Genomic DNA, 120,000 nt, shown 5'->3' on the forward strand with positions numbered 1-120,000 from the left:
GTAAAGTCTTACTATTCTAACTGTCAAAGAGCACCTGTGTTATATATCATAAATGCTCCTTGTCTTTAGATCATCAAAAAAAAAAAAAAAAATTTGTATACTAGCAGCATTGTACCCGTGGTGCCACCGTACAACAGCATGATAAAAATCACCCAGCATACCTCACAGCATTTGAATACGGACATAAAATTGTGCCTAGTAGATAGTCAGGTAATGTTTCTATTCATTTGGCAAGTTTGGCGGCGATCAGGTCTGTGAAGGCTGAGGAAAACCTGTACAAACGCCCTCCTGTGCTGCAACACCGATCGGACGGACGGACACAGAACATGCATTATATAGTAGGACATGTTTCAAATTGATGGTGTATTTGCTGTCTTTTCCCAGTTTATGTCACAGGACAATGTGATGAATTTTATCGTGAGTATGCATCTTCATGGTGATTTCTGATCCTGATGAAGACTCTTCAGTCCAAACACATGGATCACCAAAGGCCTGGTGAACTCAGACTGCCGTATGTGGACTTTCACCCACTCTGCTTTTCTGTGCTTATATTGTAGATTTGTTTGATGGGTACATTTGATTTTGCAAAACAAATAAAGCATCAGCTCGTTAAATCCCTTTTTGTATTTGCAAACGATACTGTGTGTTTGCTTGTTTTGGCAGCAAACGAGCTGTGCTCATGTTCCAAGTAGACGTACCAAGAGGAAAACCCACGCAGGTACGAGCATGATGACGGCTGCAGCGCTGGTGTAGAACTGCAGCTCAGGTGGGCTGAAACAAACACACTCAATCAGACATTTATGAACCAGAACCAAAACAAGCACAAACAAGGCCTTGTGAGCTTTACCTGAACTTGTACGTGTCGCCGCTTAGCAGTTTTTTGGAGAACACATTCTGTAAACTGACAGCAGACAAAAGGGTTAAATGGAAGCGTTAACAGGGCGCTGCTCAGAGCTGTGTGCGGTGTGGCGCTGCAGTACCAGTCCATGATGTTAGTGGACAGAGCGGCGGAGAAGCCCAGCATGTTAAAGCTGATCTCTGTGGCCGTGCAGAGCGCCAGGCCGGCCATGACGGGGAACAGCGACAAGTTCACCCACAGTCCTGCAAAGCAAACAAACGGGCCACATCCTGTTTAGAACCACACTGACAACAACAGCGTTTCCACAAGTCGTCTCACCAGAACGGACACATTTGTATAAACTAACCCAACAATGAAAGAAACGGTGAAACTCTGCCTGGATCTAGAAACTCTAAACACATTAGCATGTTTTACCACAGTTCATCCATCCCATAATGCCAGTGAATGTGATGCCTGCCATACTGTACAGATGTACAGAGGAGACGGACTCTCACTGGTGTTAAAGTTCTGTTACAGTTACTGAGAAAATGTACTATATGTATGTAGTTTCATTATCAAAGCTGCGGGAGACTTTCGTGACCAATTTTTCATCAAATCTGTCAGGTGGCTCCGTGAACCTCCCTTTCCCACAATGTACGTCGCGACAAAATTCCGAAGATGCACAAGTTCCCTCCCAGCTCTGTTTGTAAACACATGGTTTGTTTCTGGTGGATGGAACTAAGAAACTGTTCACTGTGACGGAAGAGATTCAGGTGAGTAACGACAGACAGACTTACAGATTCATGATACTGAGGATATGACTGAGGTTTGACAGATTTGATGAAAAACTGGTCATGAAAGTCTCCTACACCTTTAACTCTTTCGGTGCCAGACAGTTAAGGGGCTAATAAGCCTTAAAAGTGCCACAGAATTTGGCCGTTTTTCAGTATTTCGCGTCGTTTTTATAATCGAAGTCTGAATCGTCATCAGAACTCATTTTCTAGCAGATGGGACTGTTTTGACAGATCGCTGTTTACGATATTACTACAAAATGGCCATCTAATTTGCAAATGATTTCATTCATAAATTCATTCATAAAATTTCCCAAGCAGAAAACGAAACGCGAGCTCTTCTTTGGTCAAAAACCGCTCAGTAACATCCGACCGATTGCTACTTAGATTCAAAACGCACCGGACGCAGCCGATTCATTATTGATCGTAATTTGCAAGAAGATTTGAAAGAACGTCATCGAAATGTGAGAAAGAAATGGGGGTGGATGGTTTGTTTGTACACAAATATGGCGTGTTCTCCAAAGCCGATCTGATCGGCCCGTGGCACTTTAAAGGTTGAATTCGTAAAGCCGATTTAATCGGCCCATGGCACTGAAAGAGTTAAATGAGGCTTACGGCTATATCCCCGAAATCCCCCCAATCCTCTGCTCCCCCAACCATGTGGGAAAAACACAACCCCTGGTGTCCAGATATGACATCATGTAAACTCAAGGTAATGACATGAAGAAAGAGAACTGTTAGATAATGATATGAACCGAATTTGAGCTCCATGGACCTGATAGTGTCAGAATAACAGTCAGAGAACCCATTTAACCCTAAAACTCCACCCAGTGAATGAAAATGAGCCCATATGAACTCTGGATGGTGGACAGAACATGGACATTTGGAAGAACATCAATATGAACCAAATTTGATCTCAATCAGCCTATTATTAATATTAATATTGATTTATGTTCAAAAAAACTGATGTTCAACTACAGCGCCCCCATGTGAATGACTCATAATACTGAAAGAAGCTGGAATCCATAGGGTTCTTCCACTATGTTGGTTATGAAGGGAGAAGAAATCCAACCAAATCTGTCCTAGTTATCGTTTTCTCACCAAGGATAAGAAATCCGCGACAGCGTTCAGGGTAAAACCCTTATATCCACGAAATGGAGTTTCGGGGATATAATTACAGTCACTGTTGAATCTGTCCAAATCAAAGTAAAATGCTTACATGTTGAATATAACATTCCTTCAGCTGCTGATGCCGTCTAGATTTCTACAGATTTCCACAGAATGCAGGTCAGCTATGCTTTACTTCTCAGTTTAAAACACTTACTGGATAAAATCAATCAAATGTAATATGACTTTGTGTTTTAATTATCATTACTGTTACATCATATGCCACAGTATGTCATACTACATCAATAACAGGCAATTTATAGTGTTACTGTACCTGTATTTATTCCTATATTTTTTTCCTTTCTTTTTGTATGTATTGCTCACTTAGTCTGTCTATTCATCACTAGATGTTACTATTATTACTCCCTTTCTTATTCTAATATCACAGTTGTGTAATTGTCTGTTTAAGTAACATGTAGCATGACTTTTCCATCCACTTTCTTGACCACACATTAACTGAATGTCCACGAAAACATGAAGTCCAAGTCAAAATGTATCACAGCAGATATTAAATCAAATAAAGCCACATCTGATACAAATAAATGTCATATGCCAGTCCACTACATCAGTATTTTCTTGATTCTGTGTGAATGTCCATCTCATCCACCCACTACAGCTTCAGTTCAGACCAGAGTACAACAGTCAACAAGGTTCGTACACATTTTTCAAGGTCAAATTCAAGCATTTTTAAAGGTCATTCTAAAATTTTTCCAGCACAGCACTTTATCGCTGGGGTAAAATCCATATCTACAGGAATACATACACTTATGATCATTTTTTTCACTTTTTATCACAATGATGAACATTGTATTCTGCAATAAACATTTAAAATTATATTTGATAAGAGCAAAGAGTTTAGAAATTAAAGGAGAACACAAGGTTTTATCCAAAAAAGGGAAGCCATTTGGTGTTCTTCAGACACACTCACACCGACACAATGAAAATAATAATAATAAAAATGTACCTGAGAACACCTGGGAATGCACTTTTTTGACAAAGTTTTATTTTTCTAAATGTTTCACCTCTTTGTAAGTAGCTTTGGCTGGACATCTAACCTGACAGTTAATATTAAGAATAAATACATAAATCACATCACAGTTAAAATTATAAGCACTTTCAAGCACTTAAACGGAAATTCAAGCACTTTTCAGACCTTGAAAACACAACATTTAAATTCAAGCATTTTCAAGGATTTCAAGCACCTGTATAAGCCCTGAGTGAAGACAGATCTGCCCAAACATGAAGGAAGGTTCAGCCAACACAGACTTTTCACCATCAAACGGAATCACATTCACTCTGTTACAAACGTATTCATGACACTAATTACCTCCACCAAGGAGGTTCTGTTTTTGCCGGCGTTGGTTTGTCTGTCTGTGTGTGTGTGTGCAAGATAACTCAAAAAGTTATGGACGGATTTAGATGAAAATTTCAGGAAATGTTGATACTGGCACAAGGAACAAATGATTAAATTTTGGTGGTGATCGGGGGGGGGGCACTGATCTGCCTTGGCAGAGGTCTGCGCTCTATGAGTGCTTTTCTAGTTTCTTTAAGTTTTCAAAAAAAATGTCTGCTTATTCAACTACTCTTTTCAAATTCCAGATTTTTTCCTTTTTTTGGGACTGTATAAACCTTAACCAAAAAACTTCCACTAGTATATAGCCATGTTTCCACTGCAGGAACTTTGGGGTCCAAGTGGGGAGGGGCTACCGTGTGTCCGCTGTGGAGGCGGACCCACCACCGACTTCATCGGTGTGCCCGTTCCGTGACCAGTTTGGCCGTAGAATGTAAACAGTGCCTGCACATCTGCATCAGTCCAATCACACATTATTATTTCCACAATAAAATCTATGAATTTCCTGATTCCTTCTGTTTCCTCCTCATCCTGTGCTGGGCTTTAAAAACGCTGTTGTTTCTTCACCTGCTCTGGGTCTACCCAATCAGCATCGTGTAAACCCTTAAGCTCCGCCCAAGAGTTTTCGGGGCTGTTTGGAGTACCTACCCCAAAGCAGGGCCTCAGTTAGACCCCATAAAGGTTCCTGTCATTTGATCCGTGGGGGCGGTTCCTGCAGTGGAGACACACACCGATGGCCCCGCCCTCGTAAAACTACCCTGAAGTTCCTGAGGTGGAAACGCGCCTTATGTTGACCATATGCTAACCTGACACCCTGAGGCCCCACCCCCAAACAGCCAGATGCATCATGGGTGTAATCTACCTACCTGTGTACTCCCCGAGGATGAGCCGGGACATGATAACAGTGAAGATGGGCGCTGAGCTCTTCACCGTCTCTGCGAACGACACCGCCACATTCTTCAGGCTCACGAGGCCCAGAACCACCGTGATGAACCTCAACAAAACAAAAGAGAAAATGGGTTTATTCCTTTTTTGTTGTCGTTTTTAAATTATATGGCTTTTTATGTTTTTTTTTTTTATCTATTCTTGTATTTTACTCTTTTATTTTGGTTTTAATTATTCTTCTGTACAGCACTTTGGTCCACCGTGGTTGTTTTTAAGTGCTTTACAAATAAAGTTGGATTGGCTCTGGACCTGTCCATGAAACTGGGTTTATTTTAGTATCTGTCACTTTTCCAGCTTTTTAGACCCAATAATAAAAGGTAAATGTAGACATATTTCCCCCCAGGATGGACCTAATGATGACCTCAGAGAAATGCAAAAAAAAAATTATACTCTTTAGCCTGTGCCATCCCATAATTAATGAATTTATAATCAAATATTGGATCTAAAAATAGAACTCAAATATAGACATTAAATCTCCCTAGGTGTCAGTGCATTAGATGTGTAAATGTGTGTAAATGCTCTTCTATAGACTCTAAATAAAGACACTGTGTTCATTGTGTGGATCCTAGTGGTTTTTCTAATCCACACACGTGGGTTTGTCATCAATCTCAGTCTCATTCCAGGTTTGGTGTGGAACCCATCGTGTCCACTGGTGTTACATGTGGAACCTGAACATTTAAACACTAATAAATTGCCAGTCACTTTGCAACAGCAGTCACTGTTGTGAAAGACTCTGCCTTGAATATTGACTTCGATTCCCAAAATGCACCTGTGAGAGAATAAAAAGATATTCAATAAAATAGTAGCGTGTTATTTTCATGTCCTTTTTTCTTTAGTTCTGTCAGAGTAATCATTGCTGTAGAATCATCAGTGCGCTGCTGGAATACTGACTAGTCCTATTTCAGGGAATTTCAGGGAAAATGCTGATATCACTGAGTTGTCTGTGGGTTTGTCTTGTGTAATAGTGTGAGTATTGGAAAAAAAGAACCTGAAAGAAAAAGACAGAGGAGTTCATTATAAAAACCTGGTGTCTGTGTTACATGTGGATTTATGCATGAGCGCCAAATAAAAATGTGTTTGATCTGAAAAATAGTTTCTCTTTTACCTCAGTAAATATTAGGGCTGTTAGAAAATATTGGTTCTGCAATATATTGCGATATTTCATTTCACCATACTGTATCGATATTAAAAAGTACTGTACCCATATTTTTACGTATTTATTCAAATGCAGATATGACGGAGGTTCATTTTTGTTTTTCTTTTTTGTTTATATTTTATTTATTATTATTTAACACTGTTTTATTAAATAATGGTTATTTGAAGCATCCTAAAAGCACTTTTTACTGTCTGAGAAGCAGATGTTAGTTCCTTTGTTGGGTTTGCACAAAAATACTGTTCTGATGTTAGTTCTGAACTAATAGAATATGAACATTTGAACAGGATCTGAAACTGTAATGTCTGTAAAACAGAATTTCAGTTTGAACACAGGAACATTTTGTGATATAACATTAGACCCTGTTCTGATCAAATAAAAATGTGTTCAGTATTTGGACATAGTTTGGGTGTAATTCAATTCTTCAAGGAAATAATCATTTAAAAAAAAGAAAAAAAAAAAACAAAAAATTGCCTTTTTAACAGTATCATGATATATCGTGATATATCGTAACATGATCCTAGTATTGTGATTTGTATCGTATCGCCAGATTCTTGCAAATACACAGCCCTAGTAAATATTTATTTTTCAAACAAACCCAAAGTGTTTCCAAACCTGCTTCATAACATTAGTCTACATCTGGTTTGAATGTTTAGCCCCTCCATCCTGTTTTAGGACCAGATTCAGAGAAAAACCCATATTCCAACTGTTATGTCATGTATATTTCTCTGCAGATTAAATCATTATATTTTCTACTGGTTCTAAATGTGGCCGTTGTAAATGTAGTCTGCTTTTGAGTTCTGTTGATGAGAATCATGAGTTGTTTTGAAGGTTCAGTGTGTGATACGTAATCATATCTGGTGGTGAAGTTACAAATGGAAACCTGCTGAATTCCACCTGCCTCACCCTCTTGTAATGCTTCTAAGACAGTGTTTTGTTCACTGTAAGCTCTTTAGGTGAGGTTCTATTGACTCTGATCCTCACTCAGACGTAGCTGACAGAACTGCCCTTTAACACTACTAGAACTGGAGGATGCCACCTGCTACGAACAACAAAAAAGTTCTAAGCTACAAACATGGTCGATTCTGTGGAGGAAACCCACCATATGTGTTCATACAAGAGCTGACAATTATTGTGGCAAGTATTCTTTCTCTGACTATTTTTAAGTCATTTCCACATATATTACAAGACAGTGACATCACCAGTTCCAGTGAGGACAGTGAGTCCCCTATCTGAGGTCCAATGTGGTCTCCAGGGTCTGTCAGGTCCAATGTGGTCTCCAGGGTCTGTCAGGTCCACCTGAGGTCCAATGTGGTCTCCAGGGTCTGTCAGGTCCAATGTGGTCTCCAGGGTCTGTCAGGTCCACCTCTGAGGTCCAATGTGGTCTCCAGGGTCTGTCAGGTCCAATGTGGTCTCCAGGGTCTGTCAGGTCCACCTCTGAGGTCCAATGTGGTCTCCAGGGTCTGTCTGGTCCAATGTGGTCTCCAGGGTCTGTCAGGTCCACCTCTGAGGTCCAATGTGGTCTCCAGGGTCTGCCAGGTCCACCTGTGCTTTGTTTGGTTCCATGCAGTAATGGAACTAATGTAAGGAATGATGTTCAAAGGGATCATGTGGACATGGACAGGGGTCTGGACCAGCATGCATGGGGGTCTAATGGGACCAAAGGAAGGTTTGAAAGTTCTAAGGCTACATCCAGACCACAACGCTTGTGGTACTTTTTTTTTGTGGATTCTAATAGTTTGGCGTCCATTAGGGCTGCACAATATTGGTAAAAAACTGACATTGCAGTTTTTTTTAACCCTTCGATGTATATTGCGATATGAAAAAATACTCAGGAGGACATAATAGCTGTGATGCCAACGTAAATGGTCAATTAAATTAGTTGTGTTTCCTCTTATTGTGTCGACACAGAACATGTGTTTCAGTTTCATCCTTCTGTAGCTGAAATAATTCCAAATAACTGAAGTTGCTTTTCTTTTTGGCACCAAGTCTTCGTTTTCATTGATTTTCTCTTGTTTGTTGCTCATTTTTCAATGTTGTTACCAACAACTCACTCCATGTGCAGGGGGCGTGGTCTGCTTCAGCAAACTGATTAAGAAGGATTGTGATTGGTGGATGGCTGAGTGTAGTGTGTGTCAGGTACCCACGTTGAACTTAGATGAGAAGATGTTGAGTTCATTTGCCTCCTACATTGCAGGACTTGCGATGTGAGTATTGCGGACACAAACATTGCAATGACAATGCTCAAACGATATATTGTGCAGCTCTAGCATCCCTACACATATTGTTTCAAGAAATATCTGCGTCCAGGTGGAAACGGTCAAACTGGGTTAAACGGTGTCATACGTAGTCCACACCTACAGGGTGGGGAAGCAAAATTTACAATGAACATTTAGTTGTTTTTTCTCAGCAGGCACTACGTCAGTTGTTTTGAACCCAAACATATACTGATGTCATAATCATACCTAACACTATTATCCATACCTTTTCAGAAACTTTTGCCCATATGAGTAATCAGGAAAGCAAACGTCAAAGAGTGTGTGATTTGCTGAATGCACTCGTCACACCAAAGGAGATTTCAAAAATAGTTGGAGTGTCCATAAAGACTGTTTATAATGGAAAGAAGAGAATGACTATGAGCAAAACTATTACCAGAAAGTCTGGAAGATACTATTAAAGAAGAATGGGAGAAGTTGTCACCCCAATATTTGAGGAACACTTGCGCAAGTTTCAGGAAGCATGTGAAGGCAGTTATTGAGAAAGAAGGAGGACACATAGAATAAAAACATTTTCTATTATGGACATTTTCTTGTGGCAAATAAATTCTCATGACTTTCAATAAACTAATTGGTCATACACTGTCTTTCAATCCCTGCCTCAAAATATTGTAAACTTTGCTTCCCCACCCTGTATATGTGGCGCTGTACACAAACACAGACAGAGCCTATGGTAACATACACTCAAACCACAGAAGAATGCACTGAGCATGTGCAGGAGGTTACGTCCAGGGTTTTCTTCTTCTGGTCACATGGTACTATGGTCGTCATGGTTTCCATACGCTTCCATGGTGTTGGTCCTATCCATACGCCAACACCAGGGCAGAGCTGGGACATGTTTACGCTCTGGGACCCGTTCTACAAAAATACTGTTTCAGGCACCGACAACGCCGGTGTCATGTGACCGAAGGCCGAAATGACAATAAACTTTAGTGGATTGACACAATGTGGTTGTCGTGTGTACGTGTTCCTTTCACCTTACATGTGTTTTTCTTGTATTTTTTATACTTACTTCAAAAATGGTAACTTCATTGACCTTGAATTTTTACAAAATACAATTCTTTTGGAAAAAATTCACAGAAGTTATAAAGTCTTGTTCTGTCCTCCAATAACACACTAAGGTTAAAATGTTGAATGTTGTATTTCTATGAGTGAACTCTAAAGGGTTAAAGTGTGAGGGCATGTATAGTTGCCCTCAGTCCAGTGAAAATGACTCACCTCATGAGTCCAACAAACAGCATGATCATGATGAAGTTGGCAGGGTACTCGGTCCTGGACTTGTGCTGGTACAGACAACAGGGGACAAACATCTTCACACAGCCAATGACAGTGGTGGACAGCATCTGGACCGCACCTGAGGACGGGGGGGGGGGCACACTGGACGTTTAGCTCAGCTTTACTTTTCCTGTCTTTAAGGCCCAAACCCAATTCACCCCTTGGCCCCGCCCCCTTACCCCTCCCCCTCCATTTTGCATGTACATGTGAAGGGGTGGTGATGTTCCAATTCTCGATGAGTCAGAGGGGAAGAGCGGAAAGAAACGGAGATTTTTCAGGACCACACTACAAACGGAGGGGTAGGAGAAATTTCCCATAATTCTGTTCGAATCATTGGCAAGATGGAGGTAAACGCAGCAAAAAAGAGCAGCAGTGACTAAAGAAACACACAAATGTACAGATTTTCTTCGTAAACAACTTAATCGTTTGATCGACCGTTTAATGCTGTTTTAATGTGTTATAGATCGCATTTCTGTGGTTTATAGTTGATAGTAGGGATGGGAATCTTTTACTATCTCACTATTCGATTTGATTCTGATTTTTGGGGCTGTGATTCGATTCAAAATCAATTTTTGATTCAAAATGATTTTCGATTCAAAACGACTTAATTCCTAATGATTTCTGCTTCAGTCTATAGGTGTGCAAAGGATCCTCATGATCTACTCCAGTCTGCTTTAAAGACAGAATGACAAATGCAGACATTCAAATGTCTTTTTCACATTTATTCAGTTTTAAACATTTATCCATGCTTGGCAGGAGTGTGGTGAGGCACAGCAGTGTGTGTTGGTTTGCTGCTGGTGGCTGACTCGGCACTGTGTCCTTAAGCTCTTGGTAATGCAGCTGACAGACTGAGCTCAGGAAATCACGTTGTATGTGACGCCAGTTTATTGCATTTTGGCGTGATATACGTACGCATTTTCCTCCTTTCGCATGTTTTATTTATTTTTTTCCTGAAGTGTTTTTATTACATATCAAGTCACAGAAAAGCATTATACAGTCATTGGTTTTTGTTTTTTAACCCAAACCCATGAACATTCCCACCCTGTTGCACCAAAAAAAAAAAAAAAAAAAAAAAGATAATTGACAATAATAATAAATAAATAAGGAACACAGATATTAGTCATATACTCGTATTAATAAGACTCCTCTGGAATAAGTGAGGGATCTACCTCTGTTATGTGATTCAGAACAGGTTGCCAGGTACTGAAAAACTTATTGGTACATCCTCTTATAGAGTATCTGATTTTTTCCAATGTTAAATGATGTAAAAGATCCAAAAAACCAAGATTTAAATGTTGGAGGTTGTTTATCTTTCCATTTTAGTAGTATTAGTCTACAAGCTAGAAGAGTGGTGAAGGCAATTAGATTTTTGGTTAAAAGAATGTAATGTTATGCTTTCGTGTGTTATTTAACACCATTTGATAGCGTGTCAATGTGCTAGCTGCTAATCGCTAACCCTAACCACTAATCGCGCTAGCTGCTAATTGAGTTAATGGCGTGCAGACTGCCGGTGGATTTGTGTTATTTTTTTAAAATAAATTTTGGGACATTTTAGTAAATGAGAATTGCAATTTTTATATGAATCAATTTTTTGGCACACCCCTAGTTGATAGACGCAAAAAGATGATCAAAGCCCATGGAGCAGAGATGGTTACGGCTGCTGACAACATGGGGAATTCTGTCGTAAACAAAGTTGTCGCATCTGTTTATAGCGGCATCGTTGAGTGATGATGACGTAACAGATCTGGAAGGGTTGGACCATTTCAGAGGGGAATGTTTACGCCACTACCCCTTGCAGCTCTGTTTCAAGGGATAGTGCCAAGTGTAAGGGCCAAGGGGGAGGAGTAAGGGGGGAATTGGGATTGGGCCTTACACCAGAAAATGACAAGCACCAGTACGTGTCTTAATTACCCAGCATGCTCGGCTCCCCCTCCAGCAGCGACAGGATGTACTTGTTGAGGAAAAGAGTGCAAAAGCTGAAGAAGTACCAGAGGCCCATGTAGGTCAAGGAGCGCCAGTTCCACACCCCCGACTCCGCTTCGATCACTGTGGTCTCGGTGACCGTTATCTTCAGAACCTGCTCCCCCGGCAGGCTCTCGCTTCGGGCCAGAACCACTCGCTCCTGCCGGCTGCGGAAGGGCGACAGGAGGCGCCACAGCGGGTGTCTGCCCATGTGCCTGCCGCCTGTCATTACGCCTGCTGCTTAAGGGAAGGACAGGACGGAAGTATGAGCAGCTGAGGGGTCGACACGACGCTCAGTCCATCTTCTCATCGACTGGGTCTTTGTATCGCAGCGGAAGTCCTGGAGTCACCTACGATCCGCTGCAGCACCTGGAAACACATCCAATCACATGCCACATTATTAACAGTGCACTTCATTTGCTTCTTACTTAATATAACCTCAGTCTGCACTACAGCTGTACCTCTAGATCAGGGGTCTCAAACATGCGGCCCGGGGACCAAATGTGGCCCGCCAAAGGTTCCAATCTGGCCCGTTCGATGAATTTACAAAGTCAAAAATTCCACAGTCTTGAATTGAATTACGCAAAAAAAGACCTTGAATTAAGGAATGTTGAATTAAGCAAAAAATAATAATCTTCAATTAAGTAAAAAAAATCTTCAATTAAGAAAAAAAAAAAACCTTAAATAAATTAAGCAAAAAATCTTGAATTAACAACTTCAAATGTTTGTCTTTGTTTCAGTGCAAAAAATAACATTAAATTATGAAAATATTTACATTTACAAACTATCCTGTAACAATAAAATGTGAATAACCTGAACAAATATGAACAACCTGAAATGTATAAAGAAAATTCAGCCCAACTTGAACTCTTTTCTTCCTGTTCCTCAGTGTTTAGTGCCTTTGTAGATCTGATCCAAAATGCACATGGACAAATGAGAAGTTGAGGCAGAATATTGTTAAAATTGCACTTATTTTTCTTAAGAAATTTCAGTTTTTTTGGGTTATTCACATCTTTTTTGTTTGGATAGTTTATAAAATTAAGTATTTTCATAATTTAATAGGAGATTTTTGCACTAAAACAAAGACAAAAATTTGCAGTTGTCATTATTTATAGGTTATTCTGTTATTATTTGACTGGTCCGACCCACTGGAGATCAAATCGGGCTGAATGTGGAACCTGAAAGAAAATGAGTTTGAGAGCCCTGATGTAGATTATTTTTGTAATAAATTAATCTTTCAGTTATATTCTTTGATTCATTTAAATGATTATTTGAATAGGTAAAAAAACAAAAAAAACAAAAAAAAAAAAAGTGAAAAAGGGTCCGGTCCAGCGGTGACACAGTTCCATGTTTAATGTTCAATGGGCTCTACCTTTGTGCATATATAAAATATATCGATGTGTGTTCCATATTTCAGTAGGTATTTGTAAGGACTTAAACATAGTAAGAATGATGATTGTATTAAATAAAACTGACCATAAATATTTTGCAATGTGCTCGGTGACATGGTTTCATCAAAATGTCACTGATTTTGACAAGGTTTATACCAAAGTGCTTAACGTGGATCCCACCAGAAATTCACTTAAATTTGTCTCTGATGTGTTAAATAACATATGAAGCTACACTGATAACAAAATTTAGGAAAATATATTGGAAACTTTTGGACTTATTGACACAGATTTAAAGTGACACAGTTTCAATTCTTGATCCTATTATGACATAAGGACCAATATGTCTGAAAAACAAGTAATAGTTTTAATCCAAGCATTTCTTCTACATCACAGTAATAAGTGAACAAATGAGTACATACAGAATGGGATCAGAGAAACTTTGATTTTTCTCATAGATGTGTGTGTTCCCTCAGCCCAACGCTAATATGAAAAACACATTTGAAAATGACAAACAACTTCTCCTTAATTCCAGAGGGAGCTGAAACAACAACCACATATGTATACATAGAAAAAGGAGTAAGTGATGGATCCAATGGAGAAAAATCAACATGTAGACATTTTCCGCCTTTTTGTCCTCGTCTCTTCTGTGGTTTATGTTAAGCTCGGCGTCATGTGCATCACAATAAGCGTCCGTGTGAAACACAACAGTGGAACCAATGTTTAACAGCAGAGAAATGAAGGAAATGAAGCTTTCATTCAGGGAAACTATAATCAAACAATTTTTTTTTAACTGATTCGAGTCAATTAATTAATCATTTCTGCTCCAGACTGCACTGCTCTGGCTTCACCTTACTTTCCCGACAGAGTCCATTACAAACACAGAACACCCTCATTAGATCCAGTGCCTATTTTTTGGCAGTTGATCGCTCTGTGTTTAAGAAGATATTCACTGTGCACATGGACCCATGTCCTGTTCAATAGTGTCTGTGTTTAAACTCAATAACTGATCTCCATGTTTAATACATGTATGAATAGGTCTGAGTAAGTACTGTCACATGACACATGGTACAATGTATACAAATAAAATTTTAGGGTAAAAATACTTAAATTCCTGCTGTGTGACAAAGGGACTCAAAATTAACATAATTTTATTCAAATGTCCAAAACATGCTGTTTTCATCATAAATTGATCCTAAATGAAACACAGGGCTTTAGCTCTGATGTTAAACTACAACTGGGATCAATAAAATAGTTTTTATGAACACAAATCTGTTGTGACATGGGGACAGCAGTTTGGACCTTTGTTCAGTATCATAATAAAAGACTGACTGGAACTAAAACACTACAGATATGATCATATACTTTTATTGAACAGACATATTACAACTGAAGTGATATTTACAGATAATAGCAGAGTATATTTGACTAATAATTGGATTGGACAGAACCTTTATCTATACATGTACTGTTGAAGAATTAATTCAACAGATTCACAGACTGAAAATATCACTGATACAAGAACAAATATTATTATTATAATTAATAGTGCATTTACATATATGAGTCTGAACAAATATTATTATTAAAGTTAATAGTGCATTTACATATATGTGTCTAGAACAAATATTAGTAAAGTTAGTAGTGGATTTACATATCTGAGTCTAGAACAAATATTATTATTAAAGTTAATAGTGGATTTACATATATGTCAGATGTTTAACTTTACATAATCATACCTTTTTATTCTACAAGTGATACTGAAATTTTGTAAACAGTTCTGTAAAAAATAGAGTTCTCAAGTTAAAAATTGAGCCTATTTGAGGAATGATAGATGAAACTTTAATTTTCAACACTGATGTTCCCTTTGGCTGGATCTGACCCTACATCGTCTTAAAAACACCCACTCTTGTCGACACAAAGGGCTCATTTAAAAGTAACAACACAATGACCCTTATTTACAGGTGATAGTTTGGAAATGAAACCATAAACCATTTCCGTATTAGATCCCCTAAATCTTATCTCACTGTTTCCAAGTATCAGTGTATTTCAGGACAGCACGTGCAGTGTGTTATGTGGTTTTTACAAATTCCCAACATCAAGAGCAATTTAAACCCCATGGAACGATGATACAAGACAATCTCCTGATATGTTCACCAGTGCATTTCACACACAACAAGCACAGATGTAACAACAGATACAAAACAGAAAAGATTTAACGATCAAACATAGTTCCAATGTCTCTGTACGTCAGCGTCTATCTGAATCAGTCCCAGTTCAATGTGTGAGGTTGTCAGGTTCTGTTCTATGTTCCAGTCCTGTGGTCTGTTCTATGTTCCAGTCCTGTGGTCTGTTCTATGTTCCAGTCCTGGTTCTGTTCTATGTTCCAGTCCTGGTTTTGTTCTATGTTCCAGTCCTGTGGTCTGTTCTATATTCCAGTCCTGGTTCTGTTCTATGTTCCAGTCCTGGTTCTGTTCTATGTTCCAGGCCTGTGGTCTGTTCTATGTTCCAGTCCTGGTTCTGTTCTATGTTCCAGTCCTGGTTCTGTTCTATATTCCAGTCCTGGTTCTGTTCTATGTTCCAGTCCTGGTTCTGTTCTATGTTCCAGTCCTGGTTCTGTTCTATGTTCCAGTCCTGTGGTCTGTTCTATGTTCCAGTCCTGTGGTCTGTTCTATGTCCCAGTCCTGTGGTCTGTTCTATGTTCCAGTCCTGGTTCTGTTCTATGTTCCAGTCCTGTGGTCTGTTCTATGTTCCAGTCCTGGTTCTGTTCTATGTTCCAGTCCTGGTTCTGTTCTATGTTCCAGTCCTGTGGTCTGTTCTATATTCCAGTCCTGGTTCTGTTCTATGTTCCAGTCCTGGTTCTGTTCTATGTTCCAGTCCTGGTTCTGTTCTATGTTCCAGTCCTGTGGTCTGTTCTATGTTCCAGTCCTGGTTCTGTTCTATGTTCCAGTCCTGTGGTCTGGATGCACATCAGTCTAACACTAGAAGTGGGCGGGACTTCCACTGGAGGAGAACTGAACTAATTCAGTCAAAGTCCATATATGACTTCTATCAGTGATCATTAGAAACTAGACTGATATCTGGAACCATTTACATGTTATAAACCAGGGGTGTCAAACTCATTTTAGTTCAGGGGCCACATTAAGCCAAATCTGATCTGCAGCGGGCCGGACCAGTGAAATAATAACATATTAATATAGAAAAAATGTCAACTCCAAACTTTCCTCTATGTTTTAGAGTAATAAAAGGAAAATTAGGTGATGAAAAGGTTTACATTTACCAACCAACGATCCATTAAAACAATGTGAATAACATGAGCAAACTGAAATTTCTTAAGAAAACTAAGTGCAATTTTAACAATATTCTGTCTCAGTTTATCATTTACACACGTACATTACAACGTGCAGATCACAGTGGATCTACAAATACACAAAACATTTAATAACAGGCAGAAATTTGTTAAAATTACACTTCAGACATTTGAAAATGTTCATATTTGTTGAGGTTATTCATGTTTTTGTGAAATGTTAGTTTGTTTTAGTGTAAATACAGTAAAATGACATGAAAATGTTTACATTTACAAAGGGAAAAATTTGGAGTTGTGAGTATTTATAGGTCATTATGATAGTATTTTACTGATCCGACCCACTGGAGATTAAATTGGTCTGTATGTGGAACCTGAACTAAAATGATTAATATCTTCAGGGTAATTTTTGCATTTCACAAATTCATACCAGGGGCCAGACTGGACCCTTTGGCGGGCTGGATTTGGCCCCCGGGCCACATGTTTGACACCTGTGTTATAAACCATCAACATATGGACCATTAGAAGGAAAGGAACATGTTTGATTTTAAAGAATTCATCAAAAATTCAAAAATCTAAATTACTCAAAACTGTGAACAAACTTTGTAGACACTGTCTCATGGAAGATTGAAGAGACATAAAAAAATCAGAAATGAACCTGACCATTAGATCAGTCAGAGAAGATATTTGAAGAAACTGCAGAAAATGAAGACAAAGACGACGCTGGGTACGGCGCCTTCAGAGCAGCTCATAGCCAATTGGCCGCTGAGATAAAGTGAGATAGAGTTATATTTAAATATATTTGAACTGTTTTTGGATTACTAGCCTCACACATATGCTTTAAAAAGTTATGTAAAGTGGAGTTTCACAGCTTTCCAACCACATTTATAATGTATAGAAAACCTGATCATCTGTGGAATGTGTTTAAGCCCTAATGTGCTGCAGCACTGATCATCATCAGAGTTTCTTAATTCAAGTCAATACATGGCTGTACTTTGCTTAGAAAAGGTTAGATCCGTGGTTCCCAACCCTTTTTGGCTTGTAACCCCATTTTAACATCACAAATTTCTGGTGACCCCAAACATTCAAAACTGAGACTTTTTCTTTGCAAAAATTAATTTGTTTTTGATCATGTAATAGTTTCCTATATATGTTGCAAATAAACATTAATTTTAGAGGACATTTAGTCTATATAATGTATATTATTATGAATGGAGGCAGTAAATCCAGGTGTAGATTACTGCACAAAGTGAAAATTTGATTTTCCTTGGTCAGGATATGTACAGTCAGTCCAGCTTGGATTTACAAGGCTGACAATTAACACTGAACAAACAATAATTCAAACTATAAATTACGAAAGACCTGCAGCATCTGAAACCGACCACAATGAACATTTGAAAGATAAACAGAACCACAGTGCTGCAGTTTCACAACCACAGTTTGTCATGTCTTTTATGTATGTGATTGTCTCTCTCAACTCACCATATATTTTTTATTAGTAAGTTTATTTTATTGTATTTTTTAATCAATTACTAGAAATTTCAGGTGACCTCATTTGAATTCCAGGTTACCCCACATGGGGTCCCAACCCCAAGGTTGAAAAACACTGGGTTAGATGTAGACTGAAACTCTTCTGGAAGTCAAACAACATCCACATTCAACTTCATAAATAAATCCAAACCTCCTAAAGCTTCAGTCTGGGCTACACAATAAAAAAACACTTTACAGCAGGTTTTTTTTCTGATGAATTCACCTGTTCTGACATGAAGTGAAACTAAATGGCTGACTTTAAATGAACCAGATGAAATTTGAGGCCGTCTTGAATAAAATTACATGTGACACCTGAAGCTGACCGATACTAAAGGTTACAAAACTGAACGAATTACAAAAAGTCACGTTTCCCAAAACCTGTTCCAAGTCTCTGAGGGAAAAACAAGATGAAGACACACCTGTAGTTTCTGATTTCATGATTTAGTCGCATTATTATTCATTTCATCGTCATTCCCTCAGTGACAGTTTGTTGTCACCTTTCTTTCCAGACTTTACCTATAACAGCTGTGTTACTTTAAACCTGGATAATGTGTCATTTCATCCAATTATTTGGTTCTCCTTGTCACAAATATGCAGCTACCCAGCAACCAATCTAGTTTGTAGTCACACAGTGCCACCTTTACCCCCATGGGAACCTAAGGCTGACAGAGCTGGTAAGTCCCTTTGTGATCTGAATGGGATCATGGGTCTGTTGACCTAAGTAATGGAGAAGAAAAATGTTTTATTGATGTGAAATATTTGTTTTGGACTGACTCCAACACACACTTTATTTAAGGACACAGCCATGTGTGAATAGTACATAATACAATGGACCTTGAAGTCAGTTATATGATTCTTTAGTCCAGGGCTGTCAAACTCATTTTAGTTCAGGGACCACACTCAGCTAAATTCGATCTGCAGTGGGCCGAACCAGTAAAATAATAAATAGAAATAATGTCAACTCCAAACTTTTCTCTGTTTTAGAGCAAAAAAAGTAAAATCACATTATGAAAAGGTTTACATCTACAAACTATCCTTTCAAAAGATGTGAATAATATGAACAAACTGAAAAAATAAGTGTAATTTTAACAATGTTGTGCCTCAGTTTATCATTTACACATGTATACTATAACTTACAGATCACAGTGGATCTACAAACACACAAAACATTTAATAACAGACATAATATTGTTAAAATTGTACTTATTTCTCTTAAGAAATTTAAGGTTGTTCATATTTGTTCAGCTTATTCACTTTTTTTTTTTTTCAAAATTATACTTTGTTTTAGTGTAAATACATGAAAATATTTACATTTACAAAGAGAAAAATCTGGAGTTGTCATTCTTTCTATGTCATTATGATAGTATTTTACTGGTCCTGCCCACTTGAGATTGAACTGGTCTGAATGTGGAACCTGAACTAAATCAATTGTTAATATCTTAGCGTAATTTTTGCATTTCATAAATTCACCCAAGGGCCAGACTGGACCCTTTGGCGGGCTGGATTTGGTCCCCGGGGCTGCATGTTTGACACCTGTGCTTTTGTCTGTCAGTGTTAATCTGTTTTACAGGAGTTTCTGTATCATCTTTTACCCACAGTGTACAGATTACAGAATTACATCTCTAAAGATAGATAAATGTTTTTTTTGTTTGTTTGTTGGTTGGCTTACATCGCCCAACCACAGCCCAGTGTGATTCATCTGCATACTTTCCTAGATCTTATCAGGAGTAGGGCTGTGTATCGGCAAGAATCTGGCGATACGATACAAATCACAATACTCGAATCATGATACGATATATCAAGATATATCATGATACTGTTAAAAAGGCAATTTTGTGTTTATTTATTTTTTTTAATGATTATTTCCTTGAAGAATTGAATTACACCCAAAATATGCTCAAATATTAAACACATTTTTATTTGATCAGAACAGGATCTAATGTTATATCACAAAATGTTCCTGTGTTAAAACTTAAATTATGTTTTACAGACATTACAGTTTCAGATCCTGTTCAAATGTTCATATTCTATTAGTTCAGAACTAACATCAGAACAGTATTTTTGTGTAAACCCAACAAAGGACCAAACATCTGCCTCTCAGACAGCAAAAAGTGTTTTTAGGAGGATTCAAACAACCATTATTTAATAAAACAGTGTTAAATAATAATAAATAAAATATAAACAAAAAAGAAAAACAAAAAACCAAAAATAAACCTCCGCCATATCTGCATTTGAATAAATACCTAAAAATATCGATATAATACTTTTTAGTATCGATACAGTATTGTGAAATGAAATATTGCGATATATTGTAGAACCGATATTTTCTTACATCCCTAACTGTGTACAGATTACAGAAATAGATAGATAGATAGATAGATAGATAGATAGATAGATAGATAGATAGATAGATAGATAGATAGATAGATAGATACTTTATTGATTCTTTGCAGGAAATTGTTCAGTTACAACAGCAGCAGTACAAACAGTACAAAAAACACACTGACCCATCACAACAGACATCCCACATACAACCAACAATGAACAAAGAAGTGTTTAAAAACAGAATAAAATTTATTTATTTATTTATCTACTTACTTATTAATTATATCCCTAAAGGCAGATAAATGGGTTTTTGGTTTGTTTGTTTGTTTGTTTGTTTGTTTACATTGCCCAACCACAGCACAGTGTGATTTATCTGCATACTTTCCTAAATCTTCTCAGGAGTTACGAACTTGACTTTCAACTTTTCTACAGATCATAAACCTGAAAGAGCGCAAGATTTTGGACAAAACAGGCGCTTTACCGTCAGCATCACAGCCTGTCACGACCGAGTGTCCAATGACTGCAGCCTCTGGTGTGGGTGGGAATAGCACGGGAAGAAGCCAAATGAAATGTGACAGTGAAATTTCACACAACTCTGCGCTCAGGAGGATTTTATGCTGCAAAGGTTAGCTTTGTTTGAACAACTACCAGAGGACAAATGTGTCCTTAAACAGAGCCAGTGTCCTCAGGTGGGTGGACTGTTAGCTTCAGAAAGAGCTGAAGCCGTCAGCGTCAAACACAAAGTCAACACTGAAACTTACCACAAAAGAAACGGCTCACAGACCTGCACCCCTCCACGAATCCGGACGTTGTGGTTAGGACCGCTATGTGGTAAAAATCTGGGACCCGACACTGGAACCTTATAAAAGGAGGAAGTTGCACGGTGATGTTTGCTAGCCGCTGTTTGTTTGCGGCACCGTTGTAAACACAGAGGCTGAAGAGGCGGCTTTACCGAAGCCAGCCATAGTCCACACACGGAGACACACTCCCAAAAGACTACACCCACTGTGGACAGCCGTGTACCTGTCCGGACGGGTTAGCCCATGTCTGCTGCTGGCGCCCTGCTCTGAGACGTGGCTGCTAACAATCACCGCGTAGCGTCAAGTCAGACCAATGCTAACATAGACTGAGGCTAGCGGCAAACCTTCAAAATAAAACTGCAAAGCAATACCCCATTCAACAGCATCATTTTTGTTAAAGTTATCTTTTATTCCTTCTATTTAACACATATACTGGTGATAAATGTTTACATGAACTTGTATTATTTATAAATCTAAACAGGATGCGAAGCACTACCGAATAAATATTTTCATATTATAACCAACTTCCGGTATGATCTTATTTTGACAGGTTGGCTTCCGGTACGGTGTCCTCGAATACTTCACTGAGTTGGAAAAGAGATTTACTTATAGTAAATAATACTTAGTAATAAATAATACTCATAATACTGGTGTAGTTAGTGTTGTAAACTTTATGTGTGTGTTTTTATGTTTTAATTACGTTATAAAATGTGCATGTAAATAGACAGTATGTTTCACTCAGGTCTCTCGTACAAAGGAGATGTGGACTTAAAGAAGAAGGAAAGGAAAGAAACCTGCAGCAGCTTCAGTCAAACAGTCTGTAGTGCCTGGTCCTATTTATTTGGCCATCTGGGCTTTCCAGTTGGACTGGAAATGCAACACAATAGGATGGAATGCTTATCTACTCTTTGTTCCAGACTTAACTTTTCAGGTTCTTCTCGGGTTTTTTTTTTTCATTTTTTTTTATTTCTTTTTTTCTTTTAATGAATGTATTGAAAATGTGCATTAAAGAATTTTTTCAACTGAAATGATTACAGCCACGAAGCGTTTCTTTCTTTCTGGGCTTGTGTTAAGGTTTTAACTTGGTCTTGTAGTTTGTAATTGTGGCCACTAGAGGGCAGTTTAACCGCGGTTCTTCGTCTATATAGAGTCATATACAGTCTGCTTGTACTGTCGACTGTACAGGTGCATCTCAAACTGAATACTGTGAAAAAGTTTTATTTATTTATTCTTTTTTTAATGAGTAAATTTAAACAGTGTAACTCTAATATACACTACTGGTCAAAAGTTTTAGAACACCATAATTTTTCATTTTTTATGGCACATCAAGCAGTCCAGTAGCCTATCATATAAAAAGGCTTTTTTCTGAGAACAGGAATTGGGTTAAAAGCTTAAAGCTGTTCTGCAGTAAAGGAAGTTGAACAAGCCTTTGAAGTTGTTTCTACCACTTCATACAGATCATCCTACATTTTCTTGATTATTTACAACCCCCTCTGTATAAAAATAGTAGTAGTAGTAGTTGCAGTAGTAGTGCAGCAGTAGTAGTAGTAATATATATATATCTATATATATATATATATATATCTATATATATATATATATATATATATATATATATATATATATATATACATATATATATATATATATATATATATTCACACACATAGTGTTTTAGCTCAGTCACATCCCACACCACCAGACTTCTGAACATCTTCTTTCCCTGGGCCGTGCAGACTCACTGTGATGTGAAAAAAACATTCATGCATGTGCCTCATGTCAGACACATGTATTGTTTACACTGTTACATGTATGTTTACATTGTTACACTTTTACATGTGTTTATATTGTTTACACTGTTACACCTATGTTTATATTGTTACACTTTTACATGTATGTTTACATTGTTTACACTGTTACATGTATGTTTAGTGTTTACACCGTTACATGTATGTTTATATTGTTACACTTTTACATGTGTTTATATTGTTTACACTGTTAAATGCATGTTTATATTGTTTACACTATTACATGTATGTTTATACTGTTTACACTGTTACATGTATGTTTACATTGTTTACACTGTTACATTTGCACATGTTTATACTACTTTTATATTTTTTAGATTTTGCTCTTTCATACAGTATATCTCTAATTTGCACATATTTTGATTGCTATTTTGTCCATCCATCCATTTTCTTCTGCTTATCCGGGGCCGGGTCGTGGGGGTAACAGTCTAAGCAGGGATGCCCAGACTTCCCTCTCCTCAGACTCCTCCTCCAGCTCTTCCGGGGGGACCCCGAGGCGTTCCCAGGCCAGCTGAGAGACATAGTCTCTCCAACATGTCCTGGGTCTTCCCCGAGGTCTCCTCCCGGCAGGACATGCCCGGAACACCTCCCCAAGGAGGCATCCAGGAGGATCTGAAACAGATGCCCGAGCCACCTCAGCTGGCCCCTCTCGACGCGGAGGAGCAGTGGCTCTACTCTGAGCTCCTCCCTGGTGACTGAGCTCCTCACCCTGTCCCTAAGGGTGCGCCCAGGGTGTTCCAGGTGCACGTTGGACTCCGGCAGGGCTGCCCTTTGTCACCGGTTCGGTTCATTGCTATTTTATATTATTTATTTTTAAAATATATGTATTATCTGTATCTTGTTGTGTTGTTATTTAGATGTAAGTAAGTGCACTGTCGCTGGTACAGACCACCTGTAATTTCATTGTACAACTGGTGTAATGACAATTAACCCTATTCTATTCTATTCTATTCTATTCTATTCTATTCTATTCTATTCTATTCTATGCAAACACACACACACTCACACTCTTTTATACTGTTGTTGTTATTTCTGTATATTTTCATATATCCTTGTACTTGTTCCTATTTTTTGTGGTTATTGTTTCAGTTGCTTCTGGAATAAAGGACTCCTTGTTTGTCATTTTCAGACATGTGATTTTCGCAAATTTACAATTTTTTTCACCTATTCAAGTAGTCATTTTAACTGAATCGAACTGAAGAGAATAGTCGATAGATTAATCGAATCCAAAAACACTGGACATCTGCTGCTGTAACATCAGTGCGGTCCTCCAAAGGGGAGGGGGGCACCTGTGAGCAAGCAGCAGAAATAATCAGTCGAAGAAGAAGAGAAACCCACAACAAACGCAGCCGCTGCTGACTGTGGACTGTGGTTAAATGTGAAACTGAAGTAGTGTGATCAGTGTCGGGAGGCAGACATGGAAGGGACCACCCTGTAGTCTGGACCACAGGGACATGGAGGAGATAAGGTGGGTCACAAAACCATGAACAGTCCGTCTGATGGTGTTAGGTTGATTTTATATACAAGTTATTAGAAAAAACAAAAAAAAAAAAACAGTAAAAACCAGGGGAATGTCACTGTATTTAGTGAACAGGTGACACATGTTGACTGAACTGTAAACTAACCATAAACTGACAAAGACACCAAGAAAAGATGAAAGTTAAACAGATCAAACAACAGGACCAAAACAGTTCAGTCTGCAAACACATGGGAACAGTTTATTATATCTGTGAATATCAATAATTATCATGATACAGGTCAAATCATTATGTTTGTAAAGTTAAAGGCTGGTTGAACATGTGTAAGTTATTTACAGGATTCTTTGTGGTCACAACAATGACAAACACTTTACAAACAGTGACAGGATTTTAAATTATTATTTATTTTTCGTATCTGTTTTATCTCTTGTGATGTATATTCACTTATTCTGTCTCTATGAATTAATATTGGATTACTGAAGCATCTATCTCAAATAGGCTCATTTTTTAGCTTAAGAACTCTATTTTATGGAACTGTTGACAAAATTTCAGTATCACTTGTAGAAAAAAGATATAACTGATTATGTAAAGTTATACTTCTGACGAATATGTAAATGCACTATTAACTTTAATAATAATATTTGTTCAGACTCATGTAAATGCACTATTAACTATAATAATAATATTTGTTCAGACTCATATATGTAAATGTACTATTAACTATAATAATAATATTTGTTCAGACTCATATATGTAAATGTACTATTAACTATAATAATAATATTTGTTCAGACTCACATATGTAAATGTACTATTAACTATAATAATAATATTTGTTCAGACTCACATATGTAAATGTACTATTAACTATAATAATAATATTTGTTCTTGTATCAGTGATATTTTCAGTCTGTGAATCTGTTGAACTAATCCTTCAACAGTACATGTATGTATAAAGGTTCTGTCCAATCCAATTATGAGTCAAATATGCTCTGCTATTATCTGTATATATCACTTCAGTTGTAATATGTGTGTTCAATAAAAGTTTCTGATCATATTTGTAGTGTTTTAGTTCCAGTCAGTCTTTTATTGTGATACTGAACAAAGGTCCAAACTGCTGTCCCCATGTCACAACAGATTTGTGTTCATAAAAACTGATTATTCAAACATTGGAGTTTGTAAATGTTTTAATGGACAGTGAAAAAAATATTGAAACCTAAGCTTAAATGTCAAGAAGAATGTTCAACATAAAAAATTGTTGTACAGAAATAAGTCAAACAAAACAGTATTGGAGCATTTTGTGTTTGTGTGACTTTGTAAAATCAATCTAATACCTGAATCTGAAGGAAGGCGTTGGTCATCACTATGTTTTTGTGGCTCAGTCCTACATGGAATGAATTCAATGGACAGAAAAGCTGGAAACACATTTCCTGTGCACTACTATTATTATTATCCACCAGTGTGGATTTTCTTGCATTCATTTTTACATACTGTACATGTTTTTTGCAAACATTGACAAATAAATGTAAGACTTACAGTCTGTGATAGAAGATTACTTTTACTGTTGAAACCCTTTTGTGTTCAGCTGAAGGTGTTGAACCATCAGTAACAGTAAACCAGTGCTGCCACATCCCTTTTCTCCTTTTGTGTCACACTATTGAGCTCATACTTCATTTCTGTGACTTCTTCATGTCTTTGTTTCATATTTAGTCGTTCTGCCTCTTTATCAGCCTCATGTTCTACTTCACTGACTGCTCTTATGTTCTTTGCTGTGTTTGTTTCGTTGCCTGCCGTCGATGCGTCAGTCTGATTTCACAGAATCTGATTCAATGCTAGGTTTTTATTACCTGTCAGGAGGTATTGTGATCTCTTTGCTTTGTGTGTTTGTTTGTTTGTTTGTTTGTTTGTTTGTTAGCAACTTTACAGAAAAACTCTTGCACCCATCTTTCCCAAATCTTCCCCACAGATAGGCCTAGGCCCTGGGACCAACCCATTACATTTTGGTCCCAGTAGGCCAAAGTTCAAGGTCACAGCAAGGTCACAACATCTACAATTTTCCTATCTGTCATCATTGAGCAATTTTCCAAAATTCATAAAAAAAATTCAAAACGACTCCGATTAGCCTCCAATTTGATCCACCTATAGCTTTAGAACAGTATCTTGTATCTGGCACAAAATTGTCCACATCCACTGTGGAATGTGGACTCTGTGGACATTTAAGTTTAACATTGAAAATCCCATTTACCACACATTTAAAATTGGAACTCAACAAATATTGATTGGAACTGAATATACTTTGACAGACACATGACTGGTACCAAGCTTCAACTTTTCCTGCTGTATGGAACAACCTGGAAACTGTTGAATTTCAACAGGAATAGTCGATCCACACATACAGGGTACTTGGCAGAGGTTTGCGTTCTCTGAGCACTTGTTTCTTTTGTGCTTCGTGTCTGTTTTATCATTTTGGCTTCACCAGTTACTTGTAAGTCTCTGAAATTATATTGCAACACCACACCCTAGAATTTTACACAACAGAATGCTTCAGCAGTGTGGTCTTCCTGTTCCTGTTTCCTGTTTCAACATGACCGTTACCAACGTCTGCACTGAGTTTTCCAACCCTTAGACTGGGGTTGCGCAGCCACACGATGTTGACTGTCCAAACTGAAACCAAAACAATGAGTAGACATTCAGGTTCTTAGTCTGTTCACTAAGGTGACAGCAGAATAAACTTAACCTCCTCAGACTCAGCTATGGGTTTTCTGTCCACATTTATGAACAAGAGTTTCACAACTATATGCAAAAAAAGAAAAGAAAACTGTCCACCACAAAGGACATTCCATAAAAATTTTAAAATCTGCATCTGAAAAAACTGTTGCATCATGATGTTTCCAATATATATAATTTTTTTTTTTTTTTAAAAAGCTGATACTTTGCTGACATTTCCTGGGTCTCAGGAGGTTTAAGACATAGAGTTGAAGTTTTCTGTTCACATTATATTATAGGTAAACATGAATAAAGGCCATTCATTTGTGCTGCATGCTCTGATTCACTCTGTAGGTGTTGACATTTGAATTCAGAGGATGCCAGGAAACTCTGACACAGAGCAATTTAATTTAGATGTAGTTGACCACCACCAGCATGTGAATGAATAATGGATTAAACATGTAAAGAGCTTTGAGTGCCTGAAAAAGACTGTAGAAATCCATTTATTATTATTATTATTATTATTATTATTATTATTATTATTATTATAAACTCTGCCAAGTGTAACTCTGGAGGATATGTTTTCATCGTGGTCTGTCTGTCTGTCTGTCTGTCTGTTAGGAAGATGACTCAAAAGTTATGGACGGATTTGGATGAAATTTTCAGGACATGTGGATACTGGCACAAGGAACAAATAATTAGATTTTGGTGGTGATCGGGGGTGGGGGGCTTGGGGGATGGGGGGGTGATCTGCCTTGGTGGAGGTCTGTGCCCTCCTAGTGCTTTTCTAGTTATAATAATAATAATAATAATAATAATTATTATTATTATTATTATTATTATTATTATTATTATTATTATTATTATTATTATTACCAGTCATATTAAACTGCCATCTTTAAATATGCACTGGTCTGCTGTGTGTGTGTGTGTGTGTGTGTGTGTGTGTATGTGTAAAGTTGTTGCATCTTAATAATGTGTTATTTTTCTCTTATTTGCACTTATTACTTATTTATTATTTAAATAAATCTCTGTACACTGGACTGGGCAGCAGGTGTTATTGGAGAAAATAAAAACTTTGAATCTATTCGGACTTTCATCTGATCACAGACAAACTGAAACATCCTCATAAATGTGAAAAGGCCTGTTTGTTCATGGGAGTTTTTGTGATTGTTTGAATCGGTTCTTTCCTTTGCAGTCCTCTGCTGGGTGTCCGTCCACAGGAGGACCCAGAGCTCCTGTCCCCAAACCTGAGGCCCAGACACCAGAACCTGGTCCCCACACCATGTGGACCGGTGAGTAAGGCTGTGCATCGGCAAGAATCTGGTGATACAATACAAATCACAATACTAGGATCATGATACAGTGTAAAAACGATAACTAGTAATTGTTGATTTCATTCAAGTTTTCAAATTAAACTGACTCAGAAATAAAGCTTTCCATTTACAACCCACAAAAACTTGTCTGCCCAGCAAATTTCTGTCATTGTTGTCCTAACTAAGATTTTCTAAACAGCACAACAAAGATTATCAGCTTTTGAGTAGATTTTTTGAGTCAAGTTGGGAACCAGAGGGAAACCCCATAGATGACTGACGTGCACATGCACACATGGTCTGAACAAGTCTGAACTGGACCAGGGGCCACCAACCCTGGTCCTGGAGAACCACTATCCTGCATGTTTTAGATGGATCCCTCTTCCAACACACCTGATTCAAATGATAAACCTATCATCAAGTTCTGCAGAAGCCTGAGTACGACTGTCAGGTGTCTTGATCTGATAAGGGGCTAATAATTATGATGTAAGATTTTTGTCACATATAATAATTATACATTGACAAATAGGACACTGACTAAGGTGACTGATAATAGGGGAAGGTACAGGAAGGTGGTAGAATGGAGAGTTCATATTGGGCTGGGAGTTGCAGCCGGTCAACTGTCTGGTCAGTTAGACCAGGCGGAAGTGGGGGTGGGGGTGGTCATCAAGACAGTCTGACCCATTCCCCTCTGTCATGGTACCTACTTAGAACGTCATACAGCAGTCAGGCCACACAGGTGTGCCACCAATGGGGTCAAAGGTCCCAACGCCCAGAACACCTGTTCCTGGAGCGACCGTCTGAAAACACCCTGAGCCAGAGTGGCTTTGCTCAGACTAGTGTGGAAATCCCAACTCCTCCCAAAGATTTGGCTTCTTCTAAAGCAGGCCTGTTCAAATCCAGTCCTTCAGGCCTGGCATCCAGCATGTTTTAGAGGCTTTCCTCTTTCAGCACACCTGGAAGAGGGAAACCTGTAAAACATGCAGGATACCAGCCCTCAAGGACTGGATTAGCCTACGTCTGTCCTAAAGGAAGGCCTGCCTCTCATCTGTAATAATGGTATATTCCTTTGACAAATGAAAGCACGGTTTTTTGAATGGATAATGTAATGTTGTGAGTTGTTTTAACTTGAAATTTGATGTTTTTATAAAGCAGAAATGTGTATTTATGTAACTAGCTAAGTCAAGTTTTTTGTGCTGATAATATAAAATAAATATTTGTTTTAACTCACAGTTTTAAGTTGTAACAACAAGTGATTAATAGTTGAATCAACTTTCTTAACTTTGAAAAGAAAGTATATATTGAAAAGAAAGATTATTTCCTGGAAGGATTGAATTATACCAGAAATATGCACAAACACTAAACACATTTTTATTGGATCAGAACAGGATCTAATGTTGTATCACAACATTATTCTAATTCTCCTAGTTTCCAAAGGAACTACAATCTGCCTCTCAGACAGTAAAAAAGTGCTTTTCAGATGCTTCAAATAACCATTATTTAATAATAAAAAAAAAAGTTAAACAGTGATAAATAACATATAAACGATAAAGAAAAACAAAAATGAACCTCCGCCATATCTGCATTTGAATAGATACTTAAAAATAACAACACAGTGCTTTTTAATATCGATACAGTATTGTGAAATGAAATATTGCGCTATATTGGAGAACTGATGTTTTCTAACAGCCCTAGTGAGGACGCAGGACAGGTTTTCTTCTGATGACTCTTCCTTGAAGCCCATATTTGGCTCCGGGGGGGGGGGGGGGGGGGGGGGGGCACTTTTGCATGATACTGTTTACTGTATACTACTGTGATATACTGTTGTCAGAAATGAACATTAGGGTGGTTCACAAAATAAACTTCCGCCAGATTTTGCCAGATCGCTTTTTGCCTTGTTCCAATTGATATTAGAAGCATCTGTACCAAAAATGGAGTCAATTGCTGCACATTTAGCAATGGCACACTTTTTCACAATTTTGAAATTGTTAACGTTCCATTTTTGAGCACTAAGAGCTTACCATCAGGCACAGTGGATGGCTAAGGCTATTTACTGCATCAAAATAACTTTATTCGAGGCCCAGACAAGTCTGACATTGAAGCAGAAGCAATCCATGAGGAAAGTTACCAACTTCGGCTGTTTCGTCTACATAATGTTTTGGCATGAGGGTTCCCTGGTAACACATGCTCCAAAGAATGATTTGGACTTGACCCAGAGTTTGCATCTATATCTGGGTAAAAGCATTGCAGATGCTGCACTGAAGAGCATTGGATGACATTTGTGGTATCTGTCAGAAGAACTCATCGCCCTGGCATTTTTTGATGCTCGCATTGATGCTGAAGAAAAGGAGGCAATGCTGAGAAATCTTGAAAGACGCCCTGGGAAGATGCTCCAAAGACTTGATGCCAAGTCTTTCTTCCACAAGAACAGTCCAACTACCATCTCTAGCCTCGTCACTCGCCGCTAAATCCACTTCTTTGAAGTTCTTACTGAGGGCCAAATTAATTGCAAGTAACCCTGATGATGGGAGCTCCATTCTCACAGATGAGAATCTGAAAAGACAAAAAGTCTGTTCCTTGAAGGTCATCAATGACAGTGCAGACAGAGGCATTGCCCTTATTAAACGTTGTCAACAATCTGTGCGAAATGAAGACCAAGAGCAATTTTTGCTCCACATTGTGCAAGGACACAGAGATAAAGTATCAAAGAGAACAAAGTCATCTTACATGGAATCTAGTGTTGGAACTGTTCTAATGTTGGAACACATGTAGCAGAAGTACTGGGAGAGATTATTAATGAGCAGATTTATCTTTGTATTGTTCAAGTTATGTTTCTGTAAAAGTTACGCATTCTTATGTAGAACAATAAAAATTGTGAAAAAGTGCGCCACCCTTTACTGGCGTCCTATTGGCTCAATTTTTGGTACAGATGTTCACAATAGCAATAGGAACAGTGCAAAATATGATCTGGCATAATTTAGAAAACTCTTACTTTTACCATCATATTGTGAACCACCCTAATGAACATGCCGTTTTATGACACTCCAGTGAAAATGTGGGTTTACAGTTTTTGTTGTGTTCCCCCTCCTGCAGAGGAAGAGATGGTCGGAGCTGTCCTGCCCTCTCAGACTCTACTACTCTTTCACCATCCTGTCTCTGCTGGTGCTGGTTGGGATCACCCTGTCCAGTATCGTCAAGCAACGCATGAGCAGAGACGTCTCCGATGAGGACAACTTCACCGTGTCTCTCATTCTGCTTGTCGGAAACTGTGAGTTCTACTTTTAGCAGGAAGGAAGTGAAGCACCATGAGGCGGTAGAAGTTGCACAAAAAAAAAAAAACCCTGAATAAAGCAGTACAAGATAAACACAGCGTCACTGTGGGGAAATGAGCCCATAATATATGCAGGGTTTCTACAGCTGGTTTACTGTTTTTAATGACTGGTTCCTGACATTCTACGCCAGAATAAATGTTTCTGCTCAGTTCCATGAAATGACTGAATTCTACTGACAAATCAAATCTAATTTTATTTATACATGGTTATTAAAAAAAGAATGAACTGATTTCATTACGCAATATTTCAATAAGGAAAAGCAACAGAAAACTCTAGCGAAGTCACAAGTATTTTACTCACAATCAACTTTTCTTTCCTGTCTTCCAAGTGTTCAATGTGTCCACCACCTGCAGCACAGACAATATCAGTGCGATAAGAGAGTTCCTCCCAGATGCCTGTCAGCATATCACCATCCACTGAGTTGATCGCTGTTGTTATTCGATGTTTAAGGTCATCGAAGTTAGTAGGTAGTGCTGGAACACAAACGCGATCTTTTACGTATCCCCACAAGAAAAAATCACACACAGTGAGGTCTGGGGATCTTGCAGCCCAAGCAGAGAGAGGATTTACTGAGGACTGGCCATTCTGAGAGTAAACAAACAACTGAACGTTGCCGGATGAACGACTACAGCGCCCCCTGTGGCAGCCGTTCAAAACTTAGAAAACTCCTCTTTCAGATGGTCACTGATTCATTCCATGATGATGCTTGAGAACTGAAGTAATGTGTCATGAAATCGGTTAATTCTTTTTGTATAGCGCCAAATCACAACAAAAGTTATCTCATGACACTTTACATTTCGAGCTGACCAATTCACAGACACCAACAGAGAGAGAGAGAGAGAGAGAGAGAGAGAGAGAGAGAGAGAGAGAGAGAGAGAGATTGGTGGCAGGGGGAGGAGGGGGGAGATGGGGGGAGACACATGGATGCACAGAAAACTGGACTATAACTATTAATCATAAGGGGCTGTGCACTTTTAATCCACCTCAACTGAATATAGTGTAAGATTGTGTTGACAGTTACTGCCCTATAATTAACATTAGATTGTCTTTGTGTAAATTTGGTGCAGATGTGTCAATGTATTCTTCAGGTAATGGGATTACGTTTGGAATGGACAGACAGACGACAAAACAATGACAATACCCCTTTGGCCCGAAGTTGGCCAAGGGGGAAAAACTAGAACTGCTGTTACTAGTATAAGTACAAATACTGTTATCAGTTAACTATTAATACTACGACTCCAAGTACTACCAGTGGATATACTGTTACTGTAACTGTTAGTACCAATACCAATCTAGGACAACAGATGGAAATGAGCTTCTCTGCTAAATCTGGTGCATGCATCTTGTTCTTTGTAACTAATGCCAATACACAATGTCCTGTAACTAAATAAATAAAAACAAATACAAATACAGCAGGCCCAGAGATGATCCAGGGACAAGTGTCTCTGCACAAATCTGTCCAAATCTATTCAGCTGGAGCTTCAGTCCCATGTTTTTAGACCTAGACGAACCTTATTGATCCACAAGGGAAATTACTTGGTCACAATACACAAGCAAAAAAGAAAGGAAAGTAAGAATGAGGAGATAAAAGCAATAGAATACTCTAATAAAGCATAAAAAATACAAGATTTCCATTTGTACAAAATCTGCACACTGTCCTGACACCAGAAAACCTCACCAGAGTGTCAGATGTCATTTAATCTGCCCCTTAAACCACCACAGACCACTGCTGTTACAGTCTGTTTCCTCCTTATGAAGCCCTTTTTCCTACTGGGCCTTTTACAAAGATGGCACAAACTAACTGACATTATAAATGAAATTTAAAAGGGCTGAGTCCTGCAGACATGAAGACAAATCAAGTCTTGGTTTTGGACTCTTAACTGGATTAGTTTGGTGTTGTAGGACTGTGTGAGGTTGCCAAATGATCATCTGACTTCCCCTGAGTTTTCTCTGGTTTCTGGATTCTTAGATTCAGAGTCAGATGAACTTTACAGATACAGTTTAAATGACCTTTATTTCTCAAGAGGAAATTCATGAAATATCTAAGGACTTTTTTGTTATCTTAAATTTCTTTTTGAATAAAGTTGGACTGGATAGTCTTGCAATATTTTAACAAACATTTCCACATTTTCCAGATTTTTCTAACTGTTCATACATCTCTAACAACATCAGTGTTTTTTAATGAATCAAAAATGTGATTACCCTCAAATGAGTTTTTCACTGATGTCTTAATTACTTCAGAAGCAGCAAAACATCATGTTAAACAAACTCCGCAGGTTGACAGAGTAGTATTAAGTATTTAGACTTTAAAATATTCAGAAATAACCAGAACATTCTTTAGAGTGTGTAGAATAAAGTGTCCTGACGTTAATGTCAAAAACGTCATTGTTTTGGATTTCAGATATAAACTGAATTAATTCACAGCCACGGGCTGACGCGTCATAGTGAAAGTAAAGGCAGGTGTCTGACACAGGACGGTGGGGGTCCCAGTGGGGGGGCGGTCATTTAGGCAAAACAAGGTAAATGTACTAGTGCAGCACCGCTCATACACAAGGAAGTTCAAAGTGCTTTACAAAGACACTGAAACACAAACAGTTATAAGGACAGAAGCACTTTTTACCTCTGCCAAGGAGGTTCTGTTTGTGCCTGTCTGTCTGTCTGTCTGTCTGTCTGTCTGTGTCTGTCTGTGTGTCTGTGTCTGTCTGTCTGTCTGTCTGTGTCTGTCTGTCTGTCTGTCTGTCTGTCTGTCTGTCTGTGTCTGTCTGTGTGTCTGTCTGTCTGTCTGTCTGTGTCTGTCTGTGTGTCTGTGTCTGTCTGTCTGTCTGTCTGTCTGTCTGTGTCTGTCTGTGTGTCTGTGTCTGTCTGTCTGTCTGTGTCTGTCTGTGTCTGTCTGTCTGTGTCTGTCTGTGTGTCTGTGTCTGTCTGTCTGTCTGTCTGTCTGTGTCTGTCTGTCTGTCTGTCTGTGTCTGTCTGTGTGTCTGTGTCTGTCTGTCTGTCTGTCTGTGTCTGTCTGTCTGTGTCTGTCTGTCTGTCTGTCTGTCTGTGTCTGTCTGTGTGTCTGTGTCTGTCTGTCTGTCTGTCTGTCTGTCTGTCTGTGTCTGTCTGTCTGTCTGTCTGTCTGTGTCTGTCTGTGTGTCTGTGTCTGTCTGTCTGTCTGTCTGTCTGTCTGTGTCTGTCTGTCTGTCTGTCTGTCTGTCTGTGTCTGTCTGTGTGTCTGTGTCTGTCTGTCTGTCTGTCTGTCTGTGTCTGTCTGTCTGTCTGTCTGTCTGTCTGTGTCTGTCTGTGTGTCTGTGTCTGTCTGTCTGTCTGTCTGTGTCTGTCTGTCTGTCTGTGTCTGTCTGTGTGTCTGTGTCTGTCTGTCTGTCTGTCTGTCTGTCTGTCTGTCTGTGTCTGTCTGTCTGTGTCTGTCTGTCTGTCTGTCTGTGTCTGTTTGTCTGTCTGTGTCTGTCTGTCTGTCTGTCTGTCTGTGTCTGTCTGTCTGTCTGTGTCTGTTTGTCTGTCTGTCTGTGTCTGTCTGTCTGTCTGTGTCTGTCTGTCTGTCTGTCTGTCTGTGTCTGTCTGTCTGTCTGTCTGTCTGTGTCTGTCTGTGTGTCTGTGTCTGTCTGTCTGTCTGTGTCTGTCTGTCTGTATGTCTGTGTCTGTCTGTCTGTCTGTGTCTGTCTGTGTCTGTCTGTCTGTCTGTGTCTGTCTGTCTGTGTCTGTGTGTCTGTGTGTCTGTGTCTGTGTGTCTGTCTGTGTCTGTCTGTCTGTCTGTGTCTGTCTGTCTGTCTGTGTCTGTCTGTGTCTGTCTGTCTGTGTCTGTCTGTCTGTGTCTGTGTGTCTGTGTGTCTGTGTGTCTGTGTCTGTGTGTCTGTCTGTGTCTGTCTGTCTGTCTGTGTGTCTGTGTCTGTGTCTGTCTGTCTGTCTGTGTCTGTCTGTCTGTCTGTGTGTCTGTGTCTGTCTGTCTGTCTGTCTGTCTGTGTCTGTCTGTCTGTCTGTGTGTCTGTGTCTGTCTGTCTGTCCATGTGCAAGATAACTCAAAAAGTTATGGACGGATTTGGATGAAATTTTCAGGAAATGTTGATACTGGCACAAGGAACAAATGATTAAATTTTGCTGGTGATCGGGGGGGGGCAGTGATCTTGGCGGAGGTCTGTGCTCTCTGAGTGCTTTTCTAATGTAATGCTTTGAACACTGACAACAAGGAATCTACTGTACAGTAGTCATCCAAATAAACCCAAACAAAAATGTCACAATTTTTTTTTTTTTATGTGACTATAATGCAAATCTAGTGTCATTTTCCTTCCTCAGTGTGAAACCTGGGCCTGTTTAGTTGAACACAAAACTGATATTCTGCAGGAATTGAAGATCTTCTTGCGTGTCTTTCTTCAGTTCCTGCAAGAATAAGTCCACTTCATGTAGGTAGGATGAGGAGATAGGGACCAGAACTGAAATAGCTTTGTTTTCCAGAATGGGGAACTCCTTGGCAGCAGTTACCGGACACTCGGGGGGGGGGGGGGGGGACAAGAAAGCTGAGAGGGGTGTGTCAGCAACCCCTCAGACGGACCCCCCAGATAACCTGATGATTCACACATCAGTAGTAAAAGGGGTTTTATCAACAGAAGGCACCGACTCAGGGCCAGTTAACTTTTACTTTCACTTTGCAAAGGGAAACAGTAGACTGTTGTCGTACAGTGGGTCACTGGTGCCTGCTGTCACATGTATCTGTACCACACTGCTCTTTCAGAACCAATCAGGCTAAAGTGGATAATCATCCACAGTACACCCGATGATTTCTCACTGCACGCTTTTGTGCCATGGCACAGTGTTTGGAAAACACTGGTTTAAACCATTTTAGAACAGAAAGAGGAACAGGAGTGAATAAGTAGAAGTCTAATCAGAACTGGAGGTATGAAAATGAAACAATACTCAAAGCCTGTTTTTAACAGATTTAATCATCTGAATAAAACTGAGAGTTTTGTTAGAGTAAAGGTGGAATCATCTGATGTGAGTTTGTCTTTAACCTCTGACTGTCCTCTGCTACACACACACACACACACACACACACACACACACACACACACACACACACATTCCTTTTTGGATCAAAGCACCATGCTTCTATCTTCCACTCTTGACAGCACTGTTAGATTAAAGCTGATCAACAATCCTACCTGTGGATCCAGTGGATCTGTCCCCCTCTCCTGTGGATCCAGTGAATCTGTCCCCCGCTTCAGTGGATCCAGTGGATCTGTCCCCTCTCCTGTGGATCCAGTGGATCTGTCCCCTCTCCTGTGGATCCAGTGGATCTGTCCCCCTCTCCTGTGGATCCAGTGGATCTGTCCCCCTCTCCTGTGGATCCAGTGGATCTGTCCCCCTCTCCTGTGGATCCAGTGGATCTGTCCCCCTCTCCTGTGGATCCAGTGGATCTGTCCCCTCTCCTGTGGATCTAGTGGATCTGTCCCCCTCTCCTGTGGATCCAGTGGATCTGTCCCCTCTCCTGTGGATCCAGTGGATCTGTCCCCTCTCCTGTGGATCCAGTGGATCTGTCCCCCTCTCCTGTGGATCCAGTCACTCTTTCTCCTCCCAGCAGGTCCAGGGGCCTCATGTATAAAGCTTGTGTACGCACAAAAACCTGGCGTACACCCTTTTCCACGCTCACGTTCAGATGTATAAAGAGTGAAATGACCATGGAAATGTGCACTCCTTCACGCCAAGTCCACAGCTGGTGTACACACGTTTCTAGTGCTTTGGAACCTTTGGCCACACTTAGAGGTGACACTGAGAAACTGTTAATAATGTGAAAAAGGTCATTCCTCCGATTGATGTACACATCGGAGATACACAGAAGAACAATGAACACACAAGTGCGTCATCCTACTGCCAGAGCAGCACATCCACCACCAGAACCAGAACCAACCAGAACCAACCCTGAACCCATCAATGCCAATCCTGCCTGGGAGGACATTAAGCGACAACCATATAAAGAGACAAGGACCCAGAATTCACTGGTTGATAAATGCATTTAATGCAGTGTTCATGACTGTGAGAACATTTATTAGTCGGTCCAGTCGCTCATTGACTCCGCCCATTGTCCTCATGATGTCCTGTTGTGACTCGGGTCAGTACAGACCCGTGCCGGTGTTCTGGACACCGGACGGACGGGCATCAGCAGTGGGCTGTGGCGGACCGGAGGACCGGCTAACACTGGGGAGGCAACAGAAGCCTCTGTGACAGGAGGATGACACTGGGTCTGACTGTCTTCTGTCTCACTGTTGGAAAATGATTGATTATCAGTTGACCTTCACGGATCACGTTGCCTCTGTCACCCGATCATGCCGTTTCACTCTGTTCAGCCTAAGAAAGATCAGGCCATACCTAACTGAACAGGCCACCCAGCTCCTGGTGCAGACTATGGTTATCTCCCATCTTGACTACTGCAATGCTCTTCTAACGGGCCTCCCAGCTTGTGTTGTCAGACCACTACAGATGGTCCAGAATGCAGCAGCGCATCTGGTCTTCAATCAGCCTAAAAGGGCACAGGTCACCCCCTTACTCATTGAGTTACACTGGCTACCCATAGCTGCCCGCATCAAATTCAAATCTTTAATCCTAGCCTACAAAATTCTCCGTGGGTCTGCTCCTGTCTACTTAGGTGCACTAATAAAAGCTTATGTCGCCCCACGACCACTCCACTCGTCTGGGGAACATAGTCTGGTGGTCCCCAGACCTTGTACAAGACAATCCAGGCTCTTTTCATGGGTCGTTCCACGTTGGTGGAACGCTCTACCAAGTGCTACAAGAACAGAGTCATCCCTGCCTATCTTCAAGAAGCTCCTGAAGACCCAGCTCTTCCGAGAGCACCTCCTATCCTAGCACTTTCAAACATTCCATTTTAAATATTCTAATAAGGTTTTTCCCAGGATAACCACAGATTCTTTCACGATTATCTCTGGACCTGCTGCGGTGGTCCTGCCTCTCCCCTGCCCTCATCATCACCACTCACTTATCCTCAACCGCCTCCATGTGTCTCCCCCTACTCCCCCCTTCTCCCCCAGTCTCTATCTCTATCGCTCTCTCTTTTTCTCTTTCTTTACTCTCTCTCTTTAACCCCAACTGGTCAAAGCAGACGTCCATCCTCCAGGAGTCTGGGTCTGCTCCAGGTTTCTGCTGTTAAAGGGAAGTTTTTCCTTCCACTGTCACCAGTCACAAGTGTTTGCTCCAGGAGGATTCTGTTGGGTTTCTGTAAATTGACTTAGAGTCTGGTTTTGACCAACTCTATATATAAAATGTCAAGAGATAACTTTTTTTGTGATTTGGCGCTATATAAATAAAATTTGATTGATTGAGTGATTTAATTGGTTTTCCCCTGTAAGTCGCTTTGGAAAAAAGTGTCTGCCAAATGCGTAAACATAAACATAAACATAAAATAATAATTTGAGTGATTAAACAGGAGTCACAGTCTAGGATTTCCTCTATGATTTCCTGTCATGATCACACATGAACCTTTTTCTTGTTTGGCTGTGATCAGACTGTGTATGACCCGTAGAATGAACTAATGTGTGACTTACACTAATACTAAATATATATTTACCTTGGGGGTGATCTGCATCAGCCCTATAAGAAAAGTGTCACCCACAGTATCGTCCACTTTATGCTCAAACAGTCTCAGTTCGTCTCTTTTCTCCTTCCGCCTGTTTTGGCCTCCGCTTCTCGTCCACCTTGACGTCATCATGTGATCCTGCAGACAGGGGAATCCCAGAGGGAACCCCACCTGCAGACCCCGTTTATACTGATTTGCATATTTAAATGTGGGCGTGGAGAGGGAGGAGTCAGGTACTCCAACATATGCGCTCAATTCCAGCTGATTGGGATGTATAAAGGAAGTGTACTTGGATTCGGGCGTACGCACAGTTTTATACATCTGGGGCCTCATGTACAAAGACTTGCGTGGATTTCATACTGAAACCTGCCATACGCCCAAATCCAGAAAAGTACGAATGCACAAAAAAATCCAGATGTATAAAACTGTGCGTACGCCCAAATCCAAGTACACTTCCTTTATTCATCCCAATCAGCTGGAATTGAGCGCATATGTTGGAGTACCTGACTCCTCCCTCTCCACGCCCACATTTAAATATGCAAATCAGTATAAACGGGGTCTGCAGGTGGGGTTCCCTCTGGGATTCCCCTGTCTGCAGGATCAGACGATGACGTCAAGGTGGACGCGAAGCGGAGGCCGAAACAGGCGGAAGGAGAAAAGAGACGAACTGAGACTGTTTGAGCAGAGAGTCGACGATATTGTGACACTTTTCTCACAGGGCTGATGCGGATCACCCCCAAGATAAATATAGATTTAGTATTAGTGTCAGTCACACATTAGTTCATTCTACGGGTCATACAACAGTCTGATCACAGCCAAACAAGAAAAAGGTTCATGTGTGATCATGACAGGAAATCATAGAGGAAATCCTAGACTGTGACTCATGTTTAATCACTCAAATTATTATTTTCCAACAGTGAGACAGCAGACAGTCAGACCCAGTATCATCCTCCTGTCACAGAGGCTTCTGTTGCCTCCCCAGTGTTAGCTGGTCCTCCGGTCCGCCACAGCCCACTGCTGATGCCCGTCCGGCCGGTGTCCAGAACACCGGCATGGGTCCGAGCTGACCCAAGTCACAACAGGACATCGTGAGGACAATGGGCGGAGTCAATGAGCGACTGGACCGACTAATAAATGTTCTCACAGTCATGAACACTGCATTAAATGCATTTATCAACCAATGCATTCTGGGTCCTTGTCTCTTTATATGGTTGTTGCTGAATGTCCTCCCGGGCAGGATTGGCATTGTTGGATACAGGGTCTAATTGGTTCTGGTTCTGGTGGTGGATGTGCTGCTCTGACAGTAGGATGACGTGCCGGTGTTTTCACTGTTCTTCTGTGTATCTCCGATGTGTACATCAATCGGAGGAATGACCTTTTTCACATTATTAACAGTTTCTCAGTGTCACCTCTAAGTGTGGCCAAAGGTTCCAAAGCACTAGAAACGTGTGTCCACCAGCTGTGGACTTGGCGTGAAGGAGCGCACATTTCCACAGTCATTTCAGTCTTTATACATCTGAACGTGAGCGTGGAAAAGGGTGTACGCCAGGTTTTTGTGCGTACGCACGCTTTATACATGAGGCCCCTGGAGGTCTTACAGTCAGGAACCCAGATTCCCCTGTGCACAGTTTCAGTCCCCAAACCTGGACAGAGGAAGGACTGTTGGGATCCAGCTCCAACGACCAAGCTGATAGAACAACAGACAGAGTCGCTGGCTTCTGGAATCAAAGGTTTTTAAGTATATACAACAGCAGCTGACTGACACAAGGAAGTATAGGTTCTTATGGAGCACAGAAGTCAAACATGCGGCCCGGGGGCCAAAACCGGCCCACCAGAGGGTCTAATCCGGCCCATGAGACGAATTTACAAAGTGCAAAATGCAAAAATTACCCTGAAGATATTAACAGTCCAGGGGCCTCATGTATAAAGCATGCGTACGCACAAAAACCTGGCGTACGCCCTTTTCCACGCTCACGTTCAGATGTATAAAGACTGAAATGACCGTGGAAATGTGCGCTCCTTCACGCCAACTCCATAGCTGGCGTACGCACGTTTCTAGTGTTTGGAACCATTGGCGACACTTAGAGGTGACACTGAGAAACTGTTAATAATGTGAAAAAGGTCATTCCTCTGATTGATGTACACATCGGAGATACACAGAAGAACAATAAACACACCGGCACGTCATCCTACTGTCAGAGCAGCACATCCACCACCAGAACCAGAACCAATTAGACCCTGTATCCATCAATGCCAATCCTGTCCGGATGGACATTCAGCAACAACCATATAAAGAGACAAGGACACAAAATTCACTGGTCGATAAATATAGTGTTCATGTCTGTGAGAACATTTATTAGTCGGTCCAGTTGCTCATTGACTCCGCCAATTGTCCTCACGATGTCCTCTGGTGACTCGGGTCAGTACAGACCCATGCCGGTCGGACGGGCACCAGCAGTGGGCTGTGGCGGACTGGAGGACCAGCTAACACTGGGGAGTCAACAGAAGCCTCTGTGACAGGAGGATGATACTGGGTCTGACCGTCTTCTGCCTCATTGTTGGAAAATAATAATTTGAGTGATTAAACATGAGTCAAAGTCTAGGATTTCCTCTTTGATTTCCTGACATGATCACACATGAGCCTTTATCCTGTTTATCTGTGATCAGACTGTGTATGACCCGTAGAATGAACTAATGTGTGACTGACACTAATACTAAATCTATATTTATCTTGGGGGTGATCCGCATCAGCCCTGTGAGAAAAGTGTCACAATATCGTCGACTCTCTGCTCAAACGGTCTCAGTTCGTCTCTTTTCTCCTTCTGCCTGTTTTGGCCTCCGCTTCGCGTCCACCTTGACGTCATCGTCTGATCCTGCAGACAGGGGAATCCCAGAGGGAACCCCACCTGCAGACCCCGTTTATGCTGATTTGCATATTTAAATGTGGGCGTGGAGAGGGAGGAGTCAGGTACTCCAACATATGCGCTCAATTCCAGCTGATTGGGATGAATAAAGGAAGTGTACTTGGATTCGGGCGTACGCACAGTTTTATACATCTGGATTTTTTTGTGCGTTCGGACTTTTCTGGATTTGGGCGTATGGCAGGTTTCAGTATGAAATCCACGCAAGTCTTTGTACATGAGGCCCCAGGGCATCCAACTCAAAAATAACAGCATAATAACCTAGAAATAATAACTCCAAATGTTCTTCTTGGTTTAATGTAAGAAAAATAATATGACAGTATGCCTGTAAATAATGTCAACACCCATTTATTGCAAAGAACATTAAATTCTGATATCCTTTAACAATAAAATGTCAATAACCTGAACAAATAGGAACAACCTGAAATGTCTAAAGAAAAATAAGTGTAATTTTAACCATATTCTGCCTGTTTTGTGTCTTGGTAGATCTGATCCATAACGCACATGTAGAAATCATAAGTTGAGGCAGAATATTGATAAAATTATACTTGTTTTTCTTCAGAAATTTCAGTTTTTTTCAGGTTATTCACATCTTATTTGTTTTGGATAGTGTGTAAAATGAAAATAGTTTCATCATTTAATGTTATTTTTTGCACTAAAAAATTTGGACTTGTCGTTATTTATGTTATTCTGTTATTATTTTACTGGTTCGGCCCACTGCAGATCAAATTGGGCTGAATGTGGAACCTGAAAGAACATGAGTTTGAGAACCCTGTGTTAGAGAATAAAGAATGTTCCACCATTGGTTCACGTTTCTAAACATTGTGTTGTTTGTGTCTGGTGCTACAGTTCGTGTCCTCCTCCTTCAACAGGTGCTTTCTCCAGGTCATCATCGAGGCGCCTTGTTGTTGTTTTACAGTTTGTCCAGTTGTTTCACGCTCCTTTTGTCGTCTCACTGTAGCGTTGAGGGAACATTTACAGTTACCTCCAGGGCAAGGTTATTATTGTTAACGAAAACTAATGAAATGACAAAACTAGAATTGAAAAAACATTTTCGTTAACTGAAATAAATTAAAACTATAATTAAAAGAAAAAAACTATAACTAACTGAAACTGTATTGTGTGTTTACAAAACTAACTAAAACGGATAAAAATTATGGATGAAATTCCCTTTTGTTTTCGTCTTTATCAATGTCAGATTGATATAAAATCGATTTCTTTGGCTCTATTAGTTTTCTGTGCTGTCACCATACGACACTTGACGGTCTGTCACTTGTGGTTTCCAGTCGTCTTCTGGTCCCCACTCTACCTGGAAACATGGAGACTAAAGCAGCAGAGTCCTGTCTGGGATTTATTTGAATATGATGAAGACAAAGAGAAAAGATATAAAAACCTAAAACTAAACTAAAACTAAGCATTTAGAAAAAAAAAAAAGAAAACTAATAAAAACTAGCAAACCTGCTCTAAAAACAAATTAAAACTAACTGAATTACAGGGAAAAAAAAGTCCAAACTAAATAAAACTAAACTATAATGAAAAACCCAAAACTCTTAGAACCTTGCTCCAGGGTCAGGAGGCAGAGCTGGTGCCTCCAAGAAAGAAGGAGTCACAGACATGTCCAAGAAGAGGAGACACTGTGGGGGTCAACCATGTGGAGACATGACACCAGTAGGGCTCTGCATCGGCAAGAGTCTGGTGATACGATACACATCACAATACTAGGATCACGATATGATATATCACGATATATCATGATACTGTTAAAAAGGCAATTTTTACGCTTGTTTCTTTTTTTTTTTTTTTTTTTAGTATTTCCTTGAACAATTGAATTACACCAGAAATCTGCCCAAATACTAAACACATTTTTATTTGATCAGAACAGGATCTAATGTTCTATCACAAAATGTTCCTGTGTTCAAACTGAAATTCTGTTTTACAGACATTACAGTTTCAGATCCTGTTCAAATGTTCAGATTCTATTAGTTCACAACTATTATCAGAACAGTATTTGAGTTCAATCCCAACAAAGGAACGTACATTATTTAATAAAAGAGTGATAAATCCATCCATCCATCCATTATCCACCACTTTATCCGGGGCCGGGTCACGGGGGTAACAGTCTAAGCAGGGATGCCCAGACTTCCCTCTCCTCAGACTCCTCCTCCAGCTCTTCCGGGGGGACCCCGAGGCGTTCCCAGGCCAGCCGAGAGACATAGTCTCTCCAACGTGTCCTGGGTCTTCCCCGAGGTCTCCTCCCGGTGGGACATGCCTGGAACACCTCCCCAGGGAGGCGTCCAGGAGGATCTGAAACAGATGCCCGAGCCACCTCAGCTGGTTCCTCTGGATGTGGAGGAGCAGCGGCTCTACTCCGAGCTCCTCCCTGGTGACTGAGCTCCTCCCCCTATCCCTAAGGGTGCGCCCAGCCACCCTGCGGAGGAAACTCATTTCGACCGCTTGTATCCGGGATCTTGTCCTTTCGGTCCTGACCCAAAGCTCATGACCATAGGTGAGGGTAGGAACGTAGATTGACCGGTAAATCCAGAGCTTCTCCTCTCGGCTCAGCTCCTTCTTCACCACAACCGACCGGTACAGCGACCGCATCACTGCAGACGCTGCACCGATCCGTCTGTCAATCTCACGCTCCATCCTTCCCTCACTCGTGAACAAGACCCCGAGATACTTAAACTCCTCCACTTGGGGCAAAGACTCCCCACCGACCCGGAGAGTGATAAATAATAATAAATAAAAAAGAAAAAAAATGAACCTCCACAATATCTGCATTTGAATAAATATGTAAAAATATCGATACAGTACTTTTTAATATGGATACAGTATTGTGAAATGAAATATCGCAATATATTGCAGAACCGATATTTTCTGACACCCCTTGTCACCAGGACACAACCTTTAAGCTCACAGTATCTTCTGAAAACAGTCTAATTCTGTATTTTTCCAACTCATGTCATGTTTGTCCTGTGTCTTTACTTTAGTGTTCTGTATCTACTACATCAGTCGTGGAGTTCTGCAGGAGAACAGACAGGAGTTGATGGCCTTCATTCTCTGCATCGCCGTCATCATGGTTCGGTCACTGGTCAACTTCATTGTGCAGGGGTCAAAGGGCAAACAGGAGCTGGAGGTAGAGCAGCCTCAGTGTGAGTGTGTGTGGGGTCAGACATGTGTGATGGGTCCAGTTCAAGGCCGATGTTCTGATGCTGCTCTGGAGATACCAGTAAAAATAATAATAATAATGATAATGGATTACATTTATATAGTGCTTTTCTATGAACACATAGTGTCCAGTGGATCCATTATTCATTCACTCACACGTTCGCACTCTGGTGGTGGTAAACTACATCTGTATCCACAGCTGCTCTGGGGCAGACTGATGGAAGTGTGGCTGCCAATCTGCCGAACATTCACACACATTCATACACCAGTGTGAGCAGTAGCACTGGAGGCAAGGGGGATGAAGTGTCTTGCCCAAGGACACCACAGCACATGGATAGAGTGGGATTCAAACCACCAACCCTTTGGTTATTGGACGACCCGCTCTACCATACGACGTTCTGTCGTTCTATCTCATATTAACGTGTGTCCATTCGAGGCTGACGGTAACGATACTGTTCAACTGGAATTAATATCTGAAGAAAATGAACAGGACAAAAAAAAAGAGTATTCACTTCTGCATTTTACAGATTTTGGTCTGTTAATCAGTTAATACCTTTTTCCTTTTCCAGACCATCATTTATTTATTATATTGTTCTTTGAAAATCCGCTCTTGGTCAACATCTCATTCTGTTTATTTGATCAGTAACCTTGGTTGAGTCCAGACTGTGACAGTGTTTGGCTTCTGTGGGGTCAGTTTAGTGTAAAGTACAGGTGTCAAACATGCGGTCTGTGGACCAAAACTGTACAAACGTACATGTACAAACTGCACTTTTTCTAAGAAATGTCAGTTTTTTCTGATTATTCAAATCTTTCTTGTGAAAGCGCAGTTTATAAATATAAATATTTTTGTAATTTAATGTTTTTTATTGTACTAATACAGAGAAAAAACTTGTAGTTGTCATTATTTATAGGTTATTATACTATTATTTTACTGGTCTGGCCCAGTGGAGATCAGATTAGGCTGAATGTGGAACCTGAACTAAAATGTGTTTAACCCTGACTGTGACAGACTCTGACCACATGGTGTCACTGTTGTCCTCTGTATCAGCTCATCTCACTTCAGACTCTTTCCTGAACCTGGGAAGAAACTCAGTGGCTCTTTTATTAGGTACAGCTGATACTGATAATAAATAGGACCAGGAGACATTTTCCTCTCACACACTTGTTTCTTAAATTTTTGTTCATTTTTGAGCATGTTTTGTTCTTCTTATTATTTATTTTGTTCATATTAGTAGCTGTTAGCTGTTAGCTGCTAATGGGGCAGTCACATGGCTCATTGTACATCAGATGCTGTTAGTCACATCTCAGACAGTGGAAAACGATGTTGAAACAGTGATGAAACTGTTTAATCCAGCTGTTTTTGTGCAGCTGAATGCAGACCATTATCACTGTTAAACCAAAAACCTGCAGTTGGTGCATGTTTTTCTTGTTCGTGCATCTGTTTTCTTGTTTGTGCGTCTGTTTTCTTGTTTGTGCGTCTGTTTTCTTGTTTGTGCGTCTGTTTTCTTGTACATGTGTCTGTTTTCTTGTACATGTGTCTGATAAACCCATGTTTGTGAAGTCGTCCTGTGTTTGCGTTTCAGCCTCGTTTCGTGTACATCATGGTTCTGGGTGTCTTCCACATCATCGTCTGCACCATGTGCCTCATTTGGAGACCCAACATGATGGCGTTCCGTGTGGGCGGGGCATTGGAGAGTCTCCAGGACCAGTACTTCTTACTCAACCTCTGCTTCTCCATGGTGACCTTTGACCTGCAGGCCCAGGTACGTCTGCATTCATCTGTACATAATACAACACATTCCTCCTTTCACTTCACTGTTTATCTCACCAGCTGATCAGACATGAGCTGGTGTGAAGGAACTGTGTCTGGTGTCATCGTCATCGTCTTTGTCATCCTTAGCAATTTTTTCAAACATCTTCTTCTAAACTACTGATCAGACTCAGTTCTAATTTTATATGTATCTTTCTTGGGACAATGTTTACAAAGTTTGTTCACAGTTTTGACAAAATTTAGATTTAAGATTTTTTGCCATATGTATTTTTTTTTAAATATTGTGTCTTTCCTTCTAATGGTCCATATTTTGGTGGTTTATAACATGTAAATGGTTCCAGATATTGATCACTGATAGAAGTTTAGAGTTGAGTTCTCCTCCAGTGAAAGTCCTGCCCACTTCTATAGTTAGATTGATGTGCATCCAGACCACAGGACTGGAACACAGAACAGAACCAGGACTGGAACATAGAACAGAACCAGGACTGGACCATAGAACAGAACCAGGACTGGAACACAGAACAGAACCAGGACTGGAACACAGAACAGAACCTGACATAGAACACATTCAACTGGTTCTGATCCACATAGAACAGACGCTGACGTACAGGGACATGGAACTGTATTATTCATTTGTGAAGGCATCATGTTTGTGGTTTAGAACTAGATGTTCTCACAGGATCATGATGTTTATTGTGTTTTTCCAACTCTCAGTTCCAGACTGGAGTCAGTGCATGAATCTGTCTGGTTTGTGGTTCATGCAACAGGATTGATTCAATTCAATTAAACAACAAAAAAACAGTGAAGAAAGAGAAACATGACAGGAACAGACATGTCTGAAAACATCAACAACAACAACCAGAAAAAGAAAGAAAGAAAGAAAGAAAGAAAGAAAGAAAGAAGCTTGAGGTTGAGATTGAGATATATACTCCCACTCCCACAGAGATTGTGTAATGGCGTTAGTACAAACACTGAATCCAAATGCAGGAACTCGGACACAAAAATAAGGTTCAAAAGGTTTATTAGTTACACAAAAGTGTAAGAGTAATAATAGTGACAGAATCTTGAGGATAATGGTAGGAGAAATCCTCCTCTGATTCGTCCTCCGGTTTGAGGGCAGCAGCCCGTCTCCCCGAGCGGCGTTTGGGGTATTTTTCCCGACTGGGGAAAAGCAAAGGGAGGTCAGGGACGGAAACAGGTCATGCACAGGCAGGCTATCACTCAGGCAACAGGACATAAGGGCTAGACAAATACTCACGTACCAAAAAGTCAGGGCGAGAAGATCGAAACCAGGAAACCAGATGAGGCAGACAAAACCGACAGGGAGCAGGCAGTAGGCAAAAAACCGAGGAATCCAAAAAGGGTCACAACAGGCAGACAAAACGAACAAACGAGGTCAAAACGCTGGTTAGAACTACAAGAGTTACAAACTGGCGTCTGACTGGGGGAAGAGACAGGGTTTAAATACACAAAAGGGAGGGAAGACAACTAGACACAGGTGGAGCAAATCAGGGCGGAGACAGGTAATCAGGTAAGAGGTAAGGGAACAGGAAATAAAGACAACAGACAAGACACATGAGGGGAAACATAACAAAATAAAACAGGAAACGACAAACAAAACATAAAAGACAGACGAGACCAGACTATCGTCTGGCTGCAGGTATGACAGTACCCCCCCTCCTAGGGACGGCACCAGACGGACCAGGGACATCAGGATGACTCCGATGGAACTGTCGTATCAGGTCCGGGTCCAGAATCCGGGAAGCCGGCACCCAGGAGCGTTCCTCAGGTCCATAACCCTCCCAATCCACGAGGTACTGGATACCTCTCCCCCGCCGTCGAGCTGCCATTAGACGTCGGACCGTGTAGGCTGGATCCCCATCAATCATCCGAGGATGAGGTGGAGGTTGGGTGGGCGGGACCAGGTGACTCTGTTTTACCGGTTTGATTTGGCTTACATGAAAGGTGGGATGGATCCTCATAGACCTTGGTAGTTTTAGACGCACAGAAACAGGATTAATAATTTTCGAGATAGGAAATGAACCAACAAACCTGGGTGCCAACTTGCGACTCTCAATGCGAAGGGGCAGGTGTTTGGCCGACAGCCAAACCCGCTGGTCCGGATGATAAACGGGAGCGGGGCTTCTATGGGAATACGCCGAGGTCTTGTAACGGCTTGAAGCCTTCAACAGGGCCTGTTGAGCTCGAGTCCAGGTCCTCTTGCATCTGTGGATCAGAGCCAAGGCCGAAGGCACGCCCACCTCCTTCTCCAAAGAAGGGAACAAGGGCGGCTGATAACCATACACAACATGAAATGGTGATAAACCCGAAGAAGCACTGGGAAGCGAGTTGTGAGCAAACTCCACCCACACCAGATGACGGCTCCAGGAGGTGGGGTTTTGAGAGGCCAACACACGGAGTCCCACCTCCAGGACCTGATTAAGCCTCTCCGTTTGGCCGTTGGTCTGCGGGTGAAAACCAGAAGACAGACTGACAGAAGCACCAAAGAGAGAACAAAAGGCTTTCCAAAAACTAGCAATGAACTGGGGCCCTCTATCGGAGACCACGTCTCTAGGGAAACCACGTAGGCGAAAAACATGAAGAAGCAGCGCCTCTGCTGTTTCCTTAGCTGAAGGAAGTTTAGGTAGGGGAATAAAGTGCACCATCTTAGAGAATCTGTCCACCACTGTAAGAACAACCGTGTTACCGTTGGACAAGGGCAAACCAGTCACGAAGTCTAGAGCAATGTCCGACCAGGGCCTTTTAGGGACAGGTAACGGCCGCAGCTCCCCCATGGGAGACTTATTGGAGGTCTTATTGACGGCGCATACAGGACAGGCAGCCACATATTCGGCGACATCCTTCTCCATGGCCGTCCACCAAAAACGTTGCTTCAGAATAAACAGGGTCCTCTTCACCCCGGGATGGCACGCCATCTTAGATGCGTGGCCCCACTGGATCACCTGAGGGCGGCGGTGAGGAGGAACAAACAGGCGGTCTGGCGGTACGCCATCCGGAATCTCACAGTCATTGAGGGCCTCCATAATCAATTTTTCAACACCCCACTGAAAAGCCCCCACCATACAGGAACTGGGTAGAATAGTTTCAGGCTCAAAGATAGATGTGTCAGGAGAGAACACTCTGGAGAGAGCGTCCGGCTTACCATTCTTGGAGCCAGGACGGTAGGAAAGGGTGAAATTGAAGCGAGTGAAAAACAGAGCCCACCTGGCCTGACGGGAGTTGAGGCGTTTAGCCGATCGCAGATATTCCAAGTTCTTATGGTCAGTCCAGATGAGAAACGGCACCTCCGTCCCCTCCAGCCAATGCCGCCATTCTTCCAACGCCACCTTGATGGCCAACAACTCACGATTTCCAGTGTCATAGTTCCTCTCAGCTGATGACAGTCTCTTAGACAAGTAGGCGGAGGGGTGGAGCCTATTGTCCGCAGGAGAACGTTGAGATATGACAGCCCCAACACCCAAATCAGAGGCATCGACTTCCACCACAAACTGCAGAGCTGGGTCAGGGACGGACAGGACAGGAGCGGTGGAGAATGCCTCCTTCAGGCGGTTAAATGCTTTATCAGCCTCGGGACTCCACCTGAATACAGACTTGGAAGAGGTGAGAGAATGCAGGGGGGCAGCCACACTGCTGAACCCCCGGATGAACTTTCCATAGAAGTTAGCGAAGCCAAGAAACCTCTGAACATCCTTCCGGGAAGCAGGAGTGGGCCACCCCCTCACCGCACTAACCTTCTCAGGATCCATCTGGACACTTCCCTCCGAAATAATGAAACCCAGAAAGGAAACCGTAGGCTGGTGGAACTCGCATTTTTCTGCCTTGACGAATAGTTGGTTGGCGAGTAATCTTTGAAGCACTTGGCGAACATGTTGAATGTGTGTCTCCTCGTCTGGGGAGAAAATCAGAATGTCGTCCAGATAGACAAATACAAACACATTAAGCATGTCCCTGAGCACATCATTAACAAGGGCCTGGAAGACAGCAGGGGCGTTGGTTAGACCAAAAGGCATTACCAGGTACTCGTAGTGGCCACTGGGGGTGTTAAACGCCGTCTTCCACTCATCACCTTCTCTAATTCTAACTAAGTGGTAAGCATTGCGAAGGTCTAGCTTGGAGAAAATCTTGGCCCCATGTAACAGTTCAAAGGCTGAGGACATCAGCGGCAAAGGATATCTGTTACGGATAGTAATGTCATTAAGCCCCCGGTAGTCTATGCATGGCCTTAGCGACTTATCCTTCTTATCTACAAAAAAGAAGCCTGCTCCTGCAGGCGACGAAGAGGGCCGAATTAACCCATCTGCCAGGGACTCATCAATGTACTTCTTCATGGCTAGATTCTCTGGGCCAGACAGGGAATATAACCTCCCCTTAGGAGGAGAAGTACCAGGTCGTAAATCAATGGAACAATCATACGAACGATGAGGAGGTAGGGCCGTAGCCTTAGACTTACTGAATACCTCCTTTAGGTCATGATAACAAAGGGGAACCTTTTCCAATGCAGGGAAATCCTTATCCTCCACCTGAGGAACACTAACCGGGGCCACGGAGATCTGAGGCATCTCGGGAGAACAAACAGGTAACTTAACGAACTTGCAACGAGAACCACAGTCTTTACCCCAAGAATACACCTCCCCCGTGCCCCAATCAATAAAGGGTTCGTGTTTCTGCAACCAAGGATAACCCAGAATTAGTGGCTGAGAGTCAGAGTTATAAATGTGAAAACTAATGGTCTCAGTGTGTCCGTCCATGAACTGCACAGTGACTGGATCGGTACAGTGGGTTATCCGGCAGATCACATGATCATCCAGGGCTCGAGCTTCCAGCGGGCGCTGGATCAAAGTAGAGCTGAGTCCCAACTTTTGTACCAGGTTCTGGTCCATAAGATTAGCGTCGGAACCGGAATCGATCAGGACGGGGTGCTGGAGAGACAGAGAATCAGAGCACAGAAGAACCACAGGAAACGGACGAGTGACAGTGGATAAACACACAGTTCGGCTCAATAGCGACCCCTCACCTGTCTTAGCATCTGGTCTTAGAGTACAGTTACTGACTCTGTGTCCTCCTTGTCCGCAGTATAGACAAAGACCTTCTATCATACGTCGTCGGCGTTCTTCAGCTGAGATGTGAGCCCGGCCCAGTTGCATGGGCTCCTCCTTATTACTGCCGGTCTCAGCAACCGGAAGGCGAACCATCTCACGACCTGGTCCCTTACTAGTCAGAGAGCGGACCTCAGGTTCCTCTGACTGCCACACTGATTCTTGATCAGCGACCCGGATAGCCTCGGTAATGACGTCGTCTAGGGAGTTAAGCTGTTGACGAAGCGCCATCTCCCGGCCAACAGAACGATTGAGGCCGGTCAAAAAAGCAGTGATCAGGGCCTGATTGTTCCACCCTGATTCAACTGCTAGGGAACGAAAAGCGCTCACATACTGCCTGATTGTCTTATCTCCCTGTCTTAGCCTCATGAGCTGATGACTAGCGAATTCGCTCCGGACCGGGTGGTCATATACTCTCTTAAGTTCAGATACAAGGGCCGAAAAAGACTGAACAGCAGGAGAATCTTGCTCAAACAGTGCATTGAAATAACTTAGAGGGGGACCCTCCAACAGGCTGGCCACATAGGCAATCTTAACAGAGTCTTTAGCAAATCGGATGGGCTGGGAATCAAAAATTAACTGGAGCTGGGTGAAAAAATCACGACATGTGTCAGGATTACCAGAATATTTAGATGGCGCCGGAATGTTCGGCTCAGCCGAGTCTTGAACTGGCGGGATAGTGGCCCGATTCTCGCCTGACGCAGCTGCAGCCGCAGCTTGGGTACTGGTGAGTAGGGCGACCTGAGTGGTGAGTTGGTTCATTTTGTCGAGGAGGGTGTGGAGAGCCTGTTCATGTCCACCCAGCCTGTGCCCCTGGGACTGGATAGCCTCCTTGACCTGTGTGAGTTCTGCTGGATTCATTTTATGGCCAGTTTGTACTGTGATGGCGTTAGTACAAGCACTGAATCCAAATGCAGGAACTCGGACACAAAAATAAGGTTCAAAAGGTTTATTAGTTACACAAAAGTGTAAGAGTAATAATAATGACAGAATCTTGAGGATAATGGTAGGAGAAATCCTCCTCTGATTCGTCCTCCGGTTCGAGGGCGGCAGCCCGTCTCCCCGAGCGGCGTTTGGGGTATTTTTCCCGACTGGGGAAAAGCAAAGGGAGGTCAGGGACGGAAACAGGTCATGCACAGGCAGGCTATCACTCAGGCAACAGGACATAAGGGCTAGACAAATACTCAAGTACCAAAAAGTCAGGGCGAGAAGATCGAAACCAGGAAACCAGATGAGGCAGACAAAACTGACAGGGAGCAGGCAGTAGGCAAAAAACCGAGGAATCCAAAAAGGGTCACAACAGGCAGACAAAACGAACAAACGAGGTCAAAACGCTGGTTAGAACTACAAGAGTTACAAACTGGCGTCTGACTGGGGGAAGAGACAGGGTTTAAATACACAAAAGGGAGGGAAGACAACTAGACACAGGTGGAGCAAATCAGGGCGGAGACAGGTAATCAGGTAAGAGGTCAGGGAACAGGAAGTAAAGACAACAGACAAGACACATGAGGGGAAACATAACAAAATAAAACAGGAAACGACAAACAAAACATAAAAGACAGACGAGACCAGACTATCGTCTGGCTGCGGGTATGACAGATTGGGGGTGGGAGTATATAAGTTTTTACTTCTTCCTATTCCTGTTCGAGCATATTTAATTTTATTTATTTTAATTTTATTTATTGTTTTTTTTTTCTCTTTTCTCTTTTATTTACTCATCAACCTTTTATCTATCATTACTGATATTTTGTTGGTTGGTTTTGTTTTGATTTTACTGTCTACATGTTCGAAATAAAAATTTAAAATTAAATCAAAGAAGAAAGAAAGAAAGAAAGAAAGAAAGAAAGAAAGAAAGAAAGAAAGAAAGAAAAATAAGTTTTTAAAGTATAAACAAGTGGTTCCAGGCACAACAAACCCCGCCCCTCGCATGTATTGTATCTTATTTTGTCATCGATCCAGCTGATGACATCATGTCTGTGTGTGCTGATGTCAGCACAGACACATTCATCCATTATAAATAAACGGGAAAAAAATATTTTAAAAATTCATAAAAAAATTTGAACTTTGACCTACTTTAACTAAAATGTAATCACATCTATTCTGGGTCACTGGTAATCTGTAAACCCAATCTGATATGAATTCAACCAATAATTTTGCTGCTAAAGTGTAAACAAACAAACAAACAAACCGAACCAAAACAATAGCCCTTGCCCCCCCTCCTTCAGGTGGGGGTGGGGTGGGGTGTGGCAGAAATAAACAACAACAAACCGGTCCAATGTCATCTAGAAACAACCTCTCCACTCAGTCTGAAACCCATTTGGATCCAACTGACAAACTTAGACCAACTGAACATGGAACGAACATCCAACTGGGGGTTGGTCCTGCCCTCATGTGCATCACAATAAGAGTCCGTGGGAAACACAACAGTGGAACCAATGTTTAACAGCAGAGACATGAAGGAAACATAGCTTCAGTTCAGAAGAATTGAAAATTAATCATTGATTCGAGTCCATTAATCCATGAAGGTTTTGAGCTGTAGATGGTCTAGACTCAGCTATATACAAGTAATTATATACATTTAGATTTAAATACCATATATATATATATATATATATATTTACATAGTGGTTGCACATGGTGTGATACTGGGGGGGGGGGGGTATCAGGCTGGTGCTGGAGGAGCTGCTCAGGGCAGATACAGTTTTTGGGGTGGTTGTGTTCCTTTTGGAGGAGGACATGGTGACAGAAGCTAATGGGTGTGGTCTGTGTGAACCTTTCAGCTGTGTCTGTGCATCCTGATCACAACAACAGAATCCAACATGTCCGCCACCAACGCCATCATCCTGGGCGTCGGGGTGTTCTGGGCCGTGGTGGTCGCTGCCGTCGGCGCTGTGGCGGTGAGTGTCCTCACCACTCACACTGACTGTTGGATTCCATGGCGTAAAAGTAGAATAAAGGCCACTGAGAAATGAAAAAGTTATTCAACCTCATATTCTAAAACCATAAAGACCCAGTGGTTCTTTTATAGCAGTTCCCAAATGAGTTTTTTTCTCTATTTAACCTTTCATAAGTGATTTATCACCATTTATTCTAATATTATCCTCCATATTTTGCATTTTATCAGTGTAAATCAGGTATTTCCCTACATTTAATTCACTGATCATGTAGATGTTCATTAAAGTTCAGATTAAAGTTGGTGGTTCTTCTATCAGAAACAGAGAAAACTGAATAAACAGTGTCTTTTTCAGTCCAATCTGTCACTGACTGAACATAAACCCAGTGTGTCCATCCACTGTTACTGGTGAATCAATGTTGTAGAAGATGACAGTGTTTCCACGGTAACTACAGGGTGGGGAAGCAAAATTTACAATATTTTGAGGCAGGGATTGAAAGACAGTGTATGACCAATTAGTTTATTGAAAGTCATGAGAATTTAAATCTTCAAATCATATTTTACTGCATTTCTAACGGTCTTGTTGTCTACCTCAAGTTCAGTTGCCATTTTTCTCATGGATTTGGTTGGATCCTTTAGGATTTTGGATTTGAGAGCTTTAATAAAAGCTTTGGTAGGTTTTTTCTTGCTTCCTCCACTTCCAGACTTTCTGGTAATAGTTTTGCTCATAGTCATTCTCTTCTTTCCATTCTAAACAGTCTTTATGGACACTCCAACTATTTTTCAAATCTCCTTTGGTGTGACGAGTGCATTCAGCAAATCACACACTCTTTGACGTTTGCTTTCCTGATTACTCATATGGGCAAAAGTTTCTGAAAAGGTATGGATAATAGTGTTAGGTATGATTATGACATCAGTATATGTTTGGGTTCAAAACAACTGACGTAGTGCCTGCTGAGAAAAAACAACTAAATGTTCATTGTACATTTTGCTTCCCCACCCTGTATGGAGCCTCTGAACGTCCAAATGGGTCATATCTGATGACCATGAAAAGATGAAGAACTGTATTTGACACCAATTATTGACATGGATTGATCATTAGATCAGTAGATGGTTTAGGCTATAGGTGGACGTTTGGGTCTTTATGGGTTAAGTCTACATCACTATGAACTGAAATATGTTACTGAGACAAACTTAGACATATTTCCTTATAGTCAGATTACTTCTCTACTAAAAATGTTCATCATGAGAATAAAGCTCAGTTCATGGAAACAGGCCTTTACTTCCTTTGTTGTGCTGACGGCGTCTGTGTGAAAAGCTCAACAGTGTGTGTGCGTGTGTTGTTTTGCAGGTTTTAAAGGAGGCCAGGGTCTTGGTGTGGACCTTCATGGTGCTGAACCTTCCCCAGGTCGCCTTCTTTATCTATGTGATGTACGAGGTATGGGAGTTTTCCCCTCATTTCACGTAACAAAATGTATGGTCTCACACAGAGTTTTCAGCCAAAATGTTCAGGACAGCAGGTGTTGGTCTCAGATGAGGAGGACTGTGGACCTCATTACAGGACCAGCTGACCACGTATCACTGAACGAGGTTTACGCTGTCGGGGTCCGACAGCATGGGTATATCCCCAAAACCCCCCAGTCCTCTGCTATAAATGAATCTATCCACGATAAGTGTCAGACAATCGATCTGAACTCAGTTTGAGCTCCATGGACCTGATAGTGTCAGAGTAATGAACCCATTTAACCCTGAAACTCCAGCTGGTGAATGAAAATGAGCCCAGATGAACTCCGGATGGAAGAACATGGACATTTGGAGGGACATCAATAGGAACCAAAGTTTATCTCAATTAGCTGATTATTGATGATTTATGTCCAAACTAGAAAAGCACTCAGAGAGCACAGACTTCTGCCAAGGCAGATCAGCCCCCCCCCCCCATCATTTGTTCCTTGATTTTTTATGATGGACAGATTGGATGGCACTGGTAACCCATAAAGACCCAGAGTTACTTTTGTGGCAGATCCAAAATATATTTTTCTCTCTATATTTAACTTTTCTTAGGTGATTTATCACCATTTATTCTAATATTATCCTCTGTATTTTGCATTTTATCAGTATAAATCAGATATTTTCCTATATTTAACTCACTGATCATGCAGATGCTCATAAAAGCTCAGATTAAAGTTGATGGTTCTTCTATCAGAAACAGAGAAAACTGAATAAACAGTGTCTTTTTCAGTCCAGTCTGTCACTAACTGAACATAAACCTAGTGTGTCTATCCACTGGCATTGGTGAAACCACACAAAAATAATATTAACCCTTAAAGAACTATCCTGAACTTTTCCCATGTGCTTTATCACCATTCAGTGTAATACTATACTTTGCATTTTACAATGAAATAATGTATTTTCCTATATGTAGTGTACTGATCCATGTAGATGTTCATATAAACTCAGACTAAATTCCACGGTTATTCTATCAAAGCAGACCTGAACTGAAGAAAGTGTCCCTTGTGCAAAATATTTTATTACCTGAACATAAAAATAAGCGTCTGAAACCACTGTCATCGATCCAACTCCATGGGTTTCACTGGTGAATCAATGTTGTAGAAGATGACAGTGTTTCCACGGTAACTACAGAGCCTCTGAACGTCCAAATATGGTCATATCTGATGACCATGAAAAGATGAAGAACTGTATTTGACACCAATTATTGACATGGATTGATAGGATTAGAGGATGTGGATGTTTGGGTCTTTAAGGGTAAAAATGTGTTATGTGTGTTACAATGACAATAAAGATATTGTATTGTATTGTATTCTGTTCTGTTCTATTCTATTCTATTCTATTCTATTCTATTTAGCTGACAGTCCATATAATGCAGGGCCAAATTAAAGCTTCCATCAGCTGATGTTATTGTACTGGTTCATTCTGTGTTGATGGAACGCACCGACGCCTTCGGGAATGCGGTGTTCATCGGCCTGTGGACTTCAGGAGTGGTTTGATTTTTCTTTGCGTCACCTTTTCCTCTCTGGTGTGTCTGTTTCAGATCATTAAACAGTGGTACTCAGACTCCGTCTACATCATGGAAGCTGCTGCTGTCACCGGGGCGTTGGTTTCTCTGCTGATTAAAGGGGTTCTGCTGTGTGTTCTGGTCCGACTGGTGCAGCGCTTCGGCCAAGGCCTCAGGGAGAGGAGTGAGTGGAGCTCAACACACAGTTTCAGCTCAACACACAGTTTCAGCTCAACACACACAGTTTCAGCTCAACACACAGTTTCAGCTCCTTTTAAAGTTTCTTCAGGAGGATGTGTAAACACTGTCATAAACTCTGCTCCAGAGGTGGAAAAAGTACTGAAATATTCCACTGATGTAAAAGTACCTTTACTTTGATGAAATTATACTCAAGTACAAGTAAAGCTACTCATCTAAAAATCTACTTAAATAAAAGTAAGAAGCTGTTAACAACTTTTTTTAAATCATTTTTCCATTACATTTACATCATTAAGGCATTTGTTACACAATTTGTGAACTTGCCCCCCCCCCCCATCCAGGTGGCATCCCCACAAATACATCCATGTAAACATATAAACACACATGTTTCAAATGGACAAACAGAACACCAAAAGAAAAAAAAAAACAAACAAAAAAAAACAAAAAAAACAACTCAAACCAATCTGTGTTGATCATTCTGGTCATATCACCAACATTCTGGACCTCTGGCACAAGAACAAAAAAAGTCCCAGCAGTCAGACTGAAGGCATTGAGAAGACTAGGATGGCAGGAAAAGAGTGAGGAAGAAAGAAAAATACATTAAATAAATACAAGGAATCAGGCAAAAGGCAGACTCTAGATACGAGTTATGAAAGAAGCTGTTCATTACCTCCTCCAGGAGGTGTTGTGATCACTTTGCTTTGTGTGTGTTTGTGTGTTTGTGTGTTTGTTTGTTTGTTTGTTTGTTTGTTAGCAACTTTAGGGGTAAACTCTTCCACCCATCTTTCCCAAATCTTCCCCACAGATAGGCCTAGGCCCTGGGACCAACCCAGTCCATTTTGGTCCCAGTAGGCCAAAGTTCAAGGTCACAGCAAGGTCACAACATCTACAGTTTTCCATCTGTCATCATTGAGACATTTTTGAAAATTCATAAAAAAATTCAAAACGACTCCGATTCGCCTCCAGTTGGATCCACCTGTAGCTTAGAACAATCTATTGTATCTGGAACTAAATTGTCCACATCCACTGTGGAATGTGGACTCTGTGGACATTTACATTTAACATTGAAAATCCCATTTCCCACACATTTAAAATTAGAACTCAACTAATATTGATGTGAATTGAATGTAATTGGACAGACACATGACTGGGACCAAGATTCAGCTGTTTCTGCCGTATGGAACAACCTGGAAACTGTTGAATTTAAACAGAAATAGTCGATCCACACATGCACACCGTTCGAGGTGCATGTGTTGATTAGATTATCCTCTGGTACAGTGGAGGATGGTGAAGTCAGTGTTCAGCTGCACTATAACCACATATCACCACTAGGGTACGCCAAAGCACATGCACCACCACTATTATAAAATATGAATTTAAATTAAAACACAAATACACAGTATGTGTTTTCAGTCATGTATTTTTATATGTAAATGTCATTGTCTATCCTTCAAACATGCACATTTTTCTATGACTCTATTGTTTAACCATCATGTCCCTGATAAGTGTCTTTTCCACGGAGGTAGGACAGGTAGATCACATGGTATTAAAAAAAAAGAAAATCAATGAAAGGGTTAAAACAGGTCACCCATACCAGTGGGACTGCACCTCCACACACTGTAGTCTGTTAAATAACCACTGACTTATCCAGCCATTCACTCAGGCTCAGTAGTATTCTTACTTATTTTCTGATTTTATTTCTGAGGAATGTCTTGATTCTTTTTTTTCAGGATGTGATGTTTACGCCTGTGGCGGTGCTTGGGTGCAGTTTTTCACCCTGAGATGCTCCTATCTCTTGTATTGGGGGGCGTCCACTGGTCCATTTACAACGACTGCGCATGTGTCATTTATAACATGCATTACAGTTCTGAGACAGTAATTTTGTAAATAACAGTAACTAATAATCTGTAATCTATTACAGTTTGGCAGTAACTTGGACAACAGTGGTTAGTAGTAATCTACTGGTCAAAATGATGAGATCACTAAAGACACATTTATGTTCATGGAGGACAGTTTTAATTAGACCTGATGGTTGGAGGCTGTACTTCCTGTCACATGGTTTGTCAGATTTAAAAGCAGAAGGTTCTGACACAGACACTGGAGTATGAAGACCGTTAGGGGACAAAAAAACATCAGGTCAACTTTTGTGAGATCTTGCAAAACTTCTATTTATATTAAGAACAATGTTCTTCTGGGTCGTTCATGTTCAGAACAAAAACAAAACAGACACGACAACAGAATGGGAGAAGTTTAATGAGTTTTCTTTGGACCTGGACTTAAACACACAGATATTAAAACAGTTCTGAACAGTAGACACAGGTTCGATGTTAGTGACGGACATCTGAGAAGATTCTTCAGCGGTAGAGGACTTTCCTGTCGCAGAGCATATTCAGATCTTGCGGTTCTGGTTGATTTCATCAAGAACCAAATGCAATACTGCGGACAGCTTCACAGGTTCAGATGGATGTACGCGAAATACAGAGAATGTGAACTACAGCTGAAGAAAGAGGATGTGAGGCTGGTGTGAGAAGCAGTGGTTTCCAACCTTTTATTTCCCCTGACCTCATTTTAACGTCACAAATTTCTGGCGACCCCAGACATTCAAAACAGAGACATTTTTGTTCCCAAAAATTAATTTGTTTTTGATCATGTAACACCTTGCTCTACTATGTTTCAAATAAACGTTAATTTTAGAGGACATTTAGTCTGTATAATGTATATTATTGTGGATGGAGGCAGTAAACCCAGGTGTAGATTACTGCACAAAGGGAGACTTGGATTTTCTTTGGATTTTCCTCGTTATTTTCTAAATGCTTAGTTTTAGTTTAGTTTTAGTTTTGTCGTCTCTTTTCTCTTCTTCTCTGTCGTCGTATTCAGATAAATCCCAGACAGGACTCTGCTGCTTTCTCCCAACTTTAGTCTCCATGTTTCCAGGTAGAGTGGGGACCAGAAGACGACTGGAAACCACAAGTGAACACAAGTGACGGACCTTTAAATATCATTCGGTGCCAGCAGCTAAAATTTCTTGAGGGAAATAAATCACTTTTGTATCAATCCGACATTGACAAAGACAAAAACGAAGGGAATTTTATCCATAATTTTTAGACGTTTTAGTTAGTTTTGTAAACACACAATACAGTTTCAGTTAGTTATCATGTTTTCTTTTAATTATGGTTTTTATTTATTTCAGTTAAAGAAAATGTTTTTTTTAATTCTAGTTTTCATCATTTCGTTAGTTTTTGTTAACGATAATAACCTTGCTTCAGTTTCACAACCACAGTTTGTCATGTCTTTTATGTATTGGGATTGTCTTCGTCAACTCACTAGGGATGGGAATCAATAAGAATTTAACGATTCCGATTCCATTATTGATTTTGCTTCTCGATTCAATTCTCTTATTGTTTCTCATTAGGTGAGGAAATAAAAGAGTACAAACTGGTGTGTTTGCATGAACTGTCTTTTATATTTCCATCTGCACAGAAAATAGAATATATACAGTATGAACGAATAATAAGAACAGATGATGCCGGGGGGGGGGGGGGTACAGTGACAGGACAGTGAAACTCCAGACTCTTTACTAATTCCTCTGTTGCTGCATTTCCACTACATGGAACCGGTTCCACTCTGCTCGTCTCCTGTTGTTGTGCTCCTCATTTCCTTTCCCCTTCCTTCAGAAACTTGTATTTGAGGGGGTGCGACGTTTGTTGCCTGCACCAGAACCAGAACTGGGTCCTGATGACGGCCTGGTGTTCACTCTGCTGCTAGATTCACAAGCACCGCTGAGGAGAGAATCAGATGAATCACATGTGGACGAATGTTTCAGAAGACTGGAGGGATTCCACCTTTAGAAGAACTGGAAGCTTTGACAGAGTTCAACTGGACCTGGTGTGGTCTGTTTGGACCTGGTGTGGTCTGTTTGGACCTGGTGTGGTCTGTTTAGACCTGGTGTGGTCTGTTTGGACCTGGTGTGGTCTGTTTAGACCTGGTGTGGTCTGTTTGGACCTGGTGTGGTCTGTTTAGACCTGGTGTGGACTGGTTAGACCTGGTGTGGTCTGGTTAGACCTGGTGTTGTCTGTTTGGACCATTTCTGCTTCAACACCATGTTGTCTTCGTTCTGACCTAAACAATGCAGCGTACACGTGGCTTCATCGCACATGTGCAACGAAGGCAGAATTGATAAACAGAATTGTTAAACAGGCAAATGATTCCAAGGAATTGAGCTACTGGGATCCAGTTCTCAAAAAGAACCGGTTCTCGATTCCCATCCCTACAACTCACCGCATATTTTTTATTAGTAAGTTTTTATTTTTGTCAGTTACTATACATTCCAGGTGACCCCGCGTGGGGTCCCGACCCTGAGGTTGAAAAACACTGCATTAAAGGAACTGTACGTCCATCTGCACCTGTGGAACTGTACAGATTTCAAAATATAGTTTCCTGAAAATCTCAGTAATTACCGACCCAGAAATATAAATTTGGTGTAGACTATTGTAATTAAATGTTCTGGACCAGATGTTCGCCTTCCTTTGACTCCGCCCTTTTCTCTTCACAGTGTTCGAGGCGTCGAAGGCAGTGGCAGAACCTGAGGACGAAGGACGGCGCTGACACGTGGATCCATGAGTCCAGTGTGCTCCATCCCAGGTCTGGTCTTTAATGCTGAGCTGATGATGTGGTGGAACCCCCCCCCCACCACCACCACCACCCCCACTACCACCTGTATGAAACCACTGATCTGCCTTCATACCGTGGACTCCATGGGTTTGACATGTGTTCTTTTTCCTCTGTGAACACTGTAAAGTCTGAACCACTGGGGTCTGAAATCACACACAAACAGATGCTTTTAACCCAGAAAGACCCAGACACACTTTTACATCAGCTCCAAAACGAACTTTTCTCTCTATTTAACCTTTCATAAGTGTTTTATCCCCATTTAGTATTTTGCATTTTTTCAGTGAAAATTAAGCATTTTCCTATATTTAATTCACTGATCATGTAGGTTTTGATAAAAGCTCAGATTAAAGTTAAGTGTTTTTATATCAGAAACAGAGAAAACTGTAGAAAGTGGACTTTTTCAACAAAAATATCAATAATTGAACATAAACTCAGTGTGTCCATCCACTGTCATGAATGTATTAATATTAGGAGCCATAGCCTAAAGTACAGCTGGATGATAAAATAACACAGGTTTTAATTAAACCTTGTTTCTGTCTGTCCCACATAAACGTCAGTAATTTTTGAGTGAAGTTGAAAAACCCAGATGGTGAAACAACACAAAAATGATATTAACCCTTAAATAACTATTCTGAACTTTTCCCATGTGCTTTATCACCATTCACTTTAATTTTATACTTTGCATTTTACAATGAAAATAATGTATTTTCCTATATTTAGTGTACTGATCCATGTAGATGTTCATATAAATTCCACGGTTATTCTATCAAAGCAGACCTGAACTGAAGAAAGTGTCCCTTGTACAAAATATTTTATTACCTGAACATAAAAATAAGCGTCTGAAACCACTGTCATCGATCCAACTCCATGGGTTTGACTGGTGAATCAATGTTGTAGAAGATGACAGTGTTTCCACGGTAACTACAGAGCCTCTGAACGTCCAAATATGGTCATATCTGATGACCATGAAAAGATGAAGAACTGTATTTGACACCAATTATTGACATGGATTGATAGGATTAATGGATCAGCAGGTATTAAACAGTTTAGATTAGTAGATGGTTTTGGTTTTTGAGGGTTAACAGAATAAATACTGGGTTCTAGATATTATGAAATGATGAATTCTCCTCATTTTTCCAGTATTTTGTTCATTTTCTTCTCACTTTAGAAGGATTTGTTTACTTTTATGCCATATTTTAAGGTTTTTTGCTTAATTTTTTCTGATTTCTCAAGTATTTTGCACATTTTACTCTCATTTTACAAGTTTTTGTACATTTTATCCTATGAATCATTGAGGTAAAACTATATTTTACGCCAGTTAATGACATGTATTGATAGGATGAGTGGATCCACAGGTGTTAAACAGTTTAGATCAGTAGATGGTTTAGGTTAAAGGTGGATGTTTGGGTCTTTAAGGGTTAAAACATCTAAAACTGACTGTTGTGTTTGACATTTTTCCTTATTTTCGTCTTTGAATGAACTGAGTGACATGTTTACATATTAGTGAGAACTGGACAAACAGACAAAAGAAACAAATATTCAATATTCAACCCTGAGTTTTCCAGTAAATAACCTCCACCCTGTTTGGTCAATCATCTAAAAGTCCCAGTGAAATCCTCCACAGATCAGTGAGTGAGTCAGCTATCATAGATTCACACCCATATGGTTTTATTTCGAACTATGTTCTCTGACTGAACAAACTTTATGGATAAAACGACAAAACAGGGTTGGATGACGATACTTAAAAAGGAGGAAGAAAACATGAGAAATGATTGTTTTCTGATGGACTACTGTTTTTTGTAAAGTCAGAAAAAACTGTATTTCTATGGAGCCAATTTAGGGCCGTAAGTTTTGTATATGAAAATATAGAATTTGAAACTGAAAATTTAAGTTTTGATCTTGAATTTTGAAAAAATACAACAATGTATTCAAATTAAAAATAAGTGTATGAAATGTTTTTTCAGGTTAAATATAATTTTGATTCTCTTTGGTAATTCTTTTGAATAAATTATTTCTTTTCATTTTTCACTTTCATATATATTTTAATATTTGATAATATTTATTTTTTTTAGTTGCATGTTTTATCTTTTAAGATTCAGGTCTTATTTTTCCATATTCATATTCCATATTATCAGTTTCAAATTGTATATTTTCATATACAAAACTTATGGCTGATTTAAAGATCCACCTGATTTAAAGATAAGATTACAGTCACTTTCACCTTACGACGGCGTATTAAGGACATAGGAAAAATAAAAACACTTGTCACTACGAAAATAAAGTCGTAATATTCAGAGAATAACGTAATTTTAAAACTTCAGTCAGTTCCTCCTCCACATAAAAGGCAGTTTGCTCTAAATCAGTTCGGTTCTTATGATGAAACAAACCCAAATGTGTACGAACTGTCTTCAAAGTTGTTTGATTAATGCTAACGTGATGATGGTGGGCGGGGCTAATAGTCTCAGTATTCGGTGTGCGGGGCTAATAGGCTCAGTATTCGGTGTGCGGGGCTAATAGGCTCCGTATTTGGTGGGCGGGGCTAATAGGCTCAGTATTTGGTCTTTGCCGTAAACCCCAAATGAAAGTAGAACCTCACAAAATGGTCCAAGTTCTACATTATGTGACAAGTGGGTACGACTTTATTTGTGTAAATTCTGATATTTTTCAGCCGGTGTTTAAATCCTGACGTTATTCTCGTAATATAATGGTTTTATTCTCAAAATATGACGACTTTAATCACATAATATTGTGGCTTTATTCTCATAAAATTATGAGTCTTCTTGTCAAAAATGTTACACCTTTATTCTCGTAGTAACAGGTGTTTTTATTTTCTTATGTGGCTTTAATACACTGTCGTAGAACATTGTGTATAACGTAAATATTTTTACCATTTCATAGTTTCTATTTTTTGTGGAAAGTGATGGACATGCACTGAGAACATGATGACTGATGTCTGTTCTCTGTTCGACTGATTAACACCTAAATACATAATTATACGTACAATTATATCTGGTTTTAGAGACATTATGAGATTATGAGATCATACGGACAGAAAAGTCTCTGTGTAACAGATCAAACTGACGCCACAGAAATGAAGCCTGTGATAAAATAAAACAGACTTCTGTTTATGTTTGATGTTTTTACATAAAGGTCAATTCAATGAAGTCTGTGAAGGTTTCCTAAACACATCTGATGGTTCAGACTGTAGTCGCTTTTCCATTGACCCTCAAACTGTGCGAATAGAACTTATGCATAAAAATTTGCCTAATAGGAAAAACAAGAATTCCACTAAAACTCTTGTTTTTCAATGAAAATTTTCGGTTCTTGTAAGAGGTGGTTTTTCAGGTGTAGTTAAATTGGTTTATGACACAAAACTGTAATGGAAAGACCTTTTAGTCCAACTAGAGTCACATGACCAAAAAAACAAACAGATGTTGATGGATGTTAGAACATGAGAAGAAGACTTTAACCCAAATGTGTGTGTATGTGTGGACACAGCAGGAAACCACATCATTTATGAATTTAGCAGCAGATAGAGGAGGAAGCAGCATTCTAGATTCAAAACAACACAGATTTATGTTCCTGTTTATGGAAGGACTGACACTGACAACTACCACAAGAAAGAAACTAATCAGCACATTTGGATTGAATGGAAAAACCCACATTACACACTTCTGTTTTAACACATTCAGTAAATATCGGTAAAGTTTTGCGCAGATGTCCAATGGAAAAGTGACTGCTGTGAAGCTGCGATGACGGTGACAAACATAAGAGAAAAACAGTGGAATCAGTTTGGATGTTGACAAACGGTTCGTCATAAACCACAGATACTGGTTTAGATTCAAACTACTGAGAAAAACTCATTTCTGTCTTTGTCCTGATTTGACTTTATGTCATTTTAATAATGTTTCATTGTGATCTTTGCTTTTCTTTGCACTGGAATATTGTCATTTACACACTTTTTCTGCACTGTTTTCTATTAAATATTCTTAATAAATATGCATAAAAATTTTGTTTTGTAACTAGTTATTAGAAGATACTCAGACATAACTCCAGTTTCTGTGAATTTAGATAAACCAGCTCTGGTTGGATTCATTTCATATTTTATCTGTATCGTCCTTTGGACAATGTCTATGAAGTTTGTTCACAGTTTTGAGAAATTTTGATTTTGAAATTTTTGAAATATTAAAAATGTGCCTTTCCTTCTAATGGTCCATATTTTGAGGGTTTATATCATATAAAAATTTACAGATATTGATCTAGTTCTTATTGATCACTGATAGAAGTCATATATTTCATTTGGGTCAATGACCTTTCAGGGTTTGTACACATTTTTCCAGGTCAAATTCAAGCACTTTTAAGGTCATTTTTACATTTTCCAGCCCAGCATCTTATATCACTGGGGTCAAATACATGTAGTCAGGATTATTATTTTCACTTTTTATCACAGTGATGTACATTGTATAATGAATAAACATCTAAAATTAAGTTTCATAAGAGCAAAAAGTTTATAAAATAAAGGAGAACACAAAGTTTTATCCAAAAAAAAGAGGAAGTCACTTGGTGTTCTTCAAACACACTCGCACCGAGACAAAGATTCAGATCAAACTGTACCTGGAGTCCACCTGAGAACACCTGGAACTGACTTTTCTGACATAAAGTTGTATTTTTACCTCCACCAAGGAGGTTATGTTTTCATCAGGGTTTGTTTGTTTGTCTGTTAACAAGGTAAGTCAGAAAGTTCTGGAAGGATTTGGATGAAATTTTCAGGGAATGTTGATACTGGCACAAGGAACAAATGATTACATTTTGGTGGTGATCGGGGGGCTGATCTGCCATGGTGAAGGTCTGCGCTCTCTGAGTGCTTTTCTAGTTCTAAATGTATCACCTCTGTGTAAGTAGCTTTGACTGGACATATGAAAAATAAACACATAAATCACATCACAGTTAGAACTACAAGCACCCGTACAAACCCTTTGACCTTGGAGGTGAAATTCAAGGTCACCAACGTCTGCATTTAAACAATCTTCTTAAAAACTACTGGTTGGATTCATTTCAAATTTTATCTGTTTCTTCCCTGGGGTAAAGTCTATAAACTTTGTTCAGTTTTAATTTTTTGACAAACTTTTTGTCAGGATCTGTGCCTGTGTGACTCTCAGCTCCTCCTTCTCCTCATCATCATCATCAGACTCACCTGCTGGCGCTGCATGGCTGCAGCCAATTACCTCCAGCCTATTTAAGGCTTTGGTTTGGAGCCATGCAGTGCTGGTCCATTCCTCTTCACTCCTCTCCATAGCCCGGACATTTATCCATCTTCGTCTACGGACTCCGACCCAGGTTTTGTGTGTTTTTTACCCGTCTTCCTCTACAGACTCTTATCCAGGTTTTGTGTTAAGTTTTGTTTTTTCCCGTTGTGTTGTTTTCATTTATGTTAAATAAACTTGTGTTTTTTTTCCCTTCAGTACCGTGCATTTGAGTCCCCCCCCCATTGTGACACTTTTGAAATATTAAAAATGTTCCTTTCCTTCTAATGGTCCATATTCTGATGGTTTAGAACATGTAAATGGTTAGAGATATTACTCTAGTTCCTACTGGTCACTGATAGAAGTCATAGATGGACTGTGATTGGATGAGTTGAGTTCTCCTCCAGTGAAAGTCCCGCCCACTTCTGTTAGATTGATCTGCATCCAGAACCAGGACTGGAACATAGACCAGAACCAGGACTGGAACTCAGAACAGAACCAGGACTAGAACACAGAACAGAACCAGGACTAGAACACAGAACAGATTCTGACGTACAGAGTTTGAAGTGTTTCAGTCTGAGCTTCATGGGTTTTATAAACACACTGGACACAAAGTCATGAAATGATCTGAGGTGATGAGTCTGAACGATGCACACGGTGTGTACGAGTTTATTAAAGTGCAAAAAAAAAAGCACAGTTTATTCTAGAACCATTCACTGAGCTGAACAGTAGAAAAGTCACAAGTTGAAGATTTAGAAAAGTGAAAAGCACTTTGAGAGATGCAGACCCAGAAGAACCTGCTACTGTAGGACCAGGTCCAGTCCAGATCCACTGAACCTGCTGCTGTAGAACCAGGTCCATATGTCCTCTCTACAGTCTAGTGTTTTAGTCAACAGCCCCCCCCCCCCCCCCACACACACACACACACACACACACACACACGCACACACACAGATCCGATCAAAGAACACAAGGAACACCTGAAGAACGTATTGATGTAAAAAAGTACCAAATAGATTTATTTTCAGCAGTGATACAATGTGAACTGGTTAATAAACATTAGACTTTACAAATTCCATCTTATTCAAGCTTCATATTTACAGAGTTAAAGGAATGTCTGCCTTTCAGTTGGTCCTCGACGCACAAACAGGTTTAAAGTCTGGAACCGACTGAACAGATGTTCCATGTGGACAGATATGGAAGGAGACCAGGAACAGATGAAGTGGTCCGGTACGCCGGGAAAACCTGAACTCATTTCTGTTCCAAATATCTGATCACCTTGAAAATCAGACTGAATCACCTACAGAGGAAGTTTACACTGAGATCCAAGAACTGAATTATAGAGGATAGATCTGGAAATCTGATTTACACTTATCTGAACAAGAGCATTTACACTTTTTCCATTGGCAGAATTTTTTGTTTCATTCAAGATATTTTTTTTGCTTAAGTTGTGATTTATTTTTGTTTAATTCAATTCAATTCAATTTTTTTTTTTTTTTGCTTAATTGAAGATTTTTGCATAAATCAAGATTTTCAACTTGCCTAAATCCCATCTATTTGTTTGTTTTTTTGTTGTTTTTTTTTTCAGATAAGGCACTTATTCACTATTCAGAATCAGAACCCTAAATTCCCTAGTCGACCCCTGGAAACTCTGGGTGATTTATTATTAGCTATTGATCCTGAACAAAAGTGGCTAATTTCTAGCATTTACAGCCTTATTAATTCTACTAAGGATATCCCAGCATCTGGCCCCAAGGACTCTTGGGAGCAAGAGCTTGGAATCGCACTGGCTGATGATTATTGGTGACAAGTCTTACGGTTAGTTCACTGCTCTTCAATCTGTGCCAGGCATGGTCTCCTACAGTGTACACAAAGCTCACTATACTAATTTGAGGTTGTCTTGGATTTACCTTAATGTATCTGACTCGAGTAATAGGTGCTAACAATCTCCAGCCGACCATTCCAACATGTTTTGGTTCTGTCCCAGGCTTGCCACATTTTGGTCTGAAATACTCAAAACTCTCAACACAGCGTATAACACTACTATCTCCCCTGATCCTGTGTTGGCTCTGTTTAGTGCCCCCCCGCAGCCTTTTACTTCTAAAGTCATACAGACTGTTCTCGCTTTAGCCACTTTATTGGCCAGGTGTCTCATTCTCCTCAACTGGAAACACCTTCAACTTCCATCTCATTGCAGGTGGGTGGAAGAGCTGTTACTGTCCATTAGACTTGAAAAACTTAGATTTTCCTTCAATGGTTCCTTAAAGTCATTTGAAAAAACTTGGAGACCTCTCTTAAATTATATTGAAACCTTGACATCTCTGCCTAGTCGTGATGATTGAGCCCCTCCCCGCCCCTTTTTGTTTTGTTTTTTGTTCATTGGTTTGTGTTGTTTTATTTTAGCTACTTATTGATTGATTGATTGATTGATTGATTTTGTTTTGTTAATTAGACAATTGTTGTATCTATTCTGCACTGATTACTTGTCAATATTGGATTTACATTAAGAATAGTCTTCTTTTGGGTAGGGTGGGATTGTGGGAGGGATTAAAAGAAAAATGAAACAATGGAAGTCCTTTCTATCACATTGCAGTGTCATGCCTGTGAAATTACTTCCAATAAAGAAAGTTTATAAAAATAAATAAATAAGGCCTTCATCACCCTTCTTCCCATGATCCGTCGTCCCTGCTGTCATCTGGGAACAAATATCATAACCCCCGCTCCAGATATAGTAGATACTGAAATACTTTTAGGGGATCAATATTATTACTGAACTAATGATAATAACTGTGTTTATTATTATTTTATCAGTATTCTTGATTCAGTATCTCTGAGGCACTGGAACTTGTTTTTATAGTAGTTGGTACAATGTAAAATCCAATAGTTGGCCTGACACACATTCATTAGTTACAAAATTATTAAAAAAATATGCACTTATGACTTGTATTTATGAAGTAACAGTTACTTGCATGGAGAAAAATGCTAAATACTTAGTGTTTAGAGTGGAAATTACTTCACTTAGAGTTGAGCTCACTAACAACAATAAGGACCCAACACTGCGTTCAAAGAAGAGGAAGTGAGCATGCGCAGTAACAACATTCAGTCTCCTGCTCAGCCATGTGGAACTGAGTCCAGTTCACCGATCCGGGGCACCGAGGGCAACCTGCAGACTCCACCGTGGAGCCGTGTATTTTATTCTTTTGAAAAATATTAAGGTAAGTTATCAAGCACGTTTGACTGTTTATACGTTTTAATTACTGCTCTGACTGTTAGCGTTCGTTAGCTAATATTAGCGTTAGTTAGCTAGCTAACGAGCTAAGTGTGTGTAGCATTAGCCTGTTGGGGCCAGTTTGGGCGGTTTCCCACCATAGACCTGTGATTAACTGAAAACCTATCAACAGTTTCAAAGCCGAGTTACTTTGAAAGTCCCACATTTGAAATGTTGTAGTACGAGTTTTCCGTTTTTCCTAAGTTGACACCAAAGGTATTTTGGCCGGACTTTCAAATTGTCAGTGTGGAAATTATGGTTTTCAGTGAATGCAGCATGAATGTGTTCCATTCAAAGACATGATTAAATGAGGTTCATAATGTACTGACACTGTCTGTTACGACTGTGACGATACAGTAATCTCACGATACGATACGATACCCAATATTCAGCTCACAATTCGCTATATATCATGATATTCAGCCAACGATATGATTTGATGTGCTTCGGTACGATTCAATACACTTACATAATTTTCTGAAATATTTTAAAGAGACTGATTTTGGTGACATCTTGTGAGTGTTCCATTGACTTGAATTAATTGAACTGAAAACTGAAAGCATCGATCAGTTACACAATATATGACTGACTCTGACTGGACACAGAGTCTACAGCTGACAAATGCTGGACAAAATGAATTAAAGATCTGATTAGAAAAATTGTCTGATTTACTGAAACAGTGCAAACTGTGGCTTCCAAGCCTTGGAAAAGTGCAGAATCTATAATCCCCTTATTAAACTTTTTATAAACGTATACAAATCAGAACTCCCAAGAGGGATAATATCACAGCTTTATAAGAATATTTCAAATCTTAATAATCATTCCACCAGATACATTAAAGAACTAGAAAAGCACTCGGAGAGCACAGACCCCCCCGCCCCCGCCCCCCCCCCCCCCATCACCACCACCAAAATGTAATCATTTGTTCCTTGTGCCAGTATCAACATTTGAAATTTTCATCCAAATCTGTCCATAACTTTTTGAATTATCGCGCACACGGACGGACGGACAGACAGAGAGACAAACCAACGCCGGCAAAAACATAACCTCCTTGGCGGTGGTAAAAATGGGAAAAGGAAGGAGGATTTGTAATAACAGATGAAGAGCGGACATGCACATCTCGCTTTCCTTCTTTTTAAACCCGAAGTGCTCCCACACATCTGCTTTTAAGTATGAAGGTGCTGGATTTATATTCGCCACCATTCTCCTAAATCTCTTAGCTCTAACTGCGTAAACAGGAAGAGAAAGACGTGGGCGTCTGTGTAAAGAGAGTATCTAGACAGGTAATAATAATAATAATAATACATTTTATTTATAGGCGCCTTTCTTGGCACTCAAGGACACCGTACAGTAAAACAGTAAGGGTAAGTTGCTAGAAATGCTCTACAGCGACACTAGTGGCTGGCTGACTGACCTAATCGCTCTTCCTGCAAAGCGAACAGGGGAAATGGGCAGTGAGCAGAGTGCCAGACAGAACACGGGGGATTTGAATGGGGCTTCAATACTTGCGGCTGAAAAATCAATACTTTCTGGGCAAACAAAATATCGATATATATCGCGGAATCGATAAAATTGCTCAGCCTTACTGTCTGTCCGAGGAGAAACGGTGAAGGCTGGCAAGAGGCTACAGGATGTTTGTCAAGCTGCTTATCTGTAAAGTTAATGTTAGCTGTGAAGTTGCATCATTTGTGTGTTGGGTGTTATGTTAAAAGGTTGTTTTTCAAGGTGCAATTTTACTGTCAAAAATATTTTTAAATTATGACCTCCACCTCGATGTGTTAAAAAGAAATCTTAAGACACATTTTTAGCCTTTAAGCAAGGTGCCTCCATTAGTTGATTTATTGATTTATATGAAGCTATCTAATTTTTTGTGCCCTTGCTCACCTGTGCTTTTTGTTTTTGTTGCAGTGTCTTTCTGTCATGTACAGCACATTGGGTGTAGAAATGTGCTATATAGATTAAGACTGATAACCTCCTAAGACCCAGCTATGGGTTATGGGAAAACTTTGAAGGAGCAGTGGCCAGCTCTTTTTACAGAGAGACAAGTAAGTACTGACATAATATTAATAAAATAGTTTTTCCTTTGTAAGCCTTTTTTTTTTTTTTTTTTTTTTGCAGTACTCCACCTTCTCTGTTCTGTCCGGAAGAGGTCACAGAAAAAAAAATTTAAGGGCTGAAATTTTTTTTTATCCATTTTAGAAAAAAATCAGAATTCAGAGGAAAAAACTCTGAATTCTGGGGGGAAAAAGTCATAAATCTGAGAATTTCTTACTTTTACCCTCAGAATGCTGACTTTTTCAGGAACAGATTATTTATTTATTTATTTTAATTAAAAAATTTTTTTATCCCTGTACTATTTTTTTTTTTAGTGGTCCTAATACTTTTCCCATCTTCCATAGTTCTGCAAGTTTGCTTAGTGACTAAATACTAAATGACAGTCTGCCAATTACTGTTGTAATAAAATTAACAATTGTGAATGTATTTTTTCCACACAGGCACAACCCTATTTACTCACCATGCTTTTTGCTCTGTGTTGCAGAGTTCAATAGGGTAGTCACCAAGAACCTACAGGTGGACTTCTTCAAGGTCCTGGACCGCCACACACCACGCTTTGTCAAGCTCTGCAAGACAGACAGGATGTGTGGGACAGACCCTGACAGAGCTGGTGCAACAACTGATGCAGCGGTAAGTCTATGAAAGGCTTCTTCTCTTTTTGTTTCTCACGGTAAAATGAGATGAGTAGATGATGACTGTTTTTTTCATTTTTGGGTGAATCATCAAAGCTTTTGAAAAGGTGAAATTAGAAAGTGTACACTTCGCGCGTGTGACGTCTTAGCATTCGCTCACTTCCTGCAGCTTCAAACAGATCCTACAGCTCTTCTTTGACATAGGTGCAGGATCTGTTTGAAGCTGTAGGAAGCAAGTGAACGCTATGACGTCACACACGTGAAATGTAGATTTTCTAATTACATCTTTTCAAAAGCTTATATCTCAACAGTTAAACCACAGTTTTACCCCAAAGTATGACTTGGTTGGCTTTAAAATTTACATTTTGAATTAATGTCACAACTCAAACAGGACCAAAAGATAATACTTTCCTTCTCATTCAGTGCCATTCATATTTTTTTCTGCTCAAAGGTCCCATGAGGTCCACTGGAAGGGGTGTGACATAGGCACTCTATAATTCTATTATGTGAACAGTTGTGATGAATTTGACTGGTTTGGGGTTAGCGATGTTCCTGATAAGTCAGTTAAATGATTCTAATATCACTAGCTGGCGTCAGAAACATTAGTTGGTTAAACTAATTATTAATATATTATTAATGTACATGTTGCATCTAAGATGTTATACAGCCACCAACCACTAGCCAGGGCTGCAACCCCCCCCCCCCCCCCCCCAACCCCAATCTCCACACTCGGCTGGAAATTCAAATGGCTCCCACATACATGCAGTATTTTTTCAGACTATGTTGCTAAAATTGTTGTACATTTTGACACTTTTCTGGTTGTTTTGTTACTTTTAGACTAATTACTAATTACTAATTCCTGGAACATCTCTAGTAGGGGTGTATTCTGATGATGTGAAACTAGTTTTTGGCCTCAGGCCAGATGAAATGGTGACAATTTTGAATTGACAATTTACAACATTTCCCTGTTGTAATGTAATATTTTTGTTTGGTTTCTTCACAGGATTGTGACACTGATGAGACCTGGGCCCCAGTGTCTGTCAGAGTGGTGAGTGTTGTCCATGAAGATCTGCAACTCACTCCAAATCAGCTCCACCTTCACCCAATATCTACTGCCATCATTGTTGAGGGAGGTATCGTAATGGATGATCTCCAAAACCTACCTGAGGCACTTTGCCTCTTGTATGGACTGTCCTACACCTTACGTTTAGACCCTAAAAGCCATGAAAAACACTTTTGGCTTCATTCAGAGTAATGCTTGGCTTGGGAGAGAACAAACTCTCACCAAAGTTGCAAAGTCTTAAAAATCTGTTGTTGAGTTAGAAGGCAAAGGTACAGTTGGTGACATTTGGCAAATGTCAGTTGTTCAGGAGTGAATTCAGTTGTTTTTATTGTTCACTAAATTCAGATTCAGATTAAGACACTCCACTTAAATTGTTAGCCCATGGGTTCATCAGAAAGTTACTAGAGGCGGTGTACATTTATGTATATTCATTCACATGTATGTGAGATCCATTACCTGTCTTTACTGTCTCATGTACATATATATATATATATATATATATATATATATATATATATATATATATATATATATATATATATATAAATTTTTATTTTGTGATGTTTGAATAACATTGTTCAGGGATACACTTGACAGCATGTTGGTTGTACCACCTTGGATGGTCTAAAAAAAGTTACTTATTAAAATTTTAAAGAGCTGTGTTTACAGTGTTCTTGATATTACAGTATTAAACCTGTGTTTGTGGATGTCAGTCTTTAAAAAAAAAAAGTTGATATAAAAATAAAAAAACAATTGATATAATTGAACTTTCAACTGTATTATTACCTTGATTTATTATGTTTAATTATAATTCAGATTGTTTTAGGAGAATGGAACCTGTTTTTAATTCCTGTGTCGATATTTAAGGCACTTAAATTGCTGAAGTAACACCTACTTGCTTATTTCAAGGCAATCGGTTTGCATGGTTTTAGCGAGTAAGTCAGATTGCTGTTCAAGTAAATGTAACTTAGAAATGCTAAGTTAGTCTGACTTAGGTAAGTGTGTTAAAGGGACTAAAGACAGAGTAGTCTTTATGAAGTCGAGAGTACATCTAAGGTAAGTTATCTAGTACACTCTACTTGATTGTTTTAGTTGCTCAAACTCATTTATAAGTGTACTCTACGAAGGAAGCACTAGTTAATACAACTTAAAATACTTTGTTCTCTTTACTTGTTTTTTTAAGTGCAATCAGTTTGCATGCTTTTTCTAAGTAATGATAACTAATTGGGTTTTACAGTGCTATGTTTACCAACACAGCCTCCAGATTATCAAATCTACTGCATGCTGGCTCTCTGGATATCAGTGGGCGTGACTGAACCTATGGGCTGAACCAGGGGAGGGATTAAACCTGGTTCAATGGGCGTCACTAGATCCTGGGTGATTCTGCAGCGAGCACCCTCTCAGGCAGACATGGAAGGGACCACCCTGTAGCCTGGACAGAAGGGAAAATGGACGAGACAAGGTGGGTCATAAAACCACGCACAGTTGGTCACAACCGAATAGCTCCGTTATGATGTTTGGTCGATTTTATATACAGGTTATTAAAAAGAGAAAAAAAAGTAAAAACCATAGGAATGTTACTGTATTTGTTGAACAGGTGACACATGTTGATTGAACTGTAAACTAACCATAAACTGACAAAGACACCAAGGAAAGATGAAAGTTAAACAGATCAAACAATAGGACCAAAACAGTTCAGTCTGCAAATACATGGGAACAGTTTATTATATCTGTGAATATCAATGATTATCATGATACAGGTCAAATCATTATGTATGTAAAGTTAAAGGCTGGTTGAACAAGTTATTTGCAGGATTCTTTGTGGTCACAACAATGACAAACACTTTACAAACAGTGACAGAGTATTTTAAATTAATTATTTATTTTTTATATCCATTTTATCTCTTGTGATGTATGTTCCCTTATTCTATCTCTGTGAATTAATATTGGATTACTGAAGCATCTATCTATCTATGGACCAGATCATGCAAAAGTGAACATCAGTGTCATAATAAAAAAATTAAAGTTTCTCCTATCATTTCTCAAATAGGCTCATTTTTTTATCTTAAGAACTCTATTTTATGGAACTGTTTACAAAATTTTGGTATCAATTGTAGAAAAAAAAAGATAAAACTGTTATACTTGTGACAAATACAGGGTGGGGAAGCAAAATTTACAATCAACATTTAGTTGTTTTTTCTCAGCAGGCACTACGTCAATTGTTTTGAACCCAAACATATACTGATGTCATAATCATACCTAACACTATTATCCATACCTTTTCAGAAACTTTTGCCCATATGAGTAATCACGAAAGCAAACGTCAAAGAGTGTGTGATTTGCTGAATGCACTTGTCACACCAAAGGAGATTTCAAAAATAGTTGGAGTGTCCATAAAGACTGTTTAGAATGGAAAGAAGAGAATGACTATGAGCAAAACTATTACCAGAAAGTCTGGAAGATACTATTAAAAAAGAATGGGAGAAGTTGTCACCCGAATATTTGAGGAACACTTGCGCAAGTTTCAGGAAGCGTGTGAAGGCAGTTATTGAGAAAGAAGGAGGACACATAGAATAAAAACATTTTATATTATGGACATTTTCTTGTGGCAAATAAATTCTCATGACTTTCAATAAACTAACTGGTCATACACTGTCTTTCAATCCCTGCCTCAAAATATTGTAAATTTTGCTTCCCCACCCTGTGTGTAAATGCACTATTAACTATAATAATAATATTTGTTCAGACTCATATATGTAAATGCATTATTAACTTTAATAATAATATTTGTTACGCCTGTAAGGGTACACAAAATTTTCAGTTTGGTACGTTTTCGGTTTTGAAAGCCATGGTTGGTTCATTCATTGATTCATTCATTCATTCATTCATTTATTCATTTATTTATTTATTTATTTGGTGTGGGAAGAAAGAAAACCCCTCAAAATGTCTTTAATGCATTTATTATGAATTTTTGAACATTTTTCCCCCAATTTTTGGAGACAATAGAACATAGAAAAACAGGAATAATATAATTCTGCTGCTATAAATCAAATAGAAAATAAAATAAAATAAAATATTACTGAAAGTATTTTAAACATTAGTATTACACTTTTCCCTGAAAGGGAGTTTTGAACAAACAACAAAAATCCAATCACAGTTCTGTCAGTTCACATTCTGCAGAAAAATAACAACAAAAAAAAATCCACATGAAGTGCAACATTAACAAGAGGTTAAACTGGTATTCTGTTTAAACAAACTGAAGAGAAACACTGACACTTTGTGTATTTGTGTGTGCATGTGTGTGTGTGTGTGAGAGAGAGAGAGAGAGAGAGAGAGAGAGAGAGAGAGAAAGAAAGCTAGTGTAAGTGTTTGAGAACTGCTGTAGTTCATAGGCGGCAAACAACATTCATCTTGTCATCGTCTCTTTTCATGTTGTTGTCTTTCACTGGGACCTGAAGTGATCCTAAACTGGACTATGATGATGGTGGAGGGTCTTCAATCGGTTCCTTTCAGGTTGACATCATATTTGTTGTTGTTACCTCCGCCAAGGAGATTATGCTTTTGCCGGCGTTGGTTTGTCTGTCTGTCTGTCTGTGTGCAAGATAACTCAAAAGTTATGGACGGATTTGGATGAAAATTTCAGGAAATGTTGATACTGGCACAAGGAACAAATGATTAAATTTTGGTGGTGATCGGGGGAGGGGGGGCACTGATCTGCCTCGGTGGAGGTCTAGGCTCTCTGAGTGCTTTTCTAGTTTTTTTTTTTTTGTTTTTTTTTTACCTTATATCAGCTGTTATTTCATATTTCGGGTCAATGTGCGCTCCTTCAATATGTCCAAGTAGAACTTGCGTGGATTTAAAGTTCCGCATCGACTGACATCTTTCGTTCCTTTGTCTTTTTCTCATCATACTGTGCTGTTTCAGTACAGCTGTGTACAGAACCGAACAGGTGCGTACCGTAACGGTTTGATTCGGTATGTAGACCGTTACAGGTCTAATATTTGTTCTAGACTCCTATATGTAAATGCACTATTAACTTTAATAAGAATATTTGTTCAGACTCAAATATGTATGTATGTGGATTTTCTTGCATTAATTTTTACATACTGTACGTGTCTTTTGCAAACGTTGACAAATATAAGACTTACAGTCTGTGATAGAAGATTACTTTTACTGTTGAAACCCTTTTGTGTTCAGCTGAAGGTGCTGAACCATCAGTAACAGTAAACCAGTGCTGCCACATCCCTTTTCTCCTTTTGTGTCACACTATTGAGCTCATACTTCATTTCTGTCACTTCTTCATGTCTTTGTTTCATTTTTAGTCGTTCTGCCTCTTTATCAGCCTCATGTTCTACTTCACTGACTGCTCTTATGTTCTTTGCTGTACTGGTTTTGTTGCCTGCCGTCGACGCTTCAGTCTGATTTCCCAGAGTCTGACTCAGTGCTAGGTTTTTATTTCTTTTGTGCTTCATATCTGTTTTATCATTTTGGCTTCACCAGTTACTTGTAAGTCTCTGAAATTATATTGCAACACCACACCCTAGAACTGTACACAATGGAATGCTTTAGCAGTGTGGTTTTCCTGTTTCAATGTGATCGTTACCAAAGTCTGCACTGAGTTTTCCAACCCTTAGACTGGGTTGCACAGCCACACGATGTTGACTGTCCAAACTGAAACCAAAACAATGAGTAGACATTCAGGTTCTTAGTCTGTTCACTAAGGTGACAGCAGAATAAACTTAAAAACATAAAGTCAAAGTTTTCTGTTCACATTATATTATAGGTAAACATGAATAAAGGCCATTCATTTGTGCTGCATGCTCTGATTCACTCTGTAGGTGTTGACATTTGGATTCAGAGGATGCCAGGCAACTCTGACACAGAGCAATTTAATTTAGATGTAGTTGACCACCACCAGTGAGTGAATGAATAATGGATTAAAAATGTAAAGAGCTTTGAATGCCTTGAAAAACACTGTTGAAATCCAATTTATAATAATAATAATAATAATAATAATAATAATAATAATTATTATTATTATTATTATTATTATTATTATTAAAACCTCTGCCAATTTAATTCTTTAGCAAGTGTCTTTTAGAGTATATATACACTAACCTTAATGTCAACCAGGTATTAACCCACTGTTGTGTTGTGTTTTGGTCTTTTTTTGTCTTCTTGTGCTGTATGCAAAGCTGCTGAATACTTGAAATTCCCTCAGGATTAATAAAGTATCTATCTGTCTGTCTGTCTGTCTGTCTGTCTGTCAGTGGCGATTTCTCACAGACTGCAAGGGAAACCCGGCTTCCCCTAAAATTATGAAAATTAAATGGTTAAATATGTTTGGTTGTGTTGACATTTTATTGACTACAAATGTGTTAGAACACGTTCATCTCAAAGATGAGTTCGTTCAGAATCAGCTTTATCACAAATCAACGGATGCGATGTTGTTCACTTCTTTTCCATTCCCGTGTCTGTGTTTTCTCCTCCATCTCTGCTCAGTGCATTTGTCCGTAGACTGTGTCCGTCTCTGGGCTTCAATGGGACTGAGTGGAACAGTTTTTTTCATTGCCTCAAAACTGGACGGTAATTGGATAAATGCCACCATGTTGTCCCGCCCCCGGTCGCCGGGCGTCTCTGGGGTGAATGGAGCTGTGGGCGGAGCTCGGCTGGGCTGGATGCCAGAATCCCACGTTCTGATTGGAGGATCAGTCGAAAGGCTGAATCCCGTTTGAGTGACAGCTATTTTGAGACCTCCTCCTTCACTGACACAGTTCAGTTTAATACCGTCACACATTCTGCTGTGAAATCGAGAGAGAGAAACCACTACGAAATTACTCGTTCATTTTTTGCACTGTAAATAAAACACACTCATTGGACTTCCTTGTTTCAATTTAACATAATTTCAGCATTTTCTTGTTTCAGTTCCATAATTTAATCATTTCTTGTTTGAGTTTGATATCGTTTTGTAGATAGTTAAATCAATCAAACTGTCGGCTAGGTCGGAGTGAAAGGAGCATCTGTAGTTTAAAAAGGCTGAAGTCTGACACCCACAACACACTGGGCCAAGGCCGTCTGAGCAGACCAGCTCTGCTGGACATTCAGAGGACACTGGTCCAGTCCTGGAAAAGACGCCTACTGGTACGATAAGGTCACTGAGCATTTTCTTAAAAAGGAACGGAGGGACGAATGTATGTTTACATAAGTTGACAATTTTTTTTTATGTAAGCCGACAATGAGCTTCTCCTGTCTGAAGGACAAGCAGCCGCCACTTCTATCTATCTATCTATGAGTAGTAGTGGAGGTTATGTTTTCGTCGAGGTTTGTTTGTCTGTGTGCAAGATAACTCAAAAAGTTATCGATGGATTTGGAGGAAATTTTCAGGAAATGTTGATACTGGCACAAGGAACAAATGATTACATTTTGGTGGTGTTGGGGGGAGGGTGATCTGCCTTGGTGGAGGTCTGTGCTCTCCAAGTGCTTTTCTAGTTATTATTATTATTATTATTATTATTACCAGTCATATTAAACTGCCATCTTTAACCCTTTCATACATACTGGTCACAACAGTGGAGATCTATTCTCCAGCTGTTCTTGTTGTATATTCATGGGTTTTGCTGTTTTAGTTCCATATCAGCCAACACAGTGGATGCTTATGCACCATCCCATAATATGCACTGACATTCCTACCATTACTGTAACTTTGCTGTTCTAGATAAAGCTGATCTGCACTAACATGTTTGAGTGTAAATCAGCTGCTAGTTGTTATTAGACTGTAATTAACAGTTTTCGTAAACAAAAAGGTTTTTACAGTATTAGAGTGTTTATTTATTTATTTATTTATTTAGAACATGCAAAGAAACAAAATAAAACAAAATGAAGCAAATTAAGACAAAAACAAAATAACATTTAAATGAACAGAATCTATCTTCAAGTACGCGCAAGTCTGAATTTTGCACGGTTGAAAAGGAGTAGGAAGAAGTATAAATTTATTTAATCCTAAATCGATTTTATGCTAAAATGTGAGAAAACATTAGATTAGCTGCATTAAAAATTTTCACACAGTGTATCACTTTCTGATGTTGCCTTTTTAAATACATGTTTATTTGCTTCAAAAATTAAACGCATGGTGTCCAGCTGAGTGGACATTTTTGTAGCTCCATAAAAAATATGTTCATTAAAAAAGAATTCAACCACATTGTTTTTTTCATGGCTAAAGAGGAATAAAAACACTCAGGAAAAAAAAAACTTGACTAAGGTTCTCATAATTCATGCACCAAAGGCTTAAATATGGACTGGTCTGCTGTGTGTGTGTGTGTGTGTGTGTGTAAAGTCGTTGCATCTTAATGTGTTATTTTTCTCTTCTTTGCACTTATTACTTATTATTTAAATAAATCTCTGTACACTTGACTGGACAGCAGGTGTTATTGGATAAAAGGAAAACTGTAGAATTTATTCTGACTTTCATCAGATCACAGACAAACTGAAACATCATCATAAATGTGAAAGACCTGTTTGTTCATGGGAGTTTTTGTGATTGTTTGAATCCGTTCTTTCCTTTGCAGCCCACAGGAGGACTCAGAACACCAGCCTCTAAACCTGAAGCCCAGACACCAGGACCTGGTCCCCACACCATGTGGACCGGTGAGATGTGGTTTCCTGTCCCACACTGCAGCTATAAAATACTGATACTGTCTGGACTACATACAGAGGTGTACAAAGGTTTGGGCTCTGCAAAGTTTGTGTGTAGTATCGGCCCCTTTGACAACTGTTGCAGCTTGTAAATGCTTTTTGGAGCCAAGAGTCTTCCAATTGTTATCTGAGGGAGATTAGCACATTCTTCCTTTTAAACTACTCCAGTTCTGGCAGATTCCTGGACCATCTTGCATGTACTGATCTTTTCAGGGTGCACAGGTCTTGAAAGTCTAGAATTTTGAAAAGCTGTTTTCCAGATCTTGAAAAGTCTGGAATTCTGTGTGAAAGTCTTCGTAAGTATGGGAAAAAATAGCTTCTCTCATAGTCAAATTTTAGAGTATGTTCAAAGGCTTATCTTATAAATAAAAAATCTTATAAATCTTATCTTATAAAAAAAACAAAACAAAAAAAAAACCTGTATCTGATTTCACTAACCAGTCTGTACTGGAGTAATTCTAGTCAAATTTGTTTGTGTGATATTCATGCACTTTTGTGATTTTCATATGTTTTGAAAATGTTTCTGTCAGTAAAACATAATTTACTGCAAATTATTCATTCATACATTTATTAAAATGAAGTTTTCTATTGCACAACAGGTACAAATTCACATCTGCCTTGGTGGAGGTCTGCGCTCTCCAAGTGCTTTTCTAGTTTACAGATGGATTTATGTTTTCTTCAACAGTTTGTTGAAATTGAATTGAATGCATCCTTCCCTCTACCTTTGAAATGTTCCCTGTGCCATTGGCTGCCATTCAGCCTCAAAGCACGATGGATCCACCCCCATGTTAACAGTTGGAATGGTGTTCTTTTCATGAAATTCTTTGCCTGTTTTTTCTCTCCAAACATACCTTTGCTCATTGCGGCCAAACAGTTCTGTTTTAATCTCACTGGTCCGCAGGACTTGTTTCAGGTTTGTCTAAATCAGGGCTCTCAAACTCATTTTCTTTCAGGTTCCACATTCAGCCAGACTCTAAGCCAATTTACAGAAACCCAACAGAATCCTCCAGGAGCAAACACTTGTGACTGGTGACAGTGGCGAGGAAAAACTTCCCTTTAACAGCAGAAACCTCGAGCAGACCCAGACTCCTGAAGGATGGCCGTCTGCCTTGACCAGTTGGGGTTAAAGAGAGAGAGTAAAGGAGGAGAAAAGAGAGAGCGATAGAGATAGAGGGGGACTGGGGGAGAGGGGGAAGGTAGAGGGAGACATATGGATGTAGCTGATGCACAGATAACTGAACTAGAACATCTGTGGAACTGTATAATAAACACTATCATAACTATATGGATAAGTGAGTGATGACGATGAAGGCAGAGAGAGGCAGGACCACGGCAGCAGGTTCAGAGATGATCCTTGGAAAACCTGTGATGATCCAGGGAAAACCTGCGATGATCCTGGGAAAACCTGTGAGGCGATAAAGCACAGACTCCAGGGAAGAAGTCAGGTCAGTAACATGTATTCACTGGGGCACAAATAGAAGAGAATTAGGAGAGAAAAAGTCAAGGAGAAAGAGGAGCAGAGAGGAGGTAATAGAGGAGGCGTATTAGAGCAGAGCTCAGTGTATCCAGATGTAGTCTCCCAGCAGTCTAAAGCCTATAGCAGCGGAACAAAGAGCAGCCTGAGCTGCCCTAACTATAAGATTCATCAAAAAGGAACGTTTTGAACCTACTCTTAAACATACAGAGGGTGTCTGCCTCCTGGACTGAGGCAGGGAGGTGGTTCCACAATCGTGGAGCTTGATAGCTGAAGGCTCTGGCCCCCATCCTACTTTTGGAGATTCTAGGGACCACCAGTAAGCCTGCATGTTAAGAGCGTAGTGCTGTAGATGGATTGTATGGAACTCAAAGCTCTTTCAGATCAGTAGGTGTCTGGCCATGAAGGGCTTTGTAAGTGAGGAGGAGGATTTTGAGGTCTATCCAAGCTTTTACAGGGAGCCAGTGCAGAGAAGCCAACACAGGAGAAATATGGTCTCTGATGCTGGTTCTAGTCAGTACACGGGCAGCAGCATTTTGGATTAGCTGGAGGGTCTGTAAGGACTTTTTGGGACAGCCTGAGAGAAGTGAGTTACAATAATCTAGTCTGGATGTAATAAAAGCATGGACTAATTTTTCTGTGTTAAAATATGTCTAATTTTAGTAATATTACGCAGATGAAAGAAAGCAGTTCTGGAAATATTATAAACTATCCAAACAAAAAGATGTGAACCTGAAAAAGTTGAAATTTCTCAAGAAAAATAAGTGCAATTTTAACAGCTTATCATTTATACATGTCCATTATTGATTGGATCTACAAATACACTAAACACTGAGGAACAGGCAGAAAATTATTAAAATTGTGCTTAATTTTCTTTAGACATTTCAGGTTGTTCATATTTGTTCATGTTATTCACATTTTATTGTTACAGGATAGTTTGTAAATGTAAATATTTTCATAATTTTATGGGTTTTTTTGCACTAAACAAAGACAAAAATTTGAAGTTGTCATTATTTATAGGCATTGTGTTGGAAATTTCTATTGTAACTCGATGAGTGAAGAGGTTCAGGCAGTCCGTTGTCTTACAAAAGCATTTATTGATTGCAATCAGAAGACAGCCAAGTACGTATCAAAATGACATCCTATGAGTGTCTCACAAGAGTGAGATCTCTCTGGCTTTTTATAATGGTATTACAGACATTTCCTAGACAGTAAACAGGAACTAGGCATTCACTTATAGTTACATTGGTGTGTATTGGATGAACTTTAACACATATCTAACACAGCGAGTGTAGCACACACCAGGTGCGACAACGGTAAAAGGAAGTTGCACCCTGTGAGCACAAACATAAGGTCAGGCTAGTTTTAGCTAGACACGGCAGTTTTAGCTAGATGCGGCAGAGATGAGAACACAACGTTCATAAGTTTAAGCACAAAGTTCAAAAGGTTAACTTGAATAGATGGTGAATTGTAATTTTCCATCACAATTCCCCCTTTTGATCCACAGGATCAACTAAAATAATAAAATTACAAGAACCCTCAACAAAAATACTTCAATTCGATCACACCTGTTAAGGTTTAAGAGCAAACATCATTGGATGAGATGGTTGAAACGGCACAGATGTGCTGCATGCTGTTTTTGTTGAGGATAGTCTCTGTGTTGGATGTTGTGTCAGGTGCAGGTGTGGTGGATATCGTAGCAGTCTTCTTCCCTATAGGAAAGTCAAGTTGAGGGAGCAGTGTAACTGTGTATACCCTTGTGAGGGTACCTGAGGGTCACACAGGCACTAGTTGCTCTGCATTAACCTCAGCACTCCCGTAGGTTGTCTTCTTTCTTCTGATATTTGAGTGCGTAGGTGGCTTGGCACACCAGTTGGAGCAGTAGAGCACTTATTTCACCTCTTACTGATGGTGGAGGTTTGGCATATCTCTTGTTGCAGGGGAGCGCTATTTCACCTCTCCCTGTTTGTCAGATTCCTTTACAGGAGGTGGCGGAACCTTCTTGCAGTGTGATGCGTGGATCCACGTCGCTCTTTCTGCAACCTTTACCGCTGTCTGTGTTGTCAGGAGCACCTGGAATGGGCCTTGCCACCGGTTGTCCTTCCACTGTTTCCTTCTGAAGTTCTTCACGAATACGAAGTCGCCTGGCAACAGGTCGTGAAGCTTGTGCGTTGCTGGATGTGGAAGAGCTGCTTTCACTTGCTTTCTGATATCTGAAAGAATTTTTGTCAGATTAGCACAGTAGGTTAACATTGAGCTTTCACACAGGGTTGTGTCTGGAACTGGTTGTCTTGGAGGTCCTATGCCCTCATGGGGTGGAGCTGCAAAGAGAATTTCAAAAGGACTGAGGTTAGTTTTTGATCGCTTGCGCATCCTCATGTACATCAGCACTAAAGAAAGTGCTTTTGTCCATGGAAGTCCAGTTTCCTCACAACATTTTACCAGTTTGTTCTTCAGAATTCCGTTCTCTCATTCAACAGCACCACCACTGGCTGGGTGGTAAGCACAGTGTTTTCTTACATCTGTACCTAGGTACTGAGAAATTTGGTCAACTGCTTCGTTTGCAAAGTGCAGTCCGTTGTCACTCGACAATTTACTCGGAATTCCCCAACGCGGAATTACTTCGGATAGTAGTGCTTTTGCTACCACTGATGCTGTGCTTTTTGAGGCTGGAAAGGCTTCAACCCATTTTGACCACATGTCAACCATGACAAGACAATATTTCTTACCTTCTGATGGTGTAAGTTCAATGAAGTCCATCATAACATGTTCAAACGGTCTGATTGGGGGTGGATGTGCTGCTTGTTGTGTGATTTGAATTGATCTGCCTGGGTTGTGTGAAGCACAAATTACATAGGCTTGGCAATGTTTTTGAGCATAGGCTGAAAAGCCTTTTGTGAACCAATTCTGATTTATCATTTCTTGCATTCCCCCTTTTGATACATGGTCTAACCCATGTGTCAATTTAGCATAATGTGAAAAGAGTGCAGAGGGCAGACACGGTTTGCCGTTTGGCCCCACCCACATGCCAGTGTCAAATGTAGCTCCTGCAGTCTTCCATTGATGTTTGTCTGATGCCAGTGACTGAACTGCTGAGAGAGAGGAAGGAAGTGAAAGAAAACACGTGACATCAGCTTCTGCAAGCTGCTGTGGCAGAGGCAGGCAACAAGCTGCTTTTTCAGCTGCATCCACCCTAGCGTTTCCTATAGAGACAGGGTCAGAGAAGTTGGTGTGAGCAACACATTTGCAGACTGCAATCTGTGTGGGGAGTAAAATAGCATCTAACAGATCAGCAATAAGATTGTGATGGAGAATCGATTTTCCATCAGACTTCAGGAAGCCCCTATGTTTCCATAAAGCACTGAAATCATGAACGACCCCGAAAGCATACCTTCAGCCACTGGATCGAGTTTGCCAGAGAAATAGGCCGTTGGGCGGAGTCTATCTCCGTGTGGTTGCAAAAGAACAGAAGTCATACAACCTGAGCACTCATCTACTGTCTGTATGAATGGCTTGTTGGGGTCTGGAAGACCAAGAGTGGGTGGAGACTGGAGTTGAAGTTTCAAGGAAATGAAGGCCTCTTCAGCTTCCGGTGTCCACTCAAGCGGAGAATAAGAAGTCCTCCCAGGACCATAACACAGCTGTCTGAGCAGTTTCTCTCTCCCAGAGTAATGTGGAACAAAGTATCAACAGTAAGAACACATGCCAAGAAAAGACAACATCTGTTTCACGGTCTGTGGTTTAGGAATGTTCTGAATAGCAGAGATATGTTTTGGAGACATTGTTTTTCCTTCAGCAGAGATAATGTGGCCTAGGAATGTTACCTGCTGTTTAACGAACTGGAGTTTTGTCAAACTAACTTTGTGCCCTTCCTTTGCCAGGTGTTTCAACAGCATGATGGTGTCTGTGGTGCACTGCTCTTCAGTGGGCGCGCAAAGTAACAGGTCATCTACATATTGTAGGAGGGCTGTGTTGTCAGTGAGTTTCAATGGAGCGAGTGACGCGCATAATGTTGCGTTGTAAATGGTGGGTGATTCTGCATACCCCTGAGGAAGGCGGGTAAAAGTGTAACCTTTACCGTCAAACTGGAACACAAACCAGAATTGGGAGTCAGGATCAACGGAAACGCTAAAAAAGGCGTTGGACAGATCCACCACAGAGAACCATTTGGAGGTGGACGGCACCTGGGTTAGGATGGTGTAAGGGTTAGGCACATTTGGTGTTCTAGCGTGAATTGCAGCGTTAACTGGTTTTAGGTCTTGAACAAAACGCCATTCTGGGTTAGCAGGGGGCTCCCTGTATTTTTGTACAGGAAAAATAGGTGTGCACACAGGTGAGTCGTCACAGGGGATGATTACTCCTGCCTGTAAGAGAGACTCAAAAACTGGTTTTATACCTTCAGCGGCTTCTTTGCGCAGTGGGTATTGTGGTCTCTTTGGCCTATAGTCAGATTTGGGTGTAACCACTACAGGTTCACGGTTTCTGATTAACCCTACATCATACTTGCCTTTTGCCCATAGGGAATCAGGGATAATCCCTAGGGCCGGATGAACATCGGTGGCTGTGAGGAGTGTATGTGCATTTTCTGTGTCTGAGTCAGTACATAGAACATATACTGAATGTAAGACAGGGCTAATTGTTCGCCACTTTGTTTTGTACACATGTGCAGATGGTGAATAGAGAACGTTTGGATCTGTGGTAACAGTCCAATCCACTAGGGAGGCACAGGATTTAACCCATGGTCCCAGGTCTCGCCACTGATGAGTTTGTTTTTTTGAGAGCGAGATGTGTGGAATACTGCCAGGAATTTTATAGTACTCGAGTTGTGTGGATGTTAACACCACAGTTATTGCGCTGTGCATTTCAGACCAGTAGAGAGAGTCAGTGATCATGTCATCATTCAGTTCAGTCAGGAAATCTTCTTCATACTCTTCGTCTGGGTGTGTAGACACGTGAAACGTGCAGTGGAGGTTCTCAGAACGCATAAAATCTGCGTTAGGACTCACCAAAACATGTGCACGGTCTGTAAACATGTCAGCTGGAGACAGTGGAATCCACCATTGGTAAACAAACAGCGTGTGTGTATCAGGGTACTTAAGCATTGAGTAGATAGAAGGCGGTTCTAATGGGCCTCTTATGGCTTTAACGCCCTCTGGTGTTGAGATGAGGTCTATCCCCAGTGTCAACATCAGGTCTCGTCCCAGGAGATTGAATGGACAGCATGAGGACAGAAGAAAAGAATGTTTAATTTTGGTCATAGGATCAGAATGAACACAAGCAATGGGTGTTGTGAATTTTTCCCGTACCCGCATACCGCTAGCACCAATGGAGATAACATGTCTACCACTGAGTTTCACGTCAGGTAGGTCACATTGTTTAATCACTGAACATGTAGCTCCATAGTCAACAATAAATGCTATGTCTTTCCCTGAAACAGTTAAAAACATTATTGGTAATTTTTGTACAGATGCATCTGTGAGATGTGTGTATGTACCTACAATGGGTGTTTTCGTTTTGCTTTTAATGTGTTCAATAGCTGTTAAAATGTTTTGCATTTGCATATTCACGTGATCACGTGTATTTGTGTGTGCGCTACTTCTCTCATCAGGTGCTGTTGGGTTGGAGTCTGTTGTCGTCACACTTTGGTCACTCACTCCATCCCCCAGACTTCAGTCTGACTGCTGTTGTGGGTTGGGTCTTCCACCAACACTGCTGTTGAAACCATGCTCTTGCTGGTGTCCACGCACTTGTCCGCTGTAAAATCCACGCCCTCTTCCTCTGCCTCTGTAGCAAAACTGTCTGCTCCTGTGGGGACAGTCTCGAGCCCAATGTCCATATTCATTGCAATGGTAACACACATTTTTGTCAGGGTTAATTTGCCTGTTTCCTGTCACCTGACTCTTTCCTCCAGAGACTTGGCCACGTGTCACTGAATTTTGAGTCTGCACTTGTAGTAAATGCAAGTGTGCCTTGTGAGCTATATCCTTCTTCCTCTTTTTATCTGCCTCTGCTTTTTCTGCCAGGCGAGTGTGGGCGTGTTTTGCATGCTTTATCACTTCAGTGAGTCTAGTGGCTGGGTCCAGAACACCTATACATACAGTCATCCTCAAAATTATTCATACCCCTGCCATTTTTTTTGTAACTTTTTGTTTTTGTGATGAAATGAATGAGTTTTGTCAAGTTTGTTTATGACTTATATGTGATACACAAGTGAGGAAATAAGAACAAATGATACTTGGAGAAATACTTTATTTCAGGAGTATTTTATTAGAGGATTTCCAAAAAATGCCACGTTCAAAATTATTCATACCCTAGGTTTATTAAGTCCAAAGTCTTTTCTTAATAGTCAGTAGAATAGCCTTTTTTCTTGATAATGGTTCCTGTAAGTGTCCACAGGTTCTCTTCTGTCTCCTGTGGGGTTTTGGTCCACTCTTCCAGGACCAAAGCCTCCAGCTGGGTCCGGTTGGATGGTTTCCTACCCATCACGCTAGTCTTTGGCTCCCTCCACAGATTCTCTATATGATTTAGGTCAGAGCTTTGACTGGGTCATGTCCTTGAACCACTACTGCACTACCTTGGTGGTATGCTTGGGGTCAGTGTCCTGCTGGGACGTCCAGTCAGGACCAATCTAGAGTTTCTCAGCAGACACTTCCACATTGTCATCCAGGATGTTGATATAATCCTCCTTTTTCATGATGCCCTGTATCTTGATGAGGTTCTCGGTGCCACTAGCAGAAAAGCAACCCCATAGCATTATGTTGCCACCACCATGCTTGATGGTTGGGGCTGTGTTCAGCTTGTGTTCTTCTCCTTGCTTCCTTCAGATGCAGTCAACATCCATGTGGCCAAACAACTCCATCTTTGTTTCATCAAATCACTGGATTGATGACCAAAAGCTTGGATCTTGGTTAAGAAGAGCTCTAGGAAATGCCAGATGAGCCTCCTGATGTTTCATCCTGAGTCATGCCATCTTCCTGTGTCTGTATCCATGGAGAACTCCTTTGTGCAATACTGGCTGGATGGTTGTCTATGATATCTTCATACCTCGGTTATTTTGGTGGCAACATAATGCTATGGTTATAACCTATAATGCTAGGATGCTTCTCTGCTAGTGGCACTGGAAACCTCATGAAGTTACAAGGCATCATGAATTTAACATAATTATATCAACGTCCTGGATGACAGCGTGAAAGTGCGGAGAAACTCTAGACTGGTCCTGACTGGACGTCCCAGCAGGACACTGACCCCAAGCATACCACCAAGGTAGTGCAGTAGTGGTTCAAGGACATGACCCAGTCAAAGCTCTGACCTAAATCCTTTAGAGGATCTGTGGAGGGAGCTAAAGACCAGAGTGATGGGTAGGAGACCATCCAACCGGACCCAGCTGGAGGCTTTGGTCCTGGAAGAGTGGACCAAAACCCCACAGGAGACAGAAGAGAACCTGTGGACACTTACAGGAACCATTATCAAGAAAAAAGGCTACTCTATTGACTATTAAGAAAAGACTTTGGACTTAATAAACCTAGGGTATGAAAAATTTTGAAAATGGCGTTTTTTAGAAATCCTCTAATAAAATACTCCTGAAATAAAGTATTTCTCCAAGTATCATTTGTTCTTATTTCCTCACTTGTGTATCACATATAAGTCACAAACAAACTTGACAAAACTCATTCATTTCATCACAAAAACAAAAAGTTACAAAAAATGGCAGGGGTATGAATAATTTTGAGGACGACTGTAAGTCCTTTACTGCATTCGCCACTTCAGTCTGGAGTCCATTCAGGAACTGTTGTTTCAGGAGACCTTCATAAGGGGTCATGTTGGCCGCTGGGTACGGCTCTGGTTTCCCATAACCTGAACCATAGGCAGAATAGGAACAGGCATGTTATTTTGATCAGTACCTTGGTAGAGGGTCTGGACCTTCCCATGGCTCCTGGTGTGAGCAGAGACAGGGGGACTCAAAAGCCCTGAAAGGGATGAGGTCAGGTCAGTGAGCCAGAACTTGTCTTCCTGTCTGGTAGCGCTTCCTTCTTCCTTCACTGGCATGGAGGTGCGGCTCAGAGCTGGGTAGAGTGGAGCTGAGGCTGTCGCTCTTTGGGGCGGATCAAGAGGCTGGCTTGGCGGAACTGGAACCAGGAACAGGACTTGAGGTGGAGCTTGAAAGGCGAGCGGTTGTAGGAGAGGTGGAGCTGGGAGTTGGGCGTGATGCGCAGGTGGTGGAGGTGGAGGTGGTTGATGGGCTTGTTGGTATGGGGGAGGAGGGCAGACGTCAAGCGTGTCATCAACCAGAGTCCTACTTCCTGTGAGAGATGGATAGAGACAAGAGCTTGTGCTGTTGGGTTTAGACTGTCGTTTTTTGTGTTTCTGTGTCCACTTCCTCACTGACATTTAACATTGTCATAGATTTTTGAGCCTGCTTTCTTCCCCTACGTTCACATTCAGCTTCCCACATTTTAAGACATTTTTCATTTTTGTCGATGAATTTCATGTCTGATATCTTCATCTTTTTCCTTTTCATCAACTTATCTTTTTCTTTCTGTAAACTTTCCCTTAACTTCCTGATCTGGTTTTCGCTGAAGGAACCTCCATCAGGAAAGCCATGGTTTTTGCACCAGTATAATAACCAGTCACATGATTCGTCACCATAAGTCTGTTTCATTTTTGTCATTATTGAACTGTCAGGTTTACATCGTTCCTCTTTACTGTCTTGGGGCGCCCATTCTGTCACTCTCAAAACTTAGATCCTCACAGTATTTCCTGGTCTTGGATTACATCTAAGTATTTATAGTTAAATGTGGTCACGGGACTTCAACCCGGTCTTCCAGTACGGACTCACGGGACTAAAACCCGGTCTCGTCTAGACTCAAAGGACTTCAACCTCTTCTTGTCTTTTGAGTTATTCTACTGACTCAGGGGACTCAAACCCCTTCTTGTCTAACTGGACTCAAACCTGGTCTTTTCTTTCTATTCTTTTTTTTTTTTTTTTTTTGACTCAGAATGAGACAGTAAAGAGCAACAATGATAAACAACACAAAGACAATGGACCAGAGTATGAGAAAAATATAGTTTCCTATTTCAGTTTGTCTTTGAATTTGTGACACTGAATCCGTGTCAATTTTGTATGATCAATTAAATTTACATAATTGGAAAACTTACACCTCACCGAGTTCGGAGATCGAATTCTTTGAAGATTCTTTCGCTGCCGATCGGGACCCCCGGAACCCCGGTCCTCCTCTCAGAAGATCTAAATGAGGTTCGAGGATGAATCAGTGTTTGATTCAGGTGATCAGCCCCGCGGTTCGGTTGGTCTCGACGGACAAACGAAGAATCCCACTTCTGACACCAAATCTGTGTTGGAAATTTCTATTGTAACTCGATGAGTGGAGAGGTTCAGGTGGTCCGTTGTCTTACAAAAACATTTATTGATTGCAATCAGGAGACAGCCAAGTACGTATCAAAATGACATCCTATGAGTGTCTCACAAGAGTGAGATCTCTCTGGCTTTTTATAATGGTATTACAGACATTTCCTAGACAGTAAACAGGAACTAGGCATTCACTTATAGTTACATTGGTGTATATTGGATGAACTTTAACACATATCTAACACAGCGAGTGTAGCACACACCAGGTGCGACAACGGTAAAAGGAAGTTGCACCCTGTGAGCACAAACATAAGGTCAGGCTAGTTTTAGCTAGACACGGCAGAAGTGAAAACACAGTTTTAGCTAGATGCGGCAGAGATGAGAACACAGCGTTCATAAGTTTAAGCACAAAGTTCAAAAGGTTAACTTGAATAGATGGTGAATTGTAATTTTCCATCACAGCATAATGTAATATTTTTTTCACATTGAACTGAGAAGAAAATCTGGAGTCATTCTTTTTTGTGGGTTATTCTGCTGTTATTATTTGACTGTAGATCATATTGGTCTGTATGTGGAACCACAACTAAAATGAGTTCCACAGCCTTGACTGGTCTAAATGTTCCTTTATAAAATTCAGACATTGAATATTATGGTGAGGATACAGGACAGGTTTTCTTCTGTTGACTCTTCCATGAAGCCCATATTTGGGTCCGGGGGGGCCCAGACTTTTGCACATTACTGTTTATTACTACAATATACTGTTGTCAAAAATGAACATGCTGTTTTATGACACTCCAGTGAAAATGTGGGTTTACAGTTTTTGTTGTGTTCCCCCTCCTGCAGAGGAAGAGATGGTCGGAGCTGTCATGCCCTCTCAGACTCTACTACTCTTTCACCATCCTGTCTCTGCTGGTGCTGGTTGGGATCACCCTGTCCAGTATCGTCAAGCAACGCATGAGCAGAGACGTCTCCGATGAGGACAACTTCACCGTGTCTCTCATTCTGCTTTTTGGGACCTGTGAGTTCTACTTTTAGCAGGAAGGAAGTGAAGTGCCATGAGGCGGTAGAAGTTGCAGAACAAAAAAAGAAAAAAAAAAAGCCCTGAATAAAGCAGTACAAGAGAAAAATGCAGCGTCACTGTGGGGATATGAGCCCATAATATATGCAGGGTTTCTACATCTGTTCTACTGTTTTTAGTGACTGGTTCTTGGCGTTCTACACCAAAATTAATGTTTCCTCTCAGTCCATGAAATGACTGAATTCTACTGACAAATCAAATCTAATTTTATTTATATAGTGTCAGATCATAACAAAAGTTATCTCATGACACGTTACATTTATAGCTGGCCAATTCACAGACACCAACAGAGAGAGAGAGAGAGTGGTGGCAGGGGGAGGAGGGGGGAGAGGGGGGATACACATCCATGATTACCTCCGCGAGGAGGTATTGTGATCGCTTTGCTTCGTGTACGTGTTTGTTTGTTAGCAAGGTAACTCAAAAAGTTATGGATGGATTTTCATGAAATTTTCAGGAAATGTTGATACTGGCGCAAGGAAGAAATGATTACATTTTGGTGATGATCGGGTGGGGGGGGGGGCACTGATCGGCCTTGGCGGAGGTCTGCGCTGTCTTTTCTAGAAAAGCACTCGGAGAGCACCGACCTCCGCCAAGGCCGATCAGTGCCCCCCCCCCCCCCCCCCCCCCCCGGATCACCACCAAAATTTAATCATTTCTTCCTTGTGCCAGTATCAACATTTCCTGAAAATCCATCCATAACTTTTTGAGTTATCTTGCTAACAAACAAATGGGGGGGGGGGGGGGGGGGGTTCAGATTTGTTTTGGCAGAGGTCTGCGCTCTCCGAGTGCTTTTCTTGTTAGTTGTTGTTGATTTTATTCATTAGTTTTGCTGTTTTTGTTCGTTTAAGTTGCTTATTCTTTTACTTTATTTTATGTAATGTATCAGTACCACACTACGCCGAGAGGGACTCCTGCTCCTGCCACACCAGGCGTGTCCCCCTGCTTAAGCCAGTACATGTCCAGGCCCATCTGAAGTTTGACACAGAGCAGATGGATGATCCAGAAGAGGACTGGGAGAAGATCATGTGGTCAGATGAAACTAAAATAGAACTTTTTGGTAAAAACTCAACTTGTCGTGTTTAGAACAAGAAGAATGCTGAGTTGCATCCCAAGAACACCAGACCTACTGTGAAGCAGGCGGGTGGAAACCTCATGCTTTGGGGCTGTTTTTCTGCAAAGGGGACAGGACGACTGATCCGTCTTAAGGGAAGAATGAACGGGGCCATGTATGGTGAGATTTTAAGCCAAAACCTCCTTCCATCAGTGAGAGCATTGAAGATGGAACGTGGCTGGGTCTTCCAGCATGACAATGATCCCAAACACACCACTCGGGCAACGAAGGAGTGGCTCCGTAAAAAGCATTTCAAGGTCCTGGAGTGGCCTATGTATGTATCGTATGTATCTATACCACGGTGCAGGCGTATGTATCTATACCACGGTGCAGGCGTATGTATCTATACCACACTGCTCTTTCAGAATCAATCATGTGAAAGTGGATCCTCGTTCACAGTACACCTGATTACTTCTGTGCCGTGGCACAGTGTTTGGAAAACACTGATTTAAACCATTTTAGAACAGAAAGAGGAACTGGAGTGAATAAGTAGAAGTCTAATCAGAACTGGAGGTATGAAAATAAAACAATACTCAAAGCCTGTTTTAAACAGATTTAATCATCTGAATAAAATTGAGAGTTTTGTTAGAGTGAAGGTGGAATCATCTGATGTGAGTTAGTCTTTAACCTCTGACTGTCCTCTGCTACACACACACACACACACACACACACACATGTTCCTTTTTGGATTAAAGCATGTTAAAGCCCCATGCTTCTATCCTCCATGCTGGAAGCTCTGCTAGATTAAATCCGATCAACAATGTGACCTTTGGATCCAGTGGCTCTGTCCCCTCTCCTGTGGATCCAGTCACTCTTCCTCCTTCCAGCAGGTCCAGGTCTCTTTTTGTTCAGTAGTTCAGCTGGAGGTCTTTGAGTCAGGAACCCCAGATCCCCCTGTGGACAGTTTCAGTCCCCAAACCTGGACAGAGGAAGGACTGTTGGGATCCAGCTCCAACGACCAAGCTGATAGAACAACAGTCACTGGATTCTGGAATCAAAGGTTTTTAAGTACATACAGCAGCAGCTGACTGACACAAGGAAGTATAGGTTCTTATAGAGCACAGGTGTCAAACATGCGGCCCAGGGGCCAAAACCGGCCAACCAGAGGGTCTAGTCCGGCCCATGAGACGAATTTACGAAGTGCAAAATGCAAAAATTACCCTGAAGATATTAACAGTCCAGGGCATCCAACTCAAAAATAACAGCATAATAACCTAGAAATAATAACTCCAAATGTTCTTCTTGGTTTAATGTGAAAAAAATAATATGACATTATGCCTGTAAATAATGTCAACACCCATTTATTGCAAAGAACATTAAATTCTGATATCCTTTAACAATAAAATGTCAATAACCTGAACAAATAGGAACAACCTGAAATGTCTAAAGAAAAATAAGTGCAATTTTAAAAATATTCTGCCTGTTTTGTGTCTTGGTAGATCTGATCTGTAATGCACATGTAGAAATCATAAGTTGAGGCAGAATATTGATAAAATTGTACTTTCTTTTTTTTCAGGTTATTCACATCTTTTTTGTTTTGGATAGTGTGTAAAATGAAAATAGTTTCATCATTTAATGTTATTTTTTACACTAAAAAATTTGGAGTTGTCATTATTTATAGATTATTCTGTTATTATTTTACTGGTTCGGCCCACTGCAGATCAAATTGGGCTGAATGTGGAACCTGAAAGAACAGGAGTTTGAGAACCCTGTGTTAGAGAATAAAAAACGTTCCACCATTGGTTCACGTTTCTAAACATTGTGTTGTTTGTGTCTGGTCATCAGTGCTTTCTCCAGGTCATCATCGAGGCGCCTTGTTGTTGTACAGTTAGTCCAGTTGTTTCACGCTCCTTTTGTCGTCTCACCGTGGCGTTGAGGGAACATTTACAGATACCTCCAGGGCAAGGTTATTATCGTTAACGAAAACTAACGAAATGACGAAAACTAGAATTGTAAACATTTTCGTTAAGTGAAATAAATAAAAACTATAATTAAAAGAAAAAAAAAAATTAACTGAAACTGTATTGTGTGCTTACAAAACTAACTAAAACTATAAAAATTATGGATAAAATTCCCTCGGTTTTCGTCAATGTCGGATTGATACGAAAGTGATTTATTTCACTCTAGGCATTTCATTTGCTGGCACCATATGATTTTTAACGGTCCGTCACTTGTGTTCACTTGTGGTTTCCAGTCGTCTTCTGGTCCCCACTCTACCTGGAAACATGGAGACTAAAGTTGGGAGAAAGCAGCAGAGTCCTGTCTGGGATTTATTTGAATACGACGACAGAGAAGAAGAGAAAAGATATGACAAAACTAAAATTAATACTTAAACTAAGCATTTAGAAAATAATGAAAACTAATAAAAGCTAGCAAACCTGCTCTAAAAACAAATTAAAACTAACTGAATTAGAGAAAAAAAAGTCCAAACTAAATAAAACTAAACTATAATGAAAAATCCAAAACTCTTAGAACCTTGCTCCAGGGTCAGGAGGCAGAGCTGGTGCCTCCAAGAAAGAAGGAGTCACAGACATGTCCAAGAAGAGGAGACACTGTGGGGGTCAACCATGTGGAGACATGACACCAGGACACAACCTTTAAGCTCACAGTATCTTCTGAAAACAGTCTAATGCTGTATTTTTCCAACTCATGTCATGTTTGTCCTGTGTCTTTTCTGTAGTTTTCTGTATCTACTACATCAGTCGTGGAGTTCTGCAGGAGAACAGACAGGAGATGATAGCCTTCATTGTCTGCATCATCGTCATCATGGTTCGGTCACTGGTCAACTTTTTTCTGCTGAGGTCAAAGGGCAAACAGGAGCTGGAGGTAGAGCAGCCTCAGTGTGAATATGTGTGGTGTCAGACCTCAGTGTGAATGTGAATGTGTGTGGTGTCAGTCCTCAGTGTTAATGTGAATGTGTGTGGTGTCAGACCTCAGTGTGAATGTGTGTGGTGTCAGACATGTGTGATGGGTCCAATTCAATCCTGATGTTGTCCTGATGCTGTTCTGCAGATGTCAGTGTCAGTGGGACGTTCTGTCATTCTATCTCATATTAACGTGCGTCCATTTGAGGCTGACGCTAACGATACTGTTCAACTGGAATTAATGACTGAAGAAAATGAACAGGACAAAAAAAAGAGTATTCACTTTTGCATTTTACAGATTTTGGTCTGTTAATCAGTTAATACCTTTTTCCTTTTCCAGACCATCATTTATTATGTTGCTCTTTAAAAATCCACTCTTGGTCAACATTATTCTATTTATTTGATCGATTATCTGATATTGATTATGGATTTGTTAATACACATCTGAGGTAGCATGTAAAATGTGATAAGATATTAAACCAAAAATGGATCTGTTCAAAAAATGTAAAAAAAAATCTGATTAGAAACAGTGAAAACATCCTATAAAACACCAAATCAAATACATTTGAACAAATAAAGCTCCAGAAGGACATCTACAGATCTGTTACTGATAGAAACTACAGTGGAAAGAGTTTTGAACAAGGACACGAGTCTTTAATTTTTTCTTGATCTTGTCGAGCATGTTCCATTAGAAATGGAATCTATTTTAAAGAAAACAGCATTTAACTTGGTCTTGATAAGATATTCCACATAATGTTGAACTTGTAACAAACTGAAACAATGGTTTGATAAATGTTTCAACAGAGGGACAAGAGTATTTTCCTTCAAACGTATCAAAATATAATATTTATATTGAATAACTCATGTCATTAGTTGTAATGACGAACACTTACTTAAAACTGTAGTATTTTTTCCACTGTTCTGGTCCATGTTGAGTCCAGACTGTGACAGCGTTTGGCTTCTGTGGGGTCAGTTTAGTGCAGTGGTTCTTAACCTTGTTGGAGGTACTGAACCCCACCAGTTTCATATGCGCATTCACCGAACCCTTCTTTATTAAAAAATAAAATATGATTTTTTTCAAATTCAAGACACAGGTATATGTTTTACTGGTGCACAAAATGAACCGTGCATTAACATCACTGTGTTCAAAGAACAAAACCAATACAGTGCATGAACTCACAACAAATTCCATACCTTTTCACAAAGACATGACCTTTTTTAATACTACCACACTGAAACTGTTTTAATTTTTAACCTTATGTATTCCAATAATGAACTTATTGTATTTATGCTATTTATCACTTTTTAACATTTTAACACACACCCATCACCTAATTTCCATCAGGCTACAATAATAATGAATATTTACTGCAAATCAGTGTGACTTCTGCTGTTGCCTTTGAGAGACCAGTTCAGAAATGCGTGGCTTCACCTTGGCAAGTGCCACTCTCATTCTCCATCGGTGCGTCGGTCGTCACATGATTGTAACTGACCAGTGCGGTGACTGAAAATGTAAACAAACGCTACACATGGCTGCCTCCGTGGTTAAGAGGAAGTAGCAAAAGTCATAACAACGATGTGGAAAATAATTCATCGTTAGACGAGTGGAAGAGATTATAAACACTTCCGGATGTGTTGTAGTGCTATTAGCAACAACAATACACCGCAAATATTGGATGTCAATCAGAGAAAGAGTCTCCGAAGCCGTTTGTTTACATACACAGACTTAGTCTGACACACACACCCGACTAATGAGTCGAGTGTGTGTCTTGACCTCCGCTGAACCCCTGAGACTGACTCACCGAACCCCTAGGGTTCGATCGAACCCAGGTTAAGAACCACTGGTTTAGTGTAAAGTGCAGGTGTCACACATGTGGCCCCTGGACCAAAACTGGCCCTCCAGAGGTTCTGATCCGGCCCATGGGAGGATTTTATGAAGTGTAAAAATTACACTGAAGGGTGTTGAACTGGTTTTAGTTCAGGGTCCACATACAGACCAATGGGATCTAAAGTAAAATAATAACAGAATAACCTTATAACAATAAAGTGTCAGTAACCTTAAAATTAAGTTCAATTTTATTTGACCAATATTCTGGCTGTTACTAAATGTTTGGACATTTGTGGATCTGATTTGTAAGTTGTGTTAATAATAAACTGATACATAATATTGTAGAAATTATTCTTATTTTAGTTCCAAATTTCAAACTTCAAAATTTCAACAATATTCTGCCTGTTCCCAAATGTTTGTGTAACACTGTGTGTAAATGCACATGTACAAACGACACTTTTTCAAAGAAATGTCAGTTTTTTCTGATTATTCAAATCTTTCTTGTGAAAGCACAGTGTGTAAATGTAAATATTTTCATAATTTAATGTTTTTTTTATTGTACTAATACAGAGAAAAACTTGTAGTTGTCATTATTTATAGGTTATTATACTATTATTTTACTGGTCTGGCCCAGTGGAGATCAGATTAGGCTGAATGTGGACCTGAACTAAAATGTGTTTAACCCTGACTGTGACAGACTCTGACCACATGGTGTCACTGTTGTCCTCTGTATCAGCTCATCTCACTTCAGACTCTTTCCTGAACCTGGGAAGAAGCTCAGTGGCCCTTCTATTAGGTACAGCTGATACTTATAATAAATAGGACCAGGAGACATTTTCCTCTCACACACTTGTTTCTTAAATTTTTGTTCATTTTTGAGCATGTTTTGTTCTTCTTATTATTTGTTTTGTTCATATTAGTAGCTGTTAGCTGTTAGCTGCTAATGGGGCAGTCACATGGCTCATTGTACATCAGATGCTGTTAGTCACATCTCAGACAGTGGAAAATGATGTTGAAACAGTGATGAAACTGTTTAATCCAGCTGTTTTTGTGCAGCTGAATGCAGACCATTATCACTGTTAAACCAAAAACCTGCAGTTGGTGCATGTTTTTATTGTTTGTGCGTCTGTTTTATTGTTCGTGTGTCTGTTTTCTTGTGCGTGCGTCTGATAAACCCATGTTTGTGAAGTCGTCCTGTCTTTGTGTTTCAGCCTCGTTTCCTGTACATCATGGTTCTGAGTGTCATCCACATCATCATCTGCATCGTGTACGTCTTTTGGGTTAAACCCAGATGGATGGCGTTCCGTGTGGGCGGGGCATTGGAGAGTCTCCAGAACCAGTACTTCTTGCTCAACCTCTGCTTCTCCATGGTGACCTTTGACCTGCAGGCCCAGGTACGTCTGCGGTCCTCTGTACATTATGCAACACATTCCTCCTGTCACTTCACTGTTTTTCTCACTGGCTGATCGGACATGAGCTGGTGTGAAGGAACTGTGTCTGGTGTCTTCGTCTTCGTCATCATCATTAGTAATTTTCATCATTAGCAATTCTTCTTCTTCTAAACTACTGATCAAACTCATTTCTAATTTTATATGTATGTTCTTTGGGACAACATCTACAAAATTTGTTCAGAGTTTTGAGAAATTTAGATTTAAAAATTTTTGCCATATTGTTTTTAAATATTGTGTCTTTCCTTGTAATGGTCCATATTTTGGTGGTTTATTACATGTGAATACTTACAGATCTTTATCACTGATAGAAGTTATACATTTGTATTTGTGAACAGTTGTATAGTCTGATGGCTGTGGTAGGAATGCCCTGTGGTATCTCTCCTTCTTCCTGGGGGGGAGGTATAAGGCTGGTGCTGGAGGAGCTGCTCAGGGCAGATACAGTTTTTGGGGTGGTTGTGTTCCTTTTGGAGGAGGACACAGTGACAGAAGCTAATGGGTGTGGTCTGTGTGAACCTTTCAGCTGTGTCTGTGCATCCTGATCACAACAACAGAATCCAACATGTCCCCCACCAACGCCATCATCCTGGGTGTCGGGGTGGTCTGGGCCGTGGTGGTCGCCGCCGTCGGCGCTGTGGCGGTGAGTGTCCTCACCACTCAGACTGACTGTTGGGTTCCATGTCATAAAAGTAGAATAAAGGCCACTGAGAAACCTCAACCTCATATTCAACCTCATACTCTAAAACCATAAAGACCCAGTGGTTCTTTTATAGCAGTTCCCAAATGAGTTTTTTTTAAACCTTTCATAAGTGATTTATCACCATTTATTATATTATTATCCTCTATATTTAGCATTTTTTTCAGTGGAAATCATATATTTTCCTATATTTAATTCACTGATCATGTGGATGTTCATTAAAAGCTCAGATCAAGTTGATGGTTATTGTATCAGAAACAGAAAACTGAAGAAACAGTGTCTTTTTCAGCAAAGATGTCATTAACTGATCATAAACCCAGTGTGTCCATCCACTGTCATTGATCCAGCTCCATGGGTTTTATTTGGGAATCAATGCTGTAGAAGGTGACAGTGTTTCCATGGTAACTATGGAGCCTGTGAACATTCAAATATGGTCATATCTGATGACCATGAAAAAAAGAAGAACTGTATTTTACACCAATTATTGACATGGATTGATAGGATTAGTGGATCAACAGGAATTAAACAGTTTAGATCAGTAGATGGTTTAGGTTAAAGGTGGACGTTTGGGTCTTTAACCCTCCAGTATCCAGGTGCGCCTTTTAGGCACACTTTGCACTTTGTGTTAAAAAACTTCATATTATTTTTCACAATTTAAATAAGGTTAGAATTCAAAAGTTGTTCATTTGTGCATGATCTTTAAAATTCTGTCCACCAACTAAAATGTGCACATTGTAAACAAAAGAAAATTACAAGACTAGCATCTGTCTGGCAAGTGTGCCTAAAACACACTGTCTTCCATTTGATCTGTATGATTAGGACTGACCTGGATTTACAAAAATAAAATCAAATTAGAGCAGAAAAATAAATCAATATATAATATTTAATAATTTGATTTATAGGTGTGCCTTTTACGCACACTTGGTGACAGATGCTTGTATTTTTGAACATTTGACCTAGCGCCAAAAATAATAATGCAAATTAACTAATGTTGGGGTTAATCATTGACATATGCCAGGATGAAAAAATCAAATATGTGATCCACTTTTTATGTTGTATATTGAAAAAAAATATTTTTGTGTGTTTTTTGCATCCAAAAAAATGGTTTGTTTACATTACAAACACAGCATTTAAAGGGTTAAAAAATGTGACAATTATTGAGTATTTGGTATTTTTATTTACGGCTCAAGTTGATGAAATAGAAAAAAAGCGTATGTTGTTGCCAATTTAGATTTGTGCTGTGTGTGTTTTTGTATGTGTGAAAGTGGGCGTGTATTTGTGGTGAGGCACTTGGTTGCTAGGGTCACCTGCACACCTGTGGGCATAGGTAGTAATCAGCCAGGCAGAGGTTATATAAGGGAGACACAAGTGATCAGAGTAGATTTTTGAGCTATGGGGAGCCACACAGTTTTTTAACTGTGCCTGTGTGTGTGACCATGAATGGGTGTTATTAGTATTTTTTTTGTCCTTTTGTATATGAGCTCATTTTTAAGTCATTCAGCCCCTTTTGTAGGTGTTTTTTAAGATTTGCAAGTAAATAAAATATTAAACGCACATCCATGGCGGACCTTGTTTTTACACACCATCACGAGTTGGAAATGGCTTCAAAATCCCCCAAGTGGCATTTTTTGTAGCTGGATTGCCACTATAGCATAAAAGAATTAAAAACAAACTGTATGAACATTTTTTGACATTATTCCACCAGTGTGCCAAAAAGGCACACTTGGTGCTTAGTAAGGGCCTTGGCGGACAGGATACCGGAGTGTTATAGGTTAAAGGTGGATGTTTGGGTCTGTAAGGGTTTAATCTTCATCACTATAAAATGAAATATGTTACTGAGACAAAATTAGACATATTTTCTAACAGTCAGATTACTTCTCCACTAAAAATGTTTATCATGAGAATAAAACTCAGTTCATAGAAACAGGCCTTTACTTCCTTTGTTGTGTTGATGGTGTCTGTGTGAAAAGCTCAACAGTGTGTGTGCATGTGTTGTTTTGCAGGTTTTAAAGGAGGTCAAGGTCTTGGTGTGGATCTTCATGGTGCTGAACCTTCTCCAGGTCCCCCTCTTTATCTATGTGATGTACGAGGTATGGGAGTTTTCCCCTCGTTTCACAAAATGAAATGTATGATTTCACACAGAGTTCTTAGGCAAAATATTCAGGACAGCAGATCTTGGTCTCAGACCAGACGACATTCGGGGTAAAACCATTATACCCCTGAAACTCGATTTCAGGGATGTAATTATCAGTGCACTGTCTGATGTATTTGTGAACATCCTGCTTTGGTTCAGATCCAAACACTAAATAAACTCATGTCAAAATGAAGTCATGGTGGGAGAAGCTGTGTTCGTCTGGAGGAGATGAATCCTCCTGGATCCACTGGTCACTGTGAACCACAGAGGGTTCATTAGAAACAACTGAGCCTTAAAAACACAGACTGAGGTCAGTTCTGAACCACAGGGACCTGAGCAGACACTGGATGAGTCCACATGTCCACAGCAGCTGCTCTGTCAGGTCAGTGTGGACGGACGGACGGTCCAGCCGACCTTTACTGAAGGTGGTCCTCTGTCTGCTTTAGCCACATTGACCACCAGGACAAACAGGACACCGACCTTTACACACACACACACACACATATATATATATATATATATATATATATATATATATATATATATATATATATATACACACACACATATGTGTGTGTGTGTGTGTCCATGTGTGTGTTTGTGTATGCGTGTGTGTGTGACTGATTGGTCTGGTTGTGTTTTCTGTTTTTATTTAGCTCCTTTTATTTGTATTTTACAGCAGGATTTAATATGATGGACAGATTGGATGGCACTGTTAATTTCATTATGTGCTACAATGACAATAAACAGACTCTATTCTGTTCTATTCTAATCTATTCTTTTCTGTTCTATTCTGTTCTATTTCATTCTTTTCTATTCTATTCTGTTCTGTTCATTTCTGTTCTAATATGTTGGGTTCTATTCTATTGTTCTGTTCTGTTCTATTTTATTCTATTCTGTTCTATTATATTCTGTGCTGTATTCTGTTCTCTTCTATTCTGTTCGGGTTAGGGTTCTGTTCTTTTCTATTCTATTCTATTCTATTCTATTCTATTCTATTCTATTCTATTCTATTCTATTCTATTCTATTTAGCTGACAGTCCATATAATGCAGGGCCAAATTAAAGCTTCCATCAGCTGATGTTATTGTACTGGTTCATTCTGTGTTGATGGAACGCACAGTCGCCTTCGGGTTCGTGTTCATCGGCCTGTGGACTTCAGGAGTGGCTTCATTTTTCTTTGCATCACCTTTTCCTCTCTGGTGTGTCTGTTTCAGATCATTAAACAGTGGTACTCGAACTCCGTCTACACCTTGGAAGCTGCCGCTGTCACCGGGGCGTTGGTTTCTCTGCTCATTAAAGGGGTTCTGCTGTGGGCTCTGGTCCGACTGGTGCAGAACTTCGGCCAAGGCCTCAGGGAGAGGAGTGAGTGGGGCTCAACACACACAGTTTCAGCTCAACACACACAGTTTCAGCTCAACAGGAACAGTTATTGACCCTTTGCACGTTATGTCATGCTCTGTTCTTGCTGCAAACGAGCGCCATGATGGACGGCGGAAGTGCCAGACTGCACACTGGACAGCAAACCGGCTAATACTGAGTTTGATCTGAACGTTCTCGTTTTTGTTCACTTTACACATCCAGTGGTCGCACACTACAGTTTCATCCTTCTTCACAGACACCCACGGCTTCAGCTGGGTTCCAGACAGAGCCTGGATATGATGGACCTGATATTACAGATAGAACAGGCTCGGTTTGTGTCCATAGCACATTAGCACCACCAAATGCTAGCTAGGTGGTAGACTGGGTTAACTACTATGAGCCACTCTGTTCCAGTGGCTGTCATCAGTACCTTCAGTATTAGCTCTGTTGTTGTAGTGGCTGCCTTTTTTTTTTTACCAGCTACACTATGTTATATGAAATACTGTTATTGTCCTTATGCTGTTCCATATGTTCTAGTGGTGGAACTGTACATATTACTGTGTGTAGATAGTAGAAAGGCAGACACTTCAACAACAGAGCTAATACTGTAGGCTAATGATGACAGCCACTAACATCATTACACAATGTTAGTTAATTAGAGCTGCTTTTGGTTCCAGTCTATTTGAGTTTTGATGGCATGCTGGGGGAAACAATGTTAAAAATATACACAGCTAGGTAGCTAACGTTAGCTGTATCTTTCCTTTGCCATTATGAGATGTATTCCTCTGCCGTGAGCGCAGTACAGCGACTCGGTAATCTAACCTAAGACTAAGAACTGGTATCATCCAGACTTTAGTCTGCTTTTAGATCAGCACCTGTGTATGGGGACATCCCATTTAGAACATAATGGGACAGATCGTGTGCTTTAAACTCCAGTAGACTGGAGGATTTTGCCAGATCCGTAAACACATCAGGAGGGAGAAGGTATGGGTCGGTAGCTAGCCCTGCTATTGTTAGCTTCTCCAAATAGTGTTCTTTGTGCCATCCAGTAAGGTGGGTCACTTTGCAGGACAACTCCAAAACATTATTTTCAGTGCTGGTAGACATAATCTGTCTCATTCGTTTGTTTGTTGTGTTGGTTTTGCCGTCCACCATGGCACCGTACCCTTAGTCACGTGATAACTGTGACGTCAGTGCAAAGGGTCAATACTCCACAGTTTCAGCTCAACACACACAGTTATACTCCACAGTTTCTGCTCCTTTTAAAGTTTCTTCAGGAGGATGTGTAAATACGGTCATAAACTGCGCTCCAGAGGTGGAAAAATTACTGAAATATTCCACTGAAGTAAAAGTATCTTTACTTTGATGAAATTATATTCAAGTACAAGTAAAGCTACACATCTAAAAATCTACTTAAGTAAAAGTAACAAGTTGTTCATTTAAAATGTATTTTAAGTAAAAGTTACTTAGTTACTTTTATCAACCTAATGAAGGTCATTCCTACATTGTGTAAAAACAAGGGGCCGAAAATCCAAGAAAAATAGTCACAGAGGAGCTACTTAAACAGACGACATGAACGAAAGGGAGGTTTTACAGAGACCAGTTACAACTGCAATCACACACTCATTCTGTTCCTTTAATTTAATCTAATTTAATTTTATTTAACTAGGAAGTCCCATTGAAACTTTTAGACTTTTAGTTTTGTGTTTGGTTTGTGTTTGGTTTTGTGTTTGCTAACCTGCTTTAAGGTGAGGTCAAGGACCGCCCACTACTTTTGGATTCATAACTTCTGAACCAGATAAGTTTCAGACAAATATTCCACATAATTGTAAAGGTCTAAATCCCATCTGAAACAGACTCAAAGGGCAAAATTTAGTTTTAAATATTTTTAAATGAAAAATATCAAACTACTGCGTCATGGATGGACAAAAAATTTACGTCTATTTATTGCAAGAATTCCAAAGTTCTCCACAGTGAAGTTCCTCTGACATTTTCAACCTAAAATGTATTCAGTGTAAACCTTAAACCCTCTATTTTACAACCTAATAATTGGTTATAAAGGAAAAAAATATTAAATCAAACCTAAATAGAAAGAGTTTAGACAAATGTCAGCGTCACAGATGGACAACAGAAGTAAATATCAAATTAAACATTTTTTATTTCAATTATCAATATCATATAGATTTATTTACAATATTTCCAACATACAAATAATATTAACATTATATTCAAATGTATTTTTCATAGATATATGCATTTATTAATTTTAAACACTGTGTTTAGAATATGACATAAGTAATATAATTGTCAAATATCAATGTATTTGAATAATTGTAGTTAATTTATAGAGTTTATAAATGAACCTAGAATGACGACACTAAACTGGGTCACTTTACAAACAGTCACACTCAGAAAACTAATCAAACATTTTCTCATTTCAAAATACGTTTTCCTGAAAATCTAAGTAATTACTGACCCAAAAACCCTAAAAGTTTGGTGTAGATTATTGTAATTAAATGTTCTTGACCAAATGTTCACCTTCCCTTGACTCCGCCTTTTTTTCTTCACAGTGTTCACAGGCGTCGAAATGACAGAACCTGAGGACGAAGGACGGCGCTGACACGTGGATCCATGAGTCCAGTGTGCTCCGTCCCAGGTCTGGTCTTTAACGCTGAGCTGATGATGTGGTGGAACCCCCCCCCACCACCACCACCCCCACTACCACCTGTATGAAACCACTGATCTGCCTTCATACCGTGGACTCCATGGGTTTGACATGTGTTCTTTTTCCTCTGTGAACACTGTAAAGTCTGAACCACTGGGGTCTGAAATCACACACAAACAGATGCTTTTAACCCAGAAAGACCCAGACACACTTTTACATCAGCTCCAAAACGAACTTTTCTCTCTGTTTAACCTTTCATAAGCACCATTTATGCTTATTCTCTGTATTTTGCATTTTTTCAGTGAAAATTAAGCATTTTCCTATATTTAATTGACTGATCGTGTAGGTTTTGATAAAAGCTCAGATTAAAGTTAAGTGTTTTTATATCAGAAACAGAGAAAACTGTAGAAAGTGGACTTTTTCAACAAAAATATCAATAATTGAACATAAACTCAGTGTGTCCATCCACTGTCATGAATGTATTAATATTAGGAGCCATAGCCTAAAGTACAGCTGGATGATAAAATAACACAGGTTTTAATTAAACCTTGTTTCTGTCTGTCCCACATAAACGTCAGTAATTTTTGAGTGAAGTTGAAAAACCCAGATGGTGAAACAACACAAAAATGATATTAACCCTTAAATAACTATTCTGAACTTTTCCCATGTGCTTTAGCACCATTCACTTTAATTGTATACTTTGCATTTTACAATGAAAATAATGTATTTTCCTATATGTAGTGTACTGATCCATGTAGATGTTCATATAAACTCAGACTAAATTCCACGGTTATTCTATCAAAGCAGACCTGAACTGAAGAAAGTGTCCCTTGTACAAAATATTTTATTACCTGAACATAAAAATAAGCGTCTGAAACCACTGTCATCAATCCAACTCCATGGGTTTGACTGGTGAATCAATGTTGTAGAAGATGACAGTGTTTCCACGGTAACTACAGAGCCTCTGAACGTCCAAATATGGTCATATCTGATGACCATGAAAAGATGAAGAACTGTATTTGACACCAATTATTGACATGGATTGATAGGATTAGAAGGATTTGTTTACTTTTATGCCATAATTCAAGGTTTTTTGCTTCATTTTTTCTGATTTCTCAAGTATTTTGTGCATTTTACTCTCATTTTACAAGTTTTTGTACATTTTATCCTATGAGTCATTGAGGTAAAACTGTATTTTACACCAATTATTGACATGTATTGATAGGATGAGTGGATCCACAGGTGTTAAACAGTTTAGATCAGTAGATGATTTAGGTTAAAGGTGGATGTTTGGGTCTTTAAGGGTTAAAACATCTAAAACTGACTGTTGTGTTTGACATTTTTCCTTATTTTCGTCTTTGAATGAACTGAGTGACATGTTTACATATTAGTGAGAACTGGACAAACAGACAAAAGAAACAAATATTCAATATTCAGCCCTGAGTTTTCCAGTAAATAACCTCCACCCTGTTTGGTCAATCATCTAAAAGTCCCAGTGAAATCCTCCACAGATCAGTGAGTGAGTCAGCTATCATAGATTCACACCCATATGGTTTTATTTCGAACTATGTTCTCTGACTGAACAAACTTTATGGATAAAACGACTAAACAGGGTTGGATGACGATACTTAAAAAGGAGGAAGAAAACATGAGAAATGATTGTTTTCTCATGGACTACTGTTTTTGTTTTTTTTTAAGTGAGGAAAAACTGTATTATCATCAAATTTAAGGCAAAGATTACAGTCAGTTTCACATTACATATTAGGGACACAGGAAAAATAAAAACACTTGTCACTATGAGAATAAAGTCGTAATATTCAGAGAATAACGTAATTTTAAAACTTCAGTCAGTTCCTCCTCCACATAAAAGGCAGTTTGCTCTAAATCTGTTTGGTTCTTATGATGAAACAAACCCAAATGTGTACGAACTGTCTTCAAAGTCCTTCGACTAATGCTAATGTGTTGATGGTGGGCGGGGCTAATAGGCTCAGTATTTGGTGGGCGGGGCTAATAGGCTCAGTATTTGGTGGGCGGGGCTAATAGGCTCAGTATTTGGTGGGCGGGGCTAATAGGCTCAGTATTTGGCCTTTGTCCGTAAACCCCAAATGAAAATAGAACCTCACAAAATGTTCCAACTTCTACATTATGTGACGAGTGGGTACGACTTTATTTGTTTAATTTCTGATATTTTTCCACCTGTTTTTAAATTACAACGTTTTTCTCATAATATTATGGCTTTATTTTCCAAATATAATGACATTATTCTCATAATATTACAACTTCGTTCTCGTAAAATTATGACTCTTTTTTTATTCGACTTTATTCTCATAAAATTATGAGTCTTATTGTCAAAATGTTACGCCTTTATTCTCGTAGTAACAGGTGTTTTTATTACCTCCGCCAAGGAGGTTCTGTTTTTGCCAGGGTTTGTTTGTTTGTTTGTCTGTCCGTTAGTGTGCAACATAACTCAAAAAGTTATGGACAGATTTTGATGAAATTTTCAGGGTTTGTTGGAAATGGGATAAGGAAGAAATGATTAAATTTTGGTGGTGATTGGGGGTGGGGGGGCCCACGGGGGGGCCCATTTCCAACAAACCCTGAAAATTTCTTCAAAATCTGTCCATAACTTTTTGAGTTATGTTGCACACTAACGGACAGACAGACAAACAAACCCTGGCAAAAACATAACCTCCTTGGCGTGGGGGGGCCCACAGGGGGGGCCACTGATCAGCCTTGGCGGAGGTCTGCGCTCTCCGAGTGCTTCTAGTTTTCTTATGTGGCTTTAATACACCGTCGTAGAACATTGTGTATAACGTAAATATTTTTACCATTTCATAGTTTCTATTTTTTGTGGAAAGCGATGGACATGCACTGAGAACATGATGACTGATGTCTGTTCTCTGTTCGACTGATTAACACATAAATACATAATTATACGTACAATTATATCTGGTTTTAGAGACATTATGAGATGGATGATATGGACGGAAAAGTCTCTGTGTAACAGATCAAACTGACGCCACAGAAATGAAGCCTGTGATAAAATAAAACAGACTTCTGTTTATGTTTGATGTTTTTACATAAAGGTCAATTCAATGAAGTCTGTGAAGGTTTCCTAAACACATCTGATGGTTCAGACTGTAGTCGCTTTTCCATTGACCCTCAAATTGTGCGAATAGAACTTATGCATAAAAATTTGTCTAAAACTCTTGTTTTTAAATGAAAATTTTTTGCACTTGCAAGAGGTGGTTTTTCCAGCGTAGCCAAATGGGTGTAAGACACAAATAGGGCGTCTCAAAAATCACTTTTTCTTCAGATCATGGTGTTATTTAAACCAGTTAATCTCCAACATGATAATAACCCCCCCCCCCCCCCCCCCCCCAAAAAAAAATTCAGCAACATCCTTCAGGTTTGACCCCCCCCCCCCACCACCACCACCACCACCACAAAGTATGAAGGGCCCATCAAAAAATGCCAAAAACACTCATTTTAAACCCAGAAAATCACATATAATGAGGTCTTAAGTGTCCACAAATTACTTTTTCTGGTATTTTCCAGCGTCCCTATAATATCAGCTTCATAGGTTATTGTATCAGGTGATATATAAGTGAAAAGGAGGTGATTTTAAGATAAAATAACTCAATTATAGGCTAAAAACTTGACATAGAAAGAAGTTCAGAACAGTAAATCTAGTTGAACACAACGTCTGTTTTCTTAACCCCCTTTTCAGCTAAATACAGGTTTAAGTTAAAGACGAATATAGCTGAACACTTAAATATTGAGGCTAAATACAAGATTGAAGGTTGTATAAATTAAAGATTTTAATGATGACATTACATGTGATTTCCTGGGTTAAAATGAGCGTGTTTGGTGTTTTTTGATGGGCCCTTCATACTTTGTGAAGGGGGGGGGGGGGTCAAACTTAGACAGATTTTGCTGAATTTTTGGGGGGGTTATTATCATGTTGGAGGTTAACTGGTTCAAATAACACTGTGATCTGAAGAGAAAAGTGATTTCTGAGACGCCTTACCAAACGTGTGTGTGTATGTGTGGACACAGCAGGAAACCACATCATTTATGAATTTAGCAGCAGATAGAGGAGGAAGCAGCATTCTAGATTCAAAACTACACAGATTTATGTTCCTGTTTATGGAAGGACTGACACTGACAACTACCACAAGAAAGAAACTAATCAGCACATTTGGATTGAATGGAAAAACCCACATTACACACTTCTGTTTTAACACATTCAGTAAATATCGGTAAAGTTTTGCGCAGATGTCCAATGGAAAAGTGACTGCTGTGAAGCTGCGATGACGGTGACAAACATAAGAGAAAAACAGTGGAATCAGTTTGGATGTTGACAAACGGTTCGTCATAAACCACAGATACTGGTTTAGATTCAAACTACTGAGAAAAACTCATTTCTGTCTTTGTCCTGATTTGACTTTATGTCATTTTAATAATGTTTCATTGTGATCTTTGCTTTTCTTTGCACTGGAATATTGTCATTTACACACTTTTTCTGCACTGTTTTCTATTAAATATTCTTAATAAATATGCATAAAAATTTTGTTTTGTAACTAGTTATTAGAAGATACTCAGACATAACTCCAGTTTCTGTGAATTTAGATAAACCAGCTCTGGTTGGATTCATTTCATATTTTATCTGTATCGTCCTTTGGACAATGTCTATGAAGTTTGTTCACAGTTTTGGGAAATTTTGATTTTGAAATATTAAAAATGTGCCTTTCCTTCTAATGGTCCATATTTTGAGGGTTTTATATCATATAAAAATTTACAGATATTGATCTAGTTCCTATTGGTCACTGATAGAAGTCACAGATGGACTGTGATTGGATGAGTTGAGTTCTCCTCCAGTGAAAGTCCCGCCCACTTCTGTTAGATTGATCTGCATCCAGAACCAGGACTGGAACATAGACCAGAACCAGGACTAGAACACAGAACAGAACCAGGACTGGAACTCAGAACAGAACCAGGACTAGAACACAGAACAGAACCAGGACTAGAACACAGAACAGAACCAGAACTGGAACACAGAACAGAACCAGGACTAGAACACAGAACAGAACCAGGACTGGAACTCAGAACAGAACCAGGACTAGAACACAGAACAGAACCAGGACTAGAACACAGAACAGAACCAGAACTGGAACACAGAACAGAACCAGGACTAGAACACAGAACAGAACCAGAACTGGAACACAGAACAGAACCAGGACTAGAACACAGAACAGAACCAGGACTAGAACACAGAACAGAACCAGGACTGGAACTCAGAACAGAACCAGGACTAGAACACAGAACAGAACCAGGACTAGAACACAGAACAGAACCAGAACTGGAACACAGAACAGAACCAGGACTAGAACACAGAACAGAACCAGGACTAGAACACAGAACAGAACCAGAACTGGAACACAGAACAGAACCAGGACTAGAACACAGAACAGAACCAGGACTGGAACACAGAACAGAACCAGAACTGGAACTCAGAACAGAACCAGGACTAGAACACAGAACAGAACCAGGACTAGAACACAGAACAGAACCAGAACTGGAACACAGAACAGAACCAGGACTAGAACACAGAACAGAACCAGGACTGGAACTCAGAACAGAACCAGGACTAGAACACAGAACAGAACCAGGACTAGAACACAGAACAGAACCAGAACTGGAACACAGAACAGAACCAGGACTAGAACACAGAACAGAACCAGAACTCGAACACAGAACAGAACCAGGACTAGAACACAGAACAGAACCAGGACTGGAACTCAGAACAGAACCAGGACTAGAACACAGAACAGAACCAGGACTAGAACACAGAACAGAACCAGAACTGGAACACAGAACAGAACCAGGACTAGAACACAGAACCAGAACTGGAACACAGAACAGAACCAGGACTAGAACACAGAACAGAACCAGAACTGGAACACAGAACAGAACCAGAACTGGAACACGGAACACAGAACAGAACCAGGACTAGAACACAGAACAGAACCAGGACTGGAACACAGAACAGAACCAGAACTGGAACACAGAACAGAACCAGGACTAGAACACAGAACAGAACCAGAACTGGAACACAGAACAGAACCAGGACTAGAACACAGAACAGAACCAGGACTAGAACACAGAACAGAACCAGGACTAGAACACAGAACAGAACTGGAACACAGAACAGAACCAGGACTAGAACACAGAACAGAACCAGGACTAGAACACAGAACAGAACCAGAACTGGAACACAGAACAGAACCAGGACTAGAACACAGAACCAGAACTGGAACACAGAACAGAACCAGGACTAGAACACAGAACAGATTCTGACGTACAGAGTTTGAAGTGTTTCAGTCTGAGCTTCATGGGTTTTATAAACACACTGGACACAAAGTCATGAAATGATCTGAGGTGATGAGTCTGAACGATGCACACGGTGTGTACGAGTTTATTAAAGTGCAAAAAAAAAAGCACAGTTTATTCTAGAACCATTCACTGAGCTGAACAGTAGAAAAGTCACAAGTTGAAGATTTAGAAAAGTGAAAAGCACTTTGAGAGACGCAGACCCAGAAGAACCTGCTACTGTAGGACCAGGTCCAGTCCAGATCCACTGAACCAGATCCACATGTCCAGTCTGGTGTGTGTTTAATCAACAGCCCAAACACACACACACACACACACACACACACATACACACACACACACACACATACACACACACACACATACACACACACACACATACACACACATACACACACACACATACACACACACACACATACACACACACACACACACATACACACACACACACACACACACACACACACACATACACAGATCCGATCAAAGAACACAAGGAACACCTGAAGAATGTATTGATGTAAAAAAGTACCAAATAGATTTATTTTCAGCAGTGATACAATGTAAACTGGTTAATAAACATTAGACTTTACAAATTCCATCTTATTCAAGCTTCATATTTACAGAGTTAAAGGAATGTCTGCCTTTCAGTTGGTCCTCGACGCACAAACAGGTTTAAAGTCTGGAACCGACTGAACAGATGTTCCATGTGGACAGATATGGAAGGAGACCAGGAACAGATGAAGTGGTCCGGTACGCCGGGAAAACCTGAACTCATTTCTGTTCCAAATATCTGATCACACTGAAAATCAGACTGAATCACCTACAGAGGAACTTTTTGCTTAATTCAATTTTTTTTTTTGCTTAGTTCAAGATTTTTGTTTAATTCAAAATTTTTTGCTTAATTCAAGATTTTTTTTTTTTGCTTAAAATTCAAGATTTTTTTGCTTAATTCAAGAAAAAAAAAAAAATTCTGCCAATGGAACAAGTGAAAATAATCTTGTTCAGATTTGTTTAAATCAGATTTTCCAGATCTTTTGTCTGTAATTCAGTTCTTCTGACTGAACAGTTCCTCTGTAGGTGATTCTGTCTGATTTGAAGTGTGAGCAGATATTTGGAACAGAAAAGACAAAAATACACTTGGTCAGATTTAGATTTTTTCCGGTGTATAATCAGCTGTTCAACACACACACACACACACACACACACACACACACGTTTTAAAAGTACAAAGACTTGGCTTTAGTTTAAAAGACACAACATGTGGTCGAACTCTTCATCTGGAATCCCCCAGAATCACAGACCCTCCACACCCACCAGAAAACAACCCCAAAAAAATACAAACACACACACACACACACACACACACACACCATCACCATCCAGCAGGTGTCACGTGCTGCAGACCCCGCCTACATGTGGTCCTGGGGCCTGACTCCGCCTACATGTGGTCCTGGGGCCTGACTCCGCCTACATGTGGTCTTGGGGCCTGACCCCGCCTACATGTGGTCTTGGAGGTTGACCCGCCTACATGTGGTCTTGGGGCCTGACTCCGCCTACATGTGGTCTTGGGGGTTGACCCGCCTACATGTGGTCCTGGGGCCTGACTCCGCCTACATGTGGTCTTGGGGCCTGACCCCGCCTACATGTGGTCTTGGAGGTTGACCCGCCTACATGTGGTCTTGGGGCCTGACTCCGCCTACATGTGGTCTTGGGGCCTGACCCCGCCTACATGTGGTCTTGGGGGTTGACCCGCCTACATGTGGTCCTGGGGCCTGACCCCACCTACATGTGGTCTTGGGGCCTGGCCCCGCCTACATGTGGTCTTGGGGCCTGACCCCGCCTACATGTGGTCTTGGGGCCTGGCCCCGCCTACATGTGGTCCTGGGGCCTAACTCCGCCTACATGTGGTCTTGGGGCCTGACCCCGCCTACATGTGGTCTTGGAGCCTGTGCACAGATCCCAGATCAGCGCTCAGCGGGTTCAGGACTGGATGTAAACGTCTGTACAGTCACTGCAGCGCTGTTTAAGGCACGTCTGTACACTCCGCCCACCGCTGGGGGTGGAGCTGCACAGAAGAACACTGACCAGGACAATGACTGGTCTGTGGCGTTCACTGACACAACGCCACGTGAGCTTTTCCTGTATCACAACAAACGTAGTAACGGACATTAAACGCCACAGTGAGGGAAGGAGGACATCTGCTGTTTCAAGGACGAAGTCACAATATTATGAGAAAGAGTATGAACAGATTTAAGACGAAATGTTAGGAGAATAAAGTCCAATTATACGAAGAACTGAATCATATTCTGATCATTTGTCTTAATAATCAGAGGTACGTTCTGTAGTTACAGGTATTTAGTAGTGACACGCTGACAAAGGCGTAGTATGAGAACAGAATCATATTACAAGAAAAAAAATAGAATAAAAACAAAGTGACACTGTGAGGAAAAAACATTGTGTTCTGAGAATGTGAAAAATGTAGATTTACATGAAAAAATGTCACAATTTACAAAAAATAACTAGTAATATTTATAGAATAAAGAGGTACTAACATAAAAGAACCTTAAATACGTAAACAGAATTAGAATATTACAAGAATAAAGATCAAATATTTCATTTCTGTCTTGTTTCATATTTTTGCTACTTTTCTTCTGAGATTAATATAGTTTTTTTTCTTGAAATAATATGATTTACTCCTGATTGTAGTGACTATCATCGTCAAATTAGCCTTTGTCGCTTAAGAAATACAACTTTTTCTCATAATATTAGGACTTGTAGATTTAAAATGTGTAATTACGTAAATGCTTAAACTTTTTCACCTCATATCATGATATTTTCAGACAGTATCATTGGTTTGATTTCATGTCGGTGCTCTTACATGTTTGTCACTAAAGTGCTGCGTGGCCTTCACCTGCACTGACAACCATGTGTTCATTAGTAAGTAATAGATGTTTCCTGCCATCTGTCAAAAAAGATTAAAAAATACTAGAACAACCTGATAACGTCTGTCGTTAGAAGTCGAGCTGGAACTTGACTCAAGGAATGACCTGGTGTGGGTTTTTTTGAGGGGGGGTCATTAGTGTAGTGGAAAATCAGATTTCTGCTGTTTTAACTTGAAAAGGCCAAAGTTCCAGAGCGTTCAGTGAAGTAAACACACACAGGGGCAGTCCTGGTCCAGGTCCAGGTCCTGGTCCAGGTCCAACTGCCAGACCAAACTCCATTCAGAAACAGATGCTGCTTCTCCAACAACAGGCCTTTGTTTTCCTACTCACTTAAAGCTGCAGGAGACTTTCATGACTAGTTTTTCCTCAGATCTGTCAGACCTCAGTCCTGTCCTCAGTTTCATGAATCTGTTCGTCTGTCTGTCATTACTCACCTGAATCTCTTGCATCACAGTGAACAGTTCTTAGTTCCATCCACCAGAAACAGACCATGTGTTCACATTCAGAGCTAGGAGGGAACTCGGACATCTGAGGGATTTTGTCGTGACGTAGATTGTGGGAAGCGGAGGTTCGTGCAGCCGCCTGACAGCAGCAGCTGGAACAGACACGATGTGGAAACGGCAGGAGCTTCCTCCAGCCATTTCTGTGTTTCAGCCGTTTCTGCGTCGTGTTTGTTTCATCCATATAATATAGAGCTGCAACCGATTAATCGACTCAAAGTGATCCAGAAAAATCATTCAACCACAGTTCTGCTGAATCAAAGCTCTGTTTGCTTCATTTCTCTGCTGTTAAACATTGGTTCCGCTCTTGTGTTTCACACGGACGCTTATTGTGACGCACAAAGAAGCTTCAATTCAGGAAAACTGCAATAGAATATCTCCCTTCAATCAATTCAAGTCGATTAATCGAATCAGGCTTTTTGCATTGACTTCAAGCACCTAGTCGATTAATCAGTTGCAGCTCTAATATAATATAATTTGGTCGCGCTTTCCCACAATGCACGTCGCAACAAAATTCCTCAGATGCCCGAGTTCCCTCCAGCTCTGTTTGTAAACACATGGTTTGTTTCTGGTGGATGGAACTAAGAAAGTGTTCACTGAGATTCAGGAGAGTGATGACAGACAGACGAACAGATTCATGAAACTGAGGATATGACTGAGGACGGACAGATCTGAGGAAAAACTGGTCACCAAAGTCTCCTGCAGCTTTAATCTGACCCATAAATAAAGTCGACTTGCGTAACCCCGAGTCACTAAGGAGCAGGACTCACACCGACTCCACTCGACTTAAACACATCCACTCACATCAGCTGATGGGCGACAGCAGCTACTGTTCTGATTGGTCCATTTAAACCACATTAAAACAGCCCATGACATCATGTTAAAAACCCAAAGGAATCAATGAACAGATCTGTGAATGGAGTTTAGTCAGAGGTTACACACACACACACACACACACACACACACACACACACGGTCAGAAGTCCTCGTCCTCTGAGCTGAGGTAGTTCTGTTTCTTCCTCACGTTCCAGTGTAAACACTGGGCCAGGCTCTCGAACCAGTCGTTCACCGGGTCCCGGAAGCAGATGGAGGGAACGGGGAAGCAG

At 40.1% G+C, this 120,000-nt stretch overlaps 5 protein-coding genes across 12 annotated transcripts in view; 2 read left to right on the forward strand and 3 right to left on the reverse strand.

The window, feature by feature from the left end:
- LOC115421811 (solute carrier family 35 member E2A) overlaps window positions 1-21,431 on the reverse strand; it is a 49,282-nt gene extending 27,851 nt beyond the window's left edge. For all 3 annotated transcript variants that reach the window (XR_003935749.1, XR_003935750.1, XM_030137751.1), the window contains exons 1-7: window positions 21,067-21,431; window positions 11,708-12,127; window positions 9,740-9,875; window positions 5,014-5,141; window positions 981-1,101; window positions 848-901; window positions 699-771 (exon numbers count right to left, since the gene is read on the reverse strand). Coding sequence is in view for 1 of the 3 variants with exons in the window: in XM_030137751.1 (XP_029993611.1) it covers window positions 699-771; window positions 848-901; window positions 981-1,101; window positions 5,014-5,141; window positions 9,740-9,875; window positions 11,708-11,987 (792 nt within the window). In the remaining 2 variants the exon portion in view is untranslated. The remainder of the gene's footprint in view (window positions 1-698; window positions 772-847; window positions 902-980; window positions 1,102-5,013; window positions 5,142-9,739; window positions 9,876-11,707; window positions 12,128-21,066) is intronic.
- A 2,820-nt stretch (window positions 21,432-24,251) lies between these two features.
- On the forward strand, window positions 24,252-63,120 carry LOC115421816 (uncharacterized). The gene is made up of 9 exons (XM_030137760.1): window positions 24,252-24,381; window positions 28,296-28,392; window positions 31,504-31,678; window positions 45,236-45,381; window positions 46,997-47,176; window positions 55,082-55,198; window positions 56,546-56,632; window positions 58,244-58,391; window positions 62,958-63,120. The coding sequence occupies exons 1-9, from the start codon at window positions 24,368-24,370 to the stop codon at window positions 63,008-63,010; spliced, it is 1,017 nt and encodes a 338-aa protein (XP_029993620.1). The 5' UTR covers window positions 24,252-24,367; the 3' UTR covers window positions 63,011-63,120.
- A 13,609-nt stretch (window positions 63,121-76,729) lies between these two features.
- On the forward strand, window positions 76,730-109,411 carry LOC115421813 (uncharacterized). Of its 4 annotated transcripts, none has more exons than XM_030137754.1 (10): window positions 76,773-76,799; window positions 82,903-82,981; window positions 90,112-90,352; window positions 94,711-94,885; window positions 98,737-98,882; window positions 101,960-102,142; window positions 102,720-102,836; window positions 104,897-104,983; window positions 106,244-106,391; window positions 108,959-109,411. In XM_030137754.1, exons 3-10 carry the CDS (start codon window positions 90,227-90,229, stop codon window positions 109,006-109,008), a joined length of 1,032 nt encoding a protein of 343 aa, XP_029993614.1. In that variant the 5' UTR covers window positions 76,773-76,799; window positions 82,903-82,981; window positions 90,112-90,226; the 3' UTR covers window positions 109,009-109,411. The 4 variants fall into 4 exon arrangements, with proteins under 4 accessions (XP_029993616.1, XP_029993614.1, XP_029993613.1 ...); XM_030137753.1 differs by lacking the exon at window positions 76,773-76,799 and adding an exon at window positions 78,722-78,850; XM_030137756.1 differs by lacking the exon at window positions 90,112-90,352 and having other exon boundaries at window positions 76,730-76,799.
- LOC115421806 (uncharacterized) lies at window positions 86,913-90,121 on the reverse strand. 2 transcript variants are annotated; one of them, XM_030137745.1, is made up of 3 exons: window positions 88,364-90,089; window positions 87,155-87,797; window positions 86,913-87,018 (listed from the first exon to the last, which is right to left on the reverse strand). In XM_030137745.1, coding segments are annotated over exons 1-3 (2,346 nt in total). In that variant the 5' UTR covers window positions 90,065-90,089; the 3' UTR covers window positions 86,913-87,016. The 2 variants fall into 2 exon arrangements, with proteins under 2 accessions (XP_029993605.1, XP_029993604.1); XM_030137744.1 differs by having other exon boundaries at window positions 86,949-87,797; window positions 88,364-90,121.
- A 7,631-nt stretch (window positions 109,412-117,042) lies between the features above and the next one.
- Window positions 117,043-120,000, reverse strand: part of LOC115421809 (NAD kinase) — a 61,368-nt gene continuing 58,410 nt past the window's right edge. For both annotated transcript variants that reach the window (XM_030137748.1, XM_030137749.1), the window contains 3 exons: window positions 119,612-120,000; window positions 118,825-118,828; window positions 117,043-118,730 (listed from right to left, as the gene is read on the reverse strand). The exon at window positions 119,612-120,000 is cut by the window's right edge and continues 18 nt beyond it. In XM_030137748.1, coding sequence (XP_029993608.1) covers window positions 119,871-120,000 — 130 coding nt within the window. In that variant the 3' untranslated portion in view covers window positions 117,043-118,730; window positions 118,825-118,828; window positions 119,612-119,870. The remainder of the gene's footprint in view (window positions 118,731-118,824; window positions 118,829-119,611) is intronic.

This window comes from Sphaeramia orbicularis, chromosome 7, assembly GCF_902148855.1.
Source record: "Sphaeramia orbicularis chromosome 7, fSphaOr1.1, whole genome shotgun sequence".
NCBI classification, from domain to species: domain Eukaryota; kingdom Metazoa; phylum Chordata; class Actinopteri; order Kurtiformes; family Apogonidae; genus Sphaeramia; species Sphaeramia orbicularis.

Excerpts from the sequence above, each read along its gene's own strand:
- LOC115421813 (XM_030137754.1), top strand. The coding sequence starts at position 90,227 with ATGCTCTTGCTGGTGTCCACGCACTTGTCCGCTGTAAAATCCACGCCC. Across the intron at positions 94,886-98,736 it reads CATTCTGCTTTTTGGGACCT|TTTTCTGTATCTACTACATC; the intron begins GTGAGTTCTACT and ends TCTTTTCTGTAG. Across the intron at positions 104,984-106,243 it reads TTATCTATGTGATGTACGAG|ATCATTAAACAGTGGTACTC; the intron begins GTATGGGAGTTT and ends TGTCTGTTTCAG.
- LOC115421806 (XM_030137744.1), bottom strand. The coding sequence starts at position 90,064 with ATGCAAATGCAAAACATTTTAACAGCTATTGAACACATTAAAAGCAAA. Across the intron at positions 87,798-88,363 it reads TGGCAAAGGAAGGGCACAAA|GCTGATCTGTTAGATGCTAT; the intron begins GTTAGTTTGACA and ends CACAATCTTATT.
- LOC115421816 (XM_030137760.1), top strand. Across the intron at positions 28,393-31,503 it reads TCCCCACACCATGTGGACCG|AGGAAGAGATGGTCGGAGCT; the intron begins GTGAGTAAGGCT and ends CCCCTCCTGCAG. Across the intron at positions 31,679-45,235 it reads CATTCTGCTTGTCGGAAACT|TGTTCTGTATCTACTACATC; the intron begins GTGAGTTCTACT and ends TCTTTACTTTAG.